This window comes from Pterocles gutturalis, unplaced genomic scaffold, assembly GCF_000699245.1.
Source record: "Pterocles gutturalis isolate BGI_N339 unplaced genomic scaffold, ASM69924v1 scaffold19730, whole genome shotgun sequence".
Taxonomy (NCBI): Eukaryota; Metazoa; Chordata; class Aves; order Pterocliformes; family Pteroclidae; genus Pterocles; species Pterocles gutturalis.
Genome location: NW_010143890.1, coordinates 1 through 125,397, shown reverse-complemented (window position 1 = coordinate 125,397; position 125,397 = coordinate 1). Strand labels below are relative to the sequence as shown.

Below are 125,397 nucleotides of genomic sequence, written 5' to 3'. Positions count from 1 at the left end.
TGGTATGTTTGTTGGTGTTCATAACTTCTTTTGTGCTAGTATTCCAACATCTGGACTTAGAGGTTCTTACTAAGTGCCTCTGATGCATAACATGTTTTGGTTATCATGTTCCATGGAGCTCTTAACATCAGCAGTTGTCTTGGGACATCAAACATCCTATCTTCCGAACAGAGAAAAAAATGAGACCAGTAGCAAGAAGGGAAGTGTTGCTGTAGTTACAAAAGGCATCCCACTGGTACAGAAGAGGTTGACTCAAGTCAGTCTGCTGTGGCGCACAGCGAGGAGGCATGTTTCTGCTCCTTCAGAAAAGAGCAGTATGTGTCCCTGTATAGCATATGTGTGTTAGTCAGCTGGTGACCTGGCCACGCTCCTGCTTGGCAAATCTGCCCCTTTCATGCATTGATGCATGGGCTAATGTTGTATCCAGACCTTCACAAAAGGGAGAAGTCCTGAGCAATGCCGTAGATTGATGTCCTACCTCTCTGCGACTGGCTGTTTTAGAGAGACAACTCCTTTCATGAGAGTCTTTTCTCCCTCCCCAATAAAAATAAGCAGACCTACAGGATAAGGTATTTCCTTTTCCTCACAAATCAGAATAACATCCTGCCACCTCCATGCCTCAGGCTTAATGCACACATGAAGAAGCAATTATATGACAGGCTGTTTCCTGCACAACTTCCTCCATGATTCATGTTGCTTCATGTTCCCAGCACTGGTTGACCTGTCCCCCATCACAGGTGTCCAGGACCCTTGGGACCAGTAACCTGCACAAAGGTGGTGGAGGAGGTATTCACTCTGGGTGTTGAACCTGCTCTGAATTCCTTTCGGGAGGACTCCTTTCATAGTTGACTAAATGAAGAATAATTAGGTTCCCAAAGAGAGGTACTGCTGTATCTATCTCAGACATCTCACACTGGTGCTTGCCCACCTGAGGCACAGCATCCTGTGGACTGCTGCTCTGCAGCACTGCAAACACAGTAGTGAGGTGGATGTGTTAAAGGATGGTCTGCTCCGCAAACCAAAAGGAAATTCTTCCACAGGAAATGAGGTGAAATATGTGGTTGTGTCTGCTGTAGGCTTTTAGGCAAGAGAATCATTTGTCAAGGAGGAAGCTATATCATCCTTCTTGTTAATGCTTTACACATGCATTTTTACTCAAGTGCTTGAGAGTATCCATTATACTTCATGGCTGACAGTAACAGAAATCGTCCCCATGCTGTAGGATTTGGACTGGAAGACAGTGAGCCCTTGGCATTAGTGCCATGACTCTTGCCAAGGCATTGGAGCTTCATTTTTAGGAAAATTTATCCTTGCAAGTACTTCACCGGAGTGCCTAATGCACAGCTGACAGATAAGACAGTGCCTGTGCCAGGCACTGTGGGAAATGGTAGAACATGGGATCAGATGATATTGTATCCCACAGGGCAAAGAAGGCTTTTCTCGACCCTTTTCTTCTGACATATGTGACCGCACATCTGAATAATTTAAGTGGCTTTTTGTCCGTGTGCTGCTGCACCTGTGTGCAGTTGTTCTTTCTGCTCCTCCCTGACTCCCTGGCATGGGGGGCTGCCACTTGCTATTTCGGGTGCTACAGATCTCTTCGCCAATGCAAAAAATGGATTATACGGAGACTAGTGGTTTATAGTCATCAAATCTTTTTAGAAAGGGGTTGGTTTCTCTGCGTTCCCTCTGTCAGCAGTAGAGAGGAGCAGCTCTCTCAGGGAGCAGACCAGAGCACGTGGCACTTGGCTGCTGCTCTGAATCGGTGGCTGAAAGAGAATTAGAGTGGAAGACGAGCTCTCCTAGGTCAGGGTGGTAATGCAACCCTATTATAAGGGAACTGGCATGGATGGAAAACAAACCTTACCCTCAATTCCCTTAATTTTATTTTTTTTTTCTGGTTGGATTCAGGCCTTAGTCTGACAGATCGTGTGGCCACGTGCATCTTCTCTCTGGAGAGACTAGAAGGAAAGAGGGAGGGTAAGCAACCAGGGAGAGAAGGGAAGGTGATACCATACATCATTTCCTCAGCAGCCCACAGTGAATCAGCTAACAGAGATCAGACGAAGCTTCAGTCCATCTGCACTTTAGGTCTCATGACTAGTCTGGTCTGCAATAGCCTTCTTAGCCCCCGTCATACATTCTTGCCTTCTCCTTCCTCTCGCACTGGCAGCAGTGTGGTTGCAGTGAGAGCTAATATGAAGGATAATCTTTTTTACGTCATTAATTTTTAGCAAGATCAACACACTGAGCAGGCATAACACATGCTAGCGCATGTGCGCTGCTCTAGATCCAGCTTAGGTCAGCTTAAGTTGCAACTCTGCAGTGTGCAAAGGGAAAAGTCAGATGGAGACTGTCATTTAACAGCAAGTGAAAAGATAGGCAACTAGATTTCCCCTATCTCATAACACCAATTTGATATAATATTACTAACAATTCTGCTTTTGCTAGTACCTGCGGGTACTATTGGATGGCTGCTGAGGTTTTGTTCTGCTGGATTTCCTTTTTCCTCAAAGAATCACTTAGGTCTTGCTTTCAGAACACAAAGGTGGACTCATCCTCCCCCTCCGCTGCTTTATCTGAATGTCAGAGCTTGGGTTTGCCTCCCTGCTGCTGTCTGAGGTCAGCTGTATTTTAGGCAGTGATAAGTGGCCCATGGTAGAGAAAGCATGGCCAAATACAGTCCTGTCAAACTGAAGTTTCTTGCTTTTATTCACAGTGATCGTTCCTAGATAGCTTCATGTTGAGATAATACTCCTTCATTTAAAAGTGCTTTTTTTACAAAAAAAAAGCATGGAAGTAGGTGGATACCTGCTTTAGGTTCTTTGTAACAATCCAACATTTTACTGAAATTACTTTCCCCTTATTAAAAAACACCAAACACCTCACTTCTTTTTTTTTCTTTTTTGTTTTGTTTAAAGAACTTTAAAAATTGAGGGTACAAAAAGTTCTTGAAAAGGATTAATAAGTTGCAGGGCCACTGCGAATTCAATCACAGAAGGCAAAACATTTCCTTAGATCACATGAGAATTTAGTGAAAGCTGAGAATAAAATCCCTGTTTCCCGGATGTTGTGTTTGCACCATCTTCACCTCTGCCAGGCAGCACCTGTCTTGCCTGCATGCATTCTGGCATGGGATGCTTAATGCCACATGAAAAACACATTGTTCCTGTTTGTGCAGCATTTGTCAAACAGTGGTTTGAGATTTAGATGGACATGGTTGATAGAAAGATTGCCATTATGGGACGCAAGAACTGTGCATCCGTTCATTTGATCAATACAGCTGTGGTTGTAGTTGTGAGCCGTAAATGGCTTCCTTGACCAGATGGTAACAAAAGGTCTCTCGTATTGAAGAGAGTGCAATATTCTGTCTTTTTGTGCAGGAAAGAGCTTTCTGAGGTGAACTGGCCTTTACTGTATTTTATCCTAAGTAGCACACCCATATTCAGATGTTTATGTCTACAGGCTTTAATAAAGAGTGCCTTCAATGTTGAAGAACCTTGTCCTGTATTTTTGCAGTACAGTTTTTGAACTAAAAGATTAAAAATCTTCTTATCAAGTAGATTTTTCTATCCTTTTCTGCTCTTCTAAATGTTCCTCATATAAGCTCCCTGCAATGGAGCAAACGATTCTGCTCCTCCAAATTTATTTTTTAAAAAACCCAAAACATATGGGGAATACAGAGGGAGCATATGCCTGCTAAGTAAAACATCTTGGTAAACAGAGAGGAGCATCCTGCAAATCACTATGTTTTACATGTCTGTCTAGTGCCTGTGTAAGAAGATAATGAAAGGATTTCCTTTTGCCCCCAAGCACTTAGTGTTCTTGCTATCCCTCCCTCCCTGCATTCAGAGAACATTAGTGGAGGCTCTTGAGTGATGGCAGGTGTTGGGATGTCCATCTAGGGCCAGGGGAATACAAGGAAGGCATCCAGATACCCATTTCCAAAAGGAGACCTGAAACTGATACCAAGGTAGTTTTGGATTCATTTGCTTGGGAGCACTGTACTGAAGTCACCCGTGCACGGAGGAGTTCAGGAGGATGTAAGTGGTGGTGAATCCAGCCCACAGCCGAGGCAGATATATTTGGCATTATATGAGCGCCAGCCAGCCAGTGTGTTCTCTTGCATGGCTAAGATGTGAATGAGTGCAGGTTTCTAATAAGACCGAGTGTCTCAGACGTGCCACAGTGCTGAGCTGACAGAGTATGTGCTGAGTGACAGCATAAGGAGCAAGGACGGCACTTTTTCTTATTATATCTCTGTGAACAAATGCGTATGTCTGAAGGCGCAAAATGGAAAAAGTCTGGGACTCATGAGAATGCTGACAGGTTTGTCAGGTATCCCCTCTGCAACGTTGCTGCTTCTGCTGGATCTGCTGTTGTTATGTCAGTGAAAGCTTTTATTTCTTCCCTTAAATTTCCTTTGGCAGCAGTTGTTTAGTTCTTTGGAGATCTAAATTATAAAATTTCTATCCAAATCATACTGACTAATGATATACTAAAAAAAAAATCGGAATTTCCTCCTGTAGGAAATGGGAGTATTTTGAACTTTTGTTTACATCTTTTTAATAAATCAAAAGACTGAAACTTTGCAGAGGAGGGAAGTTTTAATTAAAATCATTAGGTGCTTTAGAACTGGAATATATTTGTTCTCTTTTGTTGAATAGGAGTGCTTAAGGGCTTTGCTGATTTGTTTAGGGGTTGGTTTTTGGTTTTTTTTTATCACATCTGCCTACACTGTTCATGCAACATCATGGGTTGAGGTGCACTTTGAAAACACCTTTCCTTTTCTTCCACAAACTTGGTGTATCTGCAGCACTGGCAATGGTGCTGTCGGCAGGAGCCAGCCCAGTGCAGGCAGCACCTGGGAGGAGGCAGCTTTCTGGCTTGGTGTTCCAGGCTCTCTGGCTCGGAGTTGCCAGGAAGACACCTGAGGGAAGGAGGCAGGTCGAGGTGAGCAGTACCCCTGAGGGGTTTTTTGAGAGGAAGGATCCTTTTTCAAAGTTGTGTCCTCCCTGAGATTGAAATCTGGTGCGTTTCTATCAAAACGCAGTTTTTACATCTAGCCTTAATGATGATTCAAGCAACAAATAATTATTCAAAAGAGTTAAGCTCTTGCAGATGTGCTTCTCATTCAAAGGACATGACATAGGTTTTAGTCATCATCTCCTTGCATTGCTTCAGTCGGAGACTACCCTAATTCTGGGTGGCTTTTCCGTCCACTCTGAGGAGCTCAAACAGCTTGTTTGGCTCCAGTCTGAACTGCTTGTAGGTCTGCTGGAAAACTTTTTCCTAGCAAGCTGACTTACAAACAGCTTTTTCTATTTGAGCTACTGGCTTTCCTGATCTGAATCTTTCCTTCAAGAGTGGCGTATACCTGTGTGGTTAGGAACTCTCTCTATGGAAAGTAGGAAAAGCTGGCTGGGCTCAGCGGTGCAGGGGAGGAGGCTGGGCTCAGCAGCCTGGCTGGGTGCCATGCGCAGGGATCTCCCAGACCCAGGGAGGCTTTTGCCAGCTCCTGTCTCTCAAGGAATTTTGTAAATCCGGCTCTAGGGTAAAAAAAAAAAAAAAAGTCTACTTGTAATTTCTCAGTAGATTTTCGTTATATTTGCAAGCAGTTTCAGGGTGATTGACACAGTTTTGGGCGGGGTTGCTTGTTCTCCGAGCAAATTTGCTGTTGTTTCAAGGTAGGGGAGGACTTCCCTGGCAATGTTAGCTAGTCTCTCATCTGCAACAGGAACTGGGTGTTGCAGTTCTGCTGAGTTTTCTGACCCATGCATGAAGTTCATTTGTTTTCTCATGGGTCGAAACCAATGCTAATTTGGGATGAAACTGGGTTTTACATACAAGGACAGAACTGTTACCTGGAACAGCATGTCAGAAATGTTTTGACTTGCAGGATGCTTGAATGCTATCTGAGTGCTTACTGTCTTTGCTTTCTATTCCAGATAAAAAGTTATTTTTTTTTCCTTCTATCAGCAGTTTGTTCCTTAGCATCTCCTGGCTATCTTACTCTTGTTCCTCATAACCTGAAAGTCTGTGTAAACAAGTAAAAATATATCTCCAAACTTTTTGATGAGACTGCTTGGTTTAGAATTTGTAAATTGCTTTTGGACTTCAGACATTTGGACTTTGCTATTTGCAGTGCAGTAGTGTTTAGAACAGTGTGGAACACCGGAACCATACAGTTTCCAGCCCTGTGTGAAGGTGGAACAAAATTTACACTGTGGCTTCACCATTAGTGTTTAATGTGTGTTGTGTTACTGCCTGCAGTCACATTTGGGCTTGGCACTTTGTTCAGCATTGCACAGGTATACAGTAAATTGGAAGTAGAAGCTGGATTATAAATGACTGTCCTGAGGAGGGTGGAAGTTCTTGTGAAAGGGTGGTTGTTGGATAGAGAAGTGGCAGGGGAGGACTTTCAGATATGCCCAGTTTGGACATGACTCCCCTACAGTTTTAGACTTGTCAGGTGTCTGTGTTGCATGTATGGAGTCAACAAGGATGACTTGAATGTCTTTAAAATGTACTCTTAATTTGTTTTGGATTTTTAGGTGTCTGGATTATGACACAGTATGAGGATGCCAAAGTGGCAAGGCAGTAGATTAGCACTAAGGTGAAAATGTATATTCAGGTAGAGAGGACAGGGCTGATCCTTCAGTAAACACTCTCTCTGTACTTTGACAGACTAGGTGCAAGAAGGAAGCTGCAGTCCAAATACAGGTTTTGCAGAAACTGGAAAGATTAAATTGTTTTTAATCAGATTATCTGTATTTTTTGTGCCCTTTAAGGTTTGTTGATAGATTTTAAATGAAGGAAGAATAGCATGATATGAGGGTAAGGACTGCAGGTAACTTGAATCTGAAGGTCAGCTGGGTTTCAGTTGTCCACTATCTGTTGATAAGCTCAAGTAACTTTAATAGCTTGCCACTATACAGTTTTCTTTTCCAGGAACTAACTGCCCTGGTTTCTCCTTATCTCTCTATCTACTTTTGTTTTATAAGTATTTCTGATGAGAGCTTCAGTAACTTACTTGATGAAGAACTGGTGATTCGCCTGCCTAGAACACCCTGTCATCTCTCTCTGTTCCCCCTACTCCTTTCCAGGAGGTGCTCTCCAGCCCTTTGATCGCAGCAGCCGCTTTCAGGGAGGGCTTTCAGCAGTTTGGCCACTGGACCCCAGGGTTTGTCCAGGCTGTGTGCGTATGTACTATCCACACCTCATGACTTTTTGCTCCTTAGTTTATCCTTTCCTTTCAGCTCTTTTTCCAGTAGTCCTGACTGACTCCAGCTCTCCTTTTTTTTCACAAAGAAAAGAGCAGGCCTAAGGTAAACATTTGGAAATGCCACACTGTTGTAAAACCAGTATCAAGAGTTTTTAGAATAGTCCTGTCGTCCTTAACTGAGGATAAAACCTCCTTTGGCAAATTGTCAGAAGCCTGTGAGACTCGTATTGCTTGCTGGCACATCCGGTTTGTCCTTTTGAGCACCCTTGCTTATTTCCTCAGTTGGTATCTGTGTTTACTGCATTTATTCTTTCCTAAAGTTCCCCTAGTCTTTTGCTCATGTCTGAAGGATGGGCTTCTTACAGGACAGAGATTTCTCCATCATAGGTGTCATGTCTTTGGTTTCTTCACTAAGTTGCATGCTGCTTTCTATGAATTACCAAACTATGTTTTTTTCCCCGAATAATGAATAATTGTTTCTGCAGGTTAGCACTTTGCCATCCAGCTGCTGTGGCTGCTGATGTGCTTCATACATGTGAAAATTAAGTGGCTCAGGTTCAATTTCAGTTTAGCCATGGAAAGGGCCTACGAGATACTGCTCGTGCCCTGCCCATTGCAACTGTTCTCCTTTCCTCACTCCAGCAGGGCTTTTGCTACCAGAATGTCTACTTCCAGTGGAGCTAGGCTAAACAGATAGGCAATAATAGGGGTTTTTATTGATCTTTTTTTAATAAAAGGATCCTGAACTAAGTAGCACATGAAGGATTTGTCCCTTGGCCTTTCACTGAGAGTGCCCTAAGTGCCACATCTGTTTTCTACAGCTGTTCTTGGTGCCTTTGCTTCCATAGAGCAGTCATCAGAGCCCTGCTGGAAACCCCAGCCATCCATATGTCTCTTGGAAAGACATTTGTAGAATACACAAAGCGGTTAATTAATGCAGGAAGATGATGCAGATAGTGGGCTCTGCAAATCATCAACTTTAAATTTTGATGGTTCTGCTATATTATCTCATAAAAACAAGTGAGTGATTTTTTTCTTTTGTGGCTTTTTTTTTTTTTTTTAACTTCTAACAGATTGAAGATTGTTTCCAGGGGAGCTGGAAATATGCAAATTATTTTAGCCCACTGCTTCCTAGCAGATACTATTCTTTGCCCTACTGTTGAGTAAGTGAGCAATGGTTACCTACAGTCTCACAGTGGATATTTTTTTCCTATTCCCATTATCAGGAACGGTGGGGAGGGAGGGGCTTTCTTCTCCTCCTGCTGTAACAACTGAAGCTATATTTAATTAAATGTAGTCCACAGTCCGATTCATACTTCCCTGTAGCAGGATGATGGAACAGAGAATCCACTCTGTGACACTGAAGGTTTTCTTTTTTCCCAGCTGCTGTTAGTGGAATTTGGGGCTTTAAGTAACTGGGTTCAAATTTGTCACAAAACCTTCCTTTCAGGTAGGCATTGTATTTTCTCACTTAGAAATTACGTCTTTTATCAAATCAGAGAAGTACATAGACAAATGTGTTTGAAGCTTGGCAGAATTTATATCATCTTCTTAATTCGGTGACATATAAAAATACCTAGCTGTTACTACTATTTGTTTGATAGTTATAACTGTAATTATAGTTATAACTATAACATCATGTTGTAACCAACATGGTGATTGTCATTTTACATTTTTCAGGATTCCCACAGACAGGAGAAGTTCTTCCATCATGATAGGGTCTATTATTTTGTTTAATTAGTGAAAATACTAACTTATTCTGCTTAAAGTTTGGTATACATAACTTTTTTTTTTTCATTCCCAGAATGTGATGTTGTCATGTTTCTTAAATCATCTATTGAGTCAAATTCAGCATTATTTTCTCTGTGAAGTTGAGACAAGACACTGAAATATATTTTTGGATAATATCATAGTCATGGTCAGAACATGGGTAAAAACACACTGGGACTTCCCTTTCACCAGACTCGGCCACGTCTCCACTAAAAAATTAGGCAGATTGAGGTCCATCCGGTGTGACAGACATATTACCCACAACGGCTTGCATTTGTACAGGTATGTCTGTACCAGGAATATCAAGCGTGGTGATATCATTTAGTTCAAAGATTTAAGGGGTGGTAGACACCATCCTTTGCTCAGCACTGAGTGGGTGAGGGAAGAACTCCAGTCCCCCACTGCCATGGGAACACCTCACCGATGCAGGGTGATGGGGAGAGTCCCCAGTCTGTGCTGTTCCCTGAGGAGGGTGCTAACGGGCCAACGCTGTGCCCAGAAATGTGCCAACAACTAAACCAGCCTGTGCAGTCTTGGTGTGCTGCTCAAGACAGTGTCTTTGCCCCACTTGATTGATTACAATAAACAGGACCTTATGCAACTACAAGGATGTACTCAGGTGAGTAATTAGCATGGGATGAGGACATAAAGTTTTAAAACTGGTGTTGAAGGCATCACAGGAGCTTAGCTGTTTGTCTCGGTAAAGAAGAGGAGCATCATGGATCTGTCACAGCAAAAAAATACAAAGTTGTTTTAGAAGAAAAACACAAAGGTGTTCAGTGTCTTACATTTGTGATTTTTAGGAGTCAAATGTGTAAAAGATAAATGAGTAATGGTGAAAGTATTTTGCTGCATGTTAGGCAGGTTGGGCTGAAAAGGGATGCACATAAAATCCTGGCGCATAGAGCACAAATTGCTATTTCCTTTCTGTCCTTAACTGGACTGTGACTTCATCTTGGGACTTAAAAAGCTGTCACTGAAAGTCATGTCTGGGTGAAATGCATGCTTTTATTTATGGCATGCAATGGGGTGTGTGTCGTACTAAAAATGTCTTACTGATCTCTTAAAGATGTGCCATGCATGGAGAATCATTTTCACAGGATGTAGGGAGGGCATTTTCTCTAGTTATTAATTCCTGAGTCTTATCACAGTAATAGTCATCAACATACAGAAGAGGACGTATCTGATTGATGCACAGATTTCATGGCTTTCCTGCTCATCTTGCTGCTCAGGAGTTCCTGCCCTGTGCTACTACCAGCATAACTCCTATCTTAACAGCTATGTCACCTGCCGGAGGTTCAGAATAATTTATTTTTTGTCAAGAAAAGACACATCTCTCAACATTTAATTTATAGAAAAAGCCTTCAGACATTCTCACTTGTCAGCTGTCCACCTAGGATATTAAGAAGGAAGGGTTTCTTTGTGGCAGAGTTTACCAAAATGAAATGATGCTCACATCTGTGTTGTAGAATGTGTGCCAGCACCAAGCCTGGGGCCTTTTCAGGGAGGTGTCAATGGAGGAGTGATGGAGTGTCTGTCGTGGAGTGGACACTGCTGCACTGGCTGGAGTTGGTGCAATCCTCAGCCTTGCGGCAGCCAGGACAATCACTTAATCTGACTTCACCCAGTTTTCAAGTAAGGAAGGTGATTAAGACTATTATCATTACGGTTTTTTTACTGTTCTGGTCTTGACAAGCTTATCTTTTTTCTGCTGCATACTTTCCTTTATACTGTGTTCTGCACTTTCAAGAAACTTTAAAGAACCTTTTGAAAGCAGATGCTGCAGCTACCAAATATTTTGTGCTTAGTCCACAAACTCTACAGTGAGGACATACATGCACCGCTTGTGCTGGTGCAGCACCTAGTAGCTGACTACTTGTTTCTGCTTGATCTTGGCTAGGACAGAAAGGTGTTCTTTGAATTGTCACATTATATCTTTCAAGACAATAAACTGTTGGAGGTTGGGGTAACAGGGAGCAGAAAGAGCATCTAAAATGAGGATACTGAAGGAGTGGAGTTGCCTTGAATTTTTTCCAGAGTAACTGAGAACTTGCTTTTGCTACAGATCTTATTGTCTTACCAGCACTTGCATATTGTTCAAAAAATTCATAGCAATTATGAAAGTCTGAAATTTGTTTTAGATATTTTTACCATCTAAATGTAATTAGAGGAGGAATGAGTTAACAAAAACATGAAAGTAAGTTCTGTGTGCTAGAGGGAAGTGAAAAAAGTGGACCTAACTCTGCCATGTTGAGATAATTAAGCAGTGTCAGACAGGACTCAAGGTTCCCCAGTGCTTCAGCAGCTTCTCCACACTCAGAGCGCCATCTCCAAAGTGCAAATTAAAATGGGAAAGGAATTAAATTGGGAATGCATCTTCCATCTGCCTTACTCCTTTTTGCAAAGAGAAGAGCAAGAGAATTGACTGTCGCCCAGAAAAAATGATACCTTGTAGTTTGATTTAATTTGCAGAACAGATAGAGCATTTCAGGAGCAGAAAAACTACCCCACCTGTCCAGGAGTGGTATATTCACTTCAGCACAGCTTCTCTGCTGATCCTCAGAGATCATCCCGTTTGTAAGGCTGAGTTTCTCTTGCAGTCCCAGTCTTGTGGCAATGGCACGTGTGTGCCGTGCCAAGCTCTGCTGCTCCCCAGCCTGGCCGCTTCCTCCCTGCATGCTGCCATCAATGCAAAACAGGCAGCCTCTCCAAAGAGTTCACACGTACTCCTGCCCAGCCTGGTGAGAACGTAGTATTTCACTCATCATTATAAGTTGCTTCTGGGAAATGATCTTGGCTATAGCTACCAACTTTTGGGAAGGTTTCGAAGAGACTGAAGCTGATCTGTAATGGCACTGACATGAGTGGTCTGACTACACCTGCTGTTCTCTTCCCTGCTCTGACAATACCCATGGAGAATAACCAACAGGAAACACTTCTTTTCCCTCTATGGGTTAGTCCTTCTGGCTGTAGAAATTCTGGTGCTGAGACATGGTGACCCTGGGAGAGTTGTGTAGCCTGGATGTAAGAGGCAGAAAGCCTGCCTGCTTTGATAGCAGTATGTCTGCTGGATGAGCATAAGCTTCTTGTAAGGTTAAGTAAAGACAGTAATCCCAGCATGAGTAAAGTTAGTGACAAATCTCTATTTCAGGGAGGTCAGAATTTAGCTTACAAGCCTTGACCTTTTGCTGACATGAATTTTCTGGGAGACGTGAGCTTGACCAACAGTTGATGCTAAAACTGCTTTTACTCCTGTAGAAATGAAGGGGTTTTTTTGTTCCACTTTATGAGGTGGCATAGCTGAAATAACATTTCCTTAGGTGATAGTTAAAATGTAGAATTTACAATCTAAACACAGAAGAGCAAGTATGTAACAGGAATATAGCATAGAGCGTGTCCTCGGTGAATTCTGTGGAATAGTTAAGAGACAATATGTGTTCTGTAAAGAAAGAATTTTCTATACAGATAAAATAACCAGAAGGAAGGATGAATTTCATCTGCTGATTAGAGTAATCACAGCAGCCTATAATAACCCAATTGAATAATAGACTTATAGAAATCTGTGGCCACGAAGGGTTTTTTTTTTTTTTTTTTTTTTCTTGTGGAGTACTCATGTCAATCCAGCATTCCAGACATTGCTGCAAAGAATTGTTCAGAGGAGAGCCATGAGTCATTTTTCTGTTCTGCTGGCAGATACCTCATTTGTGAGAAGAGGAGAAAGATTTGGGCAGACTGAGTTTCTTTCTAGTTTTCTCATGTGCCCAAAATTTAAGTCTGCAAGGAAAGTCTCATGGTATCTTTAACAAGCGTAAAAAGACCCGGATGGTTGGAGCCTTTCAGAAGCTTCAGAATAAGTTGTCACATAGATCTTGACAGTTTAGATGGCCTAAATGGGTTTTTAGACACCTACTGCATGACAAGCCTGTCTGCTTGGCAGAGAAAGATGCGCACAGACTCCTTGTCTCTCTCTGTCTTTTTTTTTCTTTTCTTTCCTCTCAGGCTACAGAGCTTTGCCATGAGCGCCACAGTTGGGATAGTTTCTGCTTTGTTTTGTTCTTCTTAAATGTGTTTTGGGGCTTATTTGATGTGGATTCTTTGCTCTTCTTTTGTGTGCTGGTGGTTTGCAGAGCTGATTTGCTCATCTGGAGGTGGGGCAGTTGGATCGCATGAGAGCATCTGCTCCCGCAGCGGGAGGTGAGGGCTGGGTCATGCTGGTGAAAGACCTTGCATCATACCGTTGAGGCAGAGGAGGCGTCTTGCACTTTGCTGTCTTCTTTTCTGATCAGTGGTGTTTTGGGATGAGCTGGGATTTTACTGATGAGCAAAACAAAGTTCCCTCTCCTCTGAGGGACAGACATTTTTGTCCTCCGAGTCCCAGCCCCTGTGACCAGAAGGACAAAGTATTCTGTGCTCAAGGTTTGGTAGGAGGTAGTGCCAGCACTTAGTTATGGGTGCAAAGGAGCATTTGCTGCAAAATCAGTGGCACTCAAAGTGTGGTGCAGGCAGACTGCCTGCTTTAAATCCACGGTCACTAGGCAGTAGTGCTGTGGCAAGAAGTGTCCTGCCAAGTCGTGAGCTGGCGCACTGCCCTTCATTCAGGCTCGGACTGTAGGCAGCCAAGTGACCAGCAGCTGTGTCTGTGAATAGCAGGAGGGCGTTAGTCCAAGAACAACAAGAAAAGCTTCTTCAGCTACGTATAGAAGTTTTCTTGGCTCTTCCAGACATGTCTTTCCATTTCAAGGGGAACTGGAAGGTGGAAGGTGCCCTAATGCAGCCACCCCTTTTGGATCCTATCCACTGGGATCCCCCAGTTACATGGTTCTGGTTTGGGGGCATGTTGTTGCTCAGTCTGTGGCTGCAGTAGGTAGGAGTGGGTGTGCTTGAGTGTGTAGAATGAAGTTTGCAGCTGCAAGGAGGGAATTCGTTCTTTCTCTGCTCTGTTTCAGCACAACAGCCGAAGCAACCTGTAAACAATTGTCTTCAGCCTGCAAATGGCTTCTACACCAGCTTTCCTGCTAATGGCTGAACAAGGACTGGTTTTATCTTTAAGTGTGCCAGAGTGCTTGAATTAATTAGGTTTACAGTTTTTAAAAGGGTTGACAGATGTCAACAGGGACTTAAGATTCACGACCCTTTGTACAGCCCTTCAGATACCAGGCATGATTCTCACTCCCCATCCATTTCCGCAAGCTACGATAGCCTGGAGACATGTTCTGTCAAAGGCAACCTCAGCCACATCCCCCAAAACCCCCAAACAAACAAAAAGTCTGAAGTTAATTCTCTGGGAAATAGCACAAAGCCAAACAGTAAATTTAGAGCTGGAGTGTGCATTGCAGAGGTTTCACTTTAAGTGGGAATAAGCATGAAGCTATATGCTCAATGTCGTAAGTGAAATCAGCTGGGGGGTAGAATAAAGTCACAAAGTCCTGCCTTTAGAAGCTCAAGGGCTTCACTGTCTATGCAGCCACACTTGCTTGCATGTTGAGCACAGGGAAGTGATTTCCACTAGTCTGTCATAGAAAGTTAATGTTGTGGGACAGGCTTATGATCTATTTAAAGGCATTTCTGCAGCAGCCTGCGAGATCCTCACCCCAGCATCTCTCATCGGCTGTCAGGCTGGTGGAATTTCCTGGCTTTTGAAGTGGAATTTCCTGCTTGTGGTCAAGGAAAATGGCCGTGAGGACCTGGAAGAGAGCATAAGCCAGACTCCCTGCAGACCACAGAGGTTCCCTTGCCATTTGTCATAGAAACACTTAAATAGCTTTCTAGCCATGGCTCTGAGAAATAAAAGCTTGTCCAGCACTAGTACCTTTAGGCTGTCTGTCTCAGAGAGGAATATCAGCAGCTGAGCCAGACCGCCTACTACAGGGCTGATATCTCTCATCATTTTTATCTTCTTGTCTGTTGAGAGGCAGGATAACATCCCTGGGAGGTGCAGGAGCACTGATCTAGGGATGACATGGCACTAACCATACACAGGGGCACCTCCAGACCTCTCTCAGTGATGCCTGCTGCGGTTTCTCTGCTGGCAGCGTCCTCGGTGGGCTGGAGCTAAGTGCTTTCCTGAAACAAAACTAGTGATAGGACAAGGGGCAATGGGTTCAAGCTGGAACATAGGAGGTTCCGCTTGAGTATGAGGAAAAACTTCTTTACAGTGAGGGTGACAGAGCACTGGAACAGGCTGCCCAGAGAGGTTGTGGAGTCTCCTTCTCTGGAGACATTCAAAGCCCGCCTGGATGCGTTCTTGTGTGATCTGATCTAGGTGTCCTGCTCCGGCAGGGGGATTGGACTAGATGATCTTTCGAGGTCCCTTCCAATCTCTAACATTCTGTGATTCTGTGATTCTGTGAAAACCTGAACTGCAGATGTTGACCAGCTGTGTTCAGCTGGCCCAAAGCTCTGCCCATCTCAACAGAGAGGCCAATGGCAGGTCCTTACAAAGGCAGAAGGCTGGGATGAAACTGGAAAGATCAGTCCCCCAATGCAGCACCCCTGCTTCTAGCAGGAGGCTCAGACATGAGCCATTCTTACGCTAAATAACTGAGGTGCAGTGAGACTCAAATGGCTTCAAGAAGAAACTGCAAGATGATTAATGCTCTAATATCTGCTTAATTGCAAGTTCATGTTGGTCACCAGATGTTATCTAGGCTGAATTTAAAATCTGAATCTTTTACTATGAAATATGATCTGTATATCATAAATATGGGAATGAGGGATATGTGTGTTGATAGCTCACTGGGATAAAAAAATGACTAAGTTGTGATGGTTTGGAAATACAAAGTCTAAGATACCATGTGTTGTCCCTAGTGCATTTGATGAGACATTTCAGAGTGTTTTAAAACTAACCTAAATTTTAATTTTTTTGTGAAGGAGTTATTTACAGAAAGATGGGAGGTGATACAGCTTTGTCTGAAGCTACCCAAGCAGATAAAACCTGCAAACATAACTGTGCCTTGTGAGAGCCTATTTGTACTTTCAAATAGTTCTGACATGCTGCTTGCTTTTGTGGTCATTCACAGGATGGGACCCTGAGGCTATTTGTATTATTATCCAGTAATACTACTGGATTAATGTGTCTGCATAGTTTATGTATTGTAATCATGACTTAAATATAGCTCCTTGCCAGGCAGCAGGTGGGAGACTTGCAGAGCAGCCGAGAGGATGACCAGGGAGAGCTGTCTGGCTCTGCAGCACCTTCCAGAGCTTTCAGCAAACACCAAAAACCATGGCAGGGCTGCTCTGCGAGCACAAACATTAATTCCACTTCAACAGGAGTTAAGGGTGGTGGTCTGCAACAGCTCTTGGGGTGGCTCAGGTGGGAAGCAGCTCGCAACAGGCATATAACAGCACCGTGAAGCGTTTGTTAAGAGTTGCGTTGGTCAAAAGTTGGTAATGAGGGTTCATGGTGGTCTGGAAGGTCTCCAAGGGCTGACAAGACCAGGCACAGCCTAGTGCGGCACAGCAGGAGCACTGCAGCATCCCAGGGCAGGGATGTGGGCATCACAGCGGGGAGTGCTGCAGCAGGGCAGCATTCTGCATGTGAAGTGTTGGTCTGGCAGGGGGTTCATTTGGTTAATACTGTGCGTTTACAAGGTGTCCAGCTTCTGAGTCAGGAGGGGGTTTCCAGTGGCTTTTTGGGATGTTTGATGGAGCCTGTTGCTTTGGTGTGTGTAGAAGTGAAGGTGACAAGTTTTGTTCCTTACTGGTGTGTGGCCAGTGTCATCGTTGTGTGTCACATTGCAGTATATCTCACCACAGGTGCCTTCGGGGGGGCATTGATCTATCACTGGTTACATATATCTTCTCCAGGGTAATAGGGTATATTAGTGCAGTGCTATGTAAATCATTATTTGTAATACTGTACTGTGTGCAAAGAGGTAACCTTGGCGAGTTTATTTGTGGTTATGATTTGGATGATGTCAGTAGTTCAGCTTCATCCACTCTGTACTTAACTCTCAAAACAGCTATAATCTTGTCTCCTTTTGTTTTTCATAGTGCCCTGATTTAACCTCTTGCCAGAGAAATTGTTGCAAGCTTAGAGTTATGTCTTGAAAGCTGCCACAAGCAAAACCTAATTTTATATTTAGTGCAGTAATTCTAGAGGATGGTGTCAATGAGGGCATAACTGAAATAATTTTTAACTTGAAAACCTTTAGCAATAAAACTTTACTCAGAGGTTATTGATTTAATTACAGTCACATTAACTGCTTCCTTGCTTTGGTCTTATGTGCATATCTTGGTCAAAGGGTGAGGGGTTTTTTCCACTTGATGTGCATTCAGTCTGTTCAAGCTGCAGTGTAAAGGGATGAAATTCCTTTTGAACCAGCCCTTGGCCAAAAAACCAGTGAGTATGACTCAAAGCTGCTGTACAGAAGAGAAGGTGTTAATTCGTCCAGGGTTTAAACTGCCTGTTCTTGGCACAAAATAGTGTGGCAATCATTTGACATCAGCCACCCTGCAGAACAGAATAGGACAATGTCATTGCCCATTACAGCTGGTATCAGTTTGACTTTGAATTTAAATGTGCCAGCAAAATAAAGACAGGCGCCCTTCTGCTGCCTGCTCCACCTGTCTCCATATCCATGGAGTCTGGGCTACACTAGTTTTCAACTTGACACCTTCTCAGCATATTGGGTATTTATTTACTTGAATACAGTGCAACAATTTTCCTTACCAGTCTTTGTAGCCCTAGGGACATCACACACGTGGATTGGTTAAAGAAGATAGCATTGCCTTGGTGCATTTTTCCGTAGGAGTAGATAATGGGTAGCCTGTGTTAATAGTACTTGGACAGTTGTGATTTTGTGATGCACAGCCACTCAGGCTGGCTGGCTGTTGTGCCAATGTTTGTTGGGGATTTTTTTGTTAGGTTGGGTTTTTTTTTAAATCCACAGCTTTCTCTTATCAGAAAGTGAAAATCACAACATTTGCTAATCTGATTTCTTATTCATTGCCATCTCCTCAGCCTGCCAGTATGGCATTAGACACATTATTAGTAAAAGAAGATTTTAAAAGTGCAGAAGCAGAAGAATGTGAAAGACTGGAAGGAGAACTGCTATGCTGAAGTCTCTTTTGGACAGACTCTGGTCAGCTGGCACAAGTAGGACATGCATCTCCCCTTTTTCGCCTCCAGTGAGAGGCAAGAGGCTCAGCCTTTTGGAGCCAGCACATTCTTTCTCCTTGCCGAGATTCAAATAGCCAGAAATGGTGGAACTTTCTTTATAAAGCTGTAGTCCCCTTGTATCACTAACTAACCACCTTACTTAGAGCTTGGACACCTCCAGCAACCACCAGCTTTCAGAGATCATGCCCCAATTTTTTTTTCTAATATACAAGGTTGAACTAAGCCACTACTGTCCACTGGAAATCCAGATGCCATCAGAAAGCTAATGCAATTTCTCATATTGTATCTGTTGTCCCTTGTTCATTGTTTCTTGTATCTCTATTCATATATTCCTGTTTCAAAAATCTTTCTCTTTCCTGTTGCTATGGTAAAAGTCTGCCTAAAAAGGAAGAATTATAGCAGCAAGATCCACTGACCTACAAATAATCAGAGAGTAGTTGCTCTGTACAGAGATCTGCTTTTAAAGTAACTGATAGAAAATCTGTAATGGGAAAGTATAGGGACCATGTACAGAGATTTGGATGTAGTCAAAATTCCAGCTTATGGGCAAAATCGCAGCTTCTGGTCAGTGATTCTGTACAACTGGTTTCCTATGTGCAGGACTTTTCCACAATTGCAATATTAAAAGTAGTGGACACCCAAAAAAGCAGTCTTGGGCTTTTGTTTCTGTTAATAACCTTGCAGCTCCAACGTGATTTTCTCCTCTATGTACATGAATGTGTGTATTACAGTGGTTCATCCTTGCTGGAGGCATGGTCCTTTTCCAACGAACTGATTTGAAATGAAATGAAAACCAAACCATGAATTTTTTGGTTCACCTCCCGGACTATAAAAATGGATGGTGTCATTAATGATTAACACAGCAACTGGTAGCTCAAAGGAGATCTGGAAGAAAATACTGCAGTGTCTCCCTCCTCCAGTAAATATATTGGCTTAACAGTTTTCTGTGCTCGTACTGCCTTATTTCAGTATACACATTTGAATCCCAGCAGAGTGGATCTCTGCCTTCATACCTGCTTTAAGATCAGTAAGGATGCATTAGTTCCTTGCATCAGATAATTTTTTGCAATGTTATTACTACTTACTGGTTTGCAGTTCCCTGTGATGTTAGCAGTGGTTTTTCAAATGCTTTTCTATTTCAAAGCACTGAGGCCTTCTTGCCCACAGGATTGTTACATCATTAAGAATAAAGTAAAAGATCACAACAATTTTACATTTACATGGACATCACTTCTGGCATGTTGTTTTGCTATCGATAAGTCCTTGTTATAGCATTAAACTGTTAAAAATATATAAATATATTATGGTCACAAAATGTTTACTTTTGTGTTTACTCCACAATGTTGGATTACACTGTGCCTGGACAGCTGACAAAACTCTAATGAACCAGTCTCTCAAAAGAACCAGAGGGATGTTTTTAAACTAAGTGTTCCCAGAATGTGATTAACTGCTTAGCACTCAAGAAATAAAAGTGCCAAAAAAAAAAAAAAAAAGAAAACCCCTACCACATAGCAATTGTGCATATGGCAAACAGTGGTAAAAAATCTAGAGGCTTTTCCTGGTTATTCTAGATTGTAACTGTGAGCATATATTCTCTTCAAAATTGACTGGGGTTTTTTTATGTTAATAAGTACACCACAGTCTCTGGAACTCTGTGCAAATTTTCAAATAGCTGTCTCTAAATATAGGTACACTTTTTCCTCTATATTCACTGTAAAACATTGATGAATGCATGTATAGTACACCAGTTCCCTCCCTGCCAGAGATGGGGCAGATGCAGAAGCTCATCTGCGCGCAGTTATGGTGGATAATGCCTCCAGAGTTTATCACAAGCTTGTTTCCATGGTGTACATGGTGATTCCAACCAGTGTCGTCCACCTGGTAGTCAGCAGGCTGATCCCAGCCCAACAGGTGCTTGTTTAGCCTGCTGTTTGTCAGAGCATCAGAAGAGGCTGCTGCTCAAATGGTTGCACAGCACCTCCTGCAAGATCACTCTGAGCCAGATATTGTGCTCATGCCAGGAAGAGGATGGGAGAGGAAGGGGGAGGCAAGTCTTCTGCTCACACGAGCCCAGCAGAGTCCTGAGCCCTCACCGTAGCTGTTGGTGAGACAGGCAGTGGGGGGGAGGATGCCGTGGCCTGGGTAATATGCATGTGGTGGCAGAAGTGAGAGCTGCCACTGCTGCGTCCCACTGCAGGACCTGAAATCTAGATCCAGCTGGTGTAGCTGCAGAGGCTGAAGTACACTGGACTGTTTGTAATTGTGGTTGGTAACACTCAATTTTCATTCGCTTTCACTTACCTGAGTGGATATGTGCTTCTTTCATTAGAGATCCGAGCTCAACTCATCGAGCAGCAAAAATGCCTGGAGCAGCAGACTGAAATGAGAGTGCAGCTTCTTCAGGATCTGCAGGATTTCTTCCGCAAGAAGTCAGAAATAGAGATGGAGTATTCACGAAACTTGGAGAAATTGGCAGAGAGGTTCATGGCAAAAACAAGAAGTACAAAGGACCATCAGCAGTACAAGTAAGAGAGATTTCCTGCTTCCTCATCTGCATGTTAACCATTGCTGGAGGACTCTGCCGCTCATTGATTCTGCTGGTTTTGGGTACTGCTAGGTTGAGCCCAGGTTCAAAGACACATTTAAAATCCCCACCCCTGTTTAGCAGCATAGATGTTCTCATTGCAATTGAAGGTAGCCTAAATGCTGTTTTGTTGGTTTGGCCCTCTGCAGTTATTCATGTAAGCTTCTAACAACTAGCTTCAGTTTCTTAAAAGGTAGGCTGCACATGTATTATCCGTAACCTACCATACAGACTTTAAACAATCCAAAATACAGCCAGCATCTGGAAGAGATGCAGAGCCCCAAAAGGGCTTGAAACCTGCGTGCTGATCTGTTGCAGTGGAGTTGATAGGATTTGAAAGTGTCTACATAAAGGTCGATCACCATTACAAAAAAAAAAAAAAAGAGAGGAATTTTGACAAAAAAGACATGTTGTTTCATGTGAACTTATGTTGCCTCTTGACCTCTCTTATTCCTGAAAATGAAGATGATGTGAATGTTATGTCTTGCTTGCATGTGTCCCTTTCATGGCATAGTTACTTGTGTGCAAAACAAAAGTGGTCAAGTAGTATCTGGCAAAACGTGTGTATGGCATGTTTTCTAAAGTGTTTCAAACGCATTACTTGTTGACATAGTCTCCTCTGGTTGTTTGACTTGAGCTGACTAATGAATGCATTTGGCAGGCCCTGTTATGCTTAGGGGTATAAACCAATATTCTGTGCTGGGTCCCGCACTTGGGTCACAGCAACCCCATGCAATGGTGCAGGCTTTTGGGGAAGAGTGACTGGAAAGCTGCCTGGTAGAAAAGGACCTGGGGTATTGATCGTCAGCCAGCTGCATATGAGCTGGCAGTGTGCCCAGGTGGCCAAGAAGGCCAACAGCATCCTGACTTGTACCAGAAATAGTGTGGCCAGCAGGACTAGGGAAGTGATCGTCCTGCCTGTATTTGTGGGGAGGCCACATCTTGAATACTGTGTTCAGTAACAAGTGATAGGACAAGAGGAAATGGCCTCAAGTTGCACCAGGGGAGGTTTAGATTGGATATTAGGAAATATTTCTTCACCAAAAGGTATGTCAAACATTGGAACAGGCTGCCCAGGGAAGTGGTGGAGTCACCATCCCTGAAGGTATTTAAAAGATGTGTAGATTTGGTGCTCAGGGACATGGTTCAGTGGTGGACTTGGTAGTGTTATGTTAATGGTTGGCCTTGATGATCTTAAAGGTCTTTTCCAACGTAAATGATTCTATGATTTGCGTTTGTAAAACTGAAAAATAAATACCTTTTTCCACTGTTCAGTCAGTGCTGTGCTAGAGATACACAGACAGAGTTTTTGTTTCAGGAGAAAAGTCTTTTCCAAACACATCTGGCAAAGGAAATGTTAATCCAAATACAGCTTGCACTGTTCAAAGAGCAATAACATATTTCTTAAAATTCAGTTAAGTGACTCAGTGATTCCCTGAAGTAACCAATGTGTGGATATGTCACCATTTCAGAGAGAGCCCTGGCTTCTGTTCAGCTTGTAGAAAAATCTTTTTGCCTCGTGCATACAAACATCTTTCCTCATTCTTAAACGTGTTAAATCCAGACTGGCAGATGTTCATGGGGGCCATGACTGGAGCCCTGCCTTTGGCTTTGTTCTGCAATTCTCCTATTGCTTTGAGAGGAGGGTGCAGCGAAAGTCACTTTAACTGGTGGTCCCCCATACTGTTCCCGCCATTCCCCCCAGAAGGTAGGAAGGTCTGTAGGACTGGCTTTGGGACATGCAGAAGCAGTGAGGACCAAGTAATATCAGCATGGCCCTTCAGGGGTGATCGTGGTGGCTGACCTGGCTTGTAAAACCCTGAAGCTCCTTGCTGTGAGTAACATTGTTAAGATGTCCATCTCAAACAAAATGGGGAAGTTTCCTTAACTCACTTCTGATTCATAGCAAAAAAAAGCATGGATGATTAAGAAAAGGCTTTTGTCTGTTAGTCATTTGTTGTTGCTTTGGTTCTGGAAGTGAAAGACAAAGGTAGATAATTAGGTGAGGCATTAAAGGGCATATTTCTAACTACAAGAACAGTTAATTATTAGAACAGTTTACCAAGAGTTGAAGAAGTTTCTCCCTCAATTCATCACCACTTCTGACTGTTTTTTCTTCACGTGCTTAATCCTTTTGACTATGGGAGAATCCCTTCACAAGACAAGAAAACAGAGCAGCAAGTTTCTAGAGCACTTAGTTGCAAGGCAAACTTGAAGTTAAAATTTCAGCAAAATCGTAATGCAGATTTTATAAATCATTTTTTGTTGTCTGTGAAACAGTAGTTGAACTGCATGTGTTTTTATTTTGTTTTGTGTAAAAGAAATGAGAAGTCATCTGGGATTTCACTTTTTGCAATATTAAAAACTTGGAGTGGGCCTACAATGCAAAAAGGCTGTCAAGGCAGTTCAGAACTGGACCACTGCGGAAAAAGTCCAGTCCCGCTGTTTGTCTTGTAGTTGAACCATCTCAAACTGGCAGTAGCAGTGTATTTATGAGTGCTGTGAATTTATGAATGCTGATCACAGAATATGTATGCTTGTGACATTTCCTTCTACTTTTATAGCAGTTACACAAATCCATTGCAGTGAAACAGCTACACCTGCAATTTTGCTTGTGAGGGATTTGGGATGCGCCTGCAGTGCTTGTTTGTTTCTAATGTCAAAAATTAATTACTGTTACTCTTTAAGTAGTGACCTTATTGATTTTGAATATTTATGTGTATTCCATCTGTAAGCAACTGTGAGCTTTGTGGCAAGATTTTTTTATACTCTCAGGTGGCTTGGAGTGTTCTAAATTCTTACGCCTTTTTGATATTTTTGTATCCATGCCTCATGGGATTTGTAGAATGTACCTTGAAAGGGTGAGCTAAAGCTTGCCTAACCCAAGTTATTCCAAGAACAGATTGACTGACTCTATTTTTACGTAACAAATTATGTCTGTAAATGTCAGAGCAATGTTTGTGTTAATAATGGAGCTTTTTCATTTCCATGCATAATACATGTGTGCATCTCCTCCTTAGGAAAGACCAGAACCTCTTGTCACCAGTGAATTGCTGGTACTTACTCCTGAACCAAGTGAGAAGAGAAAGCAAAGACCATGCAACACTGAGTGATATCTACCTGAACAACGTGATCATGCGGTTCATGCAGATAAGTGAAGACTCCACCAGAATGTTCAAGAAGGTAATGCCTCTCCTGCAGTCCTCCAGCCAGCTTGAAAGATGCATGAGGGAGGCAAAAGTATTCCAATAGATAGCATCTGAGGAGAAGATTCAGCACATGTAGCATAAAATCTGTTTTAGCACATGTATAAATTCTTCATGATTGTTCTCACAGAGCAAATCCTTAGTGCTGAAATGCCTGGGAACATGCTGTATATGCTGGTGACCTTAAGAGCTGAATCGCAAATATCTAAAGGGCAGGGAAAAAAGCCTGTTCTTCTCTCAAAAGCACACTTGTCTACTCATGCAGAAAGGAAACAGTTTTTGCTTAGAACTCCCAAAATAGTAATGCTGTATTAATGAATTGTTTGTAAAAACAGTATTTCATTGAAGTTTGGTCATGAGAGAAATGGATTCAAGCCAAAGTAAGGGTGTGCCTTGTAATGCCTTGGCATAAAGATGGTAGGGTATGTTGCAATTCTCCTAAAAGTTCTCCTTTCCTTCCCAATATTAAACATGAACGTACACTCTTGATAACGTAACTACCTCTATTAAATTAGAAAGAAATGTTTTCCTGTGAGGGTGGTGAGACACTGGAACAGGTTGCCCAGGGAAGCTGTGGATGCCCCATCCCTGGAGGTGTTCAAGGCCAGGCTGGATGAGGCTTTGAGCAACCTGGTCTAGTGGGAGGTGCCCCTGCCCAGCGCAGGGGGGTTGGAACTAGGTGATCTCTAAGGTCCCTTCCAACCCAAACCATTCTATGATTCTGTGATCATTTAAGCATTGTCTCTGTGCATGTTTGTCCTTGTACATGGCCGTTATGTGTTTTCATAACACATACAATGTGTAAATCCCTCTTGTGCTAAGCAAGCAGACTAGGCAGCCTTAGTTGGGGATCTGTGTAATCTGTTTGCAGTCATTGTTGTTTTAATGTTCCGAAGTAAAAATAGATTATAAATGCACATCCATCAGTCACAGTGGGATGGTGATCGGCAAGCATTGTACAAAAAAGTTCAAAAAGAATAAAGGTTAAAGAATGTAAAGTGTGTGACTAAGTGATAGCAAGGGTACCAGATCAATGTTTTCAAAATAAGGAACTGATTTCACATATACCTGACCACAATCCTAGATAGATAGCAGTGGGGTGGGGAGAAGACTCATTTAGTGAGGACATAAGTTGTACTTGGAGGAAAAGAAGTAAAAACATGAATCAAATTTGTTCGTCTGCATTAAAACCTGTAACAGTAGTGGAGTTGAAATTTATATTTCCTCAATCAGGAATGGTCCGTTGACATAATATGCTTGATGCATAGAACCGTAGTTCAAAAACCACTAAACTTACTATTAGGGAAGATTGTCACAGAAGTTGAAAAGATAATGAGAAAAGCAATTTGAACATGCTCAAGTACTGTCTATGTGGAGATAAGTCAGGCTTGCTTGGACCAGTAGAAATTTTTTTATATTTAATCTGGAATAGTTTTTCTGTTATTTATGTCATATCTCAGAAATCTCTTCTTTACTAGGTGTGTGTTATTAGCCTAGCCTGTTTGCTTTCAGCTTACTTCAGTTCTTTGGCACTGGAGGAGGCTGAGAGGAGACCTTATCACTCTCTACAAGTACCTGAAAGGAGGGTGTAGTGAGGTGGGTGCTGGCCTCTTCTCTAAAGTAACAAGTGATAGGACAAGAGGAAATGGCCTCAAGTTACACCAGGGAAGGTTTAGGCTGGATATTAGGAAAAATTTCTTCACTGAAAGAGTGGTCAGACATTGGAACAGGCTACCCAGGGAGGTGGTTGAGTCACCATCCCTGGAGGTGTTCAAGAAACATGTAGATGTGGTGCTTAGGGACATGGTTTAGTGAGTTAGGTGGTGTTGGGTTGGACTTTTTTCCAACCTTTATGATTCTGTGATTTCATGCTTTTTCTTCCCTTCTCTCCAGATGGACTGTACAAAAAATATCTAGATAAAGTTTTCTGTGGAGAAGTGTGCATCCTTCTTTATTCACTTATAACTTATTAATAGAGATTGCAGCAGCTTGCCTGTCAGAAGGAGGAAAATATGTGGACATTTTCAGTGCATTAACAGGAGGCGTATTGTCCCATCTTCCTGACAGGCTTTTCCTCCAAGTTGAGCCCAGGAACATTCAACATTTCAAATTTTCTCTTTCTAGCGTAGCTTCTCGAAGAAGAGCAAGCAGCTGGTCTTGCTTTTTTATTCTGAACTTTAATCTTCTGCAGGGGAAAGAAGAGAAAGGAAGTTGAGGAAGTCCTGCCGTGCATAACTTGGAGCTCCATTAGTGGAGCCCAGATCCTCAACAGCCCTATCCTACCTTTCATAAGTGTTTGCCAGCTGACACTCAGTGCTGTAGTGTCACATCAAACAGCTGTTTGCTGAGGTGGAGCACAGGCAGAGTGAGCTCACCAAAGGCTGTGTGAAAGGACCTGAGCCAGGCCCGGTAATGTGATGGGAAGGGTGGCAGGAAGACATGCAGCACCGCAACATGGTGAAAGTGAGCTTTATGAGAAAGTGGCCTGAATGTGGCAGTGGTTGTTCACCAGCATTTATTTTGGGCACTTATTTTTAGAACATCAGTCTATCAGGAACCAATGTTTGTTGGAGAAGGTTGGTATTTCCACTGAGTCCCACGGTGCACAGTTCTTGCTGTGGTGCTTGCTGCAGAGTACTGGTGATTTATTTGCTGTTAGTTCCCAGCTGCAGAACTGGTTGTACCTTGAACGATGAAGCTCCAGTTTCTCTTCTGTGAAAAGGGAAGAGAGTTAACAAAATGAGGTGAACAACATCGGACAGAGAGAAAACCAAGACCTGTGCTGGCAGTGAAGCTGTTAGCAAATTATCTTGCTTTATTGATGAAGAAAGTAAGCTATGTTGGATCCAAATGGGCAGCTTTAACCGTAATGGTCTTTAAAGGTCCCTTCCAACCCAAAACATTCTATGATTCTGTGATAATTTCTGTCAGATGTGAATGGCAGGGGGGCTGGAACTCGATGATCTTTAAGGTCCTTTCCAACCCTAACCATTCTATGATTCTATGAATGAGCAGTCTAACTTAAGGTACGTCACAGACTGTCTCAGAACTGCTTAATGGATGTCCACCAGGCAACAGAAAGAGATTAGGTGCAAAATGCATGTGTCCTGTACTGCAGTCCCTCTTGCAGGAAAGAGCTGACAGAAGCAAAGAGAAGGTGCGCTTAGAATGAGAAAGGTGACATCCAACACTCTCCTCCGTAAAAATTGTATTCTCCCTAAAGAAAACAGTGTGGAATTTGTTGGAGTATTTGTAATTTGATGTTGTAAACTTCATGTAAACATCAAATAGAATGTTTAACCAATTTCTGTAACTTTCTGAAGGCTACTTTTGAAAGACTGGATTTGGAATAAAATTCTGTCAGAGAAAAGTATAATCAATTTCAATGGGTGTCATCCCTGTGAAAGCGTATGGGATTTGTTCACTGTTCACCCCAATTTGAGGTTAAAGTAGAGACAAACCGTGTCCTGCAGATACTTCTACATTGGAGTCTGATCATACTGTTCTGTGAAATATGTATTCTCTCTCTTATAATATAAATAATAAGAACAGCAGTAATAAGGAGATTTCAAAAATAAAGACTAACAAGTGCATGCTTAAACAAGTTGCATGTCTTACTGCGGTCCATGGTCAAGAGCAGGAAACATACCTGTCTAACATATCTGTACTCCGTTGGTTCTCACAGCATTGCACACAGGAGCACTTGTCTTTCTAAGTAATGTCCAAATACCAGCTAATCAATCTTCTCTATATTCAATGATTAGGTCATTTAATTGCATATCTTACAGTTTATTAACCTAAGTGTTATGCATCACTATTATCATCTTATTTTAATTTTCCGTTGGTCTTGCAGCAGCAGCTGCTGCATCGTTGGAGGTGCTTTAGCGGTTGTCTGGAGAGCAACTACACCGAGTCCATGATCAGAGCAGATCTCCATCGTTCTGTTCTGAACCCCCAATCTGCCTGTCGCAGAAAGGGAAAGTGTCTCAGAGTGTATTGCCTCATTGCTCACAAGCAAGATATGTGGGGACAACAAAGTCACTCTGAGCTTCTTGGCTCTTTCCCCTTCATCTTTTTTCTCCCCCTTTTTCCCACTCAGAGGATGAAGCTGCCTATTCTGCTTCTCACTGGTAAGCCTTACTGGCTTTTTCCACCTCACTGGCTTTTTCCACCTCACTGGTGGGCAGGTAGGTCCTCAGATAAAACTTTTCCATGAAGTGAGCCCAACGTTTTTGAGAGGGATACTGTTTGTGCTTTCTAAGATTGACTCCATCTTGAATTGTAGTAATGAAAGATCAAACAATTTCCTCTAATTTCCTGGCCATGCTTACCAGTTGAGTATTGTTTTGTTCCTTCTCCTGCTGATATCTCCTGTGTGGGATACAGCACTAAGTCATGAGTCTGTCACAACCCCTTTCTGTAGTCCTTTTGTAAAAGACATGTGCAGTACCTGATGTTGATCTTTATGAAACATAGTGGTGGGGGATGTCTGTGCCCCTTGGCCTTTGTATCTTGCCTTTGTCTCACTGTCTGTTCTTCCTCATTCTGGTTCTTCTTTTTGTGTGCATCTGTACCATCTGTATGAATGATTGAATTGCTTTGGTGAAATGATCCCTGTTGGTTCTACCTTACAAGTTCTGATGGGCCAACATATATTGTGTTCAGGTACCTGATTGTACATGGCTTTCCTGTCTAGGCCGGCCCACTCAACGTGTCGATATTCATTATATTTTTTCTCCCCGGAGCAATTTGTCATTTTATTTTCCAGGGGTCAGGAACCAGCATCTCTTTAAATGTACCAGATGCAGGACAAGGATAGGATCTAGTCTAGAGATTTTGTAGTGTTTATCTGATGATATTATTTCAGGCCTCATACTTCCAGATAGGCACTTAAGCTCTTCTTTTTAGTTGCTGGCATATAAAAGCAGTACAGATTGCTATTCATGCTTGGCCTTCGTGCTGCATGTAAAATTACAAACATAAAGTAGCAGAGTTCAAACCTTGCATGCTTGCATGTTTCTTCAGGCAGATGGGGTAGATGGCCTCATGGGGACAATTAAAGAATAAAGTAATAAGGAAAAATGTCAAGCAGAAGGGAAAAGTATTATGCAGAACATTTCATGCAGTGATTCTGGTTACCCCAGCATTAATAATCAACTGTATAAACACATACCCACAAAATCCTTAAGCAGATTTGTATATTTATAATTTATAAACATGTATTTTCTTTGGACAGAAGCCATAACGAGCCAAGATGAACATATCTTCCAGTGTTTACAGTAAAAGATGCTGGAGAAGCCAAGCATAATAAATATTTTAGTTCCATAATCTGGCTATTAACGAGGAATATGACTACCTGCCAAATCTATTTGACATTACAAGATTGTGGCATATAGAGAGATTTTTTGCATCATTTTCTTAAACATTTAAAGGTTTAAAAGTATAGCAAAGCTATTTGTTGCTATAGACTGGCAAATCTGGGACAGAATTTTGACATGAGTTGGTTGTGTCTGTGTCACCACAGCTCATGAAAGCTCCTTAAAAGAAGGGTTTGCACATCCCTTCCCCCAGGGACCAACAGCAGACTCGTTTAAAAGCAATAGTCACAGAATACTTTCCCTAAATGATGTAACTGAGAGTAGCATTGAGTGTACTAAAGACAGACACTAAAGAGTTCCAGGAAGAACTAAACTGACTCTTAAATTTCAATAAGAAAACCAAAAGGGGAAAGTTTGAGTGCCCAATTATATTCTGAAACGGATGGAAAAATTCTTACAGACTTCAATGAAAGGGTATTAATATGGAATAAAATGTTAAGTTTCACAGACATTAGTCCATAAATATAAATCTTTGTAACATCAGTAGGACCACTGAAAGCACATACTGAAAGGCTGGTTTAAGTACACTTGACTGTTGCGTGGGTGTGAGCTATCTTGCTATAAGGTGAAAAAAAAAATGCTACCATGTCTTGATGCTTTGAACTAGATTAGTAACATATATAATATTTTTAGCAAGAGTTTGCATGTGCTCTAACATTTTTATTATGTTCTTTGTTCATTTGGTTAATAGATGCTAATACATTTCTCTAGGACATAGTGAATAAAAAAGCACCCAGTAATTGTTTGTCAGGCTTTAATGCCCTGATTAGGGCTATCAGCTCAGCTCCAGGAAAATGTGTGCTGCATCTTACATTCTGTTGTTTGACTACCCTGAGGATAGGCTCCTAGAGAAGCACACTGTTCAAACATGCTGAACTACTGCAGGGAATAGGTAGCATAAAAGAGAAATAGGAGAGCCATTAACCACTGAAAATAAATGCACTTCTTATCTGGTGCTCTAACACCCTATATATTACACACTAAAAGCTGTATCACTTACCACTTGAGTCAGTATTTCTTGATCTTAAATGCTAATGTGAAATATGTTGTTCCTTGAAAATAAATCCCTCTTATACTGCAAAGGTTAACCAAATTTCCTGACTTTTATTGGACCATTCCTACCAAATCTTTCATCAGAAAGAGGCAGCAACTGACATGTTATCCATCACTACAGGCTCCCTCTGCAAGTTGGAGTCCCCAGATGGACTGGTGGAAGGATGACTCATCTGTGATCATGTGGCATTGCTAGGCTGTCTCTTCCTAATTTTTACTCTTTTTGCTGATCATCTCCCTCCCTCTCTTTTCAATTCCAGTTTTAGAGCTTATTGACCTTTCCTAAAAACATTTCCCTCTTTCCTCTCTTGTGGTCTCTTCCATTCACCTTCAAAGGTACTGTTGATCAGTATGTTGCCTGGAAAAGATCATGTATGCATGGTGGCCAGTAGATTGTCAGGGCTGGCCTGTTTGTGCTTCAGTGCTGGACAAAGCTCTAAAGGAGCAAAGAGAAGAAATGAGTCCTAGCAAATAGTGATCATTCCCCTAATCCTCAACACATCCGGTGTCTATTAGTGCCAAGGTGTAACTGAAGAGCAGAAAAGGAGGGCGTGTCTTTCCTGCTGTGTGCTTTGCCTACAAGAAAATCTGCAAAGGGTGAAGAGGAAATTGAGTTGGGATTTTCTGTCTCACCGTCTGAAACAAACTTTGCTCTGGAAGATTTTGGCATGCTGCATTAGACTCAACATTGCTGTATTTAGGGCTTGAGTTGTCATCAGCTTTGAGATGGTAGTGACCAACACTTGAAAGGGATAAGTTGCTTGAAGCTGGTTTTTTTTTTCCCATGTGTGTGCTTTCATCTTCCAGTCTTAATGTCTACAATCTTATTTGTATGCTGTGTCCTTCTTTCTGCTAAAGTAATTTAAAAAAACAGACCACTCATATTCAACACTATAGAAGCAGCTATCCAAGAGAAAACACTTCTTGGAGCTTCGAGGAGATGTGTAAGCTGTGTCAGTGCTGCACTGCTGACTTTTAAAGGCAGACTGCCAATGTAAAGCAATGAAAAGCAATTCACAATTTTTGCTAAAGATTTTACTGTGTTTCTCTACAGCAGCTTGCAAATCTGCAATCCTTTTTGAATTCTTTACAAGCACTCTGTGCTCTTATGCGTATGATTTTTTTGTCCTTCTTATTAGGTGAAAATAATCTGATATTAGCAAAGAAATTGAAGTTGTAAGCCTTATTTTCTTGATACTTCAGTAGAATACCTCATGAAAAATACCCGACTTTGAAAAGTATGGGCAATAGGGGAGGTTCTGTGTAACTTGGCTTCAGAGCATCTGCCTCACTGTGCCTTAGCTAATGCCCTTGGGAATACAAGAATTTCATTGAAGTGTTTTTTAATTTATATTTCTAGCTTCTTGTCTGTTGAAAATCATCTTGCATATAAGGATTGTAGTGAATGCTGGTAAGCGATATTGCAGTTTCCTTAAAATACTGCTCAGAGTTAGGAGTAGGACAGTAGGAGTAGAAGCAAAAAATGCAACATTTTCTATTCCAGCTACTGTATGTGTATGTTTCATCCTCCTGGAAGACATAGTGGGTGGGATGTGTCATGTGGTTCCTCCTTGTACGTGGGTGTTGAATGGGAAATTCTCATTCAGAAACCCTTATTCCTGCAGGTGTTTTAGTGATGGCCAAGTATGTGTTAGCAGCTTTGGAGATGAGTCGTCCCTGAGGATTTTCCTTTGGCTTCCATACAAATACAAAGTCCTTTTCATAGCTAAGGCCATTATCTATCATAAAGTTGGAGTTTTTAGAAGCCAGGCTAATTATCAATTTATTCACAGCAAAAAAAGCTGACATTTCCAGCATGGATGTTACAATGCTGAGCATTGCAGAAGAAATGTAGCCAGGCTGTTTGCCAAGTCCCATAGCTCTATTCTGTAGCTGTTTTCCAAAGCTTCTGGTACAAATGCCTTCAACACTTGCACAGTTGCCACAATTTTCATCTGATTGAACTTCTATGGACAACTAACAAAGGAATATATTTGAATGACACTTCAGTTAAATACTCTTATTTTGACATTTCTTTAATAACTACTGCTAAGCATTTATTTTTTCTGGGTCAGAACAAAAATAAAGACACAGTCCAGAAAAGCTAAACAAAGCTGTTTCTGCAGCTCACTCTGTAAAATATTATGCAGTTGGGTATCTGTTTCAAAGAGGAGCCACAATTATTTCTTGCATAAATATTTAGATGGTTGCATGTGCTGAGAAACAAAGACTATTCTAGATGTAAAACTGGGCGGGATGTCCTTCTAGAATATCACATTTCATATGGTTTAGTTTTTGTATGTATCGTAGCAGTTGTAAAACGGTACACAGTTTGTTCCATTAAAAAGGATTATAACATTAATCCTGAACTTCACTCTTTCGTTTGGCACCTAATTTCCTAATGCTTCATGGGAAAACCTCTGAAATTACTTCTGGGTTTCCTTTTAGAGGTCTTCTGACCAGATGTTGTCTGTCTGCCTCTGCATCCCTCAATCATTATTTTTAGTGCACTGTAATTCTGCCAGAACAGTGTCTTCGCGAGCAATTTGCATTCACTATCTAGGACGAACAATGAGTATGAATATCAAGAATTGTATGTTACATGCCTTTTTCTAATTATTTCTTTTTTATTACAGAGCAAAGAGATTGCATTTCAGCTTCATGAAGACTTAATGAAAGTTCTTAATGAGCTTTACACAGTGAGTACAGTTACTTTCTTAGCTTATCTTATATAAATTCCATGTCAGACTCCTTCTGTAAGCTTTAAGTGTCCTTTTATCTAGCAAGTTACCCTCCAGTGGAGATTCTGACTTTTGTTGTTGTTTTTGTTGTTTTACACAAGTCTAAACTGTCTCTTTTGGAAAGACTACTCACTTGTTTTCAATACATATGCTAATGCTTTTAGGATTACTCTTTACTTTCAACCCTTTTCCCCCCTAGACTATGCTAAGCCAGTTTACTATAAGTGTTGTTGATTATTAATGAGGCATTTCTACTCAGAGCTTACCAGAGCAAAGCTTCTTCCCCTTCTGACTTGTTTTTGTCCATGCTGCCATCTGCTTGGTTTGACTCATGGACTACACTCAGTAAAAATCAGTAAATGTTACTTATGTGCCCTCCCCTCTCCCTGGCTGGGATAAGTAAATAATGAAAATAATTCATTATTCATGTGTAGGCTTTCCATACCATTCAGAGAGGTCAAGAAAAAAACACTCTAAGCATTCTGGCAAGCTGCTGCTAACCCACTAGAAAATCTGAGAGAAAGTAGACCTGAACTTATTTTCCTCTTTGAAACTCATCTACACAACTTGTTGCTAGAGGATGAGGTCTTGTCTACCTAAAAACATTTCCCAAAATATTTTTGAGGGGATATTTTCTGAGAAAGAACAAAGCAAGCATTACTTTTTGTTTTAAATGTAGTTCTGCAATGAAGCTGGTAACATCCACCTCTTACAAAAGTCTGTTGATTCCTGACGGTTGAGAAAGTTGCACCTCTAAATTCTCCCTTCTGTCTGGAAAAACTGAAACATCTATGCTGCACTGCCCTGCATTACAGTCTCTAAACTGCTCCCTTCCCTATCCTCAGGATTTGAGGGATCAGAAAAAAACCCCACAATATCTATCTCAATAAACAGCTTGTGACTTTAAGGAAGTTTAGGAGGGTATCAGAGACCAGCTCTCCTCAGGGAGAGATCAGTCAAACATTACTTTTGTGCATCTTGTTTGCTTTTTTTTGACCTAGGTAAAATTGTGTACTCATGGATGGGTTGAACAACATTTGAACTAAGAGCAACTTAGGTGGCAAAAAGAAGATCCAAAGAAATTTAAGCCTGTCTCACTGTCCTGGGTTCTTTTGGATTGTAGCTATGGACACAGATTCCTAAAACCTACCCTAAACCCTGTTTTGTTTTGTTTTTTTTTTGAGGGCTTTTCTTTGGGTCTTTTTTTTTTTTTCTGAAATCACCGCTGATTTTGTAGGGTGCAGTACTGCAAAACCTTGTTGGCTCAGGCCTGTAGTCAGTGAAGTGTGCTGGGATCAGCTTCTGCAAGGTAGTGATAGCCGCAGACAATTCACACAGCTGCCAGCGATCAGTGACTGTAGGAGCCATTGCACAAGTGGGGCTTCAGTGGTGAGTAAGCCCTGAAGATACAGTCTTGTTTCAATTAAACAGTTGCATAATTCCAGTGCCTGGAGAGGCATGGGATTAGTGCCTGTGCTCCCAGGGTAGGAAAACAGTGAAGTGTGTGCTGAAATACTTTGCTGAATTGCCAGTGGTAATCTGCAGGACTGGATTTTGGTGTTTTCACTGTTTTTCTTCACATTAGTGCTATATCTTCCCACTGATGGCTACAGATTTATTCAGGTGTTAACTTTCATGTTATGGCTTCCAGTGAGTGCTAATTCCTTTCTCAGAATTTAAGATTTTTGTAAAATACAAAGTTTTTTAAGTTAGTAAAATACAGAGCACGTGCACAGTTCGAATTAGGTTACTGTTGCAGGATGATTTCTTGGAGTGGAATTTACTTCACCTAATTTTCAGGCATCTGCAGTGTAGTACAAATATCTTGTCATCTGGATTCCAGTTATAGTCACTGGAAATCTAATATGAGATCAGACCCCTTCATCTGATCAGATAAAAGCATCTGCTTCAGATGAAATGATCTACACCGTTAACTCCATTGTTCAGCTTTTTATTGATTGCAAAGGAATTGATCAGCCGTAAATGCCCATATTTAGCCAGATACAACCCGTAAAGTGACAATATGGTGCAGAATAACACCAGTTCCACTGGTTGCATCTTTAGAATGATCAGCAGCATATCTGTGTAATATATGTACTTGTGTACATAAAGGTAGAAAGATATCTAGACACATGCCAACCTCCTGTATAGATTTTTAATTCTGTGTGACATTTACTGTAAAAAGTAAATAAAAAAGAATAAGATCATGGTGGCCTTATCAAAACACGTATCTCAGTTTTAAAATTTGGGAGGTATGTTTCTCAGTCACTTACGAAAGGGAGAAATCGTCTTCCTCTTTGCCCCATGATTTATGGAAAGAAAAAAAAAAATCAGTCTTACTATTGTGGGATAAATCTTTGTGTCCAAAAGAAAGTAAATTAATTTCAAGTCAGTGAATAATACACTAATATTGAAGTCTCTTCCTGTTACTCAATTCTATGGTGGTTTTTTTTTTTTAAAGGAGTGGTACATTCATGAAGTTAAAATGTGAAGCCTTATTGCAGTTTAAATGCCTCTCAAGCCTTTGAGTGAGGGGAAAGTATTGGAGCTTTTAATGAACTGAGAGTGTATATGAAGGATTTTATGATCTGTTTACTTGTTATCATCATTCTTTATCTTACAAGAAAGTTTTGCAAATTAAGCTAAAATAGCAAGAAGTGTTTGTGCTGAGGCACAGATATACAGTCAGTGTAAAGAAGTTGCATGTTTTATTTGTTATTCTTGAAGTTCTTAGAAGAGGAGTGGGTTCCTTAGGCAGATGTATTCAGGCACACACAGTAGTTCTGCAGCTCCACAGTGACTCTTTCAAGCAAACACATTGTTCGCTCCACTGACAAGGTTTAAGACATGACATGCCTGGAATTCCCTAATGCTGTGGGTCAGGGGCTGGATTAAATGCTTGTTTCAGTGATGAGATGATGAGAGGCTCTACCCACCCATCTCTAGCATGCCAGCCAGACCTGAGGCTTAACCACACCTGCTCTCGGACTTCTCAAGCACCAGGTATCTCAAACCCAGTTTATCTAGAATGGTCCAGAATAAATGGGATGTTTAAAGGAATCACTACTGATTTCATCCAAATATTTTTAATGGATTAGTTCTACCCCAGCTTGCTATGTGTCAGAATAACAACTGACTTTTCTTCAGGTGAGAATGCTGTATCAGGTGTCCTAGTCTTCTGTATCATAGAAGGTGCCAGAGAAAAAGGTGACTTGGGGACCCGTTTCTGAAAATGTAGTTTTGCACTTCTGCCTCAGAAAATCCTTTTTAACCTGTTCATAGGACCAGATCTAAAACCGACTGTAGTTTGGGAGTTGCGTCCATTGGTTTTAGCACTTTTTAGATCAAACAAGTCAATAAGCAGTACTGTAGATTTTGTAAAGAAGAAACTGCTCTAAGAGGAGAAAATAAGAAGTCACTGAGGAATTGAAGAGACATTCCAGCTTCCACTAAGAGTGTATTATGAAGATTTTAAGTTTAAAAAGCTTTCTGCCTAAAGATATTTTTAAACTTGTGAAAGTTTGGACCTCTTGAGAGAGAGAGAGAGAGAGAGACAGGAAAGCATTTTGGCTCCTTATTTAATGTGGAAAAGCTCAGAACTGCAATGAAATGTCAAAAACAAACAAAAAAACCCCATACACTTTGGAGTATTAAACCTGCTGTTCCTTAAAAATGCACACTAATAAGAGACCTTTCTCCTTGCTCATGCTTTGTGTAATTAATTCCTTTTCCCATTTTCACTACTAGGAATTCTCATGGAAACAGGAGATTTGTACCATAGGTCTTCATTTATTCCTTGGGAGTAGCTTAGCTTGTTGACTTTGGCTTGTGCCATCCTCGTTAAAATTACACATCATGTACAGGATTGTTGAAAAAATAAGAACAGAAGCAGGTGAACTGAGACTTCAGAAGATGTTCTAAGAACGTGTAAGCAAAGCAGGCATATTTTGCTGGGATAATCATAATTTTGTAAGGGAAACTTTACTTTTTTCATTTTCCATCTCTTTTACATAGGGAGGTTTTCTTACACGTTATGTTACATATTCATACATTTTCTACATGTTATTCACATGACCAGTGAAAGGCATTTTAAGACTGAATTTTCAAATCGCAGTATTTTATGCACTGCTTCTTAAATTATGACTCAAAACATCATGCTAAAAACATCTGAATAGCTAAGCTTCAGTTTGTATCTTTTCAAGTTCAGTAAAGTATGAGCGGCGAGTACTTTTCATTCTGCATGGCTTCTCCCTGGCTGTGCCAGCCAGTCAGTACTGCTGCAATCCTCTCTTACTCCTCTCCCTGTTACACTTTCAGCCAATGTAGACTAGTAACTAGTCCCATGTAGGAATATAAGCTGTTGAAACTAGAGCAAGGCATAGCTTTTGAGTGAGTGGGGGTGGGGAAATAGGAGCCCAGCTTATTGTGTGGGGTCACAGAGCAGAGGTTGTTTCCTGACAATTACAGGGAAAAAAGTTGGTCAAACTGAAAACTGCAGGTTTGTGTTGGTGTTTTTTGTGAACTGAGGGATTTAGAAAGAGGCAACAGATTATTGATTTTACCACAGATCATCTTTGCAACAGACAGAGCTCCTCAATATCTTGTTTTGTCAGAACAAACGCTAGAGTATGACAGTAACATCTGAGTGTTTAGGAACAGTAGGAAACAGAAGGTAGGCAGAGTCGTTTCTTGCAATGGAGGAAGGTCTCCATTAGATTTATTTAGGGGTGAGGGCATATTCATAAATGACCCCTAAAGGAGTCAGGGGGGAATCAATGAGGTGATAAGTTTGATGAAAATACAGAGCTGTTCTGGTAATAAGGATGAGGGAGAATGGTGGAGCAAAGTGATACACATCATAAAAATACATCTTCATGTCTCCCATTTGGCTTTCCAAATTACTCCTACTGGTATTGCACTTTTCACAAGCAATACAAATGTAAGGCTTACAGAAAAATGCAAAGGTAGGGACGGTCCAAAACGAACAATATAATATTAAATGAGACAGGGCTGCTGTGCTGCTTGCTTTTTCCATTGCTTTATCTTACTCTTTAAAAATCTTGGCTGTTTAATTCTCAAGGTAGTTACTGCCAGATTTTCTTTTTTCTTTGCTGAAATAACACAGAATCTGGATTCTCTATGGAAAAGTTAAGCCCAGTTTACTGTAGCACACCAGAGATCTAAGAAGGTGAAATCAGTAATTCTGTATAGGTAGTAAATATATCAGTGACGACTCCTGGAACCACATCAGAGGTTGGTTTGGAAGTGAACAGGATGCTGAAAACAGCTAATACTGAGCCTACCTAACTGCTAGAGGCCACTGATGTAGTAAAGTTGGCATAAGATTTTACTTATTTCTTGGGGAAAGTACTAGCTAACCTGATTTAATGAATCCTTTGCAACTCTACCTTCTGATAAGAACTCACGACTTAGCAGAGACAATTCTGAAACAATTCAAACATGGTAATTGCTACAGGGATGAAGTCCTGTTACGTTAAATGCCTATTTCCTGAGAAAGTATGAAAAAGCTCTTAATTATGTGCTTTTATTATAAAAATAAAGCACATGGTAACACATGGTAATTCCAATATATTTTAACTTTGTAGCATTCACTCTTAGTACGTTGGCTTAAGAAGCTTTCTAGAAAGGAAGCATGCATGTAGAAAAGGAAAACTACTGCCTTGCCGTGGGAATGTTCCTCTTTTGAAGCCCACAGAAGTATAGCACTACTTACTGTCTTGCTGATGGATTTGCCTGGATAACAATTGTGGGTTTAAATAAAATAATTATCTAAGGATTTACTCTAATGTGCCCTTCCCTGTGATAAGTGCTATCTTCTGCCCTGAGCCTACTTGCTGAGCTCTTATGAATGATGCTGAAAATTTGGCACAGGAAATGAGACATTTATATCTCTAAGTGAACAGTCTGTCACCTACAAGTGGGAGAGTGCATAGTTTGGGTAGCATAATCTTTTCATCTGCTTGCAGTCTGGCTTAGTTATCTGACAGAAGTCTGTATTTTACATCACTGGATCTGCAGAATAAACCTGCTAAGTTAGTAGGATATAAACTCATCATTTAATTTTGGAAAGGGACTAGTATGCATTTAACAATGCTCGTTCACTACAACAGAGAAGTGCAGCATGTGTCATTATGACAGTTCAGCATCTGCAAAATTACGACCTTGCTCTCTCTTTCAGTGCATACTTCATGACTGATCAATAAGCACTTTGGGGACTAATTAAAGTCAGTTCAGTGATGGATACTCTCACAGGATAGTCTATTGTTCAACACTTTGGAGAACACTTGAGAAGTGGTATTGCTTATTTCATCAGATTATTTGTTGTTTGAGTAACAGATCTATGGATCTGCTGCATATTCACAGACCAGAGATCTGTGGATCTCAGGACTCTTCATACAATATAGTGTATTTACAAGAATTAGGCAAGCCTGTTACTGTCTTTTACAGTATCTACCAGTCATCTAAAACCTCCAGGGACAAAAGATGCAATAATGTTAAGGGAGAGAGTCATATATGCAACTTAGCATGCAAATTGTAAGCTCATTTGTTTGAGGAAGCATGCACTGAGATACTTGGAAGCCGACTCCCTAGCTTATTCCCATTTATTTTCCATATGTGCCTGTCTAATGCTTTCTCAGGTTAAGTTTAGCTGCTGCAATATCGGCTCTTAAAAAACATTGACAAATCATGGAAAGGGCTGGAGCTGTCTGCTTTCCCCAGAGACTTGCGAAAAAATGATGTCACTAGTGCATGAGATCAGCAATGCTGTCAACATAACAAACTGGACAGGAGTCAAATGCGTAGGCTGATCACTGCTCTGTACTTAGTCTGTATTGATTTCTACACCAGTGTGGCTCAGGTAGGACAGACTCTGTTGTCCAGCCCTGAGTATACTGCCAAAGGGAGAGCTTCATTTTCAGTTTTAGTTATCCTAGCAATCATCTGTACCAAGAACTTGTGCAGAGTTTGTCGCGAGAACATGGATTTCAAGCGGTCTTCTCGGTTCTCCATAGAGACCGTGAGCTCCATGTTGTCCTCGCACAAAACTTTACTTTCAATCAGTGTATAGTGAGACACTGTGGATTTGGTAGCGTATGCTGTAAGCGGGCAGTGAGAGGAAGTACTCCTGAGTGATGTGAGGTTAGTGGAGTCAGCGTGGAGATAAATGAGCCTCTTGGTGAGAGCTGGTAGTGATACCCTTGTACTCCTTCACTCAACAAGGAGGCAAGATGAAATGCCACAGCCACTGCTGAAGGACGTTTATGCCCAGTCCACTGGGCTACATGGCACTCAGAAAAAATGCTTCAGAAACTTCAGTGCTTACGGCTTTTGTCAAGCAGAACAAATCCTTGGTTCACCACTTAAGTCAGATGCTTTGAGATGTGCTGTTAGGAAGCTCTGAGATGTTATTATTGTTCGCTCTTTACAGGCAGAAAAACCGTGAGAGTACAAAAAGAATAACTTTCCAGAGTGGTAAGACACATGAGTTAGCCTTCTCCCACCAACTAAAAAGCCTCTGGAGCTGAGAAAGAACAAAATATTAAGCTTCTCTGGAGCTTCTCTAAAGAAGCATTAAAAAAATTGAATGAAAAGGCCAAAAGAGAAGGGCATGATATTATTTTTAATTTCCTCTTCTCATCATTTTTAATAGAGCCATATCACTTTCTGTGCCTCTCAGGTTTGTTTTATAAATAATTTCTTTAAGAAGTGCATTTCTTCTCTTTTCAGTAATTCTTTCCATGTGGCTATACAAGTTAGACTCCCCAGTACAGATTATCAACAGCTTTAGAAATGCCTTTGGTAACAGTGCAGGATGTAGGGACCTGAATGTGCCATTTGGTTAAGCTGAGAACCATGCAGATCTCAGCTCTGCAGCCTTGCCTTCTCTCCCCAGCACACCTTATTTCATCTTTGGGTTTTTGCCTCATCCATGTAGACAGTGAGCTGCTGGGGCAGCGGCAGTTGCCAGCGGGTGTAGGCAGTGCTTGGGCAGGGAGCTCTGCACTCTGGCCGGGCCTTGGAGCATGACTGTGCTATAAAATAGCAGCAGCAGCAATAACACTAAGCTCTGCTCTGGGCAGTTTGGGCTTTTTCAGCAGAGAGCTGTAAACTTATGTTTTTAAAAATAAAAACAAGGCTACTCTTTTTGATATGTCAACTGTTTTACCTTAGTACGGGAAGTTAGTGAAGAATTGCCTGTTTCATTTTTAGTATCAATCCTATTTCAGTTGTATCAACAGCATGACATCAGTGTTCAATAGTAGCGTACACAGTTATGGTGTATAACATATGCATAACATACCTGGTTATGCAAAATTGCAGCTCTCTAAAAGCTTCTTTCTGTTGCGTAAGACTTTACAATATGTATCTGTTCAGCCATTACCTGACATGGTGTGCGGTTGGGTTTTGTCAGTCAATGCTAAGCCGTGCTGCAGCAGATTTGGACTATCTAGTTTTAATGTCCCCAGCATTGCCACTCTACGGATGCTCCTTAGGCTGGCCTAAGTTATAAAAACTACCCCTCTCCCTAGGGAATATTTCAAGGCAGCTCTCCAAACTAGTCTGTCTCCTCCATGGGCCACACAAAGTTTGGCTGAGGGAGGAAGAGCCCATTTGATTCCTTGCTAGCTGTGTCCTTCAGAGGCGGTGTGAATGGCTTGCATGGCCTCAGCTCAAAGATAACATCTGCTGGAGAGAGCACTCTGGCACCCTGTGAAGAAGAGAGGAGGCCGCTGGCTGCCCAAGGATGCCTTCATGCTTTATTCCTTGCTTGCAACTTAAGACAACAACACCAAAAAACAAACAAACAAGACTGGGGAAGGTGGAAAGAGGCTTTCTGTGCTGGCCGTGGGCAAAGGCAGCCCTCTCCAGCAGAGGCAGGTGGTTTGTGGTTGCTCACTGCCCACTACGCAGCATACAAACTGAGGCTTTTCTTGCTTGAAGAAGAAAGGGAGGACTGGGCTGAACCAGTCCCTCTGCCTTTGTGGTCTGTGCAAGCATGTATTTGCAGGCTGGCAGCCCAAGCTCTCTTGGCTGTGGAGATAGCATGTGTGTAGGGAGAAGATAATGGTATTAACTGGGGGGCTACAGGGCAAGCATCTTCACAACTTATTTGTCAGGCAGCTCGTTCTCCAGCTCTCATCTGGTTTTAGGTTGCTCCCCATCTGTGGGAGCCACTTTGTTCAAGGCTGCAGACAGCCATCCAGCTGCCTGGGGATTTGCTCCCAGACTGAAGGTTCCCATTGCCTCTGCTTCCTTCCCCTTTCCTCAGTGCTGAAGGTGTCGTTCTGCTTTCAAACATTCAGTGCCCACAGCCAAGCTGTTACTTTGCACTGAAGAAGTCAGATAGATATGGCACTGACATAGATTTAGTTTTACTGCTCATTATTTCATGTTTTCATTCAAAGACAGGAATCCTGAAGTTTAAAAAGAAGGATTTTCCTCTTTCCTATCAGAGCAATGAAAAAAAATCCCCCCAAAAATTTCTACACAACTTTTGACTGAAATATTTGATAGCTTGCTGCCCCATTGCCTATCAAAACATTTCAGTGATGAAAGGCCCTTCTGAGAAGGAATGAGGCAGGATGAGAGACAGTCTCACCCACTTACATTACAGCTATTTCTCCATCACTTTTCTCTTTATTCATAGTGCTTGGTGAAGCACTCTGAACATTTATATTTTCAGATGTATAAAAATATAAAAATGCAACCAGAAATCCTCAGTCTCTGTTGGCAAAGAAACTTATCCAAGCTCTGTGTTTATAAGAGAATGTTTTACTCAGAGACGCTGTGATATTTCTGTAGATACCTTTGTATTTTCATTTTGTCCTAATTCTCCTTTGACTCTGTCTTCTGCAGGTCATGAAAACATACCACATGTATCATGCAGAGAGCATCAGTGCAGAAAGCAAACTGAAAGAGGCAGAGAAGCAAGAAGAAAAACAGATTGGGAGGTCAGGAGACCCTGTTTTTCATATTCGACTAGAAGAAAGGCACCAGAGACGGAGCTCCGTGAAGAAGATTGAGAAAATGAAGGAAAAAGTAAGTAGTCCTTTTTTTTAGCTTCATTTGAAGTAAATTCAGTGTGTTTCTGACATTCTTTAGCATGATATTAGACTGGGAAGTCCAGCTGGGAAATAAAATTAAACAAGGTACACATAATAAACTAGCAGCGGGTTGTAGACAACTTGACTTAATTGCAGTTCAGAGAGGAGAATACTTTATTCCCAGTGTAATTCTTACTATATGGTTTGTCACATTTGAAACAAAATACTGAGTTATCACTTTGTATTACATTTGTTATATGCCTAACAAGCTGGCAACTAAAATTAATTCTTTTTAATAGGAGTGTGTGCTTGAATTGTTACAATTTCTGCTACATACTGAAAATGAAGTAATTCAAATACATCAATATACAATCTTTTTCCTAGCGTCAAGCAAAGTATTCTGAAAACAAGCTGAAATCCATTAAGGCCCGTAACGAATACCTGCTAACCCTTGAAGCAACCAATGCATCTGTTTTCAAGTATTACATTCATGACCTTTCGGATTTAATTGATGTAAGTATCGGCACATTTGGTCTTATGATTATTCTGTTCAGGAATAATACTTTTCTGTTTTTTTCATTTTCAAAGGGAATACATTAGTCATATGGGTTGCCTATATTGTACGGTATAATCAGCAGATTTTCCCTTCAGCTTTATACTTCATAAAATAAAGTGCCAATAAGATGCTGAACCCATTCCTTTAAAGTTAGAACATTATACTTTCTCTCCATGTGGCAAGAGAAAATATGACAGGAGTAACACAAAAAAGGGTAGGCATTTCCATTTTGTACTGTAAAGGGTATTTTTTACAATATAAGCTTCTTGAGTGGGCATCTAATAATGGAATTTTAACTCCAAAGAAGGCATTTCCTCCATTAATTAAAAATAATTTCATTTTATTCATTTAGTCATTGAATCAAATATACACTGTTTTTTATTCTTATTTCATGTAGTTTGTAGAACAGACACAGTCAATCCTGTACTCTCTACTGTCAACAGAGTTGTTAGAGATTTTCATTAAGTTATTCCTATGCGAACATCTTGGGAGAAGGAGGTTGTACACTGATGTCAAGTGTCGAGTCAAATACTAGTGTTTGGTCTTCAGAACCTGTATTATTGGCATTTTTAGATGATAGGAAGGGAGGATCCCACAGTCTTTCATGTCCCACTCTCTTTGTAAGCTGACTACATATTTGATAGAGGAAATTTGGAGGCAGCAAACACAAGGTCACTAGCAATGTAATGTTAAATAAGTGAGTAGATACATCTCTGTGGCCCATATGAAAAGTGAGATATTTGAATATGCTTTCTACTGCAACAATAGCGTTTGTTATTTACAATAGTAAATAACATTCACACAGAGTCATTTCTGGTGGGATATTCGTCACAATGGTAAGCCAGCTAAGCTCTGGTTTGTAATACAGTATAAATTAAGGCAGCATTTGGCAAGAGGCTTCTCATTTCTACTGTCTGCAGAAGCAAAGCTTGATAGAGAAGGGGAAAATGCCTCCTTGAGATGAATGGACTAAAATAGCCGCATGTATGTGTTTTATTGTGTGTTTTCTAAATACTGAGAGTCAGTTTTCTTTGACATTTCTGTTTTCCTGTAGTTTATAAAATACTGCCTGGTTTTGTTATAACTTTTTCCTTTTCTCTTTCAACTTTTTTCCCTCCAATGGTTTTGCTCCTTTTTTTTTTTTTTCCTTGCTTCTTTCTTATAAGAGATAGTGATGTATCTTTTTTGTGTTTTCAGTATTTCTTGCTGTCTCTCTCAACATCTCTTTTCTTCCTCTTTCCTACTCACTGTTGCATGTCTTCTCTCTTCTGATTTCTTCCGGTTTATTCTGCTGTATATTGTCCCTGTGTAATCTATGGCCATGCACCTGCACATCCTGCTCCACCCACCTGGCCTGCCCAGGCAATGAAAACATTTATCAGGATCCCAACAGACAGATGATTAGGGCCGAAAACTAAGGACAAGCAGCATACTTGCGAGGGTACCACCCAAGTGAGAAGTTGTCCCTACCTAATGGATGATTTTCCTGATATTGATTAAAGGATGATGGATTTTTAGCTTCTAGTTGGGGCATGTCTGATAAATGTGAACTTTATGAGTCCTTCCTGGCTGCTGGAAGGAAGGAAGGGTTTCTTTCCCTCTGTTCCCAGAACCCCGACCCCTTCAAGAGGTTGGAAAGATGCTGATTTTGTCTTCTCTCCTGCCTTCTCTTCTGGAGCTCGCATTTCCCAGTGAATGTCTCCAGTGCATTTTTCTGCTTGGTTAAAACTTTCTCAGGTTGGAAAATGCACATGATTTTTACCCATTTCATCGATGTCCACAGAGGCTGCACTAGTCCTTCAGTGAAAGCTGAAGGGAGAAACCATGGGCCTGGAGCTTTGGAATTGCAAGGAGAAATGAAGTGAAGCTCTCTGCATATATACACAAAGGCAACCCTCTTTGGAGTTGCTGTTTGGGAAGATACACAACCATGAGGACTAGAGCTTTCTAACTGCTAGTTCTTACTAGAAATATACATTCTACAGTATTTAGTAATGCAAGAAAATGATACCTACTTTGCATGGCTTTTTCCAAGCCATGGACCAATGTGGACAATAACATTCTTTTGGCAAAATGGCTTTCAGAATGACTCGTCCCTGAGGAATTTAAATTGAAAGCCTAGCTGCCCTTTGCATCACTTTTTTGAGAGCAGGCTGTAAACATGTGCAACCAAAAGTTGCTTCAGAGCCAATTTAATCCAATTGTGAACTTATATAAATTAAGTGTCTTTCAGACATTTGTATTTAATCAGAATATGCTGTGAAAGCATTGGTATCCAGACAGAGTGTTTACTACTTGACAAGGAAACGCTTTTTCTAAATGTGCAAGAGTCTTGGCAAGATTTTGGGGTTATATCATTGTAATGTGAGACATGCTTCCCACTGGCCATATGTTGCAACAGTCCAGACTATCTCATTCTGTAAATCTATTAATGCAATGGTACAATTCAGAGTTTTCAGAGCAGTGGTGGCAATTTCATTCTTTGCCCTCTCTACTTTGTCCTCATCTGCCTGCTTGCCTTTCCGTTCTTGCCTGAGCTCTCTCTTTGCCTGTACAGAAGGGGATTACTTCTCCTCTGTGTCTGAATTCTAGTTAACATGGAAGAGATTTATATCTCCCCGAGCTGTTGTTGTTGCCCATAAATGAATCTGAATGTTTTCCTACATTACTGAAAAAGTCTGATAAAAATAGGATAAATATATGAAGGAATGCAATGAACTGTGCAATATATTTTTTTCTAAAAAGACTGGAGAGGGTTGTGGGTGGGGGGTTTTTACAAAAAAAAAAAATCATAGTTTTTTGATTTGGATTCCACTGCAACTTGATTTGTGAGGCTCCTATGGAAAATCCTAAATTGCAGTTCCTCAGCTGAACTCAGTCTGAACTGTTCAAGTCCTTCATTTCATTAACAAAGCTCAGAGCTTCTGACTTAAAATGGTGATGTGTTGTTCATCTTAAGCTCCTCTGATAAAGACAAGATAAAAATACTGCCAGAGTCTTAGCTGGATGTTTTAATACGTTTAGTGAGCTGAGGGTTGGGACCAGCATTTACCATGAAGTAGAGGGATAAACAGGATTTTATCTACACAGTATATTTCTGTCCTCTGAATATTGAGCTAGAGGAATTTTAATTTTCTGTTGAATATTTCTTCTCTGCTGACTATATAGTAGGATGCAGTTCAAGTGGAGGAAATGATTCGGGTTTTTTTCTTTATTTGTATCATGTAAAAAGTAGCAAAGATTACTTTTTAGCTGAATTAAGTAAGCTGTAACTAGTATGTAGAAATTATTTTTTTGAGATTGTGGGTTTCAGAAGAGCAACAGAGTACACGCCCCTGCTAATCTATTAGTATATGGCACAGACTATTTTGCTCATTTACTTGAAGATTGAGTTTATTAGATTTATCTGGGTATATGAGCAAGGTAGGGACCTTTTTTCAGACTTACTATGCACTCATGCTCTGAAGGTAAATGCTAGGAAACAGTGATCAAAACAATTTGACTGTAGTTCTGCTGTTAGAATAAATAAAATATTCATGTGTTGGTCTTTCTTAGGGTGGTGTTTCTGAATCTCTAATTGCAGTCTGCATGCTTTGGATGGTTAGGAAGTTAGGGAACATTTAGCTATTATGAACTGCATTTATTCTGTAAAGGTTCTTTGTTAATCATTCACAGAACCAAGTTTAAAACTAGGCTAGAGTGTGTGCAGCTCACAGTCTTTATTACATAAGTTCTCATAAATATCATATATACAACCAGATCCCTTTTATTTGAATGCTGATGTCTGTAACAGGATGATTAGAAAGTGACTTATTCAGAGGCTAAGGCTTTTTTTATGAATTTCTGTCTCCATTGGCATTAGAATTTTATTATTATTCCTGAAATGAAATGAAGAGCAGCTTGCTTGTTTGGTTGAAGCTCCGTGCTAAGCACTGCAGTTTGTTTTGTTCAAGCCTAAATATACTCTGGGGAACAATAAAGACAGTAAATGCTCTTGAGACTGCTTCAGATTTAACTCCAAATAAGAATAAAATGCAAATTACAAAATTAATTTTTCACACATATCCCAAACGCATCACTCATCTTCCTCCACTTTGCCCAAGCAAAAGTCTTTATGAATCCAGAAATGCAATAAAACTCATAGTCTGTTACTTCATTCTCTCATTTCTCATCTTTGTGTCTTGCCGCACCAACTGACATCTCATCTCTTCAGCCCACAGATTGATAGCAGATCTCATTAGCCATCCAGGCTGTAGCCTTGGCATGCTGATTAGTGAACCTCAAAGATCTGTATTTATTTTGGCTGACAGTGTGGTTGCTCGCTTGAACTTTACGAATATTTCTACAAATCCACATATTTTTCCTGAAAATCATGTATGCATGCATGTGCGTGCATGTGTATGTCTGCATACATAAGTACTTTTCTGCAACACCAGAAAGGCTGGTGGTTTTTCTTCCAAGCATGGTCAGACAGGATGTGGGGACAGCAGTTTAGTGGCAGTACCTTAAATGTTTAGTCTTAGCAATGAACAAATACCCCAAGTGCCATCTCCATTGTAGACAACTCTTTCTAAGCCATCACTAGTATTAGCAGATTCAAACAGTACTCTTCTTTCTGAGCAGCCATGAGTCGATATTGTGACAGAGCCATTCTGCAGTTAAAATTGTCTTTGTCTCCAGATGTAGGAGAAAGTGAACTATGGTCTGGCAGAAGTAAAAGTTGTCGTGTCTGAGTGTTTACTTTTGCTTTTAAAAAATAACTGCACTCATACAAATTCTTAGTTAAATTGTTGAAGCAAAATTCCAAATTCAGTCATTTTATGTTCCATTCAAGGAGCCACTGGTTATAAGGCATTAGTTCAGGTTCTGACTTTAGTTCTTGTTTGCTCTGCTGGCGCAGGCATTGCAGGAAAATGCAGGATATTCTGCTTCACTTGAAGAATCCTTCTTCTTGGCTGAGAGGCTGTATTTGTTACCCTGTTCAGCTCCTATCACCTGCAAAAGATTACCATGGTGATAGTTACTGAGTAGACAAAGGCTTAAACAATGGAGTTCTTGGTACTATCACAGCATAAAGGCTGCAATCTTATAATCTAACTTGCAAAAAAGCTGCATCAGAAACTGACACAGCTCTAATTGCAAGTCAATAAGCTTTCTATTAATACTCAGATTAATCATCTAGAGCCAAAATTCAGGCTCTAGATGCCTGTAGTTTTATAATACAACCTGGCATTGCCCTCTATTTCCCATTTCCTCTCAGTTTAATCTTCCATGAGGTCTCTCTGAAACTAATGCACATGAAATAAAACAGCTGTCCTCATCCACTTTCTTATCAGCACTTTTAGTCTGTCTTTTTCATCCAAGACAGTGAATTAAATATGAGATCGGATTTGACACAGAACAAGAGAAAAACACCATGAGACTTTTCCTTTTAGAAACAATTTTTTTTTTAGGCTGAAAGTCTTTGAAATATGGATGTGCTTTAGCAGAAAAGTTGAGTGGGTGTTTTAGTAAGCGTAACACAAATTTCCATTCTATAAGTGCAAAAGAGGAAGGTTAACCTATATGTGTTTGATTGAACATGACATCTTTTTTCCATTTTCTTTAAATGGCTCAAGAAGTGGTTTTTGGATAGTCACTGTCCCAACTGCAGTAACTACCCAAAGTGCTCGCTAAGACTGAAAGCTTAGTTTTTCTGGAAGTTTTGTTGTGAATAAAACAGCCCTCTGTTGTCACATTTCAGAGAGCAAGTTTGATCACTAGTCATTAGTGCACCTAAAGCAAGGTGTGAGGGGTTTCTTTCTCTTCTACACACACAGGTTTAGGTATGGTAAATAGGTTGTTCCCACACAGTGTGTGCATCGTTGTCTCTCTGTCTGTCTCCGTCTCCCTCTTTTTCTCTCCTTTTTCAAGTCAGAGGAAAGGGAGAGGAAGATGATCCCATGAGTCCTAAGGGTTTGTGATAGTTGTGAGGGATGTGTGCACATAAACATCTCTACAGTGGACTGAATTCAAATTGCTTCTTTACCCAACTACATCCTTTTAATTGTGAGTCCTGCAGCAAAGGATGATTTTAAACTGTGAGTGGGCACCCAGGACAAGTGGCTGGGGCCTGAGGGATGCCCTGAGGCAACATGCTCCCTGACTGCCCCAGCCAGGAAATGGCCTCTGACTGGGACAAATTTCTCCTGTTCAAATAAAGAACGTTGCTTTGTATGCGACTGTTAGCAGACTGATGTGCCACTGTTGGGGTGACAGCGAGGTTTGTGATACATCTGCCATTACCTGGAAGCTCACTGAGCAGAAGCTGAGGATATTGTTTACTGTGTAATGTGGGGAAAAATTAAGGAAACAATCACTTGATATGCTGCTGCTGTGACATTTTAAAAATATATTCAGCTGTTCCTCTAAAATATTAACCAATCATGAATAATGCAAACCAAGGATGTTTAAAATTCAAGAACAAACACAACTTTATGTTCTACCAATTAGGTTTCAATTACATTCCAGTGTTATTCTCACCCCTCGAAAAAAAGACATAAATTATGACTTTCTGCATTTAGTAACGCCGCATACATTGCTGGCTCTGTCTGAGCCTGGGAAATAAGATGTTTACAGTAAATACATTTTCACTATCAAGGGAGAGGATGTTAAACCGTTCTTGCTGCATCAAAAAGCATCTTAGATGGGTCACTAATGCTAGAGGCAGTTGTGGGGGGTTTTGTTTGAGCACAGACATGGTGAGCAGGAACTGCTTCATTTTCAGTTTGGTGCTGGCATTGACTGAGATGGTAGAGTTACATCAGGGTGGGTTTAAAGGGATGATCCAAGGCTTACATATGAAAATAAAACTGAAAAGCTCACTTGTGTGTGGAGTCCCAAACCTCTTCTATGTCAATACCCTGACTGCACACCTATATATCATAGACAAATGCAAGCATATTACCATACTTGTACACTTGATTGCTTTTCTAAAACTGTCCTTTAATCTTTGCAGTAGAATGAGGATACTAAATACTTACTATCTTGACCCCAGTATTGTATTTTAATGTTGAAGATATTTTGTAAAATACTTCAAAGACAGAAGAATTTCAGGACAGAAAATGTTAGTGATAATTTGTGGCTTGGGATATTGGAATGGTCTTCATCCTTTTTAATTTGTTTTCTTTTCTCTTTATTGTGTTTTTAGTGTTGCGATCTTGGATACCACGCTAGTCTGAACAGAGCCCTAAGAACATACCTTTCAGCAGAGTATAACCTTGAAACTTCCAGGCATGAGGGCTTAGACATCATTGAAAATGCAGTTGACAGCTTGGAGCCACGAAGTGACAAACAGAGATTTATGGAAATGTACCCCAACGCTTTTTGTCCACCAATGAAATTTGAGTTTCAGTCTCATATGGGTGATGAGGTCTGTATACTGACAAGTATCCCCACAGTGACTGTTTCTGTTTCTATATACCAAGATAGAGAGTTTGTCCCCTTGTACAAAGAGTTTGGTAAAAGCTGTTATTGCTACCCAAAAACAAGTGGATCACCAAGAACATTTTGCAAAAACTGGCAGCACCGTTCTGAGCTTCAGAGTTCTCAAGTAAAAACCATTGTATGTTATTATATTCTGTATTACTGATAATGACATTGCTGCAGATTTACTGGTGAACCTGTGCTCAGCCCAGCACCAGTGTGAGTAGTGGCTTTATGTCTTCACTACTTGCCTTACCCATAACAGAGCTTGTGGGTGCTATTTGAAAGCAGCTGCAGAGCTGTTCCAAATTGCACAAGCTGAAATACAGCCTTTTCCACTTCTTCCCTCCCCCATTTTATCATCTGGAGGCTTCCAAGAGTACAAGGTACGACCGCTGTGCCCTGTTCTGCTACACCAAAGGCCGTCAGCAAAGCAGAATGCAGAATCACCCATGTATGTATTTTGTTTGAAGGTAACTCCAGGGTTTGCATTTCTTCGTGATAGAGAAGCAACGCAAAACAAACATACAACAAGACTGTGGTCTGTAGTCTTATGATGCAGTATGTAGTTCCACACCTTGTAACATATACTTTAAATTTAGATGGACATGTTCTACTGTCTCGTTTATTAAGTTTTAATAGCTTTGGTAGGAATTCACCTAGCTTTAAGGAGAGCAACCAAAGACTATTGACTGTTTTTTTAATTCCTTGAATCTTACAGCTCTTTTTGATTCTTTGTTAGGTTTGTCAGGTCACTGCCCAGCAACCTGTGCAAGCAGAGCTTATGCTTAGATATCAGCAACTACAGTCGCGATTGGCCACACTCAAAATCGAAAATGAGGAGGTAAGATCTGAGTCTACACAGGCTATGCATTGAAGACGATTTTCAGGAAGGTGCAGTGTCTTCTACCTTGTCAAAAGCGTGTAAATGATGCTGAAATGGCTTCAATCTGTGTGAGCTGTTTTAATTTTAAAAATCAAATACTGGCAAATGTGCTAAGGTGAATTTTTGTCTGCTTTATAGATGTTTGGAAACTTCATCTTTTACCTGTCCATATATTCACCTTATTGAGCTGTGTGTTTGGCAGATGCTTCCATGTAAACTTGTTACAGCACATATTTTTAAATTTTTGTGGCAGAAAGCCACTGAGCACTGTTATTGTCTTCTGTGACCACCCTCTGTCCAGTCCCCAAATTGCTACTTCTGTAGTACAAAGGAATTTAGGCTGTCTTTTGTGGTAGCTGAGTGAAAATCTCTTGGGCTCTCAGCTATTTATAAACACAAGTACTGAATGCCTGTGATGGGAATAGCTCACCTAGGAAAATAAAATGCATTTTTTGATAGAATACAGAAAAGCTATGCTATTCTCTTTCCCCTGCTCTGGCAGCAGAGAGCGGCCTCCCAGTGGGTATAAATTGCGCTTTTATCCAATTTAAGGCAGTGTTAAAGGCCCTCAGTTTAAATGAGAATCCGTTCCTAAATTAAAACATAGGGGTAATTTAATTTCTTGGTGTACTTTACTGATAAGTTTTCAGGATTCCAGTTTTTCTCTTTCTGTGTTATGTGCTGAATGCCTAGCTCAAAGTATTAATGTCTGTGGGGCATGTACAGTAGTCTTTTTTTTTAAAAAAAATAAATTTTAATTTAGAAAGTATCTCAAGGTAAAAAAGACAAAAGGAAGGAGAAAGATTATTTCTTTCAGTAAAGTGAAATGCCAAGGGCATAGGGGGGGAAATCATGTTGACAGGCACGGAAAGGATGTTTGCCTGCACCGGAGATGTGTGTAGAAGTGTGCATGATTTCGTTAAGTTGACTCTGATAGAGACTCTTCTGAAGCAGAACTGGGAGGTAGATCACATGCTTGTGAATCTCGCCAGTTACTTTATTGTGTTGTGGAAACACTGCATCCCCTGTTCCACAGCGTCCATGCCCTGTTTCCACTATGAGCAACTGTGCTCTGCAGCCCGTAGGAAGTGCTGTGATGCTGGTGTAAATAGTTCATTCTCCAACCCCCTCCTCCAGCTGTGTATTGCACTTCTGCAGTCTAAACATCACTGTGCTCCTCACCATAGCTCTCTACAGAATTGTGTCACAGATTTTTATCTTGGAAGAACATGTTGTTCTGGCAGCCGGATCCTTGTACACGTTCAAACACATAGACCACATGTGGGAGAGTTGACCCTTCAGAGAAGTGTACCATCTCTATTGCCTGTTGTCCCAGATTAGGGACCGTAATCAAATCATGTCTCATTTTGATTCTAATTTCAGGAAACAAACGCTTGAGAGTGCTATACAGTCAACACAAGAGTACATCCATGTTTGTGGATTGTACCGTGGTACAGCAGAGAACTACAGAGGAAACGTAATCATGTTGTTCTTCTATTACATAAGATAACTGTTATAGCACATGTAATTTTTCACATTCACACATCAGTTTGTTTGGGGCAGCATGCCAGAGAATTATTTTGAGTAATGGGCTTCCCTTCTAAGCTGTTCTGGTATGTATTTATCTTCCCCTTTGGTAAATTGTGCTTTTTAACACCAGGTTAAGAAAACAACAGAGGCTACCCTGCAGACAATACAAGATATGGTCACCATTGAAGACTATGATGTGTCAGAGTGTTTCCAGCACAGTCGCTCAACGGAGTCTGTGAAGTCAACAGTCTCTGAGACATACCTGAGTAAGCCTAGCATTGCAAAAAGAAGAGCTAACCAGCAGGAAACAGAGCAATTCTATTTCATGGTATGTTGGTTCCTTCTCATTCATGTGATACAGAACAAACACCTGAAGTAAACATCATGCAGATGTTCCTGGAATTTATGTCACATCCATAGTAATAGATTGATCTGCATCTCTACAGAAATTCAGAGAATATCTGGAAGGTAGTAATCTCATCACAAAACTTCAAGCAAAACATGACTTGCTGCAGAGGACACTTGGAGAAGGTAAATATCACACAGTAAACTGAAAAGTGATTACAGACTATACAATGAACCCACTGAAATGCCAAAGGTATGTGGGAAAGTAATTACAAAACTTAAAGCTTTGTTGTCCAGTAAGCATAGATTTGACGTTTACCAGTCATAGTTCTGGTGCAGTGGTAAGACTATATACTATAAATTTATTTTATTTCTTCCGCAGATATTTATTCCATTGTGCAGACGTTTAGACAAGTGTCTATATTTGGAAATGGAACTGTTGAATGAAAAACCTTGTGTCTGAAAGGAGAGCTGACACAGTCAGTGCAGGGTGATTTACAAGCTGTGACAAATGTACTGTTTCTACTTCCCAATGATTCTCTTGACTAGGGGGGTTTTTTACGAGTTGGGGGAGAGTGATATTTTTTTAAGCATACAAAATTAACAAGGATGGATCTGTTACAATGAACTTACTAGTGCAACATTTCTGACACACGGATATGAACGTCCTTCTTGCGTCCTAACAACTCAGTGGAGCATTTGTGAAAGGTAGTAGGTGAAATCCTGACCTCACTAATGTCAGTAGTGAGACTCTTATAGACTTAATTTAACATTGGGTTTCTATAAAGTATTTGCGTATTATGAACTAGAATAAATGAAAACTTAATGAATAGCTCTGTACCTGTTGGTTTTTATTTTTACATATAAAATTATTGCATTACAAAAAAAGAATATTGCACTACAAATTATGATAGCAGAAAATTATCCATTGTCCTGAACACTCCCCATAATTTTTAAAAATACATCTTAAAATATAAACCAAGTCATCTGATGTCCATGATCAAATGAAGTAAAGCAGTAACGAATCAGACACCATGCACAGTTCCAGCCTACCTCTTACCAGCCCTGCCAACAGGCATTTCCTCATGGACGAAAGGGAAAAAGATAATCACCCTGCAAGCCTTGAGGACTAGCCACACAGAGCGTTACAGGCTTGAGAAGAAGTGAATTACACCCCAAAGAGAAAAAATCCTCTCCTGAAGGTTAAAGACTGTAATTCAAAGTTCAGACTCAAGAAAGGAAACTTGTTCTCTAAAGAGTGTCTCTAAAGGATGTGTCAATTTATTTTCTTTTTACTGCCAAAAATCTGTTGTTAATCAGATCTCTTCTTGCTTTTTAATACAAAAGCCTAGATCCACATGAAATTCAGTTGTATAGGTGGCTAAAGAGCTGTTAACAGTTCAGTGGCTATGACCCAAACAAAGCCCTTGTCCAGGGAGTGACAGAGGTTGGGTGTAGAAAAAAAAAGCAGCATTTTCTTACAAGGCTGGACTGTACAAGATTGTAGCTTTTTTTAGACAACTAACGACATTATGTTCTTTCTTGTTGAAGTTTTTATTTAATAGGATTTCATTTTGAATGCGTGCGTTGAGCAGTTTATTCATGCAAAAATGTGCAGCTGATGTTAGTCAAAAAAGAGAACAGTTTTCTTCCAAATCTTCACAGAAAATGTATTTGGAAAAATAAAGTAAATGTTTGTTATTTGGAAGCCCAGTAAAATGCGTTATAATTTACTGAAGGAAGAAAGATAAAAGGCAACAGAATTTGTTGCCTAATGCGTGTGGGAAAGAAATAAGGAAAGAACTGTATGAAAGGAAATCCAAAGAAAAACTTCTCAGCAGTTTCTCACCCTTCTCAGCAGGGTGATCTAAATGATAAATTGCTGTCAGGCTCTGGGCTGTTCTGCGATACTCAGGCATGCTTGGACCGTTCTGTTAGAAGAGTTCCCTTTGACCCACCAGCTGTAACCCTGAGTATTTCGTCTGTGTTGCCCACAGTGTTTTTGCGCAGTTGTTGCACGATCATAGCACAGCACAGCACATACAAATAGTATCCCAAAGGTATACATGCACATTCAAAGCTGATACTTGAAGAAAAAGCCATCATCCTTACCAGTTAAAAAGTTCAAGTACCCCCTTCTATTGAGGCATGTCCTGCGGTACAGTGCACATACCTTGGAAGGAGGACCTGGATTCTGTACATTTCTTGAATGGAGATGGTTGAAAGAGTAGAATTACAGTGGAATCATGTTATTGTGGTAGCTAGTATAGAAATCAATCTGTAGAAAGTGAACTGCTCCTTTGCTCCATTCAGGCTGCCTTTTGTGGAAACTGTCATGTCAGCAAGAAAGCAGACAAGTAACACGGAGTGCTGTATTAAGTAATGGAAGGGTCAATGGGGGAAGAGGGAGAGAAGGGGAGAGGGTTGTCTGAACTGGAGATTTTAATTTGGCACCCTCTCTTGCTTTTATTCAGACCTGTACAGTGTAAGGATGTAGGGTGAATAAATCCAGATTCCAGTCTGGTGTCCACAACATTGACAGCATTTGGCTTCTGTTCCAGTTCATCACCTACCTACTACAAGTCTGTTGCTGTTTATGGACACAGCAGATGCATATTCATGACCTGCACAAGGCAGATAGATGAAGTGCTCTGTGCTGAGTCTGCACCTACAAATTTGGAAAAGTACATGAGAAATACTCGAATGAAATTGATCCTAAACATAGCAAGCGCACTGATACTCGTATTAGGTCAGACTCAAGGCTCATCTATTGAACAAAACAAAGAGAAATGAAAGAAAGAGAATAAGCAGATATAGAAGAAACTGCCCCTGTGTCCCAGATAGTTTTGCCCTACTCTGTTAAATATCAGGGATGTGTTTAAAATCCCTCAGACTTGGGATATGTAACATCTTTTGTTTTATTAGCATTTATTCTTGGGATTCTTAGTGTTAATGAATTTCCCTTGGTTACACGAGTAGAGAGAAGTTCCTGGCTTACGCTTTCCCTGTCATAGATTATTTTGCATCCTCTTCTTTCATCCCTCTTTTTCACCTCTCTAAAACAGGTGCCAACAATCTTTATATGTCTTGCTGATGCCAAAGATTTTTCCCAGAACTTATTCTTTGTGCCACCTCCTGTGGATCCCCGCTCCTCTGGTACTGCAAAATGTATGTTCAGATTAGGGCTTTTGGTACTGTGCAGTATTTCAGGTGCACCTGGACATTGCCACATAATACTACATTTTACATATCACTGGTTTTCTTTCTTTATGCAGTCTGACAAGCTTTTTTGACGTCACTTTTGAACTGAGCAGTAGTCTTAGACGTAGCCTAAATGATGCTCAGAGTGATTTTCAGAGTCAGTATAGTTATCTGTAGTTCTGTTAGCTGCACAGGTGTTTAATTCTTTCTTCCTTAATATCTTACTTGAACCTGTTAATACTGAATTTCATTTGCCATTATGTGTCTTGTTCCCTAACATTGCTAAACCCCTCTGAAGGGCTTCACAGCTTTGTCAGGATTTGATACGAAAGTATTTCAGTCGTCTGCACAATGTTCTGTCTCCTTAGCTGCTGTGGATCCCTAGGATGCTCCTTAGCTCCCTAGGATGTTAATAAACGCATTATGTATTACGTAAATGGTCCTAATGGGAAGACTTGAGTAAATTACTGTTATACTTTTGTCATGATGAAAAAAAGACCATTTAATTCCAGTCAGTTTCCCTTTTCTTCACTAGTTTTTGATCAATGAGAATATTTTGCCACTCAATCCATGGCTATTTAGTTACTTTAGTTGCCTCTTGTGAAGAAATTTATCAGGGGCCTTTGAAAGTCTAAATTAATTAATTCAGCTGATTCTCCTTTATCCAGTATTTTAATGACATGTTCAAAGAATTCTAATAAATTAATAGGGCATAATCTCCCTTTGAGAAAACCAGGCTGGTTGGAACTTATCATACCATGAACTTCCTACTGTTTCATTATTTTGTTTTTCATTATCATGAGTTGACATGGTGCACATGCCTGACTTACTGGTCTGTTGTTCTGCAAAGGTTATCCAGGAACCTTTCTGAAATACGGTATTTGCTTCCTTACATTTCTCCACAGTTCTGTGGTGCTTCCCAGTGGTAGCATTGTATTTTTTTTCCTGCAAAACACAGACAGAGGAGAGGAAAAAGTCTTTCAATAGCAAACCATTGGTGTGTAGATTTCCTTATTTTCAGTACTAAAGACGTTTAGGCACATGGGAAGATGTCATCTAATCTTGGCGCAGCTCTATTTCCATACTGCTTTAGTCACTAAAACACATGAGCACAAACAATAGATGTTGTTTGGAGTTTTACTGCAACTTATTTACAGTATCAAGTGCCTCTTTAATCTGTGGACAGGCTTCTTAAAAGTTGTTCCATAACATGGGTTGTGTTTGTATTTTAAATGTAACTGTGGAGATGGCAGACAACAGCACTGTCCTGTTTGTTGTGTAATTGTATATCTTTTGCTGCTAACATGAAAGTTAGGGTTAAAGTAATTTGCCAAGCATAATTTAGATACATAAAAATTTCCCTAAAACCTACAAATTATTGTTTCCTGTTTATTGAACTTTTCCAGGTCACAGGGCTGAATACATGACGACAAGGTAAGATTTAGAGTTACAAATGTAAGAAAATCTTAGAAATTAAAAATTTTAGAATGAGTTTGTAAGGGTATATAACGTTGTTGCTGTTGTTACGTAAATTGTGTACAGGACCTGTGTGTTGTAATGTTCAGCATTTCTGTTCCTGCATGCTGATGTGGAAAGGACCAGACTGACTGTTCATCTTCCTTGTTCTTGTGAGCTGCTTAGGCCAGTGTCAAGGGTGGGACAAGCTGGGAGATCCTTAAAAATATTTGTGAATCGCACATCAAATTTGGAAGTTGCAGGGAGCTTTCTGGTGCTAGAAAATAATTTATTTTCATTTGTTAGAGATTCCTTGCCTCTCATGGTTTGTAATTCACTTCATCAGGATACACCATTCAGAAGAACCTGATACAGAGATGAATTTGGGGGATAGGCTGCATCATTGATAACCTAGCTTTGGACAGGAATAGCTGCTGCACCCCTCATCCATGTGTTTGATACTTAAGTTGATCTATATATTCACAGAAGAGAAGGGATACAGTGTTAGATCTCCCCACTTTGTGCAGCACGTATTTTTTCAGTTGTGGAACGCCACGTCTGTGGCACTGCCTGCAGACAGAAACACAGATGAGCCCGCTGCAGCCCTCAGGCTATCAGGTTATGGGGGGCAATGGCAACTGTTTGGATTTGCAGCTGACACTTCTGTGTATCCACTGCTACCAGCACCACCCTTCCCATCCTGGTGACAGCAGGAACATTCAGCCCAGCTTTCCTGGTTTCACCCTTCCCTTTCCCTTTCATGCAATACATCCTTGCTCAATGCCTTCTCTTTCTACTTTTTGCTTCCTGGACAGGAGTGGCCTTGCCACCACACCTCATCTTTGGATTGAAAAAAACCAAAAAGTCATGCCCTCCTAGCTAAGAATTTTGGATCCAGCTCTAGCTCTGCCTTTTGCTGGACTACTTGGCTTTGTATAATTTCTTCTGCCTGGCCCCCATGTTCCTGGCGACATCTGTGCAGACACAGAGCTCCCTTTCTCCCACCACTCTGTGGTCCATTTTAGCTCTGTCAAGCTGGACTTATTCACCTGCTTTCCTTACATGACCCCAGTTGAAAAGCAGTAACAAATCAGCACATTCTTCCCAATTGGTGACATTAATTTTGAGACCTGTGCCTTTAATTTTGAGACCTGCGACATTAATTTTGAGAGCTATGGCTTTGAGACCTGTGCCTCTGTCCCCACATGCTACCAGGAATGGATGGAAGTCAGCAGGCTTATGCCTAATGAGAAGAACATTCTTTCCTGGCTCCAAAGCAGGTGACTTATCAGGCTCCCATCATCCTAAATTCTCTCCTCTGTAAGCAGCTGAAAGAAGATGATGGATTTAGGCAATGGTTTTAACTTAGTAAAGTGGGTGATCAGCTTGAAGCCATCTTACCTCCTGTCTTCTCGCAGCTGGTCCCTTTAGAGAAGGAAACTCTCAGGGAGTAGGGCCTGCCCATCTGTTCCTCAGCACCAGTTCCCCCAGTCTGGCTGGGACCTGCCTGTTGTCCCAAGGTTTAGCTAAGTTTACAGATTGTAAGACATGCAAATGGAAATGTTCTTCAAGGTCAAAGTTAAATTGTAGAAGGGAAGACGATATTTTTAAAGATGAGTTTAAAATAGTGGATAGTACCAAAACAGGCCAAAGTCCCACCAGTTAATGTTCTGTGTATTATTGTTTCCTCCTCGCTGTTTCCCCCAAAACCTAATTCCTAATTCTTGAAAAAACACATTGCAACACTGGACTGTAGATGCAGGGAAACTAGGCAAGCTGTTGGCATGCAGAGTACCCTGACATTCACAAAATAAATTGTGACCTAGAGAACAATATTTATTTCCTGTAATCTCTTTCAGTTGTAGTCATCACATGTGTAACATACTAGGTAAATGTTTTGCAGACCAAAGTTTTGTGTGTTCTTCCTTTTCTTTTTTTGCTTTATGCTGCTTTTGTTTGTTTGTTTCAAGTTGATTATATTCTTTTAATTCCTTTAGCTAATTTGCAAGGCATTTCTTTTCTTGTGTGAAAATGTTGATGGTTGGATGTGGAAGGCTAAAGCTGTTTAACCTTCCAGGCTCTAGTTGAAAATGCAGACAGTTTGGTTTTGAAGCATCTTAGGAGTCTGCTGAGCAGCTTTAATTTGCATTTGAAGCTTCTTCAGCATGAAGCAACTTTTCTGCTTGATAAGAGGTGCTTCGAGTGGCCTGTGTTCTGCCATGGCTGGCAGGATGAATTCCAGTGGTTGCTGCACATTTTATGCGTGACCGCAACAAAAAAGGCCAGTCCAATTGTGCAGTGTTTGGAATAAATGTGTATGGTAAAACTGCAAAGCAGGGTTTCATAAAGAATGACAATATTTATCCATAAATAATGTGTTTTTAATGGGGGCATTCTCCACTCTTTAATAACTATGTTACACTTAAATTTGATGGAAAGTCTTTATTTGATAAGCACTGTGTTTATTTCTCCCTTTACAATGTTCTGTTGTTTTGCCATGAGCTTTCAGACATTTCGTTTTATTGTGTGACTTAATTCTACCTTGCTCAGTAATCATATTCCCTTCCCTTAGGCCTCCAAATCTGCCCCCTAAGCCCCAGAAACACAGGAAGCCCAGACCCCGATCACAGTATAGTGCTAAGTTGTTTAATGGTGATTTGGAGTCATTCATCAAGGTACTGGCACCAGCCACCCCAGTGGCTGATCTCAACACTTCTTACGATAATGGTCACCACCTCACGTGAGCTGAGGCAGATCATTATGTTTAAGTTTGTCCTGGGGCTCTTTTCTTTCCCGGTTGATCAATATAATACTTCCTGAAGTCAGAGGGAAAGAAGGGGATTCATGTCTCACGTTAACCTCCCTACAATTTTGTTAATTGAGTAGGGATAGTATTGGCAGCCTGGTTTTATTAGGAAACTTAGCCTCATGCAGAAGATGTAGTGGTGCATCCCATGACTTAGCACAATTTCCTGCTTGCCATTTTCATTACATTCCATATTCAAAGTCTGTGGAGAAGCAGTATTACCTTGGGTTTGATAACCAGCTTTTTATTTCCTGTGACTTTGGGAATTTATTATATTGTGTGAAATTGTGATCACCGCTATTCTGGATCTTGTGTCTTTGCTGTATTTACTATCTTCTTCTTTCTCATACTTTTATTTCTAATAATGCTTCTAGCCGAGGCCGAAGGAACTCTCACACGAGACATCAGGTATAGTTCTGGTGACAAGAGAACCATCTCTGCCTCGTTCTCGGGTTGCATTCATGCCTGGCTCAAAATTAGTTCTTTCAAAGATGCGGGGGGGAGGAGTTTGCATTAAGAAATGAGTGTACAAGTACAGCAGGGAAAACTGAACCAGACCACGGCTCTGGAGTGATTGTAGTCTTGAATGATGGATATTTTCTTATTCATTAATAAGCACCTGCCCATCATAGTCAGTTAGTGCCTCTGGGCACTAGCTGACAGAGCTGAAGGAAAGAAATCTTAAAAATATATATAACAATACATTTATAAACGCAGTGAATGAAATTCCTGACTGCAGGCTCTGTGAACTGGGTTTGAATGTTACAGGGATATTTTTTTTTTCTTCCTGTGCAACATAGCTAACAGCAAATATTTTGCAGAACAAACTCTGTGCTCAGTGACACCGCACTAGTGTAGCTGTCTTTGAATCAAGCTTTCACCAACCCGTAGTACAACTATAGGAAAACCTACTGTTATTATGCAGGCAGTGCTGTGAAGTGCAAAGACTTTTCAGGAATCATCACATGATGCAAGAGGTGAATATCATGAACAGTTTCTTGCTCAAGGATGAAAGTAAGCAAAGAAGCAGAAACTCCCACAACAAAAAGCCCCTGGGTTAGAGAAGCACATACCAAATCAAGAGAAATGTTGCCCTGTCATTTTCTCTTACAGAGAAGAGGTTTATGCTACATGGCAAGTGTGGGTGACAGGGCTTACTTGCAAGTGGAGAGTCCCACATCGTTAGTCTTTCAAAAGGAAAGAGGAAAAGAAAGCTGGTAGCCTCATGACAGGTTTGCCAGTGTGGGAGCTAACCTAGGAGAGCATCTGTGCCCAAAGACCGTGTCATTCCTGATAGGGATGAGTCATTTTGACAGTCAGAAAAGGATTACAGCTAGTGAAATATATAGTATCCCACCAAATTGCTTTTCATTACATTTTTGTATCATAAGAAATTGTAATTAGTCCCAGACATACATTCACTGACTATACACATCAGATTAAATTCACAGTAGCAGTAGGGTAACTGTTCTTGACATTTCCCCAACACAGATTGTTACTTCAAATTATTTTCTTGTCATTAGATCCAAAATCCAAAGATGTTAGTTTAGATTATTTCAGGACTACAAAATTGTGCGTGGTTCTGAATAGATTCTCCAAAACTGGGTATGAAAATAATTTAGTTTTGTGCAATTTCTTACTGCAAACACTATCTTTTCCGAGGCTTTCTATTCTTTGCATGAACCGGTGTACTAACAGGAGATACGGGTGCATGTTGTGCATGCTTTCTAATAGTCTGCTTTTTTGGAGAGCCAGGATGCTCAGTGTTGGTGAAGATGACAGTGTTCCTGGTTTTAGCAGCTGACCTATTCCCTAGGGGTTTTTTTATTCAGCTGTTACTGACTCGTGACACAACTCAAACAGAAAATGATCATCCAGATATTACTGATTCAGATATTACTGATTCTTGACTATCCGGTCTTTGCTAGGTTTTAAATTAAAAGAGAAGTCACAACTTAAATAGCGTAATTTGCAGTACAGTATTTTGTAAGCCCCACTAAAACAACGTGGAGCACAGAGATCAGGGGTTAGGTTATCTCAGGAAGTGCATTGTTTCATTGCTCCACTGTGTGTTATTTTTCAAACCTTTTTTAGCAGTTCGCTTTTCTTCTACTTGGGTTTAATTCACAAACTTCCTATTAATGTAATTTAGCATGAAAATGAAGGACCAGTTTGTAACAGGAAATGTGTATTCTGAGTTACAGGGTGCTGTTGAATTAATGGTTTTGTAATACAGACTGGTTTTACCTTAAACTTTCAAATGAATTAGTCAATTCTCTGAATGCTTACATATTTGAAATTCATTTGGAAAGAAAAATTATAGCTTCCAAGACAAGAATTTCAAAAGTGCCTATTATTTATGAAACAGTAATTTTTCCAGCATAAGCACCGACTTTTCTAAATAATTTTTAGTCATATGATTTGTTTCTTTAATAGATATTTGATGACATAATGATAATTAATGTTCTTGGGGTAAAACATCAATTTTTTAAAGTGCCAAAACACACAGACGAAGGACTGTGACAGTTCTTTTGGAAAATCAGCAGTTTAAAAAGAAAAAGACAAATAACTCGCTGAAAATTAGTGTATAGTCATCTTCTCCCCCTCCCATCACAAGCATTTTTTCTCCTTTATTAATCTGCTTAACTGAAGATGAAGCTACAGACCTGCTGCTGTATCATGGCTGAGACCAGGAGCTTGGATGCCTGAGGTCTGCCAGTTGCAGGTGGGGAGGTGTAGGCTGTGACCTCCCTTTCCCAATGCCTTGTGCCTACAGAAGAGACAGCTGAACCACATGGTCAGCTCAAAGTGGCTGCAGTTCACCGCACAGTGTACTATCAGCTAGTTAGTGCAGCCTGAAACAGTGTCCCTGGCCATCATCTGCCTTGTGTTACTACACGCAAATCAGCAGAGTGCGCAGGAGTGCTCTTGGGTCAGGGAGGGAGATGCCTGGTACCCCATGCAATACCATTTGGTGGCTCTTCTCCAAGACGTTTTCTGATAGTCCAGCAGGTCCAGAAGAGGCCTTCTCAACTGTTTGTGATCAACAGTTTTTACCAAAAAAATAGCACCCCAAGGAATTAGGTCCTGTATAGTTAGGTCCATGTGGGATTTCCCCCACCAGGAAAAGAAAGGTAAGTTAAATGTATGCAGAGGGATCATCTTCATCATTAATTATTATTCTTAATAATACATTTTTTAAAAGGCAAATTCACTGCTTTAACTCATTTTACTTTAAAAATCTAAAACACATGCATGAGCTTAGATGTCACATACAGTGTTAGCCAGATACAGTGGCAGAGGTAGAGAACAAAGTCTCTGAATTCCCGATTCAGTGATTTTCATGAAGAACCGTAATCTTTTCTCTTCACCTGTTCCTTTCCCTCCTTCTCTAAATTGGAAGAGAACTCTGTTAGAAACTATTTTTTTTTCTTGTGTGGTTTTTTTGCCAGCACTGTATGTCCATCTGGAGTGACCAAGAAAATGCATTTTCACATTCAGTCCAGAGTAGGGAGATTTCCTCTGTCTGGTCTGCAGTTCACTCTTTTTGCTCTTGTTTTTCCAGGATTCAGGACAAGTCATTCCTCTCATCGTGGAAAGCTGTATCAGATTTATCAATTTATACGGTAAGCTCTGAAACATACTACGCCATTTCATTATTGCCCTGACTTTGTTGTGTGTCTTTTGCATAATATATTTGCCACCACAATTTTGTTTTTTAAAATAGAGATTAAAAGTGTTTTTAAAACTAGATTTATTTCTCACCACTATCTCCCATCTTTGCTGCAGGTCTTCAGCATCAGGGAATTTTTAGAGTGTCTGGTTCCCAGGTGGAAGTCAATGATATTAAAAATTCATTTGAGAGAGGTAATTGCATTTTCCTGTGTTTGAACACCTAAATATCTGACATTTTAAAAGCTTTTAAATTCTAATTACTTTCTTGGCTGCTTAAGCAGTTTGTATGTACTTTGTGTACAGCACCTAAAACTTTGCACCGTCGTATACTTAAAGATGAAGTATAATGATGACATGTACATGTTTTTCCCTTGTTATGTCCTAGGAGCTTGAGGTTGGTTTTCATTTTTAGACAAGGCATATGACTCTTGAATCAACTGTAAACTTTAGTCTTTTGTTAATGATAATCTGCAAATGGTAGCTTGTCTATATTTTATTTTAAAGATCCTCAGAAAGGAAAGATTAAGGTTTTTAATTAGATTCAAGAGACTTCTTAATGCAATTTGAGAACCCTGTTACTTGATCTTCTGAAATAGGAGTACTCGACTTTCTGGTCCCTCTGACAAAGTGGCATCACAGTCAATGCAAATATGGGCTGTGAAAGGGTCATGCTACTTTCAATCACTGTTTTCATTCCCTAAGGAACCTTCAGCTCCAGAGGAGGAATTACGGGAAAAATACAGGAAGTGAAAACAGCTTTTCAAACATGAGCAGCTTGCGACACCCAGCCTAGGATTGCTCTGCTAGGGCAGCCAGGATCCAGCAACCCCTAATTGTCTTAAAACAATAATAGTTACAAATTTTTTAAAATCTTGTATTCTCTTTTCTTGGGTTTTAGAAGCTGGGTTTTTTTAATTTACAGGAAAACCTTTTGCAGATCATCTGCTAATAAGAAAACCCTTGGAGCAATAAGCCTTGTGACTAAAAGCATGAAAAAATATGCACAGTATTTTTCTCCCCAGGATTAGTTACATATCTTGTTAAACCTGATTTTATCTTTGACAAGATATGTGAAGCAGCTGTTTTTACATGCTAGGTAAAGCCACATATTCCTATTCTCCACCTTTTAAATTTGCCTTATTGCTAACTGCTTCTCCTAGGTAGTGTTTTTCTGGAAGATACACACATTTTAAAGTGTTTCAAAATACAGATTAAGTCTTCACAATTATACGCAGTTCAGTCACGGCCTTTAAGGTTTCAATTCCCATACAGTGTTTTCACAAAACAGTTGCACATATTTCTGAATATTTTCGTTTTTCAGAATGAAGACAGATTTCCAATTCAAAGAGTTATCTAACTAGATTTGCTTTATGTAAGCACCCAAAAAATAGTTTGAGAAACCCTACTTAGTTGAGAATATTTGGCTTTTTTCTTTTACTAACCGTAAAATCGTAGCATGTCCATAAATACTTTGTTGGAAGTTCAGGACCTAAGAGATCACTAGGTTATGTAATTTAAAGGAAGCTTTATTCAGACTGCTGTTTCTACTTTGATCATAGCCTGTGATTTCTAAATCAGTGTTTATTGTCTTACTTGAATGCTTGCATTGCCACCTCCCACACAGTAAAAACAAAAACCCCCAAAAATGTCACTCACTTATAAAAATGTTGCATGCAAGAATGCTTCTGCATGTGTTTTTCATTCACTTTATTTACTTTTTAAGGTGAAAATCCTTTGGCAGATGACCAAAGTAACCATGACATTAACTCAGTTGCTGGAGTACTGAAGCTCTATTTCCGAGGGCTGGAAAATCCTGTCTTTCCTAAGGAAAGATTTAATGATCTTATTTCTTGTATCAGTAAGTAGAAATCTCTGTTTCTTTCTCAATAGAATTTTACTTTCATATATACAGTAGTGGTCTGAAAAAAGAGCTAACTTCACAGATTTTTCTGAGACAATTTTTTTGCCATCCGTAACAGTCTGGGTCAGTTATTAGTCATACTTGCAGCTGTGGTTGTTCCCTTTTTCCAGTGGGATTAATGTACAGTACAGCTCTTTGTTTAATAGGGCAGGAAGAATATCTTTTGGTATACAAGAGATATTATTAAATTTAAACACATTGTTATTTTCCTCTGTGCACTGGGTCAGACAGAAGAGAATGAAGTCATGACCGTGCAAACAGAGTACATTACTTTCCACAAAGGTTTTCATGCCCCACAGTTTGGGGTCACTGCTAGTGAATAAGTAACTAACTGCTCAAAATTGTGTGGTTCTGGGCCTTTTTTGTGCTCAGCTTAAAACTCCTGGTCCAACCAGCAGGAAAACCCTTTGGTGCAGGAAAGGAGGGGAGCAGCTGAGTGTTGTCTGCAGAAGAGCCTGGTCTGCCTTCCAACACACAAGCATGACCACAATGTGATAGGATGCCCAGGAGGAGCATTGCACAGGTCTGTGCGCTGCTGGTGTTTGTAGTTGGACACAGAAAGATTGTAGTAATTTAAGAACTTCTCAGTGGATGAGTGAATTGCTCTGGCATGCACAAAACCTCTTCACAGATCCCTGCAGATGTTGAGGAGGGGTGAGGCCAAGCCAACCGTCAGTAGTCTTACTGTTCTCATGGGTCCACTAGAAGTGATCAGAGGTGCTGGCTTTGTGGAAGAATTTCCTCCTTTCTGCTCTTCCTTTATAATTTGCCTGCTTTAGCTGAATGGAGAAAGAGGCAGTTTCACAGGGACTGAGGACCAGTCCTGTGGGATATTGATTGAGGCAGGCTCTCTCCAAACTGTTATTTTGACAAAGGAGTCTCAGCCCAGCAGTGAGGACCACAGATCAATATCCACAGAGTGTCCTGGGCTGGCCGTCAGATGGGCTGTTCTGCTCCCTACCAGGGGAAACCAATGTATGTGGTTTCCTTCCCAGGTAGGGAGGGTTGCGGTAACTCAGCCTGGAGCTTATGAATATGTGGATCACTGCGACCAGGTCTATATGCAATATTTTGTGTTGCATTTCTCTGTGAGCTTTTCTGCAGCTCTTGATATTTACAGACTTGGTGGTACTGAGGAGTCCTGAAGGACCTCAAAATCATAGTTTAACAGTCTGATCCCTGATGCTGAGGGGGACATTATCTCTTCAGGAAGCATAATCTTGTTTCTGCCTGAGTTCGGCTTTAGCTAACTGCAGTGCCACAGCCCAGAAAATGTCTGCAAGACATAGAAATTGAAATCTAAAAAGGGATCATTTTAACTGAGTGATTTTCTGCATGACAGGGATGAAGGAACTTTACCTAATAATCCTGCACTGATTTCCGTAACTTCTGGATGAATTAAAGCTTGTCTCCGGGAAAAATTTATTTATTTAATGGCTTCAGTTGACAGAAAATCTACCACATTCTTGGATAAGCTGTTGAAGTGATTAATCACTTTAATTGTTAAACATCTGGACCAGATTTCCTTTTCAAAATATCTGCTGTCAGATTCTGCCCATTGGATGTCTTTATGACTTTGTTATTTCAACTAACCATTAAGAAAACTAGAAATGGTGATTCTTGTATGTGGAGATGGTATTGCACTCTGCTGTGTCGAAGAGCTTTAGAATTGTAAATATTAAGAATGAGTATTTGGCTTACAGAGAGTTATACAAATAAGCGCTTAGGAGATGTAAAAATATTTGCTCAAAACAGCCTTTTAAATGTGTTCCAAGAAGAGGAACCTGCATGATTTTGGAGAGTTTCCATTCACTGTCGAAGCTTCTGAAGACAGGCCGGGGTATCTGGAAATGTATATGTGGCATCTGCACAGGCAGGAGAGATTCACCAGCCTCACAGAGTATCACTGTCTGAGAGGGATCCAGTTCAGTTATCCCAAAATGGTCTTTTGTTATTAAGAGCTTCCAAGAAAAATGGCAATTAATACTAGATCCTTAGCATTAGGCCTTGGTTTCCTTTGAGGATGTCCAACTATTGCATGTTCAAGGTAGGCAACAGATTATTTTCTTGTGAAAGAATTTGCAACCTATTTTATATAAATGTCATCCAGCAGAGCTGAAATCCATAACAACTAATAGCCTGGAACAAAGTTGGTGCTTTTCCTAGCCACATTTTTAAATGGGACAGTTATTGGGAAAGAGGTGTTGCCATCTGATCCTGGTTTAGACTGAATGTTCTCTGAGACTGTCGTAAATCTGGATTATCATCTCTATGACAGCTTGTCAAAACAAGCTGTAATGACTGAGTAGTTTTGCTAGGTTTGACTTCTGCTATTGCTGTTACAGAAGAAAACAGAGAATTTTCTTCCTGATAATATGTTGTAAGAGTCCCAGATCTGTTTCTGGCAGGTTTTGGAGGAAGCCGGGGAGGATGATTTTGTTGTTTTTTGGTTTGGTTTCCCTAAGGTTATTTTTAGGGAAATGATAACCACTGTAATGGTATGTCAACGCCTTCCTTCAGTGGAGGGAAGCGAGGTAAGTTTGGAACATGGCAGGACAAATGGAGTTTTCTCTTTGAGGGGTTTTCTCTTTGGGTTTATTTGTGTTGTCACAGTGAGGGGTTTGAGTGTGGTGTGAGCAGAGAAAGAAACTTTATTGTGCCTTGCACCTGCAGCCAGCCCCAGAACCACGCTGTGGGAACAGTGGGCTGTGTGTCTGCATCTTCTGATTATCTGAGAAGCGTGAGGTGGAGTGTTTTTACAGCTGTGTACCTAGGCTATGCGCTTCATCAAGTGGTCCACCACTTCCAGGGAATACGATGCGCTTTTTTTGTTTTTAATAAAAAAAAACAAGCATTTCAGAATATACTGACTGTCACAGTTTAGTTTAAATAGCGCTTACATGGCACGTACTATCAAAACCTGTCGGTCTTAAAGACCTTTTCCATTGCTATCTTTTAACCTTAACGCTTTGTATATCTTGCAAAAAGGAAAACAATCTAGCCAAGATTTTTCTCCCACTTCAGACTTTGAACCCGTGATAGTTGCATTGGTTTACTTTTCTGTGCTCATGTGGCCTCACATATTAAGTATGTTGGTCTTCATGTTAATGGGAGCAGGGCCAGACTCCTTTTCCTCTGTGAGAACACACATTACTGTAACTTCTTTAGATCACGGTTGATATGTAAGGTCCAGAAAGCTTTCATATTTTTAATCAAGAGGGTTTAAATACTCTTAATTCATATTGCATTCACTCTCTCTCTGAGTGAGGAAAGGAATAAACATTAAGTTGTTTTCAGATAGTTTCTCAGGGTAAATGTCAGTGTGGTTTTTTTAATTGTTGGCAGAAATTGTTGTAAAAGGGGGAAGGGAGAAAGCAAATTCATAAAGTTAATGTTCACATAAAACTGTAAAAGGGCAGAATGTCACACATTTCATATGGAAATGTAATATCGCCAGTGAAAAGCCCCTTGAAACTGAAGTACTTCGTTATGGATGTCAAGCATAATTGAGGCTACAGCTGCAAAATGAACCTTTCCTCAGTACAGCCGCTGAGGAATTCCTTTGCATTTATGCATATATTTCCAAATGAAATAGAGCATTGTGATTTAGTGCTTTCCCTTTTGCAAATACAGTGGAAACTGTGCAAAATGACTGTGACTTTTAGGGCAATTTGTTCATGAGAACAATGTTACTCTGTTTGGGCATATGAACTGTTTTAGGTAAAATTTGGGCCAAATTATGACAAGCATGAAAGGTAGGACAAAACGTGAAGAATCCATCCGATTATGGGCCATAATTCTGCCTTCTCAGCAAAAGGAGCGGCTACTATTGCTCCCAGCAGCACTCCAGCAATCCAGAGGGTAAAATAAGGTGGGGGGAAGGGAGGATAGTTGCACTGCACTTCTTCTCTGGCCCTTTGTAGAAACAGGTTAGGCCAAACACAAGCAAAATATTTGTAACAGGAGTTACATGGAGGCAGAAGGTACTGAAGCTGTGCTTAGGGCTGGCCATAATTCACCTTCACTGCTGGGGGACTGCAGTTTCTCTCCTGGTGTGGGTTCATGTACGCTTGAGTTATGGTTCACTTTTACATACACAGCTGTGCAATGCAGCAGCAGGCACATCTCGCTACCCAGCTCAGCTTCTGCTCAGATCGTTACAATTCTTCTTGGTTTCATCTCCCTTGCCTTAAATTTGATAAACTAAGATGCAAGGATGGATGAAAACTTATATCTTTCTTCCTTCTGATTTTCATCATTTCAATCTATTGTTGACAGCAGTGTCCATTTACCTCAAGGCATAAATGTTATGAAAGGAAATTATTTTATTGCTGTTCCAGACCACTGCCCATTACTTGAGAAGTAAAAAAACTGTACTCTGAATTGTCAGCTCTTCCTGAAAAAGTTTTGACAAAATGACAACTGTTTCCTTCCCTAACTGACAATGGAGACTTGTGTTTGTCCTCCTCCTGTGTAATGCCTTCTTAAGTAGATCTGAGAGAGCTGTAAAGTGGCATTGCTGAGTTAATACGTACATGTCTTTGAGTTGGATTGGACTCATCTACCAAAGTGTAAAGAGGCACAAATTGTTAACTTCAGCACTAATACATATTCATGCAGATTACTAGTCAGCGGCAAATTGACCATAAAAATTACATCTGCAAGTATAACTCAATCCCATTTGACATTCAACGGGTGCATAAAATATGCATTAAGCTTTCACTCTGTTACTAGCAGGCACCCCTCCACGTGAAAGAAGTAAGTAACCCCCATGCAGAGATACCACGTTGGATTTTATCCATCAAAACAGTGGTCCTAAAGGAGAGAAATAGCTTGCATTGCCATTGTTTGCTTTCTTCTTCCTCCTTTGTGCTACCCTTGCCTGTGAAATAAGCTTAGCTTGCGCAGCACTGGCTGTTAGTGGAACACCATTCATTGCTGACATCAGGGTTCTCCTTCCACATGTTCTGATCAATAATATCTTCCGTTTGCAAAATGTTTGCAATTCTTCTTTTCCTCCTGAGACTGGTCCATGGAGGATGTCTGTTAACAGAGGGTGGTAGAATGTACACAATCCAGAACTCATGTTTCTGAGCTCTGACTGCTCCCAGGCTGAACCTTCTCCTCACTGGATAGCCATGTCACACCACCACTGCAGGAGAAGCCATGTGTAGAACCACAAACAGGAAAAGTACAGTGCTTTTGTAGCATTTTCAACTTGCTGTCCAGCTAGCCCAAAATATTTCGGAACCACCAGCAATTGCTGTCTTGCAAAGGTCTTTTGTTCTCTATTATCAAAGTGCTGCATTTATTTATTTGAATATTTATTACCTTTTACATGCTCCGCTACTTCAGGATTATTGCTTAATTAAACTTCAATTTACATGTTCTTAATATTATTTAGAATGAATGTATCCCTGTCTTCATCTATAATTTAGTTTTATTTTATTTGTATTTGCGGGCTTGTATTAGTAATTGTGTTTTCTCCCCTCTCAGGTTTCCTTTACTCTTCTAAGGCAGATTGTTCACTTTTGATCTGTTTCACTTTAGTGTCTGCCTTTGGAAAAGCCTCATCATGAGTCACCAGGTGGTTAAAATGTGTTACTTCCCGTGGAGGAGAAAGGTGGACGTTCATTGACTGTGTGTCTCTGTAGTCAGCAAAGGTGACACCACCTCTCCCAAACAAGTTCCAGTGTTCTTGGAGACTTAAAATTACACCTTTTATATAACATTTGAGTAGCTAGGATTTATGCCAATCTCATGCTATTGAGAACTCTGTGGCTGACAGAGGCAGCTAGCTAGCTGATGAGTAATCCTTTCATTTATGCAATGGCATTAGTCTCAGCTGGATTCATTCATCCAGTTCAAGGACAAGAACTGTTTGGGGAGGAAGTCCATGGGAGATCAATACATAAAAGTTTTCCAAGAGCAAGGTAAGGTGGCACCTCAGCAGCTTTTCTTGGGGAGGTGGTGATCTGCATCTTTGGAGGATTTTATGAACAGGGTGGACAGATGCCTTTCAGAAGTGATTGAGGCAAAGTCAAAAGGTGATATTATAGATTTAAATGACCTCTGAAGAGTCCTTCCAGCTCTCTGTTTTTCATTTTTTCTAGTAGATGGTGGGGGCTCCTTAGATCCCAAACACTTCTGATACTTAGATGCCTAGAAAATTTTATGGATAAACAGAAAACCAAACTCCTCGTTCCAGTATTGTCTGATAAAAATGTATTAACAGCTCAGGGAACAGATGCCCAGCTCTTCCACGGACTGTTAGAGTAATGAAGCCCCAGCATCTGGCCTCTTCCCCTTCTCGTGTTTCACCCCACAAATGTCTCCTGTGCTCTGGGCTGCACTGTAGCTCCACTTTGACAGGAGCAGTGTTCCCATACCGAACACGTTCTCATCTGGCTGGCAGGAGACTCTCCTATTTGTGGGTTTGAACTTCATGGCTGAGACAGGTCTGGAAGGCAGGTGCATAAGACCAGAGTTCCAAAAATTTCACTCTGCCCTGAGAACTGGGAACTAGAAAATAATAATCACCTCTATTTGTTATATTTTCCTGATGGTAGTCTTGATTTATGGTTGATATTAATGTGTCCTTCACACAGATCTCCCTCTCCTGCTTCCACAGTCAGAGAAGACACATTAGTTCTCAGTGTGCTTGGCCTTGCTGGAGGCTTGTCCTGTTGCTTGTGTTTGGGAATGTGAGTCTCATCATATCATTAGAGTAATGAACCAGTTTTCAAATCCACTGATTTCTATTTCTGCTTGGCAGCTAATTGCATTATTAGGACAAGTCATGTAATACCAGCACTTCAGTTTTCTTAGCTGAGAAGTGGGTAATACCTCACCAGGCACTGAGGTAGGGATAATTACAGTTCTTGAAAATCAGAGTAATGAAACGTGGCTCTTCAAAAAAAGTGCTGTGAGGGGAGAGATACAACCAGCTTTCTGCAGTGTTGGGATTGCCAGTGGCTTCTCGAAACAACCAGTTTGTAGCCTGGATGGCCATTCTGCCCTGAGGCTCTGTTTAGCAAAGCCAGTGGAGGCAAAGCAATGCTTTCTCTTCCCTCTGCATGGGAAGCAGCAGAGCTGCAAATTCCTTCTGCCTGGATGCAGAAAAATCTTTTTGTAGTCATTCCTTCTTTCCTGCGTACCCAAACACTCACGCATTGCATACATGCAAGCAGCTATGAAATTTGGCTCCTCATTTAAAAGCAGCACACAAACACACTATATTGTTACGTGTCTCTTTTAAACCAAATCAGTGCTGAGAAAGAAAAGCAAGCCTTTTGAAATAACGTGGAAATCACATGAATTTACCACTTGGCAGTAGTTTAGATTTTCAATAAAGAGGGTTTCATGGAAACTGGGACTGGGCTACCAGGAAGGTGTTAGAAATACACACACCTCATTCCAGCATGTATAGCTTGTAGCAGCCCCAGTGTAGAGGTGACCTGCTAGTACTGATCATGCCCCTGCTAGAGCAGCTGGGATAGCTCAACGCACGGCATTACAGACGAACTGTGCCGTGTCCATGCTGCCTACTAAGACCAGTTCCTGGCCCATGCATCCTGTGAACCACATCTGGGAACTGCTTGGAAGAGTTGTAGTTGGCACAGAGCACAAGTGCATTGGAGGGTGTGATAACTACCGTGTGGTAGCTGCCTGCCAGTGCTCAAGACTGCCCCATCCTGGTTTAGTTTACTGGTTTAGGCAGAGCTATTGCATCCAGATGGGAAGTGCACTGCTGGAAGGAGCTGATGGACCCACCTGGGAGCTCAGCCAGTGCATTTCTTGGGTCTGATTTGAGTTCAGTGATGACTGAACCTGGTCCAGGGCCAGTCTCCAGAACTGTCTGGAAGAGGCAGGGCTGCAGCACAAGGCATTAGCCAGGAAAGGCTTTAATGCAGAAGGCAGGTTGTGGCACTGCGTCACAACTTCCCTCCAGCTTTCCGCATCCAGCACAAGGGGCAGAAAGGCTGAAGAGGAGCTGTGCAGTGCTGCTGAGGGCAGGAGCGTTGAAAGATGTAACCAAAACACCTTTGGACCTTCCTCCCTCAGCCCCACTCCATAGAAGATCCACCTGCGTGCATGCACACAGGCTCAAAACCGCCCAGACCTACAACTCTGTGTACAGGCACTCAGACAGGATTGTCAGTGGGCAGGTCGGCTGAGCTGGAGACTCGCAAGGTGCCAGTAGCTGCAGCAGCAGCTGCTTTTGTTGGAAGATTGGGAACTGAAGGACAGTCAGGCTCCCTCCACTTAGTTTTGGAGAGTTGCTTAGTTTGGGCAGGTGCACTAAAACCAGTGTCTGTGGGTTGTGCAGAACAGCAGTGTGGCACTACAGTGCAGAAGTGAGGGTACGTAGCATTGGTATCTCCGAGATGTGGCATGCCCTGGAAAGGGAGAGGAGAACTGTTGTTTCTCTGCAGGTCCTGGCTGTGCGAGCAGCTCCCAGGCTTAGCGTGTCCCTACCGTGGACTCTGGTTCTTAACCAGTAAGCAGGAATACTTCTGTGTGATTCATGGAGTCCAGGTTCAACAGAAACATAAAAATAAATTTCAAGTCCCGTGCTCCAGTTGAGAAAGTGTAATGGCTTGAACTGATTTTCTGCTAGAGTTTGGGTTCAGTATGACTCGTTAGGTTATAAATTATACAACTTGTCAGCAGTCTTTTTCCCCACCAGCTCTGCAGCGGTCGGTGGCATCTCATCAGAGACACCGTTCCAGCCTTCAGCCACTCTGCTAGGGAGTGGGTTTATGCCTCCTGCAGGAGTTTTGCTTTGCTGTTCTCGCAATAAATATCACAATACAAAGGGGCTTCCTTCATGCAAGTGGTGGCGGGCTGTTCTCCTTCTGCAGAAACTCCCAAAAAGCTGAGTTTCACCCCATCCCAAAATCTGTTCCCCAGCATGCCAGTGGGATCTCTTGTAAATGCAGGTATGGGAACAGGTTTTCCTCCCCAGTTTACTACACTGGCATTTCCTAATGAACTACAGCACTTCTATGCGCTGCCCACATGCTCTGCTTATGCTTAGTTTTTGGAACCAAAATGCTAATTACTAGATGCCAGTTGTTCTTCTAAGAAACATAAGTCAACACTATGCATCTACAAATAAATGCTGATTGGTAGAAATAGCCATACCAAAGAGCACAAATAAACACCAGGAACTCTGTTTACAGTTAGCACGTTTTTGTGTAAGTAATTATTTTAAATGTGTACTCTTAAATACCACATTTTGTGGTAGAAATTACTTTTCAGCTGTTGGAATCGGCTCCTGTTTCTTATTTCCAAATTCTCATGTCCATTTCAGTGCTACTGGACAGTATTTCTCATGTAGTCTGCTAAGATTTCCCCTAGATGTTGTTATTGCAGCATTCTTTCTCGGCTGACATAAAAAGCGTTACTGAAATTTTAGGTTGTTTCCAACAGTGTCATTTACAGAGAAAACACATTGAGTGAAAAATTGAGATATTCTGAAGAACAATTTATCCTTTTATCCCATTACTGCTCCACTTGCAGACACATAATCTTTCTGACCAACACAGAAGATAATGCATCCTTGTTATAAGACATTAGGAACTGATGCTTTTATTAAGCTGACCTTGTTTTTCCTACTTCAGAAGAATTTTGGTGGACTGCTACAAGATCATTTGGGAAAATACATGTGATCTTTGTGTTTGTTGCTTATACACCGTGAAACATAAGGCCTTTCTCCTGCTTTGCCATTAATGGAGTTATAGCTGGACATTTGATTACAAAAACTCATTAGAGAAGCTTGGTGGTTGGAATAGTATATCTGATATGAACATTCAAATAAAGAGAATGGATCTGTATTTGAAACTGATGGGAAACATCCCTCCTCTCTCTCAGGTTATTTATGTACTCATACTGTGGTTTTGTGAGCTGTCTAGCTTACCAAGTGGCCCAGGTTTTACCTTAGGCAGATTTGCGACTTCTTGCATTTAAAGATGTTACTTTTTAAATGTGTGGTTTTAATGAGAGGTAGAAGGACTTTCAGATCTTATTTTTCTAATAGGCCAAAATGAGAAGATATCGGCTAGGGACCTGTGATAGTAAAGAATCAAAGTAAATTGAGTAAACTGACTGAATGCTATTTTAGACCATCATATGAAAGGGAACTTAAAATACTTTCTTCTGTTTGCAGGAATAGACAATCTCTATGAGAGGGCTCTTCACATCCGCAAACTCCTCCTTACTTTGCCTAGGTCAGTCCTTATAGTGATGAGATACCTCTTCGCCTTCCTCAACCAGTAAGTGCTTTATCATTCCCCAAGGTACTAGACCTTTATCTGCCTTCCTCTGCTGGTGTTGAAATTCTTCGGGTTTACTCATACTCTGTGTGGAATTTACATTTAAACTCCATATAACACAAAAGATGATCTTCTAATTGGCAATGAAAATAGAAGGAAAACATCCATTTTCATTCAAATTAAAATCCCATTTGTCCAAAACTGAGCAAGGTTGTAATAAGACAGATTAAAGTGTTGTCTGAAGTGGGGAGTGCAGGCTACAGGATTAAAACTGATAACAAAATAAGCTGATAAGAAAAAAAACAAACTGTAAGTACCTTGAAAATAATTTACATAATTTGAAAGTAGAAAATTTTTTCATTATCTCAAGATGATTTTAATCTCCTGATGGGAAAAATAAACAGTATATTCAAGCAGCACAGGCACTACAAGCTACCTATTTGGTGCTAGGTACTGCCAGAGTGAGACTTTGTGTTGCTGCTTCTATTTTCTGGTAATAGGTCTACCAGTATAGAGAACATACATCCCCTGTGTGTGCTTTGATGTAAATGTCTTGGTTCTCACATTGGGAAACAGGCAGCTGCTGCAAGGAGGGTTGTGTGAGAAAGGGAAAGTGGTGTTCATGTCTTCGTCATCTTTAATTCTCAAAGAGAAAATAAAAGACAGGTTGGGCGATTGCATTGTGTTTCACCCTCCAGTCCTTCACAGCCCTCTCCGGTTTTGCTATCCACAGTATTTTAACTGCAAATTTTGCTTCCTGTGCATTTTGCCCTGATTCTAGCTTTTCTCTTCCTGCTGCCATATTGTCTGCTTCCTGTTATATCTGGTTTCATATTGCCTTTTTCCTCTTTTTTTTGCTAAATTTGCCCTCTGCTGATTCATTCTGTCTTTGTGACCTTCCCCATTTCATCCATCCTGTCTGTTCCTATAGAAACAGGGCCTTTGCAGCCAGGTTATGCGTGCATGCTTGTATTCACAGCTGTTCCCATTTTATTTCTTCTAGTAATTTCTGAGCCGCTTTCAAGCAATATTTAAAAGAGGGGCAGAAGTCTATAAAGTTTTGTGAAAATAACCATTCATTTGAAACATGAATTCATACCCCAAAAGCGATATTGTAAATGTCTCAAAGGCTTATGTCACATCTTCTCCTCAACTTACACATACAGATTGACCAGAGGTTGTACTTGTTACATGGTTGTGTTAGCTACATCTTTGCTCTCCAAAGGAATGCAATTTAGAAAGCAGGCCAAATCCCTTACTACCTCCAAATTGCTCCTGGTACATCCACTAGAAAACATTCCCATAGTTTGACTTTCTGCACATCCAGTTCTGCTTTTTGCAAATGCAGTTATGCCTGCTTGGCCACATGAAGTCATCAGACCTCATGGCAGACCTCATCTGGTCTAGCCTCCTGCTCAAAGCTTCTAAAGTTAGATCAAGTTGCTCAAAGCTTTGTACACTCAAAAACCTCAAAGGGCAGAGAATCCACAGCCTCCCTGGGCAGTCAGTCCCAGTGCTTGGTCACCCTTGTAGTGAAGAATTTTTTTCCTGCTTCCAGTTGGAATATCCCTTGCTGTGACCTGTGTCTGTTGCCTCTCATCCCTTTGCTGTGTACCTGTGTCTGACTCTCTCTTGTTTATAGTTTTCATAGTAGAAGACTGAAGCTAGATTCTCCACTAGCCTTCTCTTCTAAAGGCTGAACAAACCCAGTTCTCTCGACTTCGCTTTGTAACCCACATGCTCCAGCACCCCAACCATCTCAGTAGTCCTTTTCTGGACTTGCACCAGTTTGTCAGTCTCTCAGAACTAGACACAGTACTCATGTGCAGCTTCACAAGCACCAAGTGGAAGAGGAATAAACAATTCCCTTGACCTGCTGGCTTTGCTCTTCCTAATATAGCCACATAGACAACTGGCCTTCTTGGCGGGAGGACACACTGCTGAATCACGTCCAACTTCTTGTCCAAGAAGTGCTTTTCCCAATGCATTTCCTTGGGAGCTGCTATCCAACAGTCAGCTCCAGACTGTAATATTACATGGGATTATTCCATCCCACAGGCAGGACTTTGCATTCATCCTCGTTGAACTTGATGAAATCCCCGTTCATCCATTTCTCCATCTTGTCAAGATCCTTCTAAATGGTAAACCTGACCTTTAGCATATCTACTGCCACCCGTCCCTCACAGTGTGGCATCATCTGTAAGTTGTCCAAGTGTGCACTCCATCCCGTTGTCTAGGTAGTTCATGAAGATGTTGAACAGTATCCGCCCCAGTATTGAGCCCTGAGGAGTACCAAGTGTTACCAGCCACCAGCAGAGCTTCACATGTTGCACAATGACAGTTATAATCTTTTTTACACATTCTTGCACACATATAAAGGCTGAACCACCTTATAAATCAGTAGAACAAGATGTCTCCAATTAACACACAGGACATGATAATAAATCATGGCATAAGAAAAGGGACAGCATAATTAATTTTACAAGCTAGTTATGAAGGGAATCATTTAGAAGGTTTGCCTCTTTAATTTGTATTGTTCGTACATGGAAAATACTCTCTAGAATTCTCTTTCTAAAGGGAATAAGATGCTGTATTTAAACACAGACAGACATAATAATTCATACACTGCTTCAGAGTGCAGAACAACACTGAGGTAAAGGGCATCCCAGCACTTAAATTTCTGTTTGACTGGCTCTGCACAGAACCACTCAAAAGCCAGAATTTCCACTAGAAATGTCAATGCTTTTAACCAAGGGAATAAATAGCAACTTTTCATTGAAAATCAAAATTGAAAACTAGTAATGTTGCGTTTTCTGGAGGAAAGGAGAGCTTGCAAAAACATGAACAATCAAAGCCTTTTGTTTGGATGCTTCCAAAATGAAACCCTTGTGAGAGTTTGTAGGCAGAAGGCAAGGTGCTCAGGGATTTTAGGTTGTATGGTAAAAACAGAAACCAGAAGTCACAAGAGCCTTTGCAAGATCCAGGAACTTAGTTGCCTCCAGAAGCCTAAGTTATATAGGCAGTTGATGGGAGACATGCATCAGCGTCTGATGATAAATGATAAGCATGTATACCCACTTTGGATCCAGTCCACTCAGGCCTCCAAGGATAAGCACAGATAAGACAGAAGCAGTAGCAGCTGATGCATTTTACATTAACCCATTCGGTCAGCATACACTAGACAAAATAATGTGGGAACACATACATCCACATATATGTATGTGATACAAACTCACTTTATAATGTATATAGGCTATTGAAGAAATCTCCCCCCCCCTTTTTTTTTTTGTTACTTTATGTGGGATTAAGTGTCAAGGGGAACAGGAAATCTCTTAAGTTTTTGTGGAAAATAAAGTTTCTCCAGTTTTCAGAATAAGGTTAGTCACGGTGGAAAGTCAATTTTTCTTAATTTTTTTGTTCTAACAGCCTTTCGCAGTACAGTGATGAAAACATGATGGATCCGTACAACCTGGCCATTTGTTTTGGGCCAACCCTGATGCCTGTTCCAGACATACAAGACCAGGTGTCTTGTCAGGCACACGTGAATGAGATAATCAAAACTATCATCATCCATCATGAGGCTATTTTTCCAGATGCTAAAGAACTTGATGGCCCAGTGTATGAAAAATGCATGGCTGGAGATGACTACTGGTAAGTCAGAACGCTACCCTTCTATCTTCTTAACAAAATCATTAGACTGGTTGTGTAGATAACTCCTGCGATACGGAATGACTTTCGCACACAATAGAAGTATGAAGATAAATGAGAACAGCATTTAGGTTCATAGGAAAGTGTTAGCTGTAAAAAAACATGAAGCAAAGGCAGTTATGATGTGGTTTGCTACAACATTTTGTGGAGAAAGCTACCCTTGTGTCCAGCCAGAGGCAGACAGGTGTGCTGTGCAGAGCCCACAGCCAGGTAGGAAACTGGTTCTCTGGCTGTGAACCACCTTAACAAATTTCAGCTCATGATGCCTTCCCCCTGCTCTTTTCCTCTCTTAGCAACACACACACACACACTTTTTATAAATTAAAGGATTCAAAGGATCTGGGAACTTCTTAACTGAAGATGTTGTTTGAAAGAGAGATGTGTAGAATTTTTCAGTAATTGTGTATTCATAGCACGTCATGAGAATTATGTTGCACAAAACCTTGTAACATTAGAAAATAACTTTACATGATCTCATGGAGGAGGAATATTTTTGATATGTGTGGAAGACATCAGTTACCCCAAGTGGACTGGGGAAGAAAGGGACTGAAGTTTAATGCCCATTGAAGCATCCTTTTCATGCTGTGGTTTCTCTCGCTGCTCAACCTTTTGTTTCCCTTCAGTGACAGCCCATACAGCGAACATGGTACATTAGAGGAAGTGGACCAAGATGCTAGTACAGAGCCCCATACTAGTGAAGATGGTATGTCTGTTATATTACTGCGCCTTTGATAGGAATAATTTTTACAGGTGTTTCATGCGGGAGACCTTCTTCCTTTCCTAATTGTGTCTTCTTTGAAAGGAGAGGATTTCAATCCTGCTGGTCTGTAGCAAAACTGACTTCTTTAATCTGTGTTTGTGTGCTTTGTCACTCTGATTCATCTGTGTTTGACCAGCTGTTTCCTTGTTCTCTCCTGATTTGTCCAGTCACAGGAAGGGCAAGAAAGAAACTATTTCAGTCAGCAGATATTATTTTCTGATATAATGTTACATTTTTTAGTGACTCTTTATCTTTTGTCTACAAAAGCTAAAATTATCAGAAGTGTGTCTTTAAATATTCTAACTAAGGGATATTTACCATTCAGTGGGCTCTATTTTGATACGAATTTAAAAGCTGTTACATCTATTTATAACAACTGAAAAACGTGTATACCCCCCACAGTGAAACTTCTGAACAATAGTTATTTGCTATAAATATTAATCACATATACTCTGACAGTTCTGGATATGGTAGATATCCATTAAAAATTCGATGTATTGTATTATATCAATTCTTTTTAGCCGGGTTTCCTAATGGTGTATTTGACTGTGACATACTTCAGTTGGACCATCCTTCAGGTGTCCCTCACAGTAACTTCTGCCCAGTTTCAAGCAAATGTAACAGATGAAAAGAGATGTCAAAATTGTTAAATAACTACAATTTTCCTGACAATTAGTAGCAAGTTACAGGTAAAGGATTAAGAACAATGGTCCCTGTAAAGAAGAGCTGCACTGTGAGCTCACTGTGTATCTGGCCAGCAGGCAACCCGGGCAAAGCAACCAGCACGTGTGCACTTAGCACCAGCAGAAACAGCTGCCTTTTGTCCATCTCAGAGAATGTGTGGAAGGAGGAAGAGACAGAAAGGGGGAAAGGGGAGGAAAAGAGCTACAGCAGAGAAGGAATTTTTTTTTTTTTAATAAAGGATGTTATAAGGGATGCTGGTTAGGGGCTGGGACAATTGCCATAGGGAAGGGGAACAGGAAGGTGTATCTATAGGAAGCCTGGCTACCCTGGTCCCATTGCACACAGAACAATGTAAACAATAGTTCCACTCTAGCTGTACCCATCTGCTTTGTCACGTAGACAAGCTGTCAGTGACAGATTGCCTGTCTCTTCCCCTTTGCTGCGGCGAGGAGGAGCAGGGAGAGTCTATCAGGGCAGCTGTTTGGAGAGGGTGGATAGTTGGGTGGGCAGGCATCACAGAAGGGGGAAAAAAACAAGGATAGGAAAGAAGTCAATGTTAATCTTCTGCCTGGAGTGTATGCCCGTGCCTGCACCCATGGTAAGGGAATAGTGACAGTTTTACAAGACAGCCTGTACATGGGTTACTCTTGACAAGCTCTGTAGAGCTAAACCCACCACCTTGATATAACACAGCTCCGCTAAATGGTATGAACAAACTCATAATTGCACTTTATTTTTCCAAGACAGTATAGCTGTGCTTTATAAGAGCTCCTTCTTCCATTGGACGTATGAAGCAAACGTAGAAGCTGCAGAAGCCTGTCTCTCATTCAGAGCACAAGTGAAGTAGTGAAATGCAGGCAACACACCAGGTCAATATATTGGAGCCAACGTTGGAGTCCAGTGACCCAACAAAGAGATAAAGGCCCAGGTGGGCATGGAAAAGAAGTGCAGGTTTTCAGCGGCCTTCAAAAGTGGTTACTTCAAAACCATGCCTAGGAAAGATTAAAACATTAACAGGATCCAGAGGAACAGGACCATGGCATTGCATAGTGCATCACCTGTGCCTTGATAATCACGGGCTCTACCCCATCACTGAGTTGTTATAGCAACAGTTTTACATTCCTGTTGTGGTGCTACCTGTGTTATGACTGTGTCATTGGTGGAGACAAACCCTGAAGAGAATAGCTGTCAACAGGACAGAGTTCTGTTAAAAAATGTAACTGCTCAAGGCATGGCTTTTTGTTCACCTGATTGGCCAGCAATTTAATTCTAGTTGTCCCATAGTACCTTTTAATTAATTCAGTGCCAAAAGGAAGCAGACATTTGTGTTTACTGTGAAATAATTGTTAGCACAAAATTTTTTGTAATATAGGGAAATACTGCTGCAAAGATAAAGATTAGCAAGCCTGGATCGTGTACAAAACAGTGTTGGCCTTCGGTTCTCAGCCTGCAAGCTTTAACCCATTTTTTTTCCATGGATATGGTTTTCCGTCATAATAGCACATTTTTCTAAAATAGGTTACAGGCTTTAAATTAAGTGCATTCACTGTCTCTTTGCACATACATTCATGTGTTTGTCCTTTGGACAATTCCTTTTATAAACATGAGAGTAGGTGAGAATTTTTCTGTGTGCTTATTGAACTTCATGAGAGTCACTGATTGATCTGTGGTGGACGCAAAAAAAAGTTTCCACTAAAGAGTCTGGAGTATTTTGGGGATTTAATGTGATTGATTTATTGATTATAAACTGGATGTATCACTGCGAGCTGTATATGGAGAGAGAAAGGGAGGTGCAGCATTGTTGCTCTATTGATCAGACACGTGGTACTTGCGTATTTCCCTCTGTTAGGTGATGGCAGAAGCAGATTCTCTAAATGTAATGTTTTTTAAACGTTGAAAATCTGATTAGTTTTATGCTAAAGCTTTGTGTACATACATAAGACCAATCAGCTAACCTCATATGAATTACAGGGTTGTTGAAACATAATCCAGAGGCTATGATCAAAAGCGAAAGGATTTATTTTTCTACTTTAGTTATGGTTTATAAGAATTACTTGCTGTATAAAGTTAAACTACAAGTGAATCTCTCTGTGCCTACTGGAAGAAACCCATCTGTAGGGGCTGGCTCAGTAGCACTAGGAACGTTTACCTACAATTTAGAAAACAACAAGACATTTTAAAAATTAGAAAATAAATTATGTCTGCAGAGGTAAAATATGGTATCTTGGGGAAAAGAAGGCTGGAACTTATAACTAAGCATATAAAAACTTCATAACTGCTTAATTTTAAGCATGTAAATTGCCTTTTTTTAAAGGTTACTGGTGTTCATATATTTCTGTTGATCACTGGAAAGAGAAGAGGGAAGGAGATGCATTTTACTGTAGTGTTTTCACTCATTTTTAAATGTGCAGAAAGTATCCCTATTAAGGAAAATGCATACGTTTCCTCTTTCTCCTAACTCTGGAAATGAAATATAATTTCTGAAGTTCAGAACATTTGTATTCAAGCCGAGGAACAAAAAAAACAATCTATCTGTAATTTTGCTGCAGAAAAACCTTTACCTGAAAGTGCCTCTGCAGTAAAAATTCAAAGGATATTGTTCATGTTTTGCTGAAGCAGTTGTTAGCATATTTCCTTTACCTTCAGTTTGCTGGAGATTTTTTATTCTTGTTGGAGGCATGTGGAAAAGGGTGACTAGGTTTGTTTTCAAAGGAAGTAAGAGAGAATTTCCTGAGGAAGTTAAACAGATGGGTTTCTACTGGGAAAACATACATACAATTAATATCACACTGTTCATAGGCACCTCATAAACATAGGGCAAAAAATTGAGATGGTAGTTCTGCTGGAAACAAAAATTACAGGGACACATAAGGCTGTAAGTCATTGTTGTGTCCCCAACACACAGTAATTTTCCTGCTTTTCCATAGTGCATGCTGTGATCGACATTTTGCCAAATTCTGTTCTGTCAACACCTTGCAACGTTTCTTTGCTTTTGCTGTTCCCCAGCCAGAGAACTGCAGAGGACAGGACTTTGAAATTGCAAAGCCACTGTTCTCTGATGGGGTGCAGAACAGGATAAGCACACCGGGAGATAGCACCTTCCCAGTGAGTTCAAGGACATACTCTATTCCCCGCAGCCAGGGTACATCTGTGAGAACTGAGGAGAAGCAGAGCAGAGCAACAGCAAACTCTCCCCAAAAATTCAGGGGATGGTCTCCCCTCTTTCCTTATCTCTTTGTGCCCTGAGGCATAGAGAGCAGCGTGTGGCAGTTCAGTGCCATCACCTCTGTAGGGAGGTTAGTGCTGCATCTGGTGCTCCGATCCCAAAATTAAAATTAGCACTTATGTTTCCTCTGCCCTTTCTGCTCTCCCAAGCTGTTGGATCTGGACAGCTGTGCTTGGCACCAAATGTTGATTCTTAAGCACACTGCAACATAGCATGTTGTCAAATGGTGGCAGTAATCGTAACAAACTTTAGGGGTCATAAGTAAAAAAAGTGACAACAGAGCTGGATGATTATCAGAGTCCCTAAAGCTTTTCCCATAGTTCTTCAGTTTGTCCTAATTTTTCACTTCCATCTCATTGCCAGAGTCACTAGAGATGATAGCTGCTGAGATCCTATATGTCATCAAATACTTTTTGCTCTTGTAGGTGAATGCCCCCAGGTATGGACAGAGCAGTGCAATTACAGTTCCTTCCAAGCTGTCAATTTTACTGTTAGACATTCAGTACCACACAGCATTTGAGTTACAGATCCCAAATTTAGCTTTCATCACCTTTGCTTTTCTGGAAATGCTTGTCTGTCATTCAGTAACCTTGGTATTAAATGGCTTAGCTTTTCAAAATGCATTTATTTCTAGGAGTAACTGTCATGGTACTTTGGTTTTAACTGTTAAGGCTTGACCTGTAACAAGGTGAATTGCTATTTAAGTACAGTCTCAGCGCTGTTTGCTATAGGAAAGTTCTCTCCATGTATAAGCAACATTCAAGCAAAGAAAATGCCCCTTTCAGAATAGTAAAACCTGTCTGAACTTATTTTTTGTTCTGTTAAGAAAACTGTGAGATCTACTGGGCACCCCACCCTGAGGAGGTAGGAGTTGTTACCCAGGAAATCTAATGAACACGTCTCAAAAGTCACGCCCATTATGGGAACATTACCAATTCATACAGCTGGTTCCAGTGGGGAAACTTCCTCAGACCTCTGGGAACATGTGTGAATCTTGCAGGCAATGGAAGGATACAAGAAACGGATTCCCACTGTGTACCAGACTTAGATTAGTGTAATTCCACTGAGGGAGACAGAACTATTTCTAGTTTAGTCCATTCATTTGTAAATAAAGAGACCTGTATACTCAAATGCAGGATACTGTATGGTCTGTTGAAATTAGCAGAGAAAGGGGAAGTCCCATAGCTAATCAGTGTGGGAGTTTATCAATCAATCAATCAATTCAGTACCCATGGCTGTTATCAGTTAACTTCAGAGAACATCAAAGGAAAATATGTACAGGAAATTCAGGATTTCTTACTGTAAATGGGTTTTTTTTGTTTTGTTGGGGGGTTTTTTGTATTTCAAAGCACTGTCCATTAGTGAGTGACTGGCTTGCTGAAACCTGGGAGCTTTTGCTTCTGAATTCTTGGCCTGCTCTTCCATAACTTTTAACTTAACCTGGAATCTGAGAACAGTGTGTTCAAATGTCTGCTCCTTTTCAATCTTACCCGATCCCAGTAATGCCTTCTTACAACAAATTCCACAAGCAGCACACATGATACGCGTAAAAACAGTATTCTTTTGTCAGTGTTACATTATTGCCATTCGATTTAATATTGCCCTCTTAAACACGATGCAAGATAAACAGGCATGTTTAACTTTATTTCTTTTCATTTGGCAGTAATGTCTTTCCATGCCTGTAGTCACTTTGTCACATCTGTACTTTCTGTTAGAGATATACTGTAGATAATCTAGAAATGAAAACAAGATTTTATATTAGAATATATCACTAATATATATACCAACATTAAAGTTTTCCCAGTTTTCCAGAATGTTTCTTTTTATGTCATCTTTATATTTTCTTAAAAACATAAAACCAAGAAACCCATCAACCCCCCACCCACCCACCAGGGAATGCCTGCCAGTGAGACATCCAGTAGCGATGCATTTTCAGGAATTAATACTGTTATTGCTAGATTCTTATTTGCATTTGTAAAATCAAAGTAATTTCTGCCAGCATACATTGCTTTTGCTTTAGTACCAGTGAATTCCCCATACCTCCGTATGCCATCTCTGGGAAGTTTCTGGGTTTGTAACTCCTAAACACCCTGCAGTTCATCACTGATGGGGTCTCTTAGCGTGACTGCGGAAGCCGCAAACCACAAGACAGCCTTCTGTAGGCCGGGCAAGTTATTAAACAGCTGCCAACAATAACCTCAATAAAGGTGCTATCATTATGTTTTTGCGCTATAGGATGAAGTTAATTTCAAAAAGACATTCCTGTGCAAAATGTCATAAAGGACAGTGGCTTTTATTACCAGTCTTGTTCTTTGGGGAATTACAACCTCAGTGATTTTAATTTGCACCAGACAGAAAGCTGCTATGATAGTCATTAGCCTAGATGTTAATTTCCATCTAAATATTGCTCTAATTATGTAAAGAAATTTCTCATTTCAGGGACTCTGAGTTATTGGAGTCAACAAGATTTTTAAACCTGTATTTTGCAGGTTTTTCTTCATGTTTTGAGACTGTGATGACCAATTTTAATCTGTTTGAGCTCAGGTGCTTTTGTTTCTGTGCGGAAGGAACTAGAAGCTGTTAAAATCACGGCTGTTCCGCTGATCTCTGGGCACAGCTCTGAAGATACCTGCAGGCAGACACTCAGCTGGGGCCCTTCACTGACATCAGCAGGTTTCCAATACAAATATAGGTTACGTTACCTGTGTAAGGCTGAATTTACCAGCGTACTGACGGAAGATCAGCCAGGACTGCTGTAACCAATGTTTGACTTCAGAAAATAGCAGCCTTCCCTGCAGAACCCAGAGGAGCCCGGGATGCTGAAGCAGGCAGAGCTGCCGTAGGCGACCTCAGGCCACACAGGGACTGTCCCCTCAGGCCACACAGGGACTGTCCGCGCAGAGGGGTTGGCCTTAGGCGGGCTGGAGCCGTCTGCCTCACTCAAAAAGGGTGTTAAGGAAGCAGATGAAAGCACTAGGCCTTGGTGTGGTGTGAAACACTAGGTTTTCACGAGCTCTGTGCACTCATCGCGTAAGAGACAGAAATCTCATAGCCAGGTTAGGCAGAGCACCCCTACCATGCACAGGGAAATCCTGTCCTCCTTCCTTTGCCGCTGGCGGGTGTTGAAGGCACTGAGGTTTAGTTTCCCTTTATCAGACTGCTTGCTCAGACTTCTGGTAATCTGTCTGGGTTTGTTCATCTTGTTTTTGGAGGTCTTTGCTGCCTGGCCTCCATCCCACTCCCCAGCCATGAAGGAGCCCTGGCAGCAGGAGGCAGAGGCCTCTCTCCCAGCAGCAGCAGCTTTGGTAACATTTGGGTATGCTGTTATGTTTTCTGCAGCTTGCAAAGCAACACAGATGTTTCACACTTGAGGCACAGATTGATGATGTTTCTCTGTAAGGGACATTATAACTACTGCCTGACGTCTGGCTTAGCTGACCTGGTTTCTGTCAGCTCTGCTCAATAAGGATGGGCACAGAGAAAATGCAATAAATGGGTTTTATGAAAACAAAATGAGCAGATAAGCTGGTGTGGAATCTGATATCCCTTCTTCTTCCCTCCCTACACAGAGTGCGAGCCCATAGAAGCTATAGCCAAGTTTGACTACGTTGGAAGATCTGCACGAGAACTCTCTTTCAAGAAAGGAGCTTCGCTTCTGCTGTATCACCGAGCATCTGAAGACTGGTGGGAAGGAAGGCACAACGGGATTGATGGCCTTGTCCCTCACCAGTACATAGTGGTGCAGGATATGTAAGCAGCGTCTGGTGTGACTAGGTTCTTGGTAGGGTGTAAAAACATGCTGAAGCAATTAACAAAGTAATTTCCAAATGGGACAGTGGTTTGAAGGCTCAGATAGATTAAACATTAACCTTCTATGTGGGATGCCTCTGTCTTCATTGCCCCGAATTGTCAGCTTTTAATCAAAAGCTACTGCTAGGCTAAAGCTACTTTGTGGATATGTTCCTAGTATATTAAGAGACAGATGCTGCTGCACCTATTTTAATTTGACTATCTCTTTGTAGCAATTGCTGACATTTAACTTCCGAATAGCAAAGGCTGGACAAATGCAGCCCTGAACTCTTCTTTTACAGTATTAAGCATGTGCTTAGCCAAGGAAGAAAAAGTTCATGTTTACAGAAAGATTACAGTCAAAATGTAAATTGCTCAGTAAACAGAAGGATTATAAGCAATTTTTGGAGACACAGAGGGGCTGTAGTGCATTATAACATACCTGCTTTTAAGGGGATTAAAATCTGGGCGTGCCAAGATGCTCTCTGTCACACCTAATTAACTGACTTCTCGTCTCATCATGTGTGTTCTGTTCAGGGATGATACTTTCTCAGATACACTGAGCCAGAAAGCAGACAGTGAGGCCAGCAGCGGACCCATAACTGAGGAAAAATCATCTTCAAAGGACATGAACTCTCCCACAGACCGTCACTCTGATGTGTATTTAGGAAGGTAAGCTTGAGCAAAACGTGTTTTCAGTAGTACTGCTTACACATCGGGTAACATAGCAATTACTTTTCCACATGCTTATCGTGGGTCACGACAACTTGTCCTATAACCACTTCTTCATTGGTGCAGGCAAAGAAAGAGATCAGAACCTCCACCTCCTCTAAGACGCCCTGGCAGGAGCAGTGACGGTCACTGCCCGGTACACCCACCCCACCCTCTCTCCAACTCATCTGTGGAGCTCAGTTCCCCCAACTTGGGAACTCACTGCAGTCCCAGAGCCCTCCTTCAAAATCGCAACCTCAATGCTGACAGCCCTGAAAGGAGGCGTAGACCTGGACATGGCAGCCTCACTAACATCAGCAGGCACGATTCTCTAAAGAAGATTGATAGCCCTCCAATTAGAAGATCTACATCATCTGGTCAGTACACAGGTTTCAATGACCATAAACCACTGGACCCAGAGTCAATAGCTCAGGTTTGTGTCTTTTTTATTTTATGTCGCACTCTGATTTTCTGAGGAGCAAGTCTCAGTCAATAGCATAGCGCAGAGCACGTGCAGTGGTAGGAGTATGCGTGCAGGAGAATATCCTACTTAGCTTTTTAAACACAGTGTGTGTGAAAGAAGATGCATTGAGGGATCCTGGATAGAGGAAGCAGAAGGGGAAATAGTCATTGTAGTAGCAATAAAAAGAAATTATTTCCTGTTATACCATAATGAAATTGCTTCTACCACCCAGAACACTTGGATAGTATATGATTACAACAGCTATGTAAATCTGCGTGCTCTGGTGAAGGCTGGCCTGGTCTGTCTGGCATATAATTAGTGTTCAATTATTTCTCAGCACTTGCAGAAAAGTGCTCTGACTGCCTAGTAGCAACCATTGCCATTTAAAGCACAGATTTATATTCCAGCATCTTCTGGATTTTACATAGTTTCCATATAGTTCATAGGATGTTCATCATTATTTGATGCTTGTAGTTGTGTGTAAGAACATGATGTGCAAGACATTGCACCTGTATAAATCATGGGCCATCTTCTCCCTGTGTAAACACTCACCAGTCTCATTCCTGACAGTGAAGAGGTGAGAAAGACGGACAAGGGAGCACTCCCATCATCACATTGGTCTGTTGTACACAGCTGGTAACAGCTCTTGAGCAAATAGATACCGCTGTCTTCAAAACTTGTGTTTTGTCTAGGTGGCATAACATGATTACTAGAGGCACCCTGAGGGTACAATATGATTGCAAAAGTCTTCTACAATAATGCTGGTGCTCATGTTTTAAAATTTAATGTACTGGTGATGCTTGCTTTCTAACTCTGCTTCCAGCGAGGGATAGAAGAGACTGTCATGCTTGCGTCAGAAAGCTGAACCATGTATTAGAGAGTTAGAAAATGTAAATGTTGTTACTGTTTTATTTTATTGCAAGTTATTTGTTTACTTTTCTGGAGCCACACACAGTGCCATTTGGTTTAAGCTATTTTTTTTATGCATAGACTAGTAGTGATCATTTGGCAGTGAGATAACACAAACTTTGATTAAACTGCATGAAACTTACTGTGAGAAAGCAGAGAACACCAGATACTTAATCTCAGTTGTATCTTAATACTACTGAAAAATAGTAAACTAGTGTCTTGGTGCATTCTTTTAGCGTTTGTGCCAGAAATCTTGATGAAAAAAAATAATTTCCTAGGTAAGCTCACAATGTCTTGCAGTTTTTTCTGGTTGAAATTTAACTCAGAGAAACAGGAGGAGTGAAGAGCTGATAGAAGAACAAGATTTATTTCCTTACAAAACTTGGTTTATTATCCCCATGAGGGAATACAGGTCCTGAACACCTGGGGCACGAGGAGAGGAGAGCAGTCAGCTAAGAGGCATCAAATGGACTAAAATCTTTACAGCTGTCAGTACCCAAGAGGTGACAAAATCTTCACAGTTAAAAATGCTGCTAAGGAAATATCCATTGTCCTGACGATCACTTAATAAAATGGCTTGCACAATTTAGCTTAATTACTTTTTTAAATTTTTTTTAGCTGAATTTTGCCTCTCTCATGTGACTAGGTTAAATATTTGTAATGTCCAGCCAAAGCTGCCATCTTGTCAATCGTACTGTCTTTCAAATAAATCTGGTGGAAAGTGGTTTTAGCACTATAATATTCATTAAAGAGAGGATGGTTGGCAAATTAACTCGTGCATTTTTCACCCCTCCCTCTGGTACTCTGCCTTCAGCAGCAATGGGAATGATGTGCTGTTTTCTCTGTGTTCTGACCCAGGACATCGAGGAGACGATGAACACAGCGCTGAACGAGCTCCGTGAGCTGGAGCGGCAGAGCTCAGCGAAGCACGCCCCCGATGTCGTGTTGGACACCTTGGAACAAATGAAAAACACCCCCACCCCTGCCACCTCCACGGAGTCGCTCAGCCCTCTCCACAGTGTTGTTCTAAGGAGCTCCGAGCCTCAGATCCGCCGTAGCACTAGTTCTTCCAGTGACACCATGAGTACTTTCAAGCCCGTGGTGGCCCCTAGAATGGGAGTGCAGCTGAAACCTCCTGCTCTTAGGCCAAAACCTATTGTTCTTCCAAAAACAAATCCTAGCATAGGGCCTCCCCCTCCTTCCCAGGGTCCAGCTGACAAATCTTGCACAATGTAGACAGCTCAGCCACCCACAGTGCCGGGCTGGGGTATGCTAGGGGAAGGGATGGATTAATGATAGAAGTCAGGGCTCCATAACATCATTTGTTCATGTTCGTAACTGGAGAGGCTTTGTTTTTCAGTGTTTTTGAATGTATTGTCTGAAACTAGCTACATTAACATGGGCATTTGTATTTTGTATGGTTTCAATTTAAAAATAAAACTGGACAATTGTGCATCATTTTAAAAAACAGACTTACTTGAAAACTTGATGCTGCACCATTTGTAATAAAACCAACACGGATCACAAACAGCTTGCCACGTTGTACCATACTTCACAGTCTTACTGTAGCTATACAATAACAGATCCTGCACAAAACTAAGGGGCGGGGGGGTCAGGGGAGGTGGGACCTCTTATTTCTGGGTCACTAAACCAAATGTCAAGCAGGTTAGTAAGAGCTGAAATCTAGCCTGTGAGGATTAAGTGTCTCTGTGGAATGTCTAAGTAATCTCAGGCCACATTTCTTATTTAAGACACACTAAGGAAATCCACCAAACCCTCACAACTCTCACAATTGGCACCAAGTTTTAGCTTTCTTGTTGGCAGCCTCACAAGAGACAAGCGCTGGATGGATCTGCAGATCACATTGCTCTCGCCAGAAACAAGCAGCATTCTAGGTCACAGCTAAAGCACATCTCCAGGATAGTATCTAGAAACTCCTTTTGATGTCCTCTGTAATAGCGTACCTTTTCCCATGAAGCTAGTCCTTCGTTCGCTGATATCACGTCTTTCACAAAAGCTAAATTCATTTAAAGTTCATAGTTGAGCAAGCCAGGCTCTGGGGAGTACGTGAATCTGTTGGTCCATTAGGCAGGCTGATAGGCGATTAAAAGGATCAGCTACAGAGTAATTCAGCAAAGTATCCCATTGACTTTATTGCTTGGTGTCCAATTAAAGACATGATGTGAGTTGTAATAGTTGGAGTTTCAAGCTGACCTAGCTCCGCTGGCTGCCTTGCACAGCACAGATGCTCTGTGCACATCCTCGGTTATGCTGACGGCAGCAAGACAGGGCCTCTGAAGAGGGACTGCCTCCTGCCAGCCATGCAGGGGTCAGTGGCAGGACAGACAGCTGAGTTTCTACCACCTAGATTCAAGCTGACTAAATGTTTCTATAACCACTTCCCCCCCTTCCCCTTTTTTTTTTAAATGTCAGAAATCAGTACCTTTCTTATGTCTGTGTGAGTGACAACTGTCAACTTTGCTTAGCGCTCTATTGTTAAACTTTGTTACACGTGAGCTAAATGTACAGCTGGTTTGCACATTGCAGCAGTAAGCCATAATGTTATTTCTGTTAATATATTTTCCAACATCCAATCTATAAAATAAGTTTCAGTGAAGAAGATGGGGGAAAAAAAAAATCCGTTGTGGTCCACCTAGAGGAGTGCAACTGGCTTTAAGTAAGATCTGTCTTCCCATGTATTATTTAAAATCTCACCGTTGGAAAGCTTGAAGTTGTACCACTCGGTATACATAAAAATTGAGTTTGGGCAAGGAAGAGTAGTGACAAAATTTAATAGACATAATTACTGAGGTGACAGGAGTAATTTCCTGGTGTTATTTAGGAGCAACTTATTCCCACTTTGGTTTACACCCTGTGGATAGGTAATGCAAAGCCCCAGGTGTGAAAAGTATCCCGTGAACCACCTCTGGGAGCCACACTGCTCCTGGTATTTCCAAACCCACCTCAATCCGGCCGCAGACTTCACACATGCCTAGGTTAGAGGCAAAGTCTTAACCCAGCACAGTGGACTGTGCAGCGCTGGTCAGGGAACCTCCAACCCTCTCGACTCTACCGCCTCGTCCTAACGCCAGGGCAAGAGCCTAAGCCAGGCCAGGCCCAGCTGCAGGTAGCGCTGGTCTGTGGGGTCTGTCCACTTGGTTGGGACCAGAGATATTTTCAAGTAGTTCCCCAATTTACTAGAATCAGTGGAACAAACTGGAATTTCAGCTTTCGTTTACATGCAGTTTTAGTCTAGCGTTTTTAAATTAACCCACCTGGCATAACTGAGATGGATACCTGTATCTTTAAATTGCATAGGGAATTTTGTATGTTTAAATAACTGTACTGGACTCCATAATGCTTATATTAGAAATTGTTTAGCAAAAGAAAATATTAGAAACAGTGCATTTAGTGAATGCATCCACTTAGTGCATTCACACAGTTAAATGTGTAGTTTGATGGTTATTATAGATACTTAAAAGTATAGTAAGTGGATATGTAACAGGAAAGACTGCTACAACTACAGACGCACTAAAGGGTAACTCCTGCACACCTAATCCAATTAGTATTGTCCTTTACTGTCAAGTTTGATAAATTGCAGTACTGGTAGCTTCCTGCTTGTTGACTGTTACCTAATTGTGTCAATGTACATCTGTAGTATGTACATGTGAAAGTGCCTTTAAATTTTAGAGGAGCTTTAGCCTTGCTCTTGTACTGTTGCATTTCCATTGCATCCTTCCCTGTTCGTGTATGGCTGCATTCCCATTGCATTCCTTCCGCTCTCGAAGAACAAATGAAAACATGGAAATTTCACGGTTTTGGAAGAGAAATGTACTGTTAATCTGTTGTGACAATGCACTTTTATGTATAGTACTGTACATTTTTGGCATGTACCATTACAAGCTTCAGTATACATTCAGGTTTGTTCCTCATAGTGTATCTTTATAATAAAGAAGATAGTTCTGTCTGTGTGTGTACTTTTGCTGGGTAAGCTGCTGTATCTTCTGACATGGGTTGCCCATCTACCTTCACCTCCCACATAAAGGGAAAACAATCGCCATCTCCCAGCTGCCCACACCCCACCCTGCCTCAGGTCCCATCACCATGTTGGCCTGAAGAAGTGCTTGTTCCTGGACAGGCTCCTACCCAACTTAAAGAGCACCATCCCTGTAAGCTCACCCAAGTCCCTCCGTACCTAAAGACCTCACAAAGAGCCACCGACCACACATGGGCACCCCCCTGGTCCCGCTCCTACTGGCTGTGGAATCCCACCGCCCACTCAGCCAGCACCCCACTGCCACTGCTCCCTGCAGGAAAAATGGGGGAGAAAAAGCCCTCCATTGTCCACAATTTTAAAATACAGTCCCAGAGCAAAAATAATTTTCTTAAAAAGTTTACCTGGGGAGCAGAAAAAGGGATTAATCACACTGGGCAGGGTGGGGGGAGTGCCACAGGAGAAGGTTACCTTCAGTGAACTTATGTCGAAGTAGCGGTGGCAATACACACGCCTCCGCAGCTGGCTCCAGGAACCAGGAGGCTGCCAGTGTCAGGCTGGTAGCTGCACAAGAGACACTCAGACACGGATCAGACACTGTCGAGGACAATCCCTGGGCTCGGACTGCGGCTTCCTGGACAGGCCCACCATCCTGCCCAACTTCCATGTGTTTAGGGGGAGAAGAGCTACTTGGAAATGCATTTCCAATGCTTGTTTAAAAAAAAAATCATGAGCAGGAGCTGCAGCTGAAGGGGCCAGTTTTAAAGTCACCTCTGGTTGTGGTTGAGGACTGCCACCAGCCCAGAGGGGAAGAAGGGGATGGATGTCAGGCTGTGTGGGACAGTATGGGGTGGACACGCTGGCCATCCGGCTTGCAGCAGGGCTTTCCTTTGTGATGCTGGGAAAGCTGCCGCAACGCAACTGTTCGTTAGCGGGCTCATCAATCAGCCCACGGTGGCAGCCTGTGTATCGCAGTGTCGAGTGACCTACTTTGGGTATTTCTTCTTGTCCCCAACTGCACAAAAGCCGACTAAGACATGCAGGATGGGACAGCACAGGTCATTACTCATTCAAGGTCCTGCACAGCCCAGAGGACGCGTAACCCAATTTCCACAGTCAGCCCACAGGCTGTGAGGAGAGAGGCCTCTGTGGTGGCTTTAATCTGTAAAATAAAAAAGAAAACACAAGAGAAGGGGTGTCCACCTGTTGCATAATGTGAAGTTTCATTACTGCACTGACTTTTTAGCTCGCTTCCAGGTTTTGTAGTGGACAAAAGCCTGGCTCTCATGGAGACAGACAAAGGTTTTGGCAGGTGACTAGGGAACCACTGACTTCATTGGCACTCAGAAAAGCAAAGGAGTTGATGAGTTGTTTTGGTGAGAAAAGTGTATTAACTGAACAGAAAATGAGCAGCACTGGCAGCAGGGTGTTTAGCTCTCTGGCCACTGCTGAAAAGCACTGTTTCAAGCCACGTGCGGCTCCAGGACACATGTCCTGGTTTTGGCTGGGACAGAGTTAACTTTCTTCAGAGTAGCTAGCGAGAGGCTCTTTTCCCTTTACTCCTTTAAGTCTGTCCCCCATCCCCGAGAGGGGGAGAGTGAGTGAGCGGTTGTTGTGGTGCTTTGCTGCTAGCCAGAGTCAAAACCGCAACAACACAGAACTGCCCCGGTCTGTGCAAATGCCTCCTCAGCCAGCATAGGGAAACTGCAGAGGCTCAGCCCAGGTTTTAAGTTCTCCTTGGTAGAGACAGATGGTTTATTACTTACTCTGAGGCTCACAGAGACTTAACCTGCCCAGAAGGATCCACAATCATTCTGTTCAATCACTGCTACCCCAAGGGAAGAGGCTTTACATTGGTCTGGATGGTACTGATACATGGGGAACAACTGAAACCAGCCTAAGCATTATCTAGTGATGGTACAGGATGAAAGTACCATTCTTGTAAGTAGGAATTTTGCTTTTTCCATTAACTTGGCTCTTGCGGTGAGGGCAGGAAACAAACTCTGTAATATATGAAAGACCAAATAGATCAACAATTTAGCACCTTAAAATACAGTTAGACAACACAGCTCAATTACTGTTAAAAAAAAAAAAAAAAAAACAACAAATTTAGACATGCACTGCAATATTCCCTTGCTGTTTTCTACAAGGGTGTTTGCAGATCATGCAGCTGACAGCAATGGTCTCTGCCAGCACTACGGCTCCAGCAAACCCAGGAAAAGCAAGTTTTCCTGTTGGAGGGGCCGTAATGCTGGCATCCTTATGACTTGGAGGTGCCACTCACTCTCTCAGACACATCCCACCAGGACCTCAGTGGCCTTGTTCCCCCAGCCCCCTCCCAGCACACAGCACATCAGATATCCCATCTCCCTCCGCCCACCCCTCTCCCCCCAGCCCTAGCAGGACTGTGACTCTTAACACCGCATTTCAGTTCCTCATCCAGCCACCCTGCTGACCAACAAAGACAAACTGGTGGAGAGAGGACAACAGAAGAAGGCAGGCTCTGGACCAGGCCACCTGACGCATGTCCCAGACAGACGGGAGAACAACACTTGTGTGGTGGTGGTGCTAAGCCAGACGTCAGGGAGAAAGGAGCAATATCTTTCCTTACCTTCGCACTCAACATGACAGATATGCTGAGAGCCGCCAGGCCCATGCGCTGGAAGGCGACACGCAGAATTTGATGCTGACTGAGGGACTGAACAGCATTAAATCACATAAATGGGGTCTTGCTGAATTGGACAAGTCAGCATATTTTCTCCTACCTTTCTCCATACATGCATGCAAATCAAACCCAGAAGAAACACAGTTTTTATGCCCAAATCTGTGTCTGGCTGAGCCCATGCCCCATGGCTGCACAGGAATGGTCCATCCCCGGCTGCACCACTGCCATCTCCCAGCTGGTCACCGCAGACATCCCAGAGCGGCTTTTTGGTCCAGGCTTTGGGTTTTTCCCTTTTTCTTAATTAACAAACTGCATTGATTTTTTTTAAAGTAGCATATTAATGGAATAAGAGCATGAAGTACAAGGCAAAACAAATTCAGCTGTAAAATACGAAGATAGACAAGTTGTGCTGTCCAAGGGAGATACTTGCGGGACTGAAATCAATAGTAGCTGCACTCAGTATGGCAGCATGGACAAACCAAAAACAAACCCTGCCTCTTCTTATTTCCATGGAGCACATCGATTCCTCCCTTAATATCTGCCGCATGCATTTTCAGTAGTGTTGACTGACATCTATAAACCCTGACCGAACAGCATAAACCAGCGGTTTACCTTTATTTGAATGAATTACCATCTGGGAGGGACAAAACACAGGGACCAGCACGGCTCTCGAGGGGAATAAAGATGATCACTGAAATGGTCGTTTTTCGGGCAGTGACTTCTTAATTGCGATGAAATAGCATTAATGTGGAGATTGTTACTGGAGTCATGAACAGGGAATGTAAGTGTGCTAAAGGTGGAAAATACCTAAAAGCCTTCAGAACTTTGACCAGGAACTGCTGAGTACTGTAAAACAAGTCCGTGCAACACATATTATAATTGGCTTTTCGTGCCTAGAATGTGTCCCGAGATAGCCATTACAGCAGTGCACCAGCACCCAGGTAACCAGCACCAAGATGAATGCAACAGGGTTATGGCTTTTTTCTGAATGCTGTTTCAAGGAAATGTCAAAATCTAATTTCAGACCAAGGGTCAAGACTTTTTTTTTAATTTGGCACACACATCCGAAGGCTCATTTTATGGCTAAAACAAAGTTATTCTGAACAAAATCGGTCACGTACACAGTTAGAATTGGGGATTAAACACGGCTAACCTGAGGCTTCCGCATCCCATAGCTAATTATGAACTCTCCTCCATTCCCAAAACTATACATTTAAAAAATATATATATGTACATACAATTTCTCAAAAGCATAGAGCCAGTTACATTGCAAAATTATTGCTGTGTGTTTATTTTATTTTTGCTGTGTATTTTCTTAGCACACACACCAAATTTATTCCTGTGTGTGTGTTAAGAAAACACAGTAATGCTGTCTGTTAGGGGGGGAAAAGCCCTCCACTCCTGCACAGCCCTGACAGCAGGTGAGGGGAGCACAGTGGCAGGCAACAGTGTAGGGGACACAGCGTGTTCCCCTCAGAAGGATCCCCATTTTCACACACCCACAGGACCACCCACTCCTGCACCCCCAGGCTGGCAGGGCTGTGGGTCCTGCCCAGCGTTCTCCAGCCAGACCCACAGCAATGTTTGCCTTGATGCTGTCATTACACTTCAGTCCTTCAAAATGCTTCCACTGTTAAAAATTAACTTACTTTGTCAAATACTAGAAGTTAAGGAATAACATAATTTCTTATGTATCGTAGGCCTAAATTCCATTCGTACCTGTGTACATCCATGAGGTGTGCACATGAAAATGTGTATGTTCAGTGAGACAGCAGCTCATTTACAAGCTCTTACATGCTCTGGGATCGTTAGCCAGGAATGGGCTGAGCCTTGGTCATCAGGTGGCACGCAGTTACACAGTGTATCACTCATTTGCATATTATTATCATTATTGTTATAAACATTATTATTTCCAATTTTATTGTATTCTAGTTATTAAATTGTTCTTATATCAACCCAGAAGTCTAATTTCCCTTTACCTCTTTAATTCTCTCCCCCATCCCTGGGAAGGGGGAGAGTGAGCAGGCGGGTGCGTGGTATTTGCTGTTACTGGGTGGGTTACACCACGACAACAGTCATGTCTTAGTTGATTAAAGAAAGGAACCCAGTATCAAATAAAAACACATCAGGCAGGAAAAACACATTCGTATGTGTAAGAAATCTTCCCAGAATGAGGAAATATAAATCACTTTGCTGTTACACTTACATGCAGGAATATTTTTCAGTGTTGCTGTCAGTACTCTGAGTAACGGTCAGGGATATCTGCTTTGTTCATAACGCCTGTCAAGATACCATCGAAGTGAGATTGGTGCTCTTCTCTCCCTAGGCATTTGTAATTCAGTCCTGATCTCTTGGAAATGTTGTTCCTTATGTCCACTAGCTGTGGAGCTACATGCCCCTGTGAGGAGATGCTGGGCAGCCCCTTCCCAGCCCCTGCCTTCAGAGGGACTGGCATCCCGCTCTGCCGGAGGCAGAGGTTAGCCAGGGGAAGGACCAGAGTACAGGATACCCTTAAACTGGTCAGAAGAGAATTCTGCATTACAGTGGCAAAAATATGGGATAGTGGAGAAGGGAAGCTGATGTGTTATCCATTAGCCAGCCAGGACTCTTCTCCTCTGCATCACTCCTACAGCATTTGATAAAATGGGTACCTGCCTGCCCTACTACTATCTTTAGCAGCTCTGCTTCTCCTCAGACAAAATGTTAGAGTGAGAGGGAGAGACCAATATAAGCTGTATCTCACAGGATAACGTCCACATATCTGCGCAAACAAAAATACAGCACTTCAGTGAGCACAAATACCAATTCAAAAATAAAAAGAACAAAAAAGTATCTGCATGCAAGGTATGCTGAAACCAAGACACATTCTTTCAGCTGGTAAAGCCAAAGGCCATGAAAGCTGTCCCTTTGTATATACTGGTTTATTCCACTGAGGTTTAGGATTTTACCTCTAATCTCCACGCTTCCTCTCAGGTTAAAACAAAGGGCAGAGAAGGGCTGGGGAAGGGTGAGGGAGAAACTGCATTCTAGCGTGGTAGCCCTAAACAGTAATCTTGCAGCCAGAATTGTTCACTTTCCATGAGACACAGGCCTTTGGGAAAGCCATATGTGAACGTCACAGCATGTTTCACAGCACCTGGGCTTGGTCCTGGCTGGATGCCCATCCCTGCCCTCCCTCCTGCCAGCTCCCACCCTGCCCTCGCCCTCCTCTGTGTCCCGCAGTGCCCATCACCTGGGGAGGTGAAACAAAGGGCAAGACGCCCGGACGTGGTGACGCTGGGTAATGCCCTGTTCAGCTTTCTGAGGAGCCCTGACAACAAAACTAGAATTTCCTGACCACATTTCAGGTTGGCTGCTGATCTCAGCATTTCCTTCCAAGGAGATTATTCTGATTTCTGTGAAAGGGAAACAAAATATTTTATGAAAGCAGTCAAGTTTGTCTGTGGCAACAGACTAATTTAGAAAGAGTTTTCCACTTTTTTTAGCAAACGATGCAACCAAAGAGGTGATGAGCTGGGTCTGAGTTCCTCCTGTGTACCTGCCCTGCCAAGAGGCAATTCACAGCTGGGTCTCCTCCCTGCCAGGCCAGGGGAAGTTGCAGGACATTTCCAGGCCAGCTTTCTCTGATGCTTCAACACTTAAAAGATCAAGGAGGTAAAATCAAACCAACAAACAAAAAAACCCCCTGTAATTCAGGTAAAAAGTGATGCTTCAATTCCCATCAAGCTTCCTATCCACCACATTTTTTTTTGTGTCTGCTACTTTGCAGTGTCAGCTTGTGCCTTCAGCAACAGCAGGACACAGGGGCCATGCAAGGCTTGAGCCGGTGGGAGGCGAGATGCCAAGCACAGACAGGCAAGGAAAGGCACCGCCAAATTATTTCCTCCAAGCACAGAGCTGGTACAAACCTGCCTCTGGGATGATTATTGGTAAAACTGCCCTGTTCAGCTCAAAGCAGAGAGTCCTTTGGAAACTTCAGTTCCTTTCGTGCATCATTACGTGCACTACTCAGTGTATAAAATGTAAAGTAATTTATGTTAAGATCTAGTTTGCACCTCAGGGTATCCAAATATTAAAAACTCATGGTTCAGTTCATAACAGTTGCTCCCAATTTGTGTGGGTTTTCTGTAGGGCTTTCCTTTTAAGGAGAGCTGCACACGTATTTCATGCTGGCATTCAGCCCGCGCTGCACTGTGCTCACCCCAGCAAGTTAACCTATATGAAAGCATAGGGCTGAGTCTATTGGCTTGTCCTCCAAAATACACCGTTTGGATTTTTATAAAGGAAGAACTCTCCAAAAGGCTTAAACCAAACTGACTGGCTTCTGCTTAAATTCGACTAATTATTTCACAAGTGACACCCCCTCTTACAGACTTAAATACCAACCCAATGGGTCCCACAGTTCTTTAGGAGACTCAAGACTTAGAACTGCATCTCTCATTCTATATATTAGACATTAACTCTACATTGCATCTTTATGAAACTATTGTACACCTAAGTTATAAGTTAATATAATTTGTAATTATCATTTATATAACCTAAGCTATAAAAAATAAAAGAGCCATGGAATGTAAAGATATCATACAGCAAATAAGTTTAAGCAATCAAAAGGTCAACCACAAACCAAGAAAACATTATTTCTTGCACAGCTGAACACCTTGTTAATACAAGACACAAAGCAAAATATGAAGCAGTGCAGAGAGAGAAAACAAAGCTGGCTTGTAACAGGATTTTTCCTTTTCATGGAAAATATATTTAAGCTTGTAGAATTTGCTATTATAAAAATGGACAAAAGAATCTCTGTAACTTGTCCCTAAGTGATTTTTTTAAATGGAAATACTTTGCTGCAATTTTTTCGTCCTTATAGAATAAATGCATTTCATTGTGAGATCTTTAACATCAGCAGAATACTTTTTTTCCTGCTCTTTCTAGAACGAAACATTGCTAAGAAGTATGTCTTCAGGAAATACCCTGGGTTTCACAAAGCAGCATTTCCTGATGGGACAACATCTTACAGGAAAATTAGTGGTCAGTTCTGGCAAACAACTGTGGGATGTCTCGGTGCCCCCAGGTGCAGAACCCCCCGGGGCACACAGGGAAACATCAAATTCCAAGTCGGGGTGTGGGTGAGCAAATGTTGCTATTAAAATAGTAACCCTTAAGAGTGCAAGGAAAAGCTGTCAGACAAGAACTTTTGTTTGAGAGAGACGGATGAAAACCGTAGCAGCCACGTGTTTTGTTTAGGGAGTTCAGCTCTGTGATCTGAGGACACCAAGACACAACTGCTCTCCCCTGGCAGCATTGCCGCCCTCTGCTCAGCAGGACCCTGAGGAGGAGAAGTTCACCAAGTGAAATGTATGTCACAATGAGGTTTTCATAATGCTCTTATTAGTGGCAAGTCTTACTCGAAACTCAAGAGCCTCAGCTTTCACCTACCTAAAGCTCCTTCCTACTTGTTTCCTTTGGGTCACAAACACCACGGGAAGCGATGGAAATTCATAGGCTTTTAAACTCTAGCTGTTAATCACGCACAGTTTGTAAGTGTCCTGCAGCCACCAACTTGATTGAGCTGCTACAACATCATTTTTTACTCCTCCCATTTATTGTGCAACCAATTACATTTGGATCCATGCAAGGATAAGATCAATAGCTCTTGGTTTCTCGTTCAAGCCTCCATTACACATGCGCACGGATGCACACACAAACCATTTTCTCACCCCTACCCCAAACCTGGAGGACAGGATGTTTCCTGCTCCTAAGGTTTTTGGGAAAATTCCCTAACATCTTTCCTCATACAACAGAACCACCAAGTAGGGATAGCACTCCCCAGCTGTTTTATGGATACACATTTTTTTTACATATTTAGGAAGGCTGAAGGTGACAATGTCACAAGTTGAAATCCTCTTTGAAGCAGCTCACCATCAAAACCAGGTCACCAGCAGCCCAGTTACCTTCATGCAGATGGCTGACTTCTCCTCCCTCGTGGACTTTGCCTTTTAGCAAGCAGCATTCTGCAATATATTTAATGGCAGAGCATCAAGAGCCCATCTTGTGTTGTTTGACTTTGTTCACAGAAGGGAAAAGGTTGGGCCACAAGACCGATTTCTTTTGGTAGCTCTTTGTAGCATGCTGTGACATCTTACTTGTATTCCTTGCCACATAAAGCAGCAGTGATGCACATATCAGAGGAGTTCTACTACTGTTCAAAATTGCCTCCACTCATCTACTAGTAGTAGTTTGTTGAACATCTTGGAAAAATCTCTAGGACAAACACTCACTCATCAGAGATTCCTATTAAAACATTTGCAGCAATTTCATAAACCCTCCCTCTAGCAAAAGAACAAGTTTCTGAACCAATGCTGTCCCTGTAAACACTTTCCCGAAAGACAAGGGTTTGGACTGTATCTAGTAGAGTTAGTTTACATCAGTGAAAAGTTCTCTCGGTGCTCATACACCCCAAATTTACTCATTAGTGGGCTTGCACGTCCTTTAATCCTGTGAGCAGCCTCTGCTGTAAGAAGTTACTAGCATGACTTCAAAAAGTATCCTTCATCTCAGCAAGCTTTAAAGTTTTTCAGCAGCTGAACACAGTTAAATCCACCCCTCTCAAGATACAGTGACAGATATGGTGTCTTTCATTTGGGAGGGAGAGGGAAGGGAGCACTCAACAAGTCTGGGCATAAATCTTCTAATCTATACCAACGTAACACCAGAGTTATTCACAATTTCAAAAGCCAGTTTTCTTTTATCATCAGAAAGACTGATAAGGTAGGAAAAAACAAAATAACTGTGGTACGAGATTTCTTGAAGTCACTTGCCAAAAATCATGCACAATAGTATACCTGCAGAACAATGATGTTTACAAATCTTCATTCACTGGTGTCACCCTTTCTGGGACCCAGCTGGATTCACATCACAGCTTATGCCTGAATAAATATCCAAATAAAGATCCTATGAAGTCTTTCATACTTCATTTATTTGTAATTGCCCCATGACCATGGACTTGCATTAACCCAAACAAAGCAGACTGAGCAGATTCTAGTAGAGAGCAGGGACTATCTGGGGAGGTTTTGAATCGCTTTCAGGGCTAATGCAACACCTGAAGTACAAGATGAGCACTGCTCATACCTCCCACCTTGCAATTATTTTTTTGTGTTGATGGGACAACCCAAAGAGACTCTGGGTTTAAGTCCAGCCCTTGAAAGATTCAAGCAAGTAAAAGCAAATAATATTTTGCATGAAAAGCAACAGATGGTAGGAAGACAAGATGATACAGTGGAGATGTCACATCTACAAGATCTTTAATGAGACGGAGCAAATTTTTCTCAATATTTTACATAGCTTCTTGTAAAAATAACGGTTCTGAGAAGCCTGTGTTAAGAAGCCAACCAAGAAAGGCTGCACTGGGTTTGACTACAGGTCTATGTAGCTCCATACGTCATCTCTAACAGGGACCCTGGATATATCCGGGAAAGTTCAGAAAAACAGGACCAGCACATGGTGGTACCTCACTGCTTCCCAGCAACTTGCAGCTGAGAGGCTGCAGGGTTTTTTTGCTTAAATTAGTACATGGGAACCACATAGCTCAGTGAATTTCTGAAAACTTAGTTTCTTATGTCAATGAGCTTAATATAATCTATGGGATCATTACATTATTAATTATTAAGCAGTGAACAAGGAAAAAATAAAAGAAACTATCTTTTGTAGATGTTGATAGTGATGCTGTAAGAGCTGGACTTTGCTTCGAGGAATTAGAATAAGCAGAGCAAACGGGAGCTCCTCACATTAGTCATACACTGAAGCACACAGCAATCAGAGCTTTTTAAAGTAAAAAGGACTTAAAACATATCACTCTGATCATTTTCCTAAATCCAAAGCTACACAGCCTCAAGCATAACCCAGATTCTAACCCAGCACTGTACAGGTCGAAATTCCAAGACATTTCTGAGCAAATATTGTTCCTATGCTCCCTGGCAACAAATACAGTTCTGCTGGCACACCCAAAACTTATCTGCTAAAAAGCACAGGACAAAATAAAATATTGAAGACACTTATGAAATATCAGTGCTATTAAGTTGTACACCCCAAATTCAGATTTTCTGTTTCCCAGACTCTCTGGTGCCTGCAAATGCCAGTTTATGAAAGCAGTATGTGCGCTTTGTTGTGAAACACCGCTAATGCTATTTTTCAGGCTTTGTTTTGAGGTGTATGGTTTAGCACAGAAACTTACATGTAATGAAAGGTTTAGGAATTTTTAAAAGTATATCATGAGCAGAATGTTTTGGTTTTTAAAAACAGCCATCATCTTGAGTCAAGCTGAATATGAGATTTTTATCCTTACAAGATCAAATTGTTGAATATGCTCTGCACTTCAGGAGTTTAATTTTTTGCACAATTGAAAAAGTATAGCTGACAGGTACGCTCTAGGTTTCAATAGGGTTAAAATAGGTGTTACACCATCTCTCCTAAGAAAAGAACCATTGAAAACAATACAATTTACATACAGTGTACTTGGCCTGTTGATGACCTTGTTGTGGTTTAACCCACCCAGCAGCAGTGAATACCACACAGCCACTGGATCACCCTCCTCCCTCCCAGGGATGGAGGAGAGAATTAAAGGAGTAAAGAGAAAAGAGACTTCTGGGTTGACATAGGAACAATTTAATAACTAGAATATAATAAAATTAAGAATTAGAATAACAATAGCAATAATAATATCTGAATATACAAATATGCAGATAAGTGACACAAAGCTGAACTGCTCACCACCCGACAACCAAGGCTCAGCCCGTTCCTGGCTAACAATCCCAGAGCAGAGAAAGTCCCAAAACTACAATCACAGAAGAAAGAAGAGCCTGACAGACCAAGAGAGAGAGAGAACTTCCAGATGGATCTTCATCTATATACTGGGCATGACGTGCATGATATGGAGTATACTATTGGCCAGTTTGAGTCTCAATCCTAAACCTCAGGTCGAATCCTAGGCTAGCAATTGAGGCTGTGCTCCCTCGTAGCTTCTCCTGCAGCTGCAGACACGGGCACAGCAGAGAAGCTAAAAAGTCCTTGACTGTCCTGGCAGCAACTCTAAACATCAGTGTGTTATCAGCCTTCTTCTCAGCACAAATCCAAACCAGAGCCTCTTACTAGCTACTATGAAGAAAGTAAACTCTGTCCAAGCTGAAACAAGGACTTCTATATGAAAAAAACCCTGGCAAGGAGGAACCAATATGTAGCTCCTGAGTAAGGGAAAAAGATTGTATATTGCTCTTAAAGCCTGAGAAGGAGGAGAAAGCAAATGCAATTTAAAGAAAAATGCATCTTTTTAGATGCATTTTCAAGGCAGAACATACATTATTCTGCACTAAAAGGGAGCATTTGAAGCAAATTTGCTTCAGATCAGCCTAAAATTATTTTTTCAAATGGACACCTAATGTCCTATTGAATTGTGTTATGGGCAGATACAGAGGTGAAGAGCATGTACAAGACTAAGGAAGTATGTGGAAACAGCCTCACTAGCAGAAGTATGTTTTATTAACGCACCTTGTATAAGTGTGCACATAATTAGGTTAGGCTTAGCAATTTATGGCTTTCCAGAGCTGTTCTTAACTTTCTAATTATGAAAGAAAAATTCGGCATTGGTACGCAGAAAACCAGGTAACAGTATTGTAAGGACAGGTATGTTCACCGACTGCAGCGGGTGCGAGTGTTTCTACCAAAGAACGAGATACAAGGTGAACGGTCAAGTTCAGATCCTCCCAAAACGGCATCCATCACCATCCTGCAGGAACATGACGAAAAATTCTGCTCTGTCACCATGACAACTCATGCTACATCATTGCCATAGTAACTGGCTAAGCATCATTAGTTTTTAACCACACACGCAGTGGCCAACATGGCAACGAGGAGAAGCCAGCACCGTGGCCCGGCACTCAGCTCTGCCCCACAGCTTGTCCCACCCCAGCCCATCTTTGCAGTTTAATACAACCTCCTTCTGTTTTTCCCAGTCCCACACCACCAGCCAAGCTCCTTGCCACCGCTGCCTCTCCGAATACAAGTTCATCTCATGAGTGGAGCACTAATTTCATGCATTTTTACTGCTGCTTCCCACCCCACCCACCCCCCAAGTGATTTATCAAGCTAAGATTAAATACAAGTTGAAAATTTTCATCTTTCCAATGAGTCATTGAAAATATGTTCTATTAAACCAGCGCACGATGGGGTGGCTTTACACGCTGCATTTGCATCCCACACGCACAGTCACAATATCAGTTCAAAGGCACCGCCCTGTCCCCTGAAGAGCCAAGGTTTCAACATTGTCATGGTGAAAGAATGTGTTTACTGTGCACCACCAAAACCCGTGCGATCGTCATTTTAACACGCCAGCTCAGGCCAGGCGGCTGCCTCCCTGGCAGAGTTGTCATCGTGTGCAGTGATGTAAAACAACAGCAGGGGAAACACACGCTAACGCTTTTCACATCACATCAAAGCCCAGAAGTTCACAGCTATATAATGTCTTTCATCCAGCTATCTTCCAACATAGAAGAAGGAAAAATAAATACAATGATTACCAGGTTTTGACCCAGCCTGGGGGCAGAGGGTGAAGCACGGGTCATGCACGAGCTTGGCTGTCAGCACAGAAGGACGTAGCAGGTTTGTGACAGGAGTCCAGGGCACCCCCATGGCCTGGGGACACCATCCCCACCCAGCTCCTGAGCACAGCAAGCCCACGCCCCTGCCCAGTACTGCAGGTCCACCCTTTGCACACCAATCACGCTGACAGTGACATGAAATTAGCTTGTTCTCCTCTTGGAGGACAAGTAGAAGAGGGCAATGTTCCTGCCACTGCTTTGGCTCTTGTAGCCCCTCCGCTTTCCCTATGTCTCACACCCCTCCTCTGCCTCCTGCAGCTGCTCCTTGGGGTCGATGTGGGCTGCAGCCTCGGCAAAACTCCCTGGTTTCAACACCGAAGGGCAGCAGTGGGGTGACGCAGGCACGTGCCACAGCCCTCGCACCCGAGCACACCCAGCCATGTCTCGTAGGGCTTGTGACGGCCCCAAGCAGCACAGCAACATCGGCCCCAGTGCCCGAGTCACCCAGCCTGGGACTGGCCACCCAGCCCCTGCACTGCCCCCTCCCTGTACCTCAGCTGCCACTGCTCAGGGTTGGTACAGTATAACCATATACTATATAGTTATACCATATACCATACATACACATATATATATATGCACACACACACAATGCTATACCACACACAGAGTCATACACCACAGTAGCTCTGCCCACATTAGACTATCAAAACACTCTTACTTTGCATTAGGCTTAAACCTTAGCCTGATGCTCCCTAAATGGACTTTAACAGTATTGCACTGCCTTGGTAAAAAATAATCTTAGTTCTCCCAGTGTTTAGGAGATGAAGGAGGAAAAAAAACAACACACCCCATCTTTTCTAAAATGGAATGCAATTTTAAGTGAATAGATAGTTTTCAACAGAAAAATCATAAAAGCTTTTTTACAGGTTTTTCTGCTCTTCAATAAAAAAAGTTCCTCACCAAGAAGATGAAACAACATTATTTTAGTATTCATATATACATTAAGTTATGAAACTAGATACCTGCTATTGCCATTTACAGCTGAAACAGAACTATATAAATCATTCGATGGGGGGAAGAGAGCCAACAAGACTCAAACAAATCTATACAGAACAGTAAAATCTATTCCATGTTTATAAATGTGTAGGAGAGTAGAAATTATTTTAACCTGGAAAGAGACAGTCCAAAATTGCTTTTTTTCTTTTTGTGTTAATACCACCCTCTAGTGGCAGTTTTTCTGCTTTACTGAAGCAAAAACGTATATCATCTTGATCTTATGCATTAAGAAATGGTACAAGAATTCCAAACAGCAATTTGCTTACCTGCGTCGTATTTAACACCCACAGTCTGCAGTCTCCGAATCTCTGCCACTTTGGGAAAAGCTGTATCTGGCTCATTACAAACATAACTTATAAAGATAAGTGCCTAAGAAAATGCTACCATGAAAAGCGTAAAATAATAAAGTTCCTATAATGCACAGTTGCAGAATAACCTTCCAGATGGATAAGTTCCTCAGTGCTTGGTGACCAAATTACACTCTGAAGCATGAGCCTTATGCTTTTAATGTATTATTGTCTTATCAGCCCCCTGAAGACGTTTTGGCTGACAGATTTAAAGATACATCTGGCAAGAAGTTGTGACAGTTCAGTCAGACTTGCTTCTCCTTCTTGGACATACTAGAAACTCACCAATAAGGTGGTGATTGGATTTTTTTTTTTACTGTCCTGTTACGATTTCAGTCAGAAACATCTAGAATGAGCTGCTTCTAACCTAGCACTCAGCATTTTAACAAATCATTCCTAAGCAGAGATGGGCCTGAGGGACTCACGGCATATTTAGATATTAAGAGCCTTATGTGTTCAGAGATGAGCAGACCTGGGGTATCATTTCTGTCTACAGGGACCTCAAGAAAAATTAGTGCTACAAATCCCATTAGGATGGTCCAAGATTTAGACCCATCTATTTTTATACCTAACACAGAGCAAGTAACACACATCTTCAGAAATTTGCCTCTTGCTTTTCTCGCTGCAAGGTACGGTCAGCAGGTCAGCCAGCTTGAGGCAACCGCTGCATTGGGAAAACTCAGCATATGAAATTTTGGAGTTCTCCAAGCAAAGCCAGCCTGGGTACAGCGTATAACTTCAGCATGGAAATGGCTGATCGACTACATCTAAGTGTATTGAGTTTACAGACAAAACGGTGTAGATAAATTGCTTAGAAGCTGGGGTGGGGATGCAATTCATTGCACTAATTCCCTGCTTCTGTAACCATGAGTGAGGAACAGGCTTTTCCCAAAAACCTATTGCTCAATGACAGTTGAAAGGAATTTGCTCTTGCTCTCTCTGGACAGGGATGCTTGAAGAGAAGGGGAAGAGAGCTTTTACTTGGCCTACACATCTTGCCTGCAGCAGAGCTCCAGGCACTTTACTCAGGGGCAAGCTCTACGGAAAGGCTTTCCACACCTAGAATGGAACTTAATCAGACAGCTTTTAAAAATAGTTCAGACAGATTCACAGCAACACATTGAAAGCAGAAGGCTAAACCTGTTCATGCTCCCAACCCCTCACCCCATGCCTCTGACAAGTGCTGGCATCTCAGGGTGGGGACATGGGCCGGCTGTACTGCTGGGGGCAAAAGCAGCCTCAGCTGTCCCACTGCAAGTCCAATGTAGATCCCTCACGTGAAAAGCATGGCCTCATAACCCAAGTTCTCACTCTCTAAGTCTTGTGTCTTCCTAGAGTTTTATCTCCAGGTGATACAGAGTCTCACGCAGTCCCAGGCAGTCCTGGTGGAAGCATCACTCCCAGTCCCCGAAGAACCAGACCCAGCAAGTGCACTGGGATGACACGTAACCCCAGGCTGCAGCAGTCACCGCTGACCCTGCTGCGGGCCACGGTCCCTTCATTACTGTCCACACAGTAGTCCAGTGACGCTGCACCCACCCAGAAAATAGATGAGTTTCTCCTCTTCAGGCAGCTGAATCTCTCATCCCTCATTTGCCAAGAGAATGGCCCTATACATGTCCTGGTGTTTAATGTAAACCTCTGCCACAAGTGAGGCTGTGGCATCCTCCAGCAAAACTTCAAAGTCATAGGCCCAGGGAGAAGAAACCTGGTTCTCACCCGAGAGAGCAAGGAAGTACCTGGAGGCTCTTCTGAACACCTGTGCAAACATGTAGAGAAGGGAGAAAGGAGACATCGACTTGGATTCCCCTGGTCAAAGACAACAATGAACCTGGGTCTGACATTTTACCAAGTAAATGCTTAAAGGACCATCAGGCTATACCATATGGTGGGAGACAACGCATTGCCAGAGAGAACTCCAAGACAAAAATCAAAGTCTTGGAATTCAGTTAGACACAGGTGCCCCTTGTCTCCCTCAGCATCTCCCACTGGCCCTCCTCATTTTGCCTCTGACCAGTACGAATGAGGACCACATCATCCTCCCTACAGGAAAATTAAAGGTCTTGGTTCAAGATTGTAGATCCCAGAATGGGATCATAACAACTCGTCATGGCGATGCTGGCTCTTTATAGCTCTAACCTGAGGAATTTGACTTGCACATGCTAAAAAACTTCTATTTTTTGCAGCAAATGATGCATACTCCACAGAGCCAAAATTTAGTGCCACTGAATATTTTATCTGATCAGCAGTGAGCTGCACAAATAAAGCACGACACTGTGCTGCTCCGAAGCTTCAGATGTTAGCTCATACCATCACAGCAGCATATCCCAGTTAATAATGGGATACAGCAAAGCCTGTCTTAATCATCTGTCCAAAAACAGCTGCTTTGCCAAGATTGTTGTTACCTAAACATTGAACACTGTCATCCGGGAAATCGTGTAGCTATTTTACAGTAGTCACGTAAACCCAGCAGCTGCAACTACAGGTGGGCTCTAGCGCAGTTTTTGCAGGATATAAAATTTATACAGATTCCCACAAAATTAGACCAGTGGTGCAGAGCAGCCAGTGAAAACCTTCTCCTCATGGTCTATCTGCATTGCAGTCCTTTTGCGCCTGCTTTCTCCCTGCCTGTCTTTCCCAGAGCTGTCATCCGCGCCTGCCCATCTTGTAGCGACTTGGTTTCTCTTCTGCACTTTGCTATTCCTACCGCTGCCATGTATGGCTAGGGCACAGTCAGGTCCCCGCTGCAAGGTGGAGAGCTCTGTTATTCTACCACAAACCCAGCAGCTGCAACACCAGGTTGAAAGTTAGGAGAGAACTGAACTCAAACAGGCAAACTCTCCCAGAAAAGCTCCACAGCAATTACAAAAATAAGTCAGGCAATGTGTTGAAAGCGCGCATGAAAAAGAGGAAAAGAAGCAGTTCTTGCAGGAAAATTATTGAGTACTTAATTTCATGGGAAAAGCATCCGTCACCTTCATCCTCCAAAGGAGACTTTAAGTCAGTCCTTCACTAACAGGGAAAGGAAATCAAAGTCCAGTTCCATCTTGCATTTGACTTGTGTGCCTGCTCTGTGAAGCATTACACTTTTGCTGTCCTTTGTCAGCATTCTCATTTCCAGAGCTTCTCCTGCTTTTCCCATAAATGGCTCCTGCCCTTGCACAATTGCAGCCTGAAGGCCACCCCTGCTGAGCAGCACAACAGTTGTCCCCAACGGGCAGGACATTGACTTACTGCTCTTGAGGCTTAGGCAGAACCCAAGCAAATACGCAGAGCTGCATCCACCCAGGCAGGGCTGGCTTATGTCTCTGGGAGTCTGAAAATGGGACTTCTGGAGAAAACAGCGCAGAAACACCAAAGTTTCAGCCAAGCTAGTTAGCTTAGTGCCAGCACTTCTGGAAGCAATCACAGAGCTAACCGCAACACCAGGAGCGGCCACGCTGTGTGACACTCTTCTTACTGCACGATGAGGGGGTGTAGATATTGGGACAAAAAACAGGACTTGAGGGATGAAGTACAGCACATGGATGATTTTCTCAAGCAAAGCTTGGTTAGGAGAAGATTGGGACCCAGTGCAGTAAAAGGCAGAAGGCTGACCTGTGGCAGCAGGTGGCATAGACATGCACTCAACTGATACCAAACAAGGATCAACCACTAGAATGATCGCAAGTGTCTCAAAAGGCTCGTATGTGAGGAAGATTGGACCACACCAATATTTAACTGCGAGAGTGTCATAGAATCATTTCCACTTATAGCACAGACTTTTTTTTCAGCGAATGAGACAAACACTGAGTGTTAGTATTCAAATAGATACCAGGAATTTATGTTACTTTTAGATCATTAAGACCCAAATATCAGGTGCATTATGCATATATCACAGTCCTTTGCAGCACAACACGAAATATATTAAGTTGCCATTCCCTGCATTGTCTTCAAGCAAAGGGAAGAGAAAAGATGCTTTTATTCAAGAAAAAAACCTGAACAGCACACGTAAAAGAAAACTGCTTACAAGACATAAATATAGAATATGTAAGAGATCTGGGAATACATTTGCTGTCAAATTCACATTCCAGGCAAAGGATACTAAATTAAATGTTCTGACAAAATCCTCATGGACTCAAGTAAGCGATGAGGTATATGAAAACTGCTACAAGATAAGCTTCCATGTTGCTATTCTAACCAATCCAAGTGGCACCAAAAATATAAAATCTCAGTAGCTGTTTTAAAAACTTTTAAATATATCTGGAAGTATAGGCTTTCATTGTTATCATAAACATCTTTACATCTTGCATGTAAAGCAGTCATTTATGCAAGACTTTTAAAGTACGTTAGTACATTCAATCCTGCTTCTCTAAATTGGTGGAGAAGCAGAGCTGGCAGATTGTGTACCACCCAGCTCGGCAAAAGTGCATTTGTTCTCCAGTTCTTACAGTAAAGAGACTGATCAATCTTTCCAGTACTGAAGTTACTAATTAATACTTTTCTTTTTCCAGTTACTGAGTTTCTGGTCACCTTCACCTACTACACAGACATGTTCCCTCCTTTAACTATGCAGGTTTTCATTACCGGCCTAGCCAATTTTATATCACAGATAACTGTCTCCCCATTACCTCATTTGTCATTTAAAACAAACTTCTCAAAAGCATCAAATAAGAAACTGAGCCACAAGTCTGCATGGGGCTAACAAATCCATAAATATTCATTCATCACACACACTCACCCCCCCCCCTTAGTTTTTGGTCATAGCACACCTCAACTCTGTAAAACTATTTGGTATCAATTCTAGTGTAACCTCTCTTCAGCTTCATCCTTTCAGTTTTCATACAAGCCATTCCTACAGCCTGGATTTTCTGCTCCCCACCTTGTATTAATTCATGTCCGAGATCTTACAAAGAGAGCCTCAGGGACAGGACTCTGAAACCCAGAGACACCCCCACAAAAGCTTCTCTCTCCAGCACCCTGTTGTCTGGACTTCTCTCCCACTCCCTCGTCACACCATGCAAGTAATGGTTATGGCTCCCTTCGGTTCTTCATCAACCTAAATATTCAGAAATTCTTACCCACAAGTCAGATGGCTTCTCTGGCTGCTTCCCCAAGAACCTCTGAAGAAAACTGCAGCAAACAACCCCTGCAATGATAAGGGGTAAAGCAAGTCTCGCCTCCTCCTGCACAGAAACATCACCTACCATGCCTTCCCAATTCCCAGAGACATCACTCGCCAAAAACACTGGCAGTAGCATGAAGTGAATGATGAGGTCCACTGAACAGTTGCCTCCTTTTCCTCTCCCCATACTGGAAGCAGCCGCCAGCCATTTCAGCAACCGGTAAAGATCTGCTCCCAAGGGTGGTAGATGTCTCCTTCACCTCTTCCAACATGTCCCCTGCAACTCAGAAATGAGCAAGAAGGTGTCTGTACCACACACAGTCTCTTCCCCCAGTCTGCTCTCCCCTTCTCACAGATAGCTAGTATGACAGGGAAACGCTCTAGAAGCAGACAGAATTTGTACATCAATTTATTACACTGCTGAAGACTAGGAATCAGTTCTGGCAACAGCCTCTTTCCTGTTACTCAGGCTGAGGAAGTCAATAGTACAATGTTATTACACGGTCACTGTCCCACAGAAGGAAGCACACAAACTCTCTCAATACTGTCATTTGCAACTTTGTCTTGTTATAAGAGCAACTCAAGCTGCAAAGTGGAATGCTGTTACAAACAGGTGCCCTCCAGTTGCTGGTATATTTGCAACTCCCAGTATTTTCCAGTGGCAAAGAGCGGTCTCTGAACTTTTGACAGTGATACTGCAGTCAGACTAAGACTTCAGATGAAAGGCAGTAGCATGGATATTCACAACAGACTAACATATAATTATAGCAAAGCATGGCAAGCTCTATTTGGCACAAAGCGGAAAGTTGGAGAGTTACATTTTGAAAACAGAACATGCTCATGTGATTGTAAAGAAATCAGTACTTGCAGAAAGAGGCAAGAAAAGTTACCACAACCTTTTGTGGGAGAGAAAGGGAATCGGTAAAAGCCATGTTTGCAGTGGTATCTTTTATATTTCAGTCTTAACAGAAACCAAAATTTTTACTTAAACTCCCTTCTAAAACAAACCTGATGAAATTATACCTTACAGTGTCAACTAAGGATCTAACTTTTACTACATCATACAGCAGACCCGTATCAGTCCTCCTGAACTCCATGAAAGTGCTTGCACAACTGCATAGCTAACAGTCAGAAGAATCACACAACATAAAGCTACAGGTTGACCCTTTTATTGTATTTGGAAATATTGACTTCCAAAATAAAGCACTTCCAGGGTAACTAGAAAACATACTTTTTCCAAACCTGCAGCCTAGAAGAAGGTAGTGAAAGAGATATTTTGAAGTGAGGTAAACATACTGCATAGGCTACATATTTAAATCCAATTTCCAAAAGTGATTTGGCTTAATTGTGGAATTATTTAAAACTGAACAGAAAGAAAAAAACATATAAAAATCTGAAAACAAATCCAGGTTGACCCTAACAGCAAATTATAAAATAACTAATTTACAAGGTGCATTTCCTGCTGCCTTTGTTTTTTTTTTTTTAAGTTAGACAGACAAGAGCACAATTTGAAGAGAGCTTTGCTGCTTTTTCCATGGACCTGTACCTTCTAGAATACCTGCTCAACCTCAGCTTGCCTCCTTCAGTTAATCTGAGCCAAGACTGGTACTGGACACACCATGTCACAACACTCCAGTGAATACTGGCCGCCCAGCCCATGCTGCAGCTTTTCTTGCCCTAGCCTGTGTGCTGGAGCAATGACAAAGCTTTATGACACAGGGTGTTCAGAACAGAGAACGGTGCTTAACAGACAGTGTCAGAGACCTCAGTTATAATTTTAAACCAATTGAAAATTAAGTTATAACTAAGAATAGTGCCTTTTGTGATTCTCATATTTTTATTTAAAATGTGTCCTTGCAGGTTCACTTTTTTTTTTTTTTTTTTAATATTCCCTTCTATCAGTGTTTAGTTCCCAGAAACCATTCCTGTCAGGCAATGCAGTTTTCTGAAAAGATAGTATCTTCCATCCTCACCAGATTTTCAATAAACTCTGTAGAAGACAGTCAATAATCAGAATAAGATAAAGTGCATATATTCCTTTCTGATACAGGCAACAAAGTTGTGGACTGAAAAAATAAATCATACTGAAAATTTAAAACCACACAAGAAAATCCTACTGTGGCCATTTAGCACCCCACAATTAAGTTGTCCCACTGAGTACTGCTCAAAAATACTTTTTTTTCAAGTGTCTGTTAGCTTAAAAAAAAAAGGAACTTATAACATTAAAAATAATGGTTCCTTTTTAATTTGACTCTGAGAATCATTAATTTATATAATCCTTGAAAGCTACAGCTCCCCCAAGGCTAGCATACTGCCTTGACAACTTGTAAGTAGTTTGCATTTTACCCTTTGGATCCAGGCTTCAAGCTTGCAAAAGCTTTGGAGTTTTTAAGGGAATGTGAAATTTCATTGAGAAAAGAAATAAAATGATAGTCCCTTTCTGACTTCTTGGACTCAAAAATAACCACAATGGTAAAGTGAGGTTCTGGGCGAGTCAGAAAGTACGTGCTTTGGACTTTGTCATCATAGAAGTGAACAACCTTCTCCAAACTGTTGAGGTCAGAGGTTCTATCAGTCATAATCATGATTACATTGGGCCAGTGCATGACAGGCCTGTCGCTGGGCAGAGATACCACTGCAGGGTACTGATCCACTCCTTTTGGGGCTTCCCTGTAAGAATGGGGATGATGATAGCCATGTCCCTGAAAACTCTCTGATCCACGGTTGTCAAAAATTAAGGAAACATTGACGGCATCATACTTCCGGATGAAGCTGGAAATTTTCCCAAAGTAATCAGGGTTTGTTTTAGCAGTCAAAGTTTTCATTTCAGATGCTGTTGTTTGTCGACTAAGGGCCTCGTGAAAGTAAAAGCTAAACTTGGCAAGGAGAATGTTCTTGAGCTTCATCAGCCAGAGGAAGAGGTGCGGAGGTTGTACAGCCTTCTGAGACTGCCCTCCAAACAGATGCTTCTTGGTCTCTCGCTGCTTCTCAAAAATTTGGCCCCAAGTCTGTAGTTTTGTGTGAGCACTGTGCAAGTTGACCAGGGATGGAAGGAACTTCCACTCTGAGATCTGAGCCTGAGCTTTTAAGAGATGTGCAAGCACATCTACTTCCAGCTGGAAACTGCTTTCAAGAGGACTGAGGATTGGATGATGAAACCTAGAAAACATAGTATCAGTCAAGACATGAGAACTGCTGTACTCAACAGTAAATAATCAGATAGCGTTTGTCAATTCACCAACAGAACACCAAACATCAAAGCAGAGTAAAGTGTAAACCAAAAAACAACCTTGTTAATTTTAAAAAACAGTGTTTTTAACATAATTAGGGCAAATATTTTAACGAACATACACCACTTCGTATTTGACAAAAACACCTGTGAGACAGTTCTCTATCAAAGCAAGGGAATTCTATTTGTCAGTTCAAGAACAATCACCATTTATCTTAATCTATGAACTACTATAGCACTATTTATCTTTAAATTCAGGTGGTTTTGTTCCAATTTAAAAACCTTTGTGGTGGTAAAGTATGTCTTGATAGTTACAGAATAGCAGTAAGACATTAAGCTAAATCAAAGGAATTACATGATAAGTTTGTTGTTTGTATAAGGAAGCTATGAGGAAGCCAAGCTGAGTTTGTTTTTTTAAAAATTCACAATAAAATTACAATGGGAAATTTGTCAATAGAACCAGGATTAACTGTATTTACCAATGAACCAGGTCTCAAACTTTAAAACTTGGTGTACTAAAAGCAATGAAGGGGAAAAACATTTGGCAGGATTTAATCATATCACAATGACGACTGCAACAACCTATTTCTCACTAAAAAGTCAGGTCAAGATCAGCTCTCAATTTAACTGATTTAAAAAAAAAAACAAAAACAAAAACCCAAAAAACCAACAACAACCCACTTAATCTACCAGGTACAAATGCCACTGAACATCTTATTCCCAAGAGGATCCTACTATTAGAACAAATCTTGATGAAACTGAATTTTAAAGATCCATTCTATAGCTTTCTCTTCTCAGTTTATTTTTTCTAAACATCAGGAAAAAAGACAGATCCAGCATACCTCCCTCCCCTTGATACTCAAACTTCTTGTAAATTTATAACATCATAATCAATAAATACATACTTAATTCAAACTGTGCAAAACTGTTCCAGTTACAGAAGCTAAATACTTAACTTTAGAAAGAATGAGTCTTCAGCAAAGACAGAAGCAGCCTTTTTAATAAATGTGTTCTCTAATAGGCATTTAGGACTCTTAAAGTGGTCTCCAGCAAAGAAAAACCAATAGTTCAAAGACAGGACTCGATGAGGTTTCAATTTAAGCAAAGACAGATTTATCCCCTCACTTCAGAAGAATATTCTGGGTCTTGTTATTGCTTTAAAACAAAGAAGTTTATACTGAATCCTTCCAACCTTTAACAGCTCATCTACAGACAAAGTGAAAGTGACTCCATTATTCCCCTCAGCTTCCAAGACACAGTACATATAATCAATTTTGGAAATAATTGCCTCAAAACCATAACAATTTTGTTGTGGACCAGATGAGACAATGAGAATTTTAGGCTTTTCATGCCCTCTCCCTTCACTGTTTTTTTTCCTTTGACTTTCCATCAAGCTCTTGCCAAAATATTCTTAGGCTCGTGAAAATTGTCTGACAATTTTAGCACTATTTTGAAGCCCCTATTTTTTTGACAGCCACAATACGTGTCTTGAAAGGATTTGCTATTAAGATGCAAGTCCAAATTTATTCGAAGAAAACAAAATGATGAATATCATAAATCAGTTGAGGCACCATGTCCTGCAAACAGGCTAGCTTGGGTGACCAGCCACCTTCTGTATACTGTACATGTCAACAACCATCACGTCCACCTGCTCTATCAGAGATACTGTGATTACTGGCTACTTTGGTGTGCTGAGAAGTCCAGAGCATACTGACATTTCTTTGAACAAACAAGAGTAAATTAAAAATAATATTCTGCTAACAGTCAACACCATAGATTTCCAACGGTTTTGGTATTCAGCAGAAAAATAGTTTTGTTGACATGTATTAGAAGGTGCGAAAAAATCATTATGCAACATTATTTGTTCCAGATAGTCCCATCAAGTGCACACTTAGCACAATGAGTTTCAACACACCTTCAGTCAGATCAAGGTTTTCTTCAAACTTAAAAGCAATTAAAAAATTCATACTAATGCAGCACTGACAAGTTTGCTGGCTTAACATTATAATGTACAGCTTCCCAATTCTACTTTGCTTCATGACTCACAGCTATGTTCATGTTTCACTGCACAGCAGGATTTGCTAAACTGTTCTAATCCAAAAATACACACCTCAGCCACAGCTCAGAAGCTTGATATGGTTGCAGAGTAAACTAACAGGTTATGTACTCAATATATCTGCTGTAACTAACTTTCATAACACAGAAGCATCTGACTGAGCTCAGTGTAAAACAGACAGGTTTTTACAATATTTCAATAAACCAGACTGTTAAGAACTTAAAAACACCTTGGAATTTCCCCCTCCCCCCCAATCATTCTCAAAAGCAGAGGGATGCTAGAGTTTTGTTTTGCAGACTATGAAGAAGCCTCATTTTTCTACAAATTTTTATTTCCTTCCATAGATCACACATGCATGCATGTATTTACAAAACACTGACTAGATTAAAAATATTTAACACTTAAAAATAATTACATCAAAATAGGTTTACTAGTTACTTATTCATTTTATACTTGCTTCTGATGCTGTTTTAATTATTTCAGTTAAGATCTCATCCAAAACAACAGTTTAAAAAAATTTAGGAAAGGTTGTTTCTCCAGCTGTATTCTATAGAAAAGCAGAGAGGAAAATGTCTAGTGTTGGCTGTGTACAAGTCAGCAATAAATAGTAACAAAAGAGCTTTAAACTATTCAAGAGTTAATGATTTTTCAGATGCAGACAATATGACTTGATTGTTGATTTCAGTCAATTAATTGTCATTCCTTTGCCAGCAAGCAGTTCTTTGCTCTACATTATCTGAACAGCTATTTTTCGATGTAAAGGAAAGAAACCAAGGTCAGAACCTACCTAGAGAACAAATGCCCTGTTTTGCCTTAGCACAGTTGGCTGAAATAATGGCACACATCCTCAACTACAAGTGAGGAATATATTGCCAGAGGGAAGAGACTGGGTAAAGGCGAGTTTATTTAACCTCTCACCAAAAATGCCTTCCAGCCAGCACACATCAACATAACAGCCCCCAGAAACTGATCCAAGATACAATGAAACTACAGGAAGGACTAAAGAAAGGTATCATTATCCTCACTTTTTTCAGAAATATTCTGTATGTGAGTGCGGAGGACCACACAGCAGCTACTGCATTAGCTCTGACAGCATCTTAGAATGTCTCCATCTTAGAGATTGCTCATTAACCCAAAGCATCATCAGTATTCTTCCCAGAGACACATGTGTCACTGAAATTTATTTAAACAGCATAGTAAAACATTTCATTTGTAACAGTCCCCAGTCAATTCACTGAAGTATCAGTTCTTTTTTTCAGATTATTAACAGTCGTGTTGACTCAGCACATTCTCAGAACAGATGGTGATGGTTAGTATACGACATAAGTAAATTTAAAAAAAACCCCACAAACTTACCTCCCTTTAGTATTTATCATACCAAGGAAAAAATATGTAAGTTCCATTTTTCATTGGACTAACAGCCCTGATATCGTAAGGGTTCACAAACCAAGAACTGCAGAACAATCACAAGTAAGATAATACAGACTAGTTTTGATTTTCAAATAGCAAAATGATGTAGCAATTTGCCTAAATTATTCCTAAAAAAATAAGGGAGTCAGTTGCAGTGCCTAGATTTGGAATGTCAGAAAACAGCACTGAATTTTTCTGATTTTTCCTGAGTGTACACATAATAAAAATGTAACTGAAAAAACTAAGACCTGAGAATATTCTCCCCAAATGTCTTCTTGGACACTATTTCACCAATACAAATTTTTTAAAAAATCCAACTACCTTTCAAAGTTACCTTCTTACAACAGCTACATTGTTTTGCTTTAAAATAGAGAGATAGAATTTGAGTCTATTGATAAGCATTCAGAAATTCTCTCTTTTTCAAACGGACATCACTTTCAAGGCTCACATGTGTTAGATGCAAAATAGTCACCCCAGAGTCATTTAGAAACATCCTGGGATTCTTGTAACAGGAACTATTAATCTTAACTTCAAGAAACCATAATGACAGGGACCAAAGACTCAGAGGTGCTCCTTCTACTGGCTCCAACATCTCCCAAGAGTGATAACAGGCCACCATAAAACCCTACTAGGTAGACCAAATAGTGATGCTGTAGCTTTTAGAATTAAGTAGACATATATTCTAGTCTAAAATTGTCACACAAATATATGTTTTATTTACATATCAATTTTACTGAAGTCCCTATGGAATTAATCTCGTTTCCTCTCCACTCCTAATGAAAAAGTGCAAGAAAATGCATCTTTCATAAGGAAAATGATTCTTCCTCTGAGTATAAACATAGGGAAGATGGCTCCCATAACTTAATGAATAGAAACTCCCTTTTTTATTTTTCTTCTTCAGAGAAGTTGTATTTTCAGACTTCACACCTCTGATGCTGCTGACCAGCATTCACTTCATGCATGAATTCATGCAAACAGCTGTGGTGCTCAGCAGTCAAAGGACAGCAAAGTCTTTAGGCTTGCTTTGAACCTCAACATTATTTATATACAGATGTCCGAGTACTTACTGCCAGCAAATAAGCACTGACCTTGAGCTGTATTTCTTTAAGATGGATTCCAAAATGTTTACCAGTTCCTCAGAGTTAATGAACTTTTGGGTGCTGAGCGTGTACATTTTTTCATAGAAGTCAGCAATTTCCATCCGAGCCTGAACAAAAAAACAGAGCTGTTCAGACAGGTGAGAAAGCAGCTCTTCCAAGTGAGGAGCTGTTCCTCCTAGCGCATTGCGACCCGTCGCCACCACCTTCTTCAGCTCATTATGCAGAGATGTGTAGATAGTTCGGATGGAGTCCTTTCGGCTGAAGAATGACTGACCACCTGTTCAGATAAATACGGAGGTATTACCAAAATCCAGGGACAGCAAAGATAGACAGCAATACTGGAAAAATTTACGTAACTATGCTTGTTTTCCCCTAGGTGTTCCTAACGGTTGTTTGATTGCTATACTTTTTTTTTTTTTTTTAAATCAAGAAACAAATTTCAGTGTATTATTTTGCAAGTAACTAAATTACACATAGGATATACTCAAAAGCACTTTAGGTTATTTCAGGCAAGTTACATTTATCTAAATTCATATCTCAGCAGACAATGACTGTTGCAAAACTTCAACTCCCTCACATCAGCTTCAGTTATGGTGGGACTTTTCAGAACACAAGAATTCAGTTAAACTTGCTACTATGATATATGACCTGGAAACACTGCTATCTGTGGAAGTCAGAAGATTCAAGTCATCATGAAATTTTAATAGCCTCCACTCCTATGAATAACTCTAGATCTTTTCAACAGAATTCCCCTAACAATATCTCACCAATCATGAAGCACTCGAGTTTGCAAAGCAAGCTTTAAATGGGAACCATGTGGCATCTGTGTGTAGAAACCAAATGTTTCCAGTCCCTACAGAGTCTTAATACAAACCAGAATCAAAAGGGGGAAAAAAAAAAATCACAGTTTATCTCAGTGAGACCACAGAGCAGGTTAATCCATAACTGAAAAAAGAAGGTAGTCTATGCTTCTCTCTACCTGCTCAACACTATTAGGAATTTTTAAAAAGGAAAAAAAAAAAAACCAAACCCAAAAGTAGAGGATCAAAGTAAAAGATATTTAACTCTGATGTTACCAAAGGACTGTACAAAGGTACTAACCTTATTTCATAATTTCTATTTACAGATGCCCTTACATGCTGCTGTGGCACTCAACAGCTGCAGCAGAGCAAGGATCACAGGGACCTAATCTGCAGAACTTCTAAAGAGATTCCAAATTTAGGTTCCATTTTGGAACTGCTTATAAATTTTGTAATGGTGAGTAGTCCTTTTCACATCTATTTTACACATATAATGTTCAAAAGCGACCTTAGTAAGGTGAGGAAGAAAGGCAAAGAATTGTTTACTATGGTGAAACAGCTACCTTCCTAAGCCAAGAGTTGCCCCCAAGTCACAAGCAGGATGTAGAATCACCTATTGCTGTTGTTCACAAACTATATAAACGAACAAAACTTTGTTCCTTCTGTTGCCAATTTTATAATTTCTGCAAGACCAAATCCACTTTTTATAGTCAGCCTTACAGACAGCCTTATAGACATTGTGCATCAGACTCATATCCCTTGATCCCTTTACCATGGCAGCCTGCAGTTCAAAGAGAAAATAAGCAGCTTTGCCCAGAGGGCAACACGATGACAGCTTGTCTTGTGCCAGTTTGGGATTTTTTTATGCACGTACTGAAAGAATGAGAAGCAGCCAAGATTGTGGCAAAAACTTCCTGAGATCCTGCAGAGTATATCTCGCGCCACCTCTCCCCACCTACGAGGCTATCTTCAGCCTCAAATACTTACACGTGTATTTACACATATGCAGCTCTAATATTAGGCCTTGGAACTTAACCCTTTGGTCACCCCACTGAGCTCACCTTTGACAGAATCTCAGTCGGAGCATCCCAGCACAGAAACAGCTCTGGCTAAATTTTGGGAAGGGCAGGTAGGTAGCCTACCAGCCAATAAAGAGATGCACCCATTTGCACAGCCACCGTGGCACCTGCACGGCACCTGCACTCTCATCTGCTCTGTAAGGGCAGCCCCAACGCTACAGTTGATTCCTCACTGTCCCCACGGAGACTCGCTGACCCAGCGCTTGTGTTTCAGACGCACAGATACGCACCTCACCGAGGCCAGGGCCCTCAGGTACCTAGCCCTGTGCAACTACCGCTTAAGAGATTACCTCACAGGGCTACACACCCGCCCAGCTAAACCCGGTCCAGGCCGTGAGCAGGCACGGGCCACTGCGCCCCCAGCAGCGACCCAGGGCGTAAGCGAGGGGCAGCCCGGAGAGGGACAGGGAGCCCGAGGGACGCGGAGGGGCAGAGAGGGGGACCCCCCCAC

The 125,397-nt window shown here is 41.3% G+C and overlaps 2 protein-coding genes across 2 annotated transcripts; one reads left to right on the top strand and one right to left on the bottom strand.

Moving 5' to 3' along the window:
• The first annotated feature begins 20,452 nt into the window (after nt 1–20,452).
• On the top strand, nt 20,453–93,037 carry SRGAP1 (SLIT-ROBO Rho GTPase activating protein 1). Its single transcript, XM_010084929.1, has 21 exons — nt 20,453–20,644; nt 23,724–23,886; nt 32,977–33,039; nt 42,961–43,143; nt 43,533–43,661; nt 50,894–51,115; nt 51,911–52,012; nt 53,715–53,912; nt 54,031–54,115; nt 58,537–58,564; nt 61,158–61,260; nt 64,957–65,017; nt 65,181–65,258; nt 66,790–66,924; nt 77,159–77,264; nt 80,691–80,915; nt 81,596–81,675; nt 89,212–89,392; nt 89,969–90,103; nt 90,230–90,575; nt 92,373–93,037. The coding sequence occupies exons 1-21, from the start codon at nt 20,502–20,504 to the stop codon at nt 92,748–92,750; spliced, it is 3,144 nt and encodes a 1,047-aa protein (XP_010083231.1). The 5' UTR covers nt 20,453–20,501; the 3' UTR covers nt 92,751–93,037.
• Nucleotides 93,038–117,331: 24,294 nt separating this feature from the next.
• On the bottom strand, nt 117,332–123,348 carry LOC104470117 (chromosome unknown open reading frame, human C12orf66; the record flags this gene model as incomplete). The annotated part of the gene is made up of 2 exons (XM_010084928.1): nt 117,332–118,431; nt 123,056–123,348. Coding segments are annotated over 2 exons (1,110 nt in total), but the record flags the coding sequence as incomplete, so codon positions are not given.
• Nucleotides 123,349–125,397: the final 2,049 nt, after the last annotated feature.

Bases quoted from the DNA above. Each gene is read 5' to 3' on its own strand.
- SRGAP1 (XM_010084929.1), top strand. From the start codon at position 20,502: ATGAGAGTGCAGCTTCTTCAGGATCTGCAGGATTTCTTCCGCAAGAAG. The intron at 65,259-66,789 runs GTAATTGCATTT...TTACTTTTTAAG, and splicing joins TAAAAATTCATTTGAGAGAG to GTGAAAATCCTTTGGCAGAT. The intron at 80,916-81,595 runs GTAAGTCAGAAC...GTTTCCCTTCAG, and splicing joins ATGGCTGGAGATGACTACTG to TGACAGCCCATACAGCGAAC.